Source organism: Argiope bruennichi, chromosome 7 (genome assembly GCF_947563725.1).
Source record: "Argiope bruennichi chromosome 7, qqArgBrue1.1, whole genome shotgun sequence".
Taxonomy (NCBI): domain Eukaryota; kingdom Metazoa; phylum Arthropoda; class Arachnida; order Araneae; family Araneidae; genus Argiope; species Argiope bruennichi.
In genome coordinates, this window is record NC_079157.1 from 120,912,434 (window position 1) to 121,056,612 (window position 144,179).

Here is a 144,179-nt window from a genome sequence, read left to right on the forward strand (position 1 = left end):
AAGATTCTTAATACCTTGAACCGAGTTTGAGGTTTGATGGTAAATCTCAATGGAAATGCACAATGCTAAGCATATAGATGATCTCTGCGCATGTGCAAGACCTAAATGAAATCTTAAATTTCAAATAAATTTATAGATATGTTGAAGCTAAATGCTACTTAAGAAGTGTGAAAATTCATCGAATTCATATATACTGTAGAATAAGTATAGAGAAAAAAAAACTAATAAAAATATTGAATAAAAAAAATTATTATTCGGCTTCCAGACTCGAATTCAAGACAACCACAAACGAGAGAACATCTAGACGTCATTCTATCCACTAAGCAACGCATCCCTCGGTCAACGCACCAGTCTAAGATTCTTAATACCTTGAACCGAGTTTGAGGTTTGATTTTAAATCTGAATGGAAATGCACAATGCTAAGCATATTAATGATCTCTGCGCATGTGCAAGACCTAAATACCATCTAAAATTTCAAATAAATTTATAGATATGTTGACGCTAAATGCTACTTAAAAAGTCTAAAAATTCATCGAATTCATATATACTGTAGAATAAGTATAGAGAAAAAAAACAAATAAAAGTATTGAATAAAAAAAAATTATTATTCGGCTACCAGACTCGAACTCAAGTCCACCAAAAACGAGTGAACATCTAGACGTCATTCTATCCACTAACCCACGCATCCCTCGGTCAACGGTGCAGTCTAAGATTCTTAATACCTTGAACCGAGTTTGAGGTTTGATGGTAAATCTGATTGGAAATGCACAATGCTAAGCATATGGATGATCTCTGCGTATGTACAAGACCTAAATAAAATCTTAAATTTCCAATAAATTTATAGACATGTTGACGCTAAATGCTACTTAAGAAGTGTGAAAATTCATCGAATTCATATATACTGTAGAATAAGTATAGAGAAAAAAAACAAATAAAAATATTGAATAAAAAAATTATTATTCGGCTTCCAGACTCGAACTCAAGACCACCAAAAATGAGAGAACACCTAAACATGATTCTTTCCACTAACCCACGCATCCCTCGGTCAATGCTGCAGTCTAAGATTCTTAATACCTTGAACCGAGTTTGAGGTTTGATGGTAAATCTCAATGGAAATGCACAATGCTAAGCATATAGATGATCTCTGCGCATGTGCAAGACCTAAATGAAATCTTAAATTTCAAATAAATTTATAGATATGTTGAAGCTAAATGCTACTTAAGAAGTGTGAAAATTCATCGAATTCATATATACTGTAGAATAAGTATAGAGAAAAAAAAACTAATAAAAATATTGAATAAAAAAAATTATTATTCGGCTTCCAGACTCGAATTCAAGACAACCACAAACGAGAGAACATCTAGACGTCATTCTATCCACTAAGCCACGCATCCCTCGGTCAACGCAGCAGTCTATGATTCTTGATACCTTGAACCGAGTTTGAGGTTTGATGGTAAATCTGAATGGAAATGCACAATGCTAAGCATATGGATGATCTCTGCGTATGTGCAAGACCTAAATAAAATCTTAAATTTCAAATAAATTTATAGATATGTTGACGCTAAATGCTACTTAAGAAGTGTGAAAATTCATCGAATTCATATATACTGTAGAATAAGTATAGAGAAAAAAAACAAATAAAAATATTGAATAAAAAAATTATTATTCGGCTTCCAGACTCGAACTCAAGACCACCAAAAATGAGAGAACACCTAAACATGATTCTATCCACTAACCCACGCATCCCTCGGTCAATGCTGCAGTCTAAGATTCTTAATACCTTGAACCGAGTTTGAGGTTTGATGGTAAATCTCAATGGAAATGCACAATGCTAAGCATATAGATGATCTCTGCGCATGTGCAAGACCTAAATGAAATCTTAAATTTCAAATAAATTTATAGATATGTTGAAGCTAAATGCTACTTAAGAAGTGTGAAAATTCATCGAATTCATATATACTGTAGAATAAGTATAGAGAAAAAAAAACTAATAAAAATATTGAATAAAAAAAATTATTATTCGGCTTCCAGACTCGAATTCAAGACAACCACAAACGAGAGAACATCTAGACGTCATTCTATCCACTAAGCAACGCATCCCTCGGTCAACGCACCAGTCTAAGATTCTTAATACCTTGAACCGAGTTTGAGGTTTGATTTTAAATCTGAATGGAAATGCACAATGCTAAGCATATTAATGATCTCTGCGCATGTGCAAGACCTAAATACCATCTAAAATTTCAAATAAATTTATAGATATGTTGACGCTAAATGCTACTTAAAAAGTCTAAAAATTCATCGAATTCATATATACTGTAGAATAAGTATAGAGAAAAAAAACAAATAAAAGTATTGAATAAAAAAAAATTATTATTCGGCTACCAGACTCGAACTCAAGTCCACCAAAAACGAGTGAACATCTAGACGTCATTCTATCCACTAAGCCACGCATCCCTCGGTCAACGCAGCAGTCTATGATTCTTGATACCTTGAACCGAGTTTGAGGTTTGATGGTAAATCTGAATGGAAATGCACAATGCTAAGCATATGGATGATCTCTGCGTATGTGCAAGACCTAAATAAAATCTTAAATTTCAAATAAATTTATAGATATGTTGACGCTAAATGCTACTTAAGAAGTGTGAAAATTCATCGAATTCATATATACTGTAGAATAAGTATAGAGAAAAAAAAACAAATAAAAATATTGAATATAAAAAATTATTATTCGGCTTCCAGACTCGAACTCAAGACCACAAAAAACGAGAGAACATCTAGACGTCATTCTATCCACTAAGATACGCATCCCTCGATCAACGCAGCAGTCTAACATTCTTTATACCTTGAACCTAGTTTGAGGTTTGATGGTAAATCTGAATGGAAATGCACAATGCTAAGCATATGGATGATCTCTGCGCATGTGCAAGACCTAAATAAAATCTTAAATTTCAAAGAAATTTATAGACATGTTGACGCTAAATGCTACTTAAGAAGTGTGAAAATTCATCGAATTCATATATACTGTAGAATAAGTATAGAGAAAAAAAACAAATAAAAATATTGAATAAAAAAAATTATTTTTCAGCTTCCAGACTCGAACTCAAGACCACCAAAAATGAGAGAACACCTAAACATGATTCTATCCACTAACCCACGCATCCCTCGGTCAACGGTGCAGTCTAAGATTCTTAATACCTTGAACCGAGTTTGAGGTTTGATGGTAAATCTGATTGGAAATGCACAATGCTAAGCATATGGATGATCTCTGCGTATGTACAAGACCTAAATAAAATCTTAAATTTCCAATAAATTTATAGACATGTTGACGCTAAATGCTACTTAAGAAGTGTGAAAATTCATCGAATTCATATATACCGTAGAATAAGTATAGAGAAAAAAAACAAATAAAAATATTGAATAAAAAAATTATTATTCGGCTTCCAGACTCGAACTCAAGACCACCAAAAATGAGAGAACACCTAAACATGATTCTATCCACTAACCCACGCATCCCTCGGTCAATGCTGCAGTCTAAGATTCTTAATACCTTGAACCGAGTTTGAGGTTTGATGGTAAATCTCAATGGAAATGCACAATGCTAAGCATATGGATGATCTCTGCGCATGTGCAAGACCTAAATGAAATCTTAAATTTCAAATAAATTTATAGATATGTTGAAGCTAAATGCTACTTAAGAAGTGTGAAAATTCATCGAATTCATATATACTGTAGAATAAGTATAGAGAAAAAAAAACTAATAAAAATATTGAATAAAAAAAATTATTATTCGGCTTCCAGACTCGAATTCAAGACAACCACAAACGAGAGAACATCTAGACGTCATTCTATCCACTAAGCAACGCATCCCTCGGTCAACGCACCAGTCTAAGATTCTGAATACCTTGAACCGAGTTTGAGGTTTGATTTTAAATCTGAATGGAAATGCACAATGCTAAGCATATGGATGATCTCTGCGCATGTGCAAGACCTAAATAAAATCTTAAATTTCAAATAAATTTATAGACATGTTGACGCTAAATGCTACTTAAGAAGTGTGAAAATTCATCGAATTCATATATACTGTAGAATAAGTATAGAGAAAAAAAAAAAAAATATTGAATATAAAAAATTATTATTCGGCTTCCAGACTCGAACTAAAAACCACAAAAAACGAGAGAACATCTAGACGTCATTCTATCCTTTAAGATACGCATCCCTCGGTCAACGCTGCAGTCTAAGATTCTTAATACCTTGAACCGAGTTTGAGGTTTGATGGTAAATCTGAATGGAAATGCACAATGCTAAGCATATGGATGATCTCTGCGTATGTGCAAGACCTAAATAAAATCTTAAATTTCAAATAAATTTATAGATATGTTGACGCTAAATGCTACTTAAGAAGTGTGAAAATTCATCGAATTCATATATACTGTAGAATAAGTATAGAGAAAAAAAACAAATAAAAATATTGAATATAAAAAATTATTATTCGGCTTCCAGACTCGAACTCAAGACCACAAAAAACGAGAGAACATCTAGACGTCATTCTATCCACTAAGATACGCATCCCTCGATCAACGCAGCAGTCTAACATTCTTTATACCTTGAACCTAGTTTGAGGTTTGATGGTAAATCTGAATGGAAATGCACAATGCTAAGCATATGGATGATCTCTGCGCATGTGCAAGACCTAAATAAAATCTTAAATTTCAAATAAATTTATAGACATGTTGACGCTAAATGCTACTTAAGAAGTGTGAAAATTCATCGAATTCATATATACTGTAGAATAAGTATAGAGAAAAAAAACAAATAAAAATATTGAATATAAAAAATTATTATTCGGCTTCCAGACTCGAACTCAAGACCACAAAAAACGAGAGAACATCTAGACGTCATTCTATCCACTAAGATACGCATCCCTCGATCAACGCTGCAGTCTAAGATTCTTGATACCTTGAACCGAGTTTGAGGTTTGATGGTAAATCTGAATGGAAATGCACAATGCTAAGCATATGGATGATCTCTGCGTATGTACAAGACCTAAATAAAATCTTAAATTTCAAATAAATTTATAGATATGTTGACGCTAAATGCTACTTAAGAAGTGTGAAAATTCATCGAATTCATATATACTGTAGAATAAGTATAGAGAAAAAAAAACAAATAAAAATATTGAATAAAAAAAATTATTATTCGGCTTCCAGACTCGAATTCAAGACAACCACAAACGAGAGAACATCTAGACGTCATTCTATCCACTAAGCAACGCATCCCTCGGTCAACGCACCAGTCTAAGATTCTTAATACCTTGAACCGAGTTTGAGGTTTGATTTTAAATCTGAATGGAAATGCACAATGCTAAGCATATTAATGATCTCTGCGCATGTGCAAGACCTAAATACCATCTAAAATTTCAAATAAATTTATAGATATGTTGACGCTAAATGCTACTTAAAAAGTCTAAAAATTCATCGAATTCATATATACTGTAGAATAAGTATAGAGAAAAAAAACAAATAAAAGTATTGAATAAAAAAAATTATTATTCGGCTACCAGACTCGAACTCAAGTCCACCAAAAACGAGTGAACATCTAGACGTCATTCTATCCACTAAGCCACGCATCCCTCGGTCAACGCAGCAGTCTATGATTCTTGATACCTTGAACCGAGTTTGAGGTTTGATGGTAAATCTGAATAGAAATGCACAATGCTAAGCATATGGATGATCACTGCGCATGTGACAGACCTAAATAAAATCTTAAATTTCAAATAAATTTATAGACATGTTGACGCTAAATGCTACTTAAGAAGTGTGAAAATTCATCGAATTCATATATACTGTAGAATAAGTATAGAGAAAAAAAAACAAAAATATTGAATATAAAAAATTATTATTCGGCTTCCAGACTCGAACTCAAGACCACAAAAAACGAGAGAACATCTAGACGTCATTCTATCCACTAACATACGCATCCCTCGGTCAACGCTGCAGTCTAAGATTCTTAATACCTTGAACCGAGTTTGAGGTTTGATGGTAAATCTGAATGGAAATGCACAATGCTAAGCATATGGATGATCTCTGCGTATGTGCAAGACCTAAATAAAATCTTAAATTTCAAATAAATTTATAGACATGTTGACGCTAAATGCTACTTAAGAAGTGTGAAAATTCATCGAATTCATATATACTGTAGAATAAGTATAGAGAAAAAAAACAAATAAAAATTTTGAATAAAAAAAATTATTATTCGGCTTCCAGACTCGAACTCAAGACCACAAAAAACGAGAGAACATCTAGACGTCATTCTATCCACTAAGATACGCATCCCTCGATCAACGCAGCAGTAACATTCTTTATACCTTGAACCTAGTTTGAGGTTTGATGGTAAATCTGAATGGAAATGCACAATGCTAAGCATATGGATGATCTCTGCGCATGTGCAAGACCTAAATAAAATCTTAAATTTCAAATAAATTTATAGACATGTTGACGCTAAATGCTACTTAAGAAGTGTGAAAATTCATCGAATTCATATATACTGTAGAATAAGTATAGAGAAAAAAAACAAATAAAAATTTTGAATAAAAAAAATTATTTTTCGGCTTCCAGACTCGAACTCAAGACCACCAAAAACGAGAGAACATCTAGACGTCATTCTATCCACTAAGATACGCATCCCTCGATCAACGCAGCAGTAACATTCTTTATACCTTGAACCTAGTTTGAGGTTTGATGGTAAATCTGAATGGAAATGCACAATGCTAAGCATATGGATGATCTCTGCGCATGTGCAAGACCTAAATAAAATCTTAAATTTCAAATAAATTTATAGATATGTTGACGCTAAATGCTACTTAAGAAGTGTGAAAATTCATCGAATTCATATATACTGTAGAATAAGTATAGAGAAAAAAAACAAATAAAAATATTGAATATAAAAAATTATTATTCGGCTTCCAGACTCGAACTCAAGACCACAAAAAACGAGAGAACATCTAGACGTCATTCTATCCACTAAGATACGCATCCCTCGGTCAACGCTGCAGTCTAAGATTCTTGATACCTTGAACCGAGTTTGAGGTTTGATGGTAAATCTGAATGGAAATGCACAATGCTAAGCATATGGATGATCTCTGCGTATGTACAAGACCTAAATAAAATCTTAAATTTCAAATAAATTTATAGATATGTTGACGCTAAATGCTACTTAAGAAGTGTGAAAATTCATCGAATTCATATATACTGTAAAATAAGTATAGAGAAAAAAAAAACAAATAAAAATATTGAATAAAAAAAATTATTATTCGGCTTCCAGACTCGAACTCAAGACCACAAAAAACGAGAGAACATCTAGACGTCATTCTATCCACTAAGATACGCATCCCTCGATCAACGCAGCAGTCTAACATTCTTTATACCTTGAACCTAGTTTGAGGTTTGATGGTAAATCTGAATGGAAATGCACAATGCTAAGCATATGGATGATCTCTGCGTATGTGCAAGACCTAAATAAAATCTTAAATTTCAAATAAATTTATAGATATATTGACGCTAAATGCTACTTAAGAAGTGTGAAAATTCATCGAATTCATATATACTGTAGAATAAGTATAGAGAAAAAAAAACAAAAATATTGAATATAAAAAATTATTATTCGGCTTCCAGACTCGAACTCAAGACCACAAAAAGCGAGAGAACATCTCGACGTCATTCTATCCACTAAGATACGCATCCCTCGGTCAACGCTGCAGTCTAAGATTCTTGATACCTTGAACCGAGTTTGAGGTTTGATGGTAAATCTGAATGGAAATGCACAATGCTAAGCATATGGATGATCTCTGCGTATGTGCAAGACCTAAATAAAATCTTAAATTTCAAATAAATTTATAGATATGTTGACGCTAAATGCTACTTAAGAAGTGTGAAAATTCATCGAATTCATATATACTGTAAAATAAGTATAGAGAAAAAAAAACAAATAAAAATATTGAATAAAAAAAATTATTATTCGGCTTCCAGACTCGAACTCAAGACCACAAAAAACGAGAGAACATCTAGACGTCATTCTATCCACTAAGATACGCATCCCTCGATCAACGCAGCAGTCTAACATTCTTTATACCTTGAACCTAGTTTGAGGTTTGATGGTAAATCTGAATGGAAATGCACAATGCTAAGCATATGGATGATCTCTGCGTATGTGCAAGACCTAAATAAAATCTTAAATTTCAAATAAATTTATAGATATATTGACGCTAAATGCTACTTAAGAAGTGTGAAAATTCATCGAATTCATATATACTGTAGAATAAGTATAGAGAAAAAAAAACAAAAATATTGAATATAAAAAATTATTATTCGGCTTCCAGACTCGAACTCAAGACCACAAAAAGCGAGAGAACATCTCGACGTCATTCTATCCACTAAGATACGCATCCCTCGGTCAACGCTGCAGTCTAAGATTCTTAATACCTTGAACCGAGTTTGAGGTTTGATGGTAAATCTGAATGGAAATGCACAATGCTAAGCATATGGATGATCTCTGCGTATGTGCAAGACCTAAATAAAATCTTAAATTTCAAATAAATTTATAGATATGTTGACGCTAAATGCTACTTAAGAAGTGTGAAAATTCATCGAATTCATATATACTGTAGAATAAGTATAGAGAAAAAAAACAAATAAAAATATTGAATATAAAAAATTATTATTCGGCTTCCAGACTCGAACTCAAGACCACAAAAAACGAGAGAACATCTAGACGTCATTCTATCCACTAAGATACGCATCCCTCGATCAACGCAGCAGTCTAACATTCTTTATACCTTAAACCTAGTTTGAGGTTTGATGGTAAATCTGAATGGAAATGCACAATGCTAAGCATATGGATGATCTCTGCGCATGTGCAAGACCTAAATAAAATCTTAAATTTCAAAGAAATTTATAGATATGTTGACGCTAAGTGCTACTTAAGAAGTGTGAAAATTCATCGAATTCATATATACTGTAGAATAAGTATAGATAAAAAAAAACAAAAATATTGAATATAAAAAATTATTATTCGGCTTCCAGACTCGAACTCAAGACCACAAAAAACGAGAGAACATCTAGACGTCATTCTATCCACTAAGATACGCATCCCTCGATCAACGCAGCAGTCTAACATTCTTTATACCTTGAACCTAGTTTGAGGTTTGATGGTAAATCTGAATGGAAATGCACAATGCTAAGCATATGGATGATCTCTGCGTATGTGCAAGACCTAAATAAAATCTTAAATTTCAAATAAATTTATAGATATGTTGACGCTAAATGCTACTTAAAAAGTGCGAAAATTCATCGAATTCATACATACTGTAGAATAAGTATAGAGAAAAAAAAACAAATAAAAATATTGAATAAAAAAAATTATTATTCGGCTTCCAGACTCGAATTCAAGACAACCACAAACGAGAGAACATCTAGACGTCATTCTATCCACTAAGCAACGCATCCCTCGGTCAACGCACCAGTCTAAGATTCTTAATACCTTGAACCGAGTTTGAGATTTGATTTTAAATCTGAATGGAAATGCACAATGCTAAGCATATTAATGATCTCTGCGCATGTGCAAGACCTAAATACCATCTAAAATTTCAAATAAATTTATAGATATAATGACGCTAAATGCTACTTAAAAAGTCTAAAAATTCATCGAATTAGTATATACTGTAGAATAAGTATAGAGAAAAAAAACAAATAAAAGTATTGAATAAAAAAAATTATTATTCGGCTACCAGACTCGAACTCAAGTCCACCAAAAACGAGTGAACATCTAGACGTCATTCTATCCACTAAGCCACGCATCCCTCGGTTAACGCAGCAGTCTATGATTCTTGATACCTTGAACCGAGTTTGAGGTTTGATGGTAAATCTGAATAGAAATGCACAATGCTAAGCATATGGATGATCACTGCGCATGTGACAGACCTAAATAAAATCTTAAATTTCAAATAAATTTATAGACATGTTGACGCTAAATGCTACTTAAGAAGTGTGAAAATTCATCGAATTCATATATACTGTAGAATAATTATAGAGAAAAAAAACAAAAATATTGAATATAAAAAATTATTATTCGGCTTCCAGACTCGAACTCAAGACCACAAAAAACGAGAGAACATCTAGACGTCATTCTATCCACTAAGATACGCATCCCTCGGTCAACGCTGCAGTCTAAGATTCTTAATACCTTGAACCGAGTTTGAGGTTTGATGGTAAATCTGAATGGAAATGCACAATGCTAAGCATATGGATGATCTCTGCGCATGTGCAAGACCTAAATAAAATCTTAAATTTCAAATAAATTTATAGATATGTTGACGCTAAATGCTACTTAAGAAGTGTGAAAATTCATCGAATTCATATATACTGTAGAATAAGTATAGAGAAAAAAAACAAATAAAAATATTGAATATAAAAAATTATTATTCGGCTTCCAGACTCGAACTCAAGACCACAAAAAACGAGAGAACATCTAGACGTCATTCTATCCACTAAGATACGCATCCCTCGATCAACGCAGCAGTCTAACATTCTTTATACCTTGAACCTAGTTTGAGGTTTGATGGTAAATATGAATGGAAATGCACAATGCTAAGCATATGGATGATCTCTGCGTATGTGCAAGACCTAAATAAAATCTTAAATTTCAAATAAATTTATAGATATATTGACGCTAAATGCTACTTAAGAAGTGTGAAAATTCATCGAATTCATATATACTGTAGAATAAGTATAGAGAAAAAAAACAAAAATATTGAATATAAAAAATTATTATTCGGCTTCCAGACTCGAACTCAAGACCACAAAAAACGAGAGAACATCTAGACGTCATTCTATCCACTAAGATACGCATCCCTCGGTCAACGCTGCAGTCTAAGATTCTTGATACCTTGAACCGAGTTTGAGGTTTGATGGTAAATCTGAATGGAAATGCACAATGCTAAGCATATGGATGATCTCTGCGTATGTGCAAGACCTAAATAAAATCTTAAATTTCAAATAAATTTATAGATATGTTGACGCTAAATGCTACTTAAGAAGTGTGAAAATTCATCGAATTCATACATACTGTAGAATAAGTATAGAGAAAAAAAAAACAAATAAAAATATTGAATAAAAAAATTTATTATTCGGCTTCCAGACTCGAACTCAAGACCACAAAAAACGAGAGAACATCTAGACGTCATTCTATCCACTAAGATACGCATCCCTCGATCAACGCAGCAGTCTAACATTCTTTATACCTTGAACCTAGTTTGAGGTTTGATGGTAAATATGAATGGAAATGCACAATGCTAAGCATATGGATGATCTCTGCGTATGTGCAAGACCTAAGTAAAATCTTAAATTTCAAATAAATTTATAGATATATTGACGCTAAATGCTACTTAAGAAGTGTGAAAATTCATCGAATTCATATATACTGTAGAATAAGTATAGAGAAAAAAAAAACAAAAATATTGAATATAAAAAATTATTATTCGGCTTCCAGACTCGAACTCAAGACCACAAAAAACGAGAGAACATCTAGACGTCATTCTATCCACTAAGATACGCATCCCTCGGTCAACGCTGCAGTCTAAGATTCTTGATACCTTGAACCGAGTTTGAGGTTTGATGGTAAATCTGAATGGAAATGCACAATGCTAAGCATATGGATGATCTCTGCGTATGTACAAGACCTAAATAAAATCTTAAATTTCAAATAAATTTATAGATATGTTGACGCTAAATGCTACTTAAGAAGTGTGAAAATTCATCGAATTCATATATACTGTAGAATAAGTATAGAGAAAAAAAAACAAATAAAAATATTGAATAAAAAAAATTATTATTCGGCTTCCAGACTCGAACTCAAGACCACAAAAAACGAGAGAACATCTAGACGTCATTCTATCCACTAAGATACGCATCCCTCGATCAACGCAGCAGTCTAACATTCTTTATACCTTGAACCTAGTTTGAGGTTTGATGGTAAATCTGAATGGAAATGCACAATGCTAAGCATATGGATGATCTCTGCGTATGTACAAGACCTAAATAAAATCTTAAATTTCAAATAAATTTATAGATATGTTGACGCTAAATGCTACTTAAGAAGTGTGAAAATTCATCGAATTCATATATACTGTAAAATAAGTATAGAGAAAAAAAAAACAAATAAAAATATTGAATAAAAAAAATTATTATTCGGCTTCCAGACTCGAACTCAAGACCACAAAAAACGAGAGAACATCTAGACGTCATTCTATCCACTAAGATACGCATCCCTCGATCAACGCAGCAGTCTAACATTCTTTATACCTTGAACCTAGTTTGAGGTTTGATGGTAAATCTGAATGGAAATGCACAATGCTAAGCATATGGATGATCTCTGCGTATGTGCAAGACCTAAATAAAATCTTAAATTTCAAATAAATTTATAGATATATTGACGCTAAATGCTACTTAAGAAGTGTGAAAATTCATCGAATTCATATATACTGTAGAATAAGTATAGAGAAAAAAAAACAAAAATATTGAATATAAAAAATTATTATTCGGCTTCCAGACTCGAACTCAAGACCACAAAAAGCGAGAGAACATCTCGACGTCATTCTATCCACTAAGATACGCATCCCTCGGTCAACGCTGCAGTCTAAGATTCTTAATACCTTGAACCGAGTTTGAGGTTTGATGGTAAATCTGAATGGAAATGCACAATGCTAAGCATATGGATGATCTCTGCGTATGTGCAAGACCTAAATAAAATCTTAAATTTCAAATAAATTTATAGATATGTTGACGCTAAATGCTACTTAAGAAGTGTGAAAATTCATCGAATTCATATATACTGTAGAATAAGTATAGAGAAAAAAAACAAATAAAAATATTGAATATAAAAAATTATTATTCGGCTTCCAGACTCGAACTCAAGACCACAAAAAACGAGAGAACATCTAGACGTCATTCTATCCACTAAGATACGCATCCCTCGATCAACGCAGCAGTCTAACATTCTTTATACCTTGAACCTAGTTTGAGGTTTGATGGTAAATCTGAATGGAAATGCACAATGCTAAGCATATGGATGATCTCTGCGCATGTGCAAGACCTAAATAAAATCTTAAATTTCAAAGAAATTTATAGATATGTTGACGCTAAGTGCTACTTAAGAAGTGTGAAAATTCATCGAATTCATATATACTGTAGAATAAGTATAGAGAAAAAAAACAAAAATATTGAATATAAAAAATTATTATTCGGCTTCCAGACTCGAACTCAAGACCACAAAAAACGAGAGAACATCTAGACGTCATTCTATCCACTAAGATACGCATCCCTCGATCAACGCCGCAGTCTAACATTCTTTATACCTTGAACCTAGTTTGAGGTTTGATGGTAAATCTGAATGGAAATGCACAATGCTAAGCATATGGATGATCTCTGCGTATGTGCAAGACCTAAATAAAATCTTAAATTTCAAATAAATTTATAGATATGTTGACGCTAAATGCTACTTAAGAAGTGTGAAAATTCATCGAATTCATATATACTGTAGAATAAGTATAGAGAAAAAAAACAAATAAAAATATTGAATATAAAAAATTATTATTCGGCTTCCTGACTCGAACTCAAGACCACAAAAAACGAGAGAACATCTAGACGTCATTCTATCCACTAAGATACGCATCCCTCGATCAACGCAGCAGTCTAACATTCTTAATACCTTGAACCGAGTTTGAGGTTTGATGGTAAATCTGAATGGAAATGCACAATGCTAAGCATATGGATGATCTCTGCGCATGTGCAAGACCTAAATAACATCTAAAATTTCAAATAAATTTATAGATATGTTGACGCTAAATGCTACTTAAAAAGTGTGAAAATTCATCGAATTCATACATACTGTAGAATAAGTATAGAGAAAAAAAACAAATAAAAATATTGAATATAAAAAATTATTATTCGGCTTCCTGACTCGAACTCAAGACCACAAAAAACGAGAGAACATCTAGACGTCATTCTATCCACTAAGATACGCATCCCTCGATCAACGCAGCAGTCTAACATTCTTAATACCTTGAACCGAGTTTGAGGTTTGATGGTAAATCTGAATGGAAATGCACAATGCTAAGCATATGGATGATCTCTGCGCATGTGCAAGACCTAAATAACATCTAAAATTTCAAATAAATTTATAGATATGTTGACGCTAAATGCTACTTAAAAAGTGTGAAAATTCATCGAATTCATACATACTGTAGAATAAGTATAGAGAAAAAAAACAAATAAAAATATTGAATATAAAAAATTATTATTCGGCTTCCTGACTCGAACTCAAGACCACAAAAAACGAGAGAACATCTAGACGTCATTCTATCCACTAAGATACGCATCCCTCGATCAACGCAGCAGTCTAACATTCTTAATACCTTGAACCGAGTTTGAGGTTTGATGGTAAATCTGAATGGAAATGCACAATGCTAAGCATATGGATGATCTCTGCGCATGTGCAAGACCTAAATAACATCTAAAATTTCAAATAAATTTATAGATATGTTGACGCTAAATGCTACTTAAAAAGTGCGAAAATTCATCGAATTCATACATACTGTAGAATAAGTATAGAGAAAAAAAAACAAATAAAAATATTGAATAAAAAAAATTATTATTCGGCTTCCAGACTCGAATTCAAGACAACCACAAACGAGAGAACATCTAGACGTCATTCTATCCACTACGCAACGCATCCCTCGGTCAACGCACCAGTCTAAGATTCTTAATACCTTGAACCGAGTTTGAGATTTGATTTTAAATCTGAATGGAAATGCACAATGCTAAGCATATTAATGATCTCTGCGCATGTGCAAGACCTAAATACTATCTAAAATTTCAAATAAATTTATAGATATGTTGACGCTAAATGCTACTTAAAAAGTCTAAAAATTCATCGAATTAGTATATACTGTAGAATAAGTATAGAGAAAAAAAACAAATAAAAGTATTGAATAAAAAAAATTATTATTCGGCTACCAGACTCGAACTCAAGTCCACCAAAAACGAGTGAACATCTAGACGTCATTCTATCCACTAAGCCACGCATCCCTCGGTCAACGCAGCAGTCTATGATTCTTGATACCTTGAACCGAGTTTGAGGTTTGATGGTAAATCTGAATAGAAATGCACAATGCTAAGCATATGGATGATCACTGCGCATGTGACAGACCTAAATAAAATCTTAAATTTCAAATAAATTTATAGACATGTTGACGCTAAATGCTACTTAAGAAGTGTGAAAATTCATCGAATTCATATATACTGTAGAATAATTATAGAGAAAAAAAACAAAAATATTGAATATAAAAAATTATTATTCGGCTTCCAGACTCGAACTCAAGACCACAAAAAACGAGAGAACATCTAGACGTCATTCTATCCACTAAGATACGCATCCCTCGGTCAACGCTGCAGTCTAAGATTCTTAATACCTTGAACCGAGTTTGAGGTTTGATGGTAAATCTGAATGGAAATGCACAATGCTAAGCATATGGATGATCTCTGCGCATGTGCAAGACCTAAATAAAATCTTAAATTTCAAATAAATTTATAGATATGTTGACGCTAAATGCTACTTAAGAAGTGTGAAAATTCATCGAATTCATATATACTGTAGAATAAGTATAGAGAAAAAAAACAAATAAAAATATTGAATATAAAAAATTATTATTCGGCTTCCAGACTCGAACTCAAGACCACAAAAAACGAGAGAACATCTAGACGTCATTCTATCCACTAAGATACGCATCCCTCGATCAACGCAGCAGTCTAACATTCTTTATACCTTGAACCTAGTTTGAGGTTTGATGGTAAATCTGAATGGAAATGCACAATGCTAAGCATATGGATGATCTCTGCGCATGTGCAAGACCTAAATAAAATCTTAAATTTCAAATAAATTTATAGACATGTTGACGCTAAATGCTACTTAAGAAGTGTGAAAATTCATCGAATTCATATATACTGTAGAATAAGTAAAGAGAAAAAAAACAAATAAAAATTTTGAATAAAAAAAATTATTTTTCGGCTTCCAGACTCGAACTCAAGACCACCAAAAATGAGAGAACACCTAAACATGATTCTATCCACTAACCCACGCATCCCTCGGTCAACGCTGCAGTCTAAGATTCTTAATACCTTGAACCGAGTTTGAGGTTTGATGGTAAATCTGAATGGAAATGCACAATGCTAAGCATATGGATGATCTCTGCGTATGTGCAAGACCTAAATAAAATCTTAAATTTCAAATAAATTTATAGATATGTTGACGCTAAATGCTACTTAAGAAGTGTGAAAATTCATCGAATTCATACATACTGTAGAATAAGTATAGAGAAAAAAAAACAAATAAAAATATTGAATAAAAAAAATTATTATTCGGCTTCCAGACTCGAACTCAAGACCACAAAAAACGAGAGAACATCTAGACGTCATTCTATCCACTAAGATACGCATCCCTCAATCAACGCAGCAGTCTAACATTCTTTATACCTTGAACCTAGTTTGAGGTTTGATGGTAAATCTGAATGGAAATGCACAATGCTAAGCATATGGATGATCTCTGCGTATGTGCAAGACCTAAATAAAATCTTAAATTTCAAATAAATTTATAGATATATTGACGCTAAATGCTACTTAAGAAGTGTGAAAATTCATCGAATTCATATATACTGTAGAATAAGTATAGAGAAAAAAGAAAAAAAAAATATTGAATATAAAAAATTATTATTCGGCTTCCAGACTCGAACTCAAGACCACAAAAAACGAGAGAACATCTAGACGTCATTCTATCCACTAAGATACGCATCCCTCGGTCAACGCTGCAGTCTAAGATTCTTGATACCTTGAACCGAGTTTGAGGTTTGATGGTAAATCTGAATGGAAATGCACAATGCTAAGCATATGGATGATCTCTGCGTATGTACAAGACCTAAATAAAATCTTAAATTTCAAATAAATTTATAGATATGTTGACGCTAAATGCTACTTAAGAAGTGTGAAAATTCATCGAATTCATATATACTGTAGAATAAGTATAGAGAAAAAAAAACAAATAAAAATATTGAATAAAAAAAATTATTATTCGGCTTCCAGACTCGAACTCAAGACCACAAAAAACGAGAGAACATCTAGACGTCATTCTATCCACTAAGATACGCATCCCTCGATCAACGCAGCAGTCTAACATTCTTTATACCTTGAACCTAGTTTGAGGTTTGATGGTAAATCTGAATGGAAATGCACAATGCTAAGCATATGGATGATCTCTGCGTATGTACAAGACCTAAATAAAATCTTAAATTTCAAATAAATTTATAGATATGTTGACGCTAAATGCTACTTAAGAAGTGTGAAAATTCATCGAATTCATATATACTGTAAAATAAGTATAGAGAAAAAAAAAACAAATAAAAATATTGAATAAAAAAAATTATTATTCGGCTTCCAGACTCGAACTCAAGACCACAAAAAACGAGAGAACATCTAGACGTCATTCTATCCACTAAGATACGCATCCCTCGATCAACGCAGCAGTCTAACATTCTTTATACCTTGAACCTAGTTTGAGGTTTGATGGTAAATCTGAATGGAAATGCACAATGCTAAGCATATGGATGATCTCTGCGTATGTGCAAGACCTAAATAAAATCTTAAATTTCAAATAAATTTATAGATATATTGACGCTAAATGCTACTTAAGAAGTGTGAAAATTCATCGAATTCATATATACTGTAGAATAAGTATAGAGAAAAAAAAACAAAAATATTGAATATAAAAAATTATTATTCGGCTTCCAGACTCGAACTCAAGACCACAAAAAGCGAGAGAACATCTCGACGTCATTCTATCCACTAAGATACGCATCCCTCGGTCAACGCTGCAGTCTAAGATTCTTAATACCTTGAACCGAGTTTGAGGTTTGATGGTAAATCTGAATGGAAATGCACAATGCTAAGCATATGGATGATCTCTGCGTATGTACAAGACCTAAATAAAATCTTAAATTTCAAATAAATTTATAGATATGTTGACGCTAAATGCTACTTAAGAAGTGTGAAAATTCATCGAATTCATATATACTGTAGAATAAGTATAGAGAAAAAAAAACTAATAAAAATATTGAATAAAAAAAATTATTATTCGGCTTCCAGACTCGAACTCAAGACCACAAAAAACGAGAGAACATCTAGACGTCATTCTATCCACTAAGATACGCATCCCTCGATCAACGCAGCAGTCTAACATTCTTTATACCTTGAACCTAGTTTGAGGTTTGATGGTAAATCTGAATGGAAATGCACAATGCTAAGCATATGGATGATCTCTGCGTATGTACAAGACCTAAATAAAATCTTAAATTTCAAATAAATTTATAGATATGTTGACGCTAAATGCTACTTAAGAAGTGTGAAAATTCATCGAATTCATATATACTGTAAAATAAGTATAGAGAAAAAAAAAAACAAATAAAAATATTGAATAAAAAAAATTATTATTCGGCTTCCAGACTCGAACTCAAGACCACAAAAAACGAGAGAACATCTAGACGTCATTCTATCCACTAAGATACGCATCCCTCGATCAACGCAGCAGTCTAACATTCTTTATACCTTGAACCTAGTTTGAGGTTTGATGGTAAATCTGAATGGAAATGCACAATGCTAAGCATATGGATGATCTCTGCGTATGTGCAAGACCTAAATAAAATCTTAAATTTCAAATAAATTTATAGATATATTGACGCTAAATGCTACTTAAGAAGTGTGAAAATTCATCGAATTCATATATACTGTAGAATAAGTATAGAGAAAAAAAAACAAAAATATTGAATATAAAAAATTATTATTCGGCTTCCAGACTCGAACTCAAGACCACAAAAAGCGAGAGAACATCTCGACGTCATTCTATCCACTAAGATACGCATCCCTTGGTCAACGCTGCAGTCTAAGATTCTTAATACCTTGAACCGAGTTTGAGGTTTGATGGTAAATCTGAATGGAAATGCACAATGCTAAGCATATGGATGATCTCTGCGTATGTGCAAGACCTAAATAAAATCTTAAATTTCAAATAAATTTATAGATATGTTGACGCTAAATGCTACTTAAGAAGTGTGAAAATTCATCGAATTCATATATACTGTAGAATAAGTATAGAGAAAAAAAACAAATAAAAATATTGAATATAAAAAATTATTATTCGGCTTCCAGACTCGAACTCAAGACCACAAAAAGCGAGAGAACATCTCGACGTCATTCTATCCACTAAGATACGCATCCCTCGGTCAACGCTGCAGTCTAAGATTCTTAATACCTTGAACCGAGTTTGAGGTTTGATGGTAAATCTGAATGGAAATGCACAATGCTAAGCATATGGATGATCTCTGCGTATGTACAAGACCTAAATAAAATCTTAAATTTCAAATAAATTTATAGATATGTTGACGCTAAATGCTACTTAAGAAGTGTGAAAATTCATCGAATTCATATATACTGTAGAATAAGTATAGAGAAAAAAAAACTAATAAAAATATTGAATAAAAAAAATTATTATTCGGCTTCCAGACTCGAACTCAAGACCACAAAAAACGAGAGAACATCTAGACGTCATTCTATCCACTAAGATACGCATCCCTCGATCAACGCAGCAGTCTAACATTCTTTATACCTTGAACCTAGTTTGAGGTTTGATGGTAAATCTGAATGGAAATGCACAATGCTAAGCATATGGATGATCTCTGCGTATGTACAAGACCTAAATAAAATCTTAAATTTCAAATAAATTTATAGATATGTTGACGCTAAATGCTACTTAAGAAGTGTGAAAATTCATCGAATTCATATATACTGTAAAATAAGTATAGAGAAAAAAAAAAACAAATAAAAATATTGAATAAAAAAAATTATTATTCGGCTTCCAGACTCGAACTCAAGACCACAAAAAACGAGAGAACATCTAGACGTCATTCTATCCACTAAGATACGCATCCCTCGATCAACGCAGCAGTCTAACATTCTTTATACCTTGAACCTAGTTTGAGGTTTGATGGTAAATCTGAATGGAAATGCACAATGCTAAGCATATGGATGATCTCTGCGTATGTGCAAGACCTAAATAAAATCTTAAATTTCAAATAAATTTATAGATATATTGACGCTAAATGCTACTTAAGAAGTGTGAAAATTCATCGAATTCATATATACTGTAGAATAAGTATAGAGAAAAAAAAACAAAAATATTGAATATAAAAAATTATTATTCGGCTTCCAGACTCGAACTCAAGACCACAAAAAGCGAGAGAACATCTCGACGTCATTCTATCCACTAAGATACGCATCCCTTGGTCAACGCTGCAGTCTAAGATTCTTAATACCTTGAACCGAGTTTGAGGTTTGATGGTAAATCTGAATGGAAATGCACAATGCTAAGCATATGGATGATCTCTGCGTATGTGCAAGACCTAAATAAAATCTTAAATTTCAAATAAATTTATAGATATGTTGACGCTAAATGCTACTTAAGAAGTGTGAAAATTCATCGAATTCATATATACTGTAGAATAAGTATAGAGAAAAAAAACAAATAAAAATATTGAATATAAAAAATTATTATTCGGCTTCCAGACTCGAACTCAAGACCACAAAAAACGAGAGAACATCTAGACGTCATTCTATCCACTAAGATACGCATCCCTCGATCAACGCAGCAGTCTAACATTCTTTATACCTTGAACCTAGTTTGAGGTTTGATGGTAAATCTGAATGGAAATGCACAATGCTAAGCATATGGATGATCTCTGCGCATGTGCAAGACCTAAATAAAATCTTAAATTTCAAAGAAATTTATAGATATGTTGACGCTAAGTGCTACTTAAGAAGTGTGAAAATTCATCGAATTCATATATACTGTAGAATAAGTATAGAGAAAAAAAACAAAAATATTGAATATAAAAAATTATTATTCGGCTTCCAGACTCGAACTCAAGACCACAAAAAACGAGAGAACATCTAGACGTCATTCTATCCACTAAGATACGCATCCCTCGATCAACGCAGCAGTCTAACATTCTTTATACCTTGAACCTAGTTTGAGGTTTGATGGTAAATCTGAATGGAAATGCACAATGCTAAGCATATGGATGATCTCTGCGTATGTGCAAGACCTAAATAAAATCTTAAATTTCAAATAAATTTATAGATATGTTGACGCTAAATGCTACTTAAGAAGTGTGAAAATTCATCGAATTCATATATACTGTAGAATAAGTATAGAGAAAAAAAACAAATAAAAATATTGAATATAAAAAATTATTATTCGGCTTCCTGACTCGAACACAAGACCACAAAAAACGAGAGAACATCTAGACGTCATTCTATCCACTAAGATACGCATCCCTCGATCAACGCAGCAGTCTAACATTCTTAATACCTTGAACCGAGTTTGAGGTTTGATGGTAAATCTGAATGGAAATGCACAATGCTAAGCATATGGATGATCTCTGCGCATGTGCAAGACCTAAATAACATCTAAAATTTCAAATAAATTTATAGATATGTTGACGCTAAATGCTACTTAAAAAGTGTGAAAATTCATCGAATTCATACATACTGTAGAATAAGTATAGAGAAAAAAAAAACAAATAAAAATATTGAATAAACAAAATTATAATTCGACTCCCAGACTCGAACTCAAGACCACAAAAAACATATAGACGTCATTCTATCCACTAAGCCACGCATCCCTCGGTCAACGCTGCAGTCTAAGATTCTTAATACCTTGAACCGAGTTTGAGGTTTGGCGGTAAATCTGAATGGAAATGCACAATACTAAGCATATGGATGATCTCTGCGCATGTGCAAGACCTAAATAACATCTCTAATTTCAAATAAATTTATAGATATGTTGACGCTAAAGGCTACTTTAGAAGTGTGAAAATTCATCGAATACATACATACTGTAGAATATGTATAGAGAAAAAAAACCAATAAAAATATTGAATTAAAAAAAATTATTATTCGGCTACCAGACTCGAACTCAAGACCACCAAAACGAGAGAACATCTAGACGTCATTCTATCCACTAAGCAACGCATCCTTCGGTCAACGCAGCAGTCTAACATTCTTTATACCTTGAACCTAGTTTGAGGTTTGATGGTAAATCTGAATGGAAATGCACAATGCTAAGCAGATGGATGATCTCTGCGCATGTGCAAGACCTAAATAAAATCTTAAATTTCAAATAAATTTATAGATATGTTGACGCTAAATGCTACTTTAGAAGTGTGAAAATTCATCGAATACATATATACTGTAGAATATGTATAGAGAAAAAAAACAAATAAAAATATTGAATTAAAAAAAATTATTATTCGACTACCAGACTCGAACTCCAGACCACCAAAAACGAGACAACATCTAGGCGTCATTCTATCCACTAAGCCACGCATCCCTCGGTGAACGCAAAAGTCTAACATTCTTAATACCTTGAACCGAGTTTGAGGTTTGATGGTAAATCTGAATACAACTGCACAATGCGAAGCATATGGATGATCTCTGCGCATGTGCAAGACATAAATAAAATCTTAAATTTCAAATAAATTTATAGACATGTTGACGCTAAATGCTACTTAAGAAGTGTGAAAATTCATCGAATTCATATATACTGTAGAATAAGTATAGAGAAAAAAAACAAATAAAAATATTGAATAAAAAAATTATTATTCGGCTTCCAGACTCGAACTCAAGACAACCAAAAACGAGAGAATATCTAGACGTCATTCTATCCACTAAGCAACGCATCCCTCGGTCAACGCAGCAGTCTATGATTCTTAATACCTTGAACCGAGTTTGAGGTTTGATGGTAAATCTGAAAAGAAATGCACAATGCTAAGCATATGGATGATCTCTGCGCATGTGCAAGACCTAAATAACATCTAAAATTTCAAATAAATTTATAGATATGTTGACGCTAAATGCTACTTCAGAAGTGTGAAAATTCATCGAATGCATATATACTGTAGAATATGTATAGAGAAAAAAAAAACAAATAAAAATATTGAATAAAAAAATTATTATTCGGCTACCAGACTCGAACTCAAGACCACCAAAACGAGACAACATCTAGGCGTCATTCTATCCACTAAGCCACGCATCCCTCGGTGAACGCAAAAGTCTAACATTCTTAATACCTTGAACCGAGTTTGAGGTTTGATGGTAAATCTGAATACAACTGCACAATGCGAAGAATATGGATGATCTCTGCGCATGTGCAAGACCTAAATAACATCTAAAATTTCAAATAAATTTATAGATATGTTGAAGCTAAATGCTACTTAAGAAGTGTGAAAATTCATCGAATACAGACATACTGTAGAATAAGTATAGAGAAAAAAAAACAAATAAAAATATTGAATAAACAAAATTATAATTCGGCTTCCAGACTCGAACTCAAGACCACCAAAAATGAGAGAAGACCTAAACATGATTCTATCCACTAAGCAACGCATCCCTCGGTCAACGCAGCAGTCTAAGATTCTTAATACCTTGAACCGAGTTTGACGTTTGATTTTACATCTGAATGGAAATGCACAATGCTAAGCATATGGATGATCTCTGCGCATGTGCAAGACCTAAATAAAATCTTAAATTTCAAATAAATTTATAGACATGTTGACGCTAAATGCTACTTAAGAAGTGTGAAAATTCATCGAATTCATATATACTGTAGAATATGTATAGAGAAAAAAAAACAAATAAAAATATTGAATTAAAAAAAATTATTATTCGGCTTCCAGACTTGAACTCAAGACAACCAAAAACGAGAGAACATCTAGACGTCATTCTATCCACTAAGCCACGCATCCCTCGGTCAACGCTGCAGTCTAAGATTCTTAATACCTTGAACCGAGTTTGACGTTTGATTTTACATCTGAATGGAAATGCACAATGCTAAGCATATGGATGATCTGCGCATGTGCAAGACCTAAATAAAATCTTAAATTTCAAATAAATTTATAGATATGTTGACGCTAAATGCTACTTTAGAAGTGTGAAAATTCATCGAATACATACATACTGTAGAATATGTATAGAGAAAAAAAACAAATAAAAATATTGAATTAAAAAAAAATTATTATTCGGCTACCAGACTCGAACTCAAGACAACCAAAAACGAGAGAACATCTAGACGTCATTCTATCCACTAAGCCACGCATCCCTCGGTCAACGCAACAGTCTAAGATTCTTAATACCTTGAACCGAGTTTGACGTTTGATTTTACATCTGAATGGAAATGCACAATGCTAAGCATATGGATGATCTGCGCATGTGCAAGACCTAAATAAAATCTTAAATTTCAAATAAATTTATAGATATGTTGACGCTAAATGCTACTTTAGAAGTGTGAAAATTCATCGAATACATACATACTGTAGAATATGTATAGAGAAAAAAAACAAATAAAAATATTGAATTAAAAAAAATTATTATTCGGCTTCCAGACTCGAACTCAAGACAACCAAAAACGAGAGAACATCTAGACGTCATTCTATCCACTAAGCCACGCATCCCTCGGTCAACGCAGCAGTCTAAGATTCTTAATACCTTGAACCGAGTTTGACGTTTGATTTTACATCTGAATGGAAATGCACAATGCTAAGCATATGGATGATCTGCGCATGTGCAAGACCTAAATAAAATCTTAAATTTCAAATAAATTTATAGATATGTTGACGCTAAATGCTACTTTAGAAGTGTGAAAATTCATCGAATACATACATACTGTAGAATATGTATAGAGAAAAAAAACAAATAAAAATATTGAATTAAAAAAAATTATTATTCGGCTACCAGACTCGAACTCAAGACAACCAAAAACGAACGAACATCTAGACGTCATTCTATCCACTAAGCCACGCATCCCTCGGTCAACGCAGCAGTCTAAGATTCTTAATACCTTGAACCGAGTTTGACGTTTGATTTTACATCTGAATGGAAATGCACAATGCTAAGCATATGGATGATCTGCGCATGTGCAAGACCTAAATAAAATCTTAAATTTCAAATAAATTTATAGATATGTTGACGCTAAATGCTACTTTAGAAGTGTGAAAATTCATCGAATACATACATACTGTAGAATATGTATAGAGAAAAAAAACAAATAAAAATATTGAATTAAAAAAAATTATTATTCGGCTTCCAGACTCGAACTCAAGACAACCAAAAACGACAGAACATCTAGACGTCATTCTATCCACTAAGCCACGCATCCCTCGGTCAACGCAGCAGTCTAAGATTCTTAATACCTTGAACCGAGTTTGACGTTTGATTTTACATCTGAATGGAAATGCACAATGCTAAGCATATGGATGATCTGCGCATGTGCAAGACCTAAATAAAATCTTAAATTTCAAATAAATTTATAGATATGTTGACGCTAAATGCTACTTTAGAAGTGTGAAAATTCATCGAATACATACATACTGTAGAATATGTATAGAGAAAAAAAACAAATAAAAATATTGAATTAAAAAAAAAATTATTATTCGGCTACCAGACTCGAACTCAAGACCACCAAAAACGAGAGAACATCTAGACGTCATTCTATCCACTAAGCCACGCATCCCTCGGTCAACGCTGCAGTCTAAGATTCTTAATACCTTGAACCGAGTTTGAGGTTTGATGGTAAATCTGAATGGAAATGCACAATGCTAAGCATATGGATGATCTCTGCGCATGTGCAAAACATAAATACCATCTAAAATTTCAAATAAATTTATAGATATGTTGACGCTAAATGCTACTTAGAAAGTGTGAAAATTCATCGAATTCATACATACTGTAGAATAAGTATAGAGAAAAAAAAAACAAATAAAAATATTGAATAAACAAAATTATAATTCGGGTTCCAGAATCGAACACAAGACCACCAAAACTGAGAGAAGACCTAGACATGATTCTATCCACTAAGCAACGCATCCCTCGGTCAACGCAGCAGTCTAAGATTCTTAATACCTTGAACCGAGTTTGACGTTTGATTTTACATCTGAATGGAAATGCACAATGCTAAGCATATGGATGATCTGCGCATGTGCAAGACCTAAATAAAATCTTAAATTTCAAATAAATTTATAGATATGTTGACGCTAAATGCTACTTTAGAAGTGTGAAAATTCATCGAATACATACATACTGTAGAATATGTATAGAGAAAAAAAACAAATAAAAATATTGAATTAAAAAAAAATTATTATTCGGCTACCAGACTCGAACTCAAGACCACCAAAAACGAGAGAACATCTAGACGTCATTCTATCCACTAAGCCACGCATCCCTCGGTCAACGCAGCAGTCTAAGATTCTTAATACCTTGAACCGAGTTTGAGGTTTGATGGTAAATCTGAATGGAAATGCACAATGCTAAGCATATGGATGATCTCTGCGCATGTGCAAAACCTAAATACCATCTAAAATTTCAAATAAATTTATAGATATGCTGACGCTAAATGCTACTTAGAAAGTGTAAAAATTCATCGAATTCATACATACTGTAGAATATGTATAGAGAAAAAAAAACAAATAAAAATATTGAATTAAAAAAAAATTATTATTCGGCTACCAGACTCGAACTCAAGACCACCAAAAACGAGAGAACATCTAGACGTCATTCTATCCACTAAGCCACGCATCCCTCGGTCAACGCAGCAGTCTAAGATTCTTAATACCTTGAACCGAGTTTGAGGTTGGATGGTAAATCTGAATGGAAATGCACAATGCTAAGCATATGGATGATCTCTGCGCATGTGCAAAACCTAAATACCATCTAAAATTTCAAATAAATTTATAGATATGTTGACGCTAAATGCTACTTAGAAAGTGTGAAAATTCATCGAATTCATACATACTGTAGAATATGTATAGAGAAAAAAAACAAATAAAAATATTGAATTAAAAAAAAATTATTATTCGGCTTCCAGACTCGAACTCAAGACAACCAAAAACGAGAGAACATCTAGACGTCATTCTATCCACTAAGCCACGCATCCCTCGGTCAACGCTGCAGTCTAAGATTCTTAATACCTTGAACCGAGTTTGACGTTTGATTTTACATCTGAATGGAAATGCACAATGCTAAGCATATGGATGATCTGCGCATGTGCAAGACCTAAATAAAATCTTAAATTTCAAATAAATTTATAGATATGTTGACGCTAAATGCTACTTTAGAAGTGTGAAAATTCATCGAATACATACATACTGTAGAATATGTATAGAGAAAAAAAACCAATAAAAATATTGAATTAAAAAAAAATTATTATTCGGCTACCAGACTCGAACTCAAGACCACCAAAAACGAGAGAACATCTAGACGTCATTCTATCCACTAAGCCACGCATCCCTCGGTCAACGCTGCAGTCTAAGATTCTTAATACCTTGAACCGAGTTTGAGGTTTGATGGTAAATCTGAATGGAAATGCACAATGCTAAGCATATGGATGATCTCTGCGCATGTGCAAAACCTAAATACCATCTAAAATTTCAAATAAATTTATAGATATGTTGACGCTAAATGCTACTTAGAAAGTGTGAAAATTCATCGAATTCATACATACTGTAGAATAAGTATAGAGAAAAAAAAAACAAATAAAAATATTGAATAAACAAAATTATAATTCGGGTTCCAAAATCGAACACAAGACCACCAAAACTGAGAGAAGACCTAGACATGATTCTATCCACTAAGCAACGCATCCCTCGGTCAACGCAGCAGTCTAAGATTCTTAATACCTTGAACCGAGTTTGACGTTTGATTTTACATCTGAATGGAAATGCACAATGCTAAGCATATGGATGATCTGCGCATGTGCAAGACCTAAATAAAATCTTAAATTTCAAATAAATTTATAGATATGTTGACGCTAAATGCTACTTTAGAAGTGTGAAAATTCATCGAATACATACATACTGTAGAATATGTATAGAGAAAAAAAACAAATAAAAATATTGAATTAAAAAAAAATTATTATTCGGCTACCAGACTCGAACTCAAGACCACCAAAAACGAGAGAACATCTAGACGTCATTCTATCCACTAAGCCACGCATCCCTTGGTCAACGCTGCAGTCTAAGATTCTTAATACCTTGTACCGAGTTTGAGGTTTGATGGTAAATCTGAATGGAAATGCACAATGCTAAGCATATGGATGATCTCTGCGCATGTGCAAAACCTAAATACCATCTAAAATTTCAAATAAATTTATAGATATGTTGACGCTAAATGCTACTTAGAAAGTGTGAAAATTCATCGAATTCATACATACTGTAGAATATGTATAGAGAAAAAAAACAAATAAAAATATTGAATTAAAAAAAAATTATTATTCGGCTTCCAGACTCGAACTCAAGACAACCAAAAACGAGAGAACATCTAGACGTCATTCTATCCAATAAGCCACGCATCCCTCGGTCAACGCAGCAGTCTAAGATTCTTAATACCTTGAACCGAGTTTGACGTTTGATTTTACATCTGAATGGAAATGCACAATGCTAAGCATATGGATGATCTGCGCATGTGCAAGACCTAAATAAAATCTTAAATTTCAAATAAATTTATAGATATGTTGACGCTAAATGCTACTTTAGAAGTGTGAAAATTCATCGAATACATACATACTGTAGAATATGTATAGAGAAAAAAAACAAATAAAAATATTGAATTAAAAAAAAATTATTATTCGGCTTCCAGACTCGAACTCAAGACAACCAAAAACGAGAGAACATCTAGACGTCATTCTATCCACTAAGCCACGCATCCCTCGGTCAACGCTGCAGTCTAAGATTCTTAATACCTTGAACCGAGTTTGACGTTTGATTTTACATCTGAATGGAAATGCACAATGCTAAGCATATGGATGATCTGCGCATGTGCAAGACCTAAATAAAATCTTAAATTTCAAATAAATTTATAGATATGTTGACGCTAAATGCTACTTTAGAAGTGTGAAAATTCATCGAATACATACATACTGTAGAATATGTATAGAGAAAAAAAACAAATAAAAATATTGAATTAAAAAAAAATTATTATTCGGCTACCAGACTCGAACTCAAGACCACCAAAAACGAGAGAACATCTAGACGTCATTCTATCCACTAAGCCACGCATCCCTCGGTCAACGCTGCAGTCTAAGATTCTTAATACCTTGAACCGAGTTTGAGGTTTGATGGTAAATCTGAATGGAAATGCACAATGCTAAGCATATGGATGATCTCTGCGCATGTGCAAAACCTAAATACCATCTAAAATTTCAAATAAATTTATAGATATGTTGACGCTAAATGCTACTTAGAAAGTGTGAAAATTCATCGAATTCATACATACTGTAGAATAAGTATAGAGAAAAAAAAAACAAATAAAAATATTGAATAAACAAAATTATAATTCGGGTTCCAGAATCGAACACAAGACCACCAAAACTGAGAGAAGACCTAGACATGATTCTATCCACTAAGCAACGCATCCCTCGGTCAACGCAGCAGTCTAAGATTCTTAATACCTTGAACCGAGTTTGACGTTTGATTTTACATCTGAATGGAAATGCACAATGCTAAGCATATGGATGATCTGCGCATGTGCAAGACCTAAATAAAATCTTAAATTTCAAATAAATTTATAGATATGTTGACGCTAAATGCTACTTTAGAAGTGTGAAAATTCATCGAATACATACATACTGTAGAATATGTATAGAGAAAAAAAACAAATAAAAATATTGAATTAAAAAAAAATTATTATTCGGCTACCAGACTCGAACTCAAGACCACCAAAAACGAGAGAACATCTAGACGTCATTCTATCCACTAAGCCACGCATCCCTCGGTCAACGCTGCAGTCTAAGATTCTTAATACCTTGAACCGAGTTTGAGGTTTGATGGTAAATCTGAATGGAAATGCACAATGCTAAGCATATGGATGATCTCTGCGCATGTGCAAAACCTAAATACCATCTAAAATTTCAAATAAATTTATAGATATGTTGACGCTAAATGCTACTTAGAAAGTGTGAAAATTCATCGAATTCATACATACTGTAGAATAAGTATAGAGAAAAAAAAAACAAATAAAAATATTGAATAAACAAAATTATAATTCGGGTTCCAGAATCGAACACAAGACCACCAAAACTGAGAGAAGACCTAGACATGATTCTATCCACTAAGCAACGCATCCCTCGGTCAACGCAGCAGTCTAAGATTCTTAATACCTTGAACCGAGTTTGACGTTTGATTTTACATCTGAATGGAAATGCACAATGCTAAGCATATGGATGATCTGCGCATGTGCAAGACCTAAATAAAATCTTAAATTTCAAATAAATTTATAGATATGTTGACGCTAAATGCTACTTTAGAAGTGTGAAAATTCATCGAATACATACATACTGTAGAATATGTATAGAGAAAAAAAACAAATAAAAATATTGAATTAAAAAAAAATTATTATTCGGCTACCAGACTCGAACTCAAGACCACCAAAAACGAGAGAACATCTAGACGTCATTCTATCCACTAAGCCACGCATCCCTCGGTCAACGCTGCAGTCTAAGATTCTTAATACCTTGAACCGAGTTTGAGGTTTGATGGTAAATCTGAATGGAAATGCACAATGCTAAGCATATGGATGATCTCTGCGCATGTGCAAAACCTAAATACCATCTAAAATTTCAAATAAATTTATAGATATGTTGACGCTAAATGCTACTTAGAAAGTGTGAAAATTCATCGAATTCATACATACTGTAGAATAAGTATAGAGAAAAAAAAAACAAATAAAAATATTGAATAAACAAAATTATAATTCGGGTTCCAGAATCGAACACAAGACCACCAAAACTGAGAGAAGACCTAGACATGATTCTATCCACTAAGCAACGCATCCCTCGGTCAACGCAGCAGTCTAAGATTCTTAATACCTTGAACCGAGTTTGACGTTTGATTTTACATCTGAATGGAAATGCACAATGCTAAGCATATGGATGATCTGCGCATGTGCAAGACCTAAATAAAATCTTAAATTTCAAATAAATTTATAGATATGTTGACGCTAAATGCTACTTTAGAAGTGTGAAAATTCATCGAATACATACATACTGTAGAATATGTATAGAGAAAAAAAACAAATAAAAATATTGAATTAAAAAAAAAATTATTATTCGGCTACCAGACTCGAACTCAAGACCACCAAAAACGAGAGAACATCTAGACGTCATTCTATCCACTAAGCCACGCATCCCTCGGTCAACGCTGCAGTCTAAGATTCTTAATACCTTGAACCGAGTTTGAGGTTTGATGGTAAATCTGAATGGAAATGCACAATGCTAAGCATATGGATGATCTCTGCGCATGTGCAAAACATAAATACCATCTAAAATTTCAAATAAATTTATAGATATGTTGACGCTAAATGCTACTTAGAAAGTGTGAAAATTCATCGAATTCATACATACTGTAGAATAAGTATAGAGAAAAAAAAAACAAATAAAAATATTGAATAAACAAAATTATAATTCGGGTTCCAGAATCGAACACAAGACCACCAAAACTGAGAGAAGACCTAGACATGATTCTATCCACTAAGCAACGCATCCCTCGGTCAACGCAGCAGTCTAAGATTCTTAATACCTTGAACCGAGTTTGACGTTTGATTTTACATCTGAATGGAAATGCACAATGCTAAGCATATGGATGATCTGCGCATGTGCAAGACCTAAATAAAATCTTAAATTTCAAATAAATTTATAGATATGTTGACGCTAAATGCTACTTTAGAAGTGTGAAAATTCATCGAATACATACATACTGTAGAATATGTATAGAGAAAAAAAACAAATAAAAATATTGAATTAAAAAAAAATTATTATTCGGCTACCAGACTCGAACTCAAGACCACCAAAAACGAGAGAACATCTAGACGTCATTCTATCCACTAAGCCACGCATCACTCGGTCAACGCTGCAGTCTAAGATTCTTAATACCTTGAACCAAGTTTGAGGTTTGATGGTAAATCTGAATGGAAATGCACAATGCTAAGCATATGGATGATCTCTGCGCATGTGCAAAACCTAAATACCATCTAAAATTTCAAATAAATTTATAGATATGTTGACGCTAAATGCTACTTAGAAAGTGTGAAAATTCATCGAATTCATACATACTGTAGAATAAGTATAGAGAAAAAAAAACAAATAAAAATATTGAATAAACAAAATTATAATTCGGGTTCCAGAATCGAACACAAGACCACCAAAACTGAGAGAAGACCTAAACATGATTCTATCCACTAAACAACGCATCCCTCGGTCAACGCAGCAGTCTAAGATTCTTAATACCTTGAACCGAGTTTGACGTTTGATTTTACATCTGAATGGAAATGCACAATGCTAAGCATATGGATGATCTGCGCATGTGCAAGACCTAAATAAAATCTTAAATTTCAAATAAATTTATAGATATGTTGACGCTAAATGCTACTTTAGAAGTGTGAAAATTCATCGAATACATACATACTGTAGAATATGTATAGAGAAAAAAAACAAATAAAAATATTGAATTAAAAAAAAATTATTATTCGGCTACCAGACTCGAACTCAAGACCACCAAAAACGAGAGAACATCTAGACGTCATTCTATCCACTAAGATACGCATCCCTCGGTCAACGCTGCAGTCTAAGATTCTTAATACCTTGAACCGAGTTTGAGGTTTGATGGTAAATCTGAATGGAAATGCACAATGCTAAGCATATGGATGATCTCTGCGCATGTGCAAAACCTAAATACCATCTAAAATTTCAAATAAATTTATAGATATGTTGACGCTAAATGCTACTTAGAAAGTGTGAAAATTCATCGAATTCATACATACTGTAGAATAAGTATAGAGAAAAAAAAAACAAATAAAAATATTGAATAAACAAAATTATAATTCGGGTTCCAGAATCGAACACAAGACCACCAAAACTGAGAGAAGACCTAGACATGATTCTATCCACTAAGCAACGCATCCCTCGGTCAACGCAGCAGTCTAAGATTCTTAATACCTTGAACCGAGTTTGACGTTTGATTTTACATCTGAATGGAAATGCACAATGCTAAGCATATGGATGATCTGCGCATGTGCAAGACCTAAATAAAATCTTAAATTTCAAATAAATTTATAGATATGTTGACGCTAAATGCTACTTTAGAAGTGTGAAAATTCATCGAATACATACATACTGTAGAATATGTATAGAGAAAAAAAACAAATAAAAATATTGAATTAAAAAAAATTATTATTCGGCTACCAGACTCGAACTCAAGACCACCAAAAACAAGAGAACATCTAGACGTCATTCTATCCACTAAGATACGCATCCCTCGGTCAACGCTGCAGTCTAAGATTCTTAATACCTTGAACCGAGTTTGAGGTTTGATGGTAAATCTGAATGGAAATGCACAATGCTAAGCATATGGATGATCTCTGCGCATGTGCAAAACCTAAATACCATCTAAAATTTCAAATAAATTTATAGATATGTTGACGCTAAATGCTACTTAGAAAGTGTGAAAATTCATCGAATTCATACATACTGTAGAATAAGTATAGAGAAAAAAAAACAAATAAAAATATTGAATAAACAAAATTATAATTCGGGTTCCAGAATCGAACACAAGACCACCAAAACTGAGAGAAGACCTAAACATGATTCTATCCACTAAGCAACGCATCCCTCGGTCAACGCAGCAGTCTAAGATTCTTAATACCTTGAACCGAGTTTGACGTTTGATTTTACATCTGAATGGAAATGCACAATGCTAAGCATATGGATGATCTGCGCATGTGCAAGACCTAAATAAAATCTTAAATTTCAAATAAATTTATAGATATGTTGACGCTAAATGCTACTTTAGAAGTGTGAAAATTCATCGAATACATACATACTGTAGAATATGTATAGAGAAAAAAAACAAATAAAAATATTGAATTAAAAAAAAATTATTATTCGGCTACCAGACTCGAACCCAAGACCACCAAAAACGAGAGAACATCTAGACGTCATTCTATCCACTAAGCCACGCATCCCTCGGTCAACGCTGCAGTCTAAGATTCTTAATACCTTGAACCGAGTTTGAGGTTTGATGGTAAATCTGAATGGAAATGCACAATGCTAAGCATATGGATGATCTCTGCGCATGTGCAAAACCTAAATACCATCTAAAATTTCAAATAAATTTATAGATATGTTGACGCTAAATGCTACTTAGAAAGTGTGAAAATTCATCGAATTCATACATACTGTAGAATAAGTATAGAGAAAAAAAAACAAATAAAAATATTGAATAAACAAAATTATAATTCGGGTTCCAGAATCGAACACAAGACCACCAAAACTGAGAGAAGACCTAGACATGATTCTATCCACTAAGCCACGCATCCCTCGATCAACGCAGCAGTCTAACATTCTTAATACCTTGAACCGAGTTTGAGGTTTGATGGTAAATCTGAATAGAAATGCACAATGCTAAGCATATGGATGATCTCTGCGCACAATGCTAAGACATAAATAATATCTAAAATTTCAAATAAATTTATAGACATGTTGACGCAAAATGTTATATATATATATATTTACGCTAAATTTTATTTTAGGAATTGTGAAAATTGATCGAAATCGCAGTACCTATGAAATAAATATGGAGAAAAAAACAAATAAAAATTAAAATATTGAATAAAAAAAATTACTCTTCGGCTTTCAGACTAGAACTTAAGAACACCAAAAACGGAGAACATCTAGACGTCATTCAATCCCCCAGGTCACACATTCCTCGGTCAGCTCAGCAGTCTAAGATTCCTAATAAATTGAACCGAGTTTGAGGTTTGATGATAAATCTGAATGGAAATGCACAATGCTAAGCATATGGATGATCTCTGCGCACAATGCTAAGACATAAATAATATCTAAAATTTCAAATAAATTTATAGACATGTTGACGCAAAATGTTATTTAAGAAGTGTGAAAATTGATCGAATTCGTATTAACTGTAGAATAAGTATGGAGAACAAAAATAAATAAAAATATTGAATAAAAAACTTATTTTTCGGCTTCCAGACTCGAACTCAAGACCACCAAAAACGAGAGAACATCTACACGTCATTCATTCCTCCTGGCCACGCATTCCTCGGTCGACGCAACTGTCTAAGATTCTGAATACCATGAACGAAGTTTGAAATTTGGAAATCTGAATCTAAATGCACAATGCTAAGCATACGTATGATCTCTGCGTATGGGCAAGGCATAAATAATATCTAAAATTTCAAATAAATTTATATATCACGTCAAATTTTATTTTAGCAAGTAAATGAATTGATTGAATTCGTAGTAACTATAGAATAAATATGAAGAAAAATAATAAATAAAAAAAATTATTAGTTCGGATTCCAGACTGGAATTTCTATCCACTTCCAGCATGTGAAGAGAGTGGAAATCAACATTACATTCTATCCACTAGGCCACACGTCCTATAGTAGCTCCAACATTTTTCCAGGCCAAATTTGTTTGTTATATGAATATTACAAAGATAGTATTTTGGCAATTATTTTTATTTGTTGGAGTCATTAGGCGCATCATTTGCTTTGTCCAGTTATTTCAACATTACTAAATAAATGGCCAATTTGCATTGTCAACTAAATATCGTAAGAGATATTTAATTACAAAATTTTAATCATGCAGATAAATTCCGAATATCAGTATCTCTGAAAGTGAAATATCTTATAGAATTCCCTAATTACACAATTATTTTTTTAATACTGAAGAAACACAATCATCAAGTAGTGTTAATTATCGCAATTAATGTTTTAAGAACGCTCTTTAATATATTGAAATAAATTGGCATCGAGGTGAAAGGATTTTTTTAAGAATTAAATCGCTTGTACGTATTGTCGAGAAATAATTTAACAGTACTTCGGAATAAAAAATTTTGAGAAACATATTACAATTAAACTAGATTCTTATCAAATTAAATATGAATAATAATTTATTCATAACGTAAATTTTATGTAATGATTTATGAAATAATCGAAAAGCCTCTAAAAAATACAATCACATTTTCTGCATTTTCAATCGATGTTATCAATCTCTTCCTAAATACTGAAAGAAAAATGCTGTTTGAAATCGAAAGACTGCAATAAGCAACACCTATCATTCACATCCTGAAGTCTGCTAATCACTTTCTCTTTGCAGCGCTGAACTGACCGCAAAAGGGGAAAGTAATCCTTTTGACCAAACTCTGACATTTTTAATGAAAAACCTGTTATTGAAGAGTGCCGCTTTCAGTAAGGATAGCAATCTGAAAGCCGCCGACAGGAGCGTTAAAAATTACAACGAAAATCTCGTTGAAACACCGGTCAAATAAAATGGTTAAAAAAAAGAGAAAAAAATGCTGACGCTTCAAAGCATGCTTGCACAAAGGCAATCAAACATCGGAGGCAGCTGAGGCTGTCTTCTCACAAACATTGGCTTTTTATGCTTCTCAACTTTCCTCGTCGAATTTTTATTGCGTATCTTACTGAAAATGGGCATATTAATAATAAAAGTACATAAATTTAAAAAAAATCCAATTTTTCCCCATCTAAGAATTGTCAAATAAGGCTAATTGCCTGAAGATTTAAGAAAAAAAAAAGAAATAAAGCGTACGCAACGCACCAACGCTCTTAGACATGTCAGGAGAGCCTTATTACCAACTTTAACTAGACAATTAAAGACATAGAAGATCACATCACAAAATTGGCTCGAACCATTTTTATGGATCTTTTAGAACATCAGAATTCATCCACGCAATACCTGGTGGACTACTTTCCAGGAGTATTAAAATCTTATAAATAAAATCCAAATAACTCACTAACAGTTCATTATTTATTATTAACAGTTTATTTAGTTATAATTATTTAATTAATTTCAATATGTTCATTAGATTTCAATAGTCTATCTTTGAATTTTATGTTTCTGGTGTGTTTATCTATTTTTAAAGCAGTAATTCAAATAAAGCAAAAGTGCCCAGCACTGGTTATGCTGTCATAAGTCAATCGTCATCGTTTTGTAGTGTTTTGTTTTTGCAATCAGCGAGAGTGATCTTTCCGAAACTTCCTCGCATGCTCTCTAATAACTCTCTCTATCCTCCTCAAGCCACATAAAATTCTGGACCTCAGGTAAGGCCGCAACTGAATTGGAAGGCATTAGCGAACACTAATTAAGAAATATTGTTCTTTGGCTTGCATTTAATATTTTTACTGAATCCATCAGATGATTCTTGGTGATTTGTCCTGGGAAATCGGAAAATAGAATTAGACTCGTTTTTTCCAACTGTTTGAAACCAAAATTTGATACAGTTCTGCCATTTTGATCTCAATTTCAGTTTGGTATCAAATTTGATATATTTAAGTTATTGTGCTTTTGAATGATCACATTTATTATATGTGAAAGTACAGAATGACAGACAGCTTGAATATTTGAAAAGTATCTACACTTTAGATGTTAAATCCGTGTAATAAATTGCATCTATCTAACTTGTTTCGTTTTGTAGTTATCGTGTTCATTTATACTTCGGACAGCTGGACAAACAGACTTCCCCTGAATAGATTTCACTAAAAATTTTAAAGAAATCTGAAAATTTGATGTAAAATCCATGTACCAAATTTCCTCCGTCTTTCTCAGAAGCCTTTTTTAGTTTTTACTGTGTCCAAACATACAGAAACAATGCCAAAAATGCTCTCTTCAATCTCAGGGAGAACTAGAACGCTCTAGAAAATTCGTCAAAATCTCGAGTTCGAATATTTTGACGATTACATTTTATCTATATTTCGTATAAGAGAAAATAAAAACAAAACAAATATAACATTGTGTTATTATCTTCTGGATTTTACTCATAAATCTAACTCGTGTCTATCTAACTCGTTTCGTTCTGTAGTCATCGTGTTAACTTATACTTCGAACAGCTGGACAAACAGACTTCCCCTGAATAGATTTCACTACAAATTTTCAAGGAATCTGAAAATTTGGTGTAAAATCCATTCTTCCATCTTTCTCAGAAGCATTTTTTAGTTTTTACTGTGTCAAAACATACAGAAACAATGCCAAAAATGTTCTTTTCAAGCTCAGGGAGAACTAGAACGCTCCAGGAGATTCGTCAAAATCTCGAGTTCGAATATTTTGACGATTACACTTTATCTATATTTCGTATAAGAGAAAGTAAAAACAAAACAAATCTACCATTGTGTTATTATCTTCTGGATTTTACTCAGAAATAAATTAACCGTTTCGCTGATACATTAAGCATGTAAATATACGATTTCTTTTATCTTCGAAGAACCTACTTTGGGTTTAGAAAATGATGGAAGATATTGTATCAAGGGTTCAAAAACTATGGTATATGCACTACTAATGGTACATTTCATAATTTTCGATAGTGTAGTTTCTACACTGAAGATTTAATGAATGTAAATGGTGTCATTCTAATTTTTAACCTTTTATTCACTAGTCATCTTGGGCGACCAACTGGTTTTCCGGGAAAATTTGTGTTAAATCTCTTTAAATATCTTATGCCTAAATTGGTGTTAATGATTTCCATAAAAAGGCATCTTTAAAATGAAATTGTGATAGATATTTGATCTGTGCTGTTTTAACAGCTTTATACTCATTCTACTTATTGAGCATACTTTACTACAAAAGTAAAGTTCCATGACATCATAGTGATATTAAAATCACAGCTAACTGAGTAATCTATTTTCTAATTGAACTTCGGCAGTGGCAGTAAGATAACATCACTTTTTTACTCATATAAATTACAAATGTATTAAACATAATTTTTCTTTATTAGGCTTCAATATTGAAAGAAAATTACAAGATTAAATATTTGATGAAAAATGAATATGATTAAAATTTTGTTGCAACAATAAAAATGTATGCTCTAAAATTGTGCAAAAAAAAATCTTCTGCACAAATTTAGGAAAAAATTTGCATACAAATTAAGACAATTAATTATTAATTAATAACTAACAAGATAATTTTTTTAATTTTTAAAATAGAGTAAAAATTAACTTTTTTTCAAAAGTATTCTCTGTAATTATTGGGGGGGGATGTCAAAACTATGTCTTAAATTAATTAACAGTTTAATCAAAGTAAAAAAATGGCATTTAGGTGCTTATTCTCATCCTAAAAAAGTATACCTTTTTTTTTTCATATCTCCCTTGTAGTGTGCTAACATACACGCTTTATTTTTTGATTAGTGCAAATATCACAACTTTTATATTAGTGCAGATATTATCAGACTTATTAGTGCAAATAAATAAAATAAATTTGTATGGCTATACATTTTACAAATCAAATGTTTCTTTTATCTCAAATTGAATGTGTACGACATATTTGGCACATTAAAATTATTCTATTTAATAAGAATGCAATTGGAAAAATCATTAGCAGTTACAGAACTCTTATTTCATCATACATAAGTACAATTAATATAATTAACAAAATAAATTCATTACTGTTGCAATTCATATTTGGAATTGCACACTTTACAGGACTACAAAAGAAAAAAAAGAAAAGAAACATGTTTTAGCACACCAGCAAACGTTTACTTCCTGATTGAAATCATATAACATCACATTCATCAGAAAATCACGAAAATATTCAGTGTTACATTGAACAAATCTGACAGATGAAAATTGCTAGTGGCCGAATTATGAACAAAATCTTTTCAGTATTCGCTGCAGACTCGAGAACCAGTGAATAGCAGTTTCTTTTTCTCCTTCTTCTCCCCCTCCCTCCCTCCCTTTCTTCTTTTTCAGTTTTCACAATTTTCTGACATTTGCCAAAATATTTAATACCCTTTGAAAGAAAGTCATCATCTTCGTCCTTTTTTAATCCAAAATAACAGGAAAAGTAAATTACGCCTCTAATTAGATTATTGCCTGTTATAAAGCAAGAAAATAATAACAATTGAGGACTTGCCGATAGCAAACTCTAACTTCCGCTGGAATATAATTTTGTTGCTCAAAATCTGGCAATCTTCATTCACCGGCGCAAATCCAAAATTGCGATGAAGAGCGCATAGATTTCATTCTCCGGTTAGATCTCGCGGTAGCACTACGTATGGCTAGAGTGTGGAATGGCTCTCACGTTGTCGACTAGTTTGAACCATATAACTAAGCAAATACTCGAAAATCGAATATTGTTGCGATCTGTTTCTCCGGCGACAAGGTGGTTGCATCAATTACCTACGTTTTCAATGAAGGTAAATTGACTTTAAATATAAATTAAGGTGTATATATGATCACGACCTTTACAGGGTCAGTTATACAATCCAACTTCTGGGTTTGTTTACGTTGTCGGTAATGGTAAATTTTGCTTAAAATAGCAATAATTGGCAAATGTTCATCATAATACTTGTACGTCAGATTATGTAGAACTTATATTGATATCAATCTAGCGATATTTTATAAACTTAACATGTTTTATTCATTTTTATTTTCCTGCGAATTATAACATTTTTTTAATTCAAAAATTAGTTCTGAAATTTTAGATTCATTGAAAAGAAGCTTAGTTGAAATTTTTTCAACTAGTTTTCATCTCAGATCTCAACACTTTATCACTATAATTTAAATCCCCTTTATAATATACTTAATTTAATTATAATTCCAAATTATATAGTGTCAAGATTGTCATTTAATGAAAACAGCTGTAACCATATTGTATTTGTGGAATTGTTTTACTGATATTTGTTTGCCATTTTGAAAACATAGAAAAATTACTTGACTGTTTTGTTGCAATTAAACCAGTTTTCCTTTTTATCTTTCAGTCGATTTAAGGTATTGTGTAAATGTCATTGTGATTTTTACATTGTGTTTCTACAAAGCAAAATAGATTGTTATTTCCTATCAAAACTTTTGTAAATAGTTTGAAAATACAGTTATTAATATACTTTAATATATTTGTAACTAGTATGATATTTATATTTTTATATTCATGTCAGTAAAATGATTGTCTGAAAAAATTTTCAATTTATTATTTCTCTTATACTGTAGTTTTAATTTGTATACTGAGTTTTATGTTTTTACTATGAGGCTTATATATAGGTTAGTTATATATTTAATGTTATTATTGAATATTTTCAATATAAATCTGTATCTTGAAAAAATTATTTGTTATGTCATTAAACCACCTATGATGAATCAAATTATCATATTTAGGAGTAATGAAAATGTTGCACTTATGATAGGATGCCATATTGAAAAAATTTGTTGCATTTTTTATATTTTCCAGCCTTTTCTTTTTGGTTCACTGAGAAGAATTGATTGTCACAATAACAGTGGTGCATATAAATAGTTCAAGATGTATTATTATTTTTAAACTTGCATATAAATATCTCGTATTTTTGGCTTCTTAAGCCTTTACAAACATATTGTATCTAAATCTTTTAATTACTTTTCTTTACCTATTTTTTTAATTGCTGCATTGATAACTCATGTTGATATGCATAAAATGCTCTGAAGGGCTTTATCACCATTGAAGTGCATAATCTGGGTTCTCAATACTACTTAAGATCAAAGACGTTAAACACTCATCATTTAAATATAATTTTGTAAAAAAAAATATATTGATTGTTTCTATACTGATTGTTCTGATTGATTGAAAATTTGTGAAATTGTTTCTGATAAGATACTAAAAATGGAAAGCATGATAAATATAATGATAATAAACATTATAAATGGCTACAGATAAAACATTATAAATATAATATTAAGTGAATGAATGATGCCAATGTTTGAGCATGCCAAATATTGGCATTGATAGTAACATAGAATAGCATAGAGAAGCCCTGCAAATAGAATAGTAACAGCATGTCATTTGATTTCAAATATATTAAGTAATATTATTCGAATACATTATTAAGTAATATTATCGAATACATTATTAAGTAATATTATCGAATACATTATTAAGTAATATTATCGAATACATTATTAAGTAATATTATCGAATACATTATTAAGTAATATTATTTAAGTATTTCGAATATATTAATTATTCGAAAATATTATTTGATTAAGTGGAATGACTTACCTCGTAGTTTTTCCAGTATTATCTATTCAAATTGTAGCTAAAATTTTGTCTAGAGATATTCAAAACTTTGAAATGTGTATGCATTCCCTTCCTATGTTGAATTATGTGTTTCATATTTATAAAAAAGGAAGAGCACTTGTTTACCAACTTTGCATGAATGTCTCTTTCAGTATCAGTTTTTCTGTTATTTGCCAAAAAGGACTCTGTTATTTGAGTTAATCTTTAATCCTTCCACGATGGATTCTATTTGGCGCCTTGTGTTTTTTTATGTGTTGTCATAATTTTTAAGACAAAAAAATAATTCATTTAAATAATTTTGGATTTAGTTTCAAACTTTTCTAAGTTTAGAAGTATAGACCTCAAGAAGTTAATTGCATTATTGCAAATATCTCACAGTTATTTTTATATAAAATCAATTAGCCAAACTATCCACTTTTGTCTTGGTTCAATTTGAGTGTTTAGTGAAAATATTAAATTTTAAGGGGGATGAATTGTTTTTAATTAAACTGCAAATATTTTATTAACTTTTCATATCTTTTATTATAGATATGTTTAACATATTAAAAGTCTTATAAAAAAATTTTTAATCCATTGACTATCTAGCATCGAAAATTTTTAAAACAATGACATTTGAAGGTTTAAAATTGTTTGTTGCATGATCAAAATTCATTTTTTACTTTTATGTGAATTTGACAATGACTTTTAATGCCAAAAGTGAAAATCAATTCCTAAGTTTAACGAAGCAATTTTCAACAGTGTTTTTTTAAGAGAAAGGTAAGATATCTTGCAAGAGCTTCATCATCCAACTCCTTTCTATTCAATTCCTTTAACTCTTGTATTTTAGATTTTCTGTGATACTAAAGAATCCATACTTATTTTATGCATTATTAAGTACTTCAAATTGATAATTAATGATAGCACTAAATAACTTCTAAGCTATTTTAATTATCTCTACAATAATTGCAATTAAAACAAACTTTTTTTTTTCATACAAAGAAATTCAGATTTCTTTTTGAAACTATAATTGTTTAAAATCTGGTAATGAAAAAAAAAATTAAGCAAATGATCATAGAATGTTATTCGGCAATTAATAATACATTTTGGGGAAATCAGATAACATTTCTTAAAATGCCTTTGAATGTTTCCCCCACTCCATTTTTTTTTTTTTTTCTTTTTTTAAGTGTTTTCATTTTATTTATTTTAAGGGGAAGGAGCGAACTTTGTTTAAAACAATGATTGATTAAGAGATTTTAATCTTAAGCTTCTTAAATTGTAATTAGAGTGACTTTTTACTGGCACTTCTCTGGATTAAATTTGGTATAGGATTTTGTGACTACAAGTGCAGTTTTGTGTCAAATTTTTGTTTTAATTGTTTGATAAAAAAAAGCGTCTAAAACACAAATTCGGTTTTCGGATACTATTAATGTAATACCAGGGATTAACCGCCAAGGATAACATAATAGATTCAGTAAAAATGGTTAATTCACGCTAAAAGTTAATATTTCGTAACTATTGTACACCAGTGCCATGCAAGGCGTTCTCTGGCATAGCAACTTTATTAGAGAGTGTGCGAGAAATTTTTGAAGAGACTATTCCTGCTGATTAGTTATAATATTCATTTATGTGTATAACCATCTATCAATTGAACATATTTAATCCATTTATTTTTGCATATGTTGCTGTGGTTATAATTAAAATTTAAATTGGTGTGTGGAGGGAAGAATCAACAAATGTATTTACATCATTGAATTAAAACAAATCAGATCACTATTAAGATGACTCAGCCTTTCATCCCTTCAGTGGATCGATAAACTAAGGACCAAGCACGCTTGGGAACTAAACACTTGGGGTTCCGCGTTAGGCTGACCATCTAACCAGGACATATGTCTTGCAACCCAAGGCTCTCAGTCAAGAAAGCAGATATGGGTACTGTAGGCTTTGGCCCACATGGGCTGTCGTACCACTGAGTTTAATTATTAAGACGATATAACAATAATTTTTTTCCTGAAATTATCGCCGAAAAGTATCAAAATTACAAAGTTAAAATACATGTGCAGTTACAAATCGTTAGTTGAAAGATAATCTGGATTCTTTATGAAGCTCTTGTATTCTGATCAATAATATTTTAGTAAAGTTTTTATCTACTACTACCTGGATACTGAACTCGAAAGGGCGCGTTCAGCCCAAAATAGCATTACAGTGTGTATCAAAGTTTTTAATAAAAATTTAGTTATTTAATTTTTAAATCCTTAAATACGCGTAGCTATCACGACATTCTCCAACGATCGATAACCGATCATGTTACATCAACGCACCATTTTCCATACTCCAGTTGGTTTTTGCGGTTTATTTCGCCCATATTAGAATTGAAATTTGATATCTCTGGACCACAACTTATGACTTGTATACATATGAAAAATATGTATACAAGTCAACGGGAAAACAGTCTTGATTTTGATGATTATACTTTCTCATGTACAAAGTATACAATAAAAAAGTGTTATAATTTCCAAAAAATTCAAAATTTTGAGGAATCTTGTCGCTTCAAACCAGAGTCTGAAAAACATTTTTTTTTTTTTCCATTTGTGTGTGAATATTGTAATTCGCTTTGAACTGTTGTTGGCGGTATGAAATTTGGTTTTTAATTTAAATTTGAATATTTTCTAAAATTTTAAATGAAATCCATTCAGAGGAAATCAGTCTGTCTGACTGTCCTAATATAAGATAACTACAAAACGAAGAGAGATAGATGAATCAAATTTGGAACTAAACCCCCTTAATTTACACTTTACTATTACAAGCAAGTAAATGCGATCTCAAATATGCAGTGATATCTATATATAAGAATTGATATGTAATTTTAGGCTACATTTACAGTTCTCTGTCAAATTTTGGTTTTTAATCGATCGGGGAAAAAGGCGTCCAATGTACACATTCGATTTTCTGGTACTTATGTGCTGACCACTTCTCTGGTAAATTAATCGGTAAAAATCCCACTCTAATATGCTCTTTCATAATTATTATGTGCCAATGACACGGTTAATAATACATAAGTACATTTGTTAGATAAATGTATTAAAAAAATTCTGGTTGATACTCCCCCTGATTTAAAAGAGTGTATTGACTTTCCTTTGAAATTTTTAATAAAGCAGATACTGTAAATATACTGTCATTTTTGCAATAAAAAAAACCCTAGATTTTACAGTGGGCCTCAATTTGATAAAGATATTATTTGGAGAAGAAAAAAAATATTCAGATGAATGTTAAAGAAGCTATTTTTATTGTTTTCTAGCATCAGAAAAGAATGCTTTTGAAAGAAAGAGATTTCCCTCACCACCATCATCACACACACACACACACTCCTTCAATAAACAATCTGCATTCAAAAAATAAGCTGCTTTTCGGCTGTTAATAATCTAAATCTTGATTCTAGGTTAAGTTTGTCCAAAACTTTTATTTTAATATTTTGATTTTGAAACGTATTCACGAAATGTTATTTTAGTAATTTTTACTCTGTATATCTAATTTAGTGCAACATTCGTGATCTTCGGATGTGCGATTTTGCATTGTTGGCATTCATATCGACACTTTGAAGGAAAAGACCGTTATGTTAAGATTGTGCCTTGCGGTGCACTTAAGCATAAAACATCTGGTATCCTGAATGATTTCTTGCCGAGTTATTTGCTTTATACTTAAATCCAATGTTCAACATCTCAAGGAGTCAAACTTCTCGGTTGGCAGGACACGAGATGTTTGAATGATGGTTCTGTTCCAGAATTTGATGTGAAATGCTCGGCTGGCGTTTTGGAAAGTATTGTAATGTGGTTCTTATTTTTCCTTCCAACCCGTTCTCAGACAACGTAACGAAAAATAGCATTCGATTGCTGAACAATAGACAAGGAAGTAACTAGCCCCATGCGGTTCACCAGAAAAACATTCTCTCCGTTTACAAAGCATTTTTCTTGGAACTTGCGACACCTTTTATTCTATATTTTTGCCATTTTCTTTTTTACTAGTGGTTACGATCTAATTGTCAAGCTGGAGCAGGTTGGGTCAAGCGACAAATCGCGTGATTTGGGAACTATAGTCATCTAATGGCGGGCCCTTTTAAGTAATATACCACTTGTTGTGGAACAGTCTTATGGAACCACCCAGTTTCTTTTTGAAAATGATAAACTCATTTTATTGAAGAAAACCGCGACATCTCTTATTGTCTTTCGATGTGATATATGATTTTCGATTTTTTTTTAATTGGATTTTTCTTAAAATCAAACATTTTTTAAACAGAATTAATCAACATTTCATTAAATTGACCTCTCAATATGTAAACATCGTTTGCATTTGATATTGTAGAAGTATTCAGTGAATAAAAGAATATTTTTTGAAGTATTATCAAAGAGAAAACAAAGGACTATCAATCTTTATTTGAATTTTCGATATTCTTAAAACAACAACAAAAGTCGAAAGAAAATATTTACTTTTATAAATTTTTGTTCTTTAAAATTCTCACATGCTTCTACAATTTTTCGCAACCGTCTCATTATAATGATTGTGGCAATTTAAACTTAGTTTGAAGTCCTATTGTGAATTGAAAGTTCTTTCATTCTGTATGTCCTGTTTATACGCTAATATGTAATACTCTCCCCCCCCACACACACACAACTATTGTGTTTCAAACTTAAAGATTAATGAGATGCGATTATTTATCAGATGATGTACTAATGATGCAATTTTAGCGTCTTCTTGTGCAAACTTGTTACCGAAATACTTTTGGACCACGGAACTTCAAAAACATATAGGAGATTTCATATCCAACTGTTTCGTCAGTAACTTGAAAGATGCCGGAGGAATAAAAAAAGACCGAGGAAAAAAATTGTTTCCAAAGCAGATACACACACTTGTCTGTTCTACTTCCTCGACTGAATGGGGAAGGCCCGGTTTTTTCGTTTGGGTCACTCGACTGAGTTCAAATTCTCTTGACATACATCGTGATCACTCTCGACTCATTTTTTTCTTAACGAAGACGAGTTCAGTGGGCACTGGCTTATCTGTGTTTGTTTTTACCATTCCGCTCCGAGGCATCGCTGCTAGATCCGTTACCTGCCCTGTTCCAGGGAAGTAGATATTTCCTCATTCCTCTTTCAAGGTCACGGCTGGTTAATGACCTTAAAACAAAACGCCGATTTGGCAAAATGCGGCTCCCTTTGGCGTAAGTTATCGCCTTTCTTCGAGAAGATGAACCAACCCGTTTCCGTCTGAGGATCATAAGTGTCCCCATTTTATTATATATGTATATTTTTTTTTAATTTGATCTTCTGCAGATGGACTTAATTGGCTATTCTTTTCCTTTCGGTGTGTAATGAGATTTAGACAATGAAGTGAATGGCTACAAATAGGATTGGGGTTCGGTTATCAGTAGCTTTCTGCCTCAACCGGAATGGCATTCGTAACCTAAATTTTCATTAAAATTATCTTTTTGATTGATAGTATGTCTTTGTTTTGAAGTGTCGCCTTTCATGTGTTTCATTGAATGACTTTTCGCTCTTAGCTCTTTTAGATGAAGTTTTACCTTCCGATTTAAACTCGTTTTATGACTGGTGTCTTATTTACATTCGTTTAATAATTCATATAATGAAGGCCTGGCTTAGCTATAGCTTGTTGGTATTCTCTCATCTTGGAACATTTTGTGCCAAGTAAACATTGCATAATATAATTAAGGTAGTAGCTGATATATTTACCAATCACTTGGAGAAGTCATATCACTGACTCTCCAACTCGCCCGAAGGTACACGGATAATAAATACTGAATGACCGGACCTCTGCAACAGCAATACTGGCGGGAACTGTGGTTGAGTCCTAAGGGCCATCACCGACCACGATACAACCCTTCCCTAAGGAAGTACGTCCCGTCATCGATGGTAGGAGCCAGACTCCCACCTTTTCGTGTACCCTCCAGGGTGGTGAGATCCAACCACCATGCCGGAAGCATCCTATCCTCCTTTCGAGGTGCCCCCCCCGGGGGGAAGTCTTTTGGAGAAGGCATACCTTGACTGAAGAACATGAAAAATATTGGGTACTATCCTTTGGTTGTACTCTTAATCTCCATAATTCAAAAATTAATTAGTTTGACAATAAATTTCTCTCTGCATCGCAGTGGCACCTGTTGATTTTCTTCCCAATAGAGCGTAAATGTGGGACTTCCGCCTCTGAAATGCCTTAAGGAAAGCTTTCTGTTCTCCATATTTTGGATCTAATTTTTACCTGAATTTTTCCAAAGTCACTTGACTAAAAAAGTCCCTTTTTTTTAATCATGAACCCTTGATTCAAGGATTTGACTTGACATGGCTTTTGAATTTAAACCATTTGCTTCATGCAACTTATTCGTACATGGCCTTTAAACCGCATTAAATCATGAATTTGACTAGACATGCCAGAAAAGTGTTCTTCGTCGATTTCACAAAGTTTCCTTAAGATATATATAAGATCTTCGAAGAGCATTGGGTGTTTTTGAGTTAAACCCACAATTAGTGAACCCGCTACACAAAATAAAAAAATAAAAAAAAATGCAGATCCGAGTTTTGTCTTCTAAATGAGTCTTGCTAACAGATTGGAGGCATCTTTGTCTCAGATATATATCATCTTTTAGACTTATTAACTACAGGTTTCAAACTCTCTTATTTATATATGTAATTTTTGCAATTAAATTGTGACAGTATCCTTCTAGCTTGTTTCAAAACGGGACGTTAATATAACTCATATAAACTAAGAATGATGTAAGATCTTCAATGCAAATTCAACTGAGAAGAAAACAATTCATTGGTGAAATCGATTCATTCTCACATGATACACGTCAGATGGGCCATGCAAAGGTGTTGCAACAATAAGTGGCGCCTAGGATATGGTTTAATTTCTTTTTTTTTTATCGTAAATGACTTTAAAAAAGGACATAAGCGTGACAAGCCAAGGTGGTTTACCACCTTGGCGCGCCCTATGACTGGCTGTTATATGCACTTCCTTTACCCGCCCGGTTGCTAAGTCATTGGCGTCGTGTTAATTTAACTTTAGGATTCATTGCACATTGGGATTTAAAAAAACACAGCGGGAGTGGTCATATCAAAACTCTTGCATAAAGGTGAGTTTTACTTGCTCTTTTATAAAGGTGAGTTTTAGAGGCGTTTTCTCCCAACCGACTGAAACCAAAATTTAACACAGAATTACACTTGCAGCCACAAAATCACATATCAAATTTTATTTATTTTAACCAATTCGTTTTTGAGTTATCGCGTTTACATACTTCTGAAAGTTCAGACTGACAGACAATCAACACCTTGTTGATTTTGTTCAAAATTTGATTGGTGTTTACTTTTTTTTTAGTTTTAGTTATATTAACGTCCCGTTGTAAAGCAACACTAGGGCTATTTTGGGACGGACCTCGTCATTTTGAACCGCGGTCAGATGACGAGGACGACGCCTGAGCTGGCACCCCCTCTCCACACCGCAGCACGCCAACGTAAGGACGTTTGACCCTGACGGATTTAACGTGCAACAGACTCCCTTACACAACAGTTCATCGGTGGAATCGGGTCTCGAACCTGAAAACCTACGACTCGCGAGCCGAGACCTTACTATCAGGCCACTGATTGGTGTTTACACCATAAATATTAAATAAGCGTTTTGAATTTTATCCTTCCAACTCTCTTCGTTTTGTAGTAATCGTGTTCACTTATATTCGCGCAGCTGGACAGAACAAATTTCGGTACTTACGTATTAACGCCATCGCTGCTACAGATTTGGCGGTTTTTAAGTGTTGTGTGCGAACAACAGGATTGCTCTTTATTGGCGCATTAGTGCAAAAAACGCCAAATCCGTAGCTGCGATGGCGTTAATACATAAGTACCCAAATTTCCTCAGAATGGAATTTACTTAAAATTCGACAGGTATCTTGAAATCTAGTGTAAAGATCATATACCTAATTTCATTCGTCTAGATCCATTCATTCCAGATGAACAAATAGACAAACAGACATTTTCCAAAATGTGTTTATCGAACTCAGGGAGATATGAAATGAAGAGATTCGTCAAAATCTCGAATTCGAATATTTCACGGTGACAGTCCTTTCTGTAACTTCGTATACGAGAAAGTAAACAAGAAAAAAAAAAGTAACATAATGCCGCAGCGTAAGATAAAGTATAATCGGGTAATAATCGCAAATAAGTTTCCTTATTATTATTATTTTAAGGAAAGATCACATGAAATTCCTCCATTTTCAGTCTTCTTGATTACTCTGGAATCCATATTATCTCACAGTATTTTCATTATCAGCTGTTTTAGAAACAATAGAGCAAAGGACGTTGGTGACTCGTCTGTAACTAACTTCATTAAAATCATAATAGAAATTAAAGTGCAGCCTGAAACTTCTTGCATACCCACCATCTCGGTTCTAAAACTTGGCCTTTTAGTTATTTTTACCACGTGTTTATGGTTCGGAAAGAATGCTTAATGAAAAAATTTCACCAAGGCTTACGCGAAAACCGGCTGAAGATTTTAGATGTCCCAGAGACCTTTTCCTCTGCTCACAACTTGCGTGAGATTGAATAACCTGGTTTTTCTTTTAAAGAGCTACTCAATTGTTTTATCAGATTCCGTTGAAATGATTGAATAAAACCGGATGTTCGGTTGACACGAAATAATAGGATGTTACGACAAACCCTATTATTTTTAAGAGTTTTTAAAATTAATTGCAGATTTATTTCATTATTAGCGTCTTTGATTAGAAGCCAATAAATGAAATACTACTTTCTTCTTCTAAATTCTTTGTTTTTCTGATGGAATCTTACATGCTATTTTATGGAAAAGATATATCTGGTGAATATTTTAGTAATTTGTACCAACAAATTCGAATCGTTTTGTTTAAATGGAATGGATGTGTGTAAATTCTCAGGTATACCCACACTATTCATTAGTGTAAAAGTGTATTAAATTTTGGCATTCGGAAGAGAAATTCGATGCATAATTATTCATCTAATTCAAGAATTTGTTGGTTGCTCCGAAATAATATATATATAATCGTTGAATTTCTCCAAATAATTAATCTACATCTTCTTACTACTCTGTAAATATTGTTAATAATTAAAGCTAAAAGTTAGTAAAGCGTCAAAAGGATACACTGTCTCGAATGGTGGTGAGCGGAACCATCCGAGTGCAAATTTTTAAACTATACAGCAGAAAAATTTGTTTAATTATAAAGTATGCTGTAGTTAACGAAAGTCGCCTATAAACTTGATGAGGATAACTTGCTTATGAACCTATTTCTAAATTACATCAAATCTAATGTAAAATGTATTTCAACTTTGTCTTCTTATATATCACGGTCTTGGTATACCAATTTACCAAACCGTGGTCTTCAATTTTATTTACTTTCCCTTATTGGTTTACTTATCTTACCTTTTATTGGTTTACAAATAAAATAAAGTTTTAAAATATGGAAAGATGATAAAATTTTGAAAGTTTTCGCCATTTCATATTGTTTAATATCACCCCAATGAGTGTAAATATTTTCATTTTTAATATAGATTGTTTTAAATTAAAATTGTTGATCCACAGTTTTTAATCTTAGAATCTGTACATATCTATTGTCTGTTTCCAAACAGGAAATCCTCAACGGCTTTCGATTCCACCAGAATAGGGTTGAGATGTAGGTGGCTGTGTTTATTTATTTGTTTTTACTGAGCAATATATAGGAAATTAGTTTCGAATCAAAACGAAATAGTATTGTTTAAAAAATTAATACCAACTTCGGGAAAAGATTTAGAAAATTGTGCATTGAATGGAACTCTGGAAAAACGGTTTATGTATTTACTGCGTGTAACCCCTCCGTGAAATAAAATCCTTCAAAAGTGATAAACATGGGTTTCTGAAACGTATATATTAGACTAATTAATAACCTCGGTGGTCTTATGAGATCTCATTTTCGGAACCAAAAAATTCCAGGTTCCAAACCCATATTGTATCCGTCGTGTTTGGTGTCTAACGTTTAAATCTAACGTCATGGGTCAATCGTATTCTCATTGATGTGGTGCGAAAGTTTGGAGAGCGGATGTCATCTTAAGTGTCGTCTTCGTCACCCGTCATCTCCCTCATCAAGATTTCGAGGGCCGTCCTAAAATAGTCCTAGAATTACTTCCAAGCGGGACATTGTTATAACGAAACAGATTAATCCGGTTTTGTACCCATCCAGCCCTTGTATTCTGGTTTTCAGAAGGACGAATGGGGCTCATTCAAAGGAGAGAAAAAAAAATCACTTATTGGGAATTTCGGTGAAGTAGGGACGACGTAAAAAAAAGAATTTTGATTTCTATTTTGTTATATTTATTATGTATAGTTTTCTATAAAATTTGGTAGTGTTTGTTTTATGCAATAAATATAGGTTTTATTATTTAAAATCCGTTTTTTGAAATAAACGTCTATTGATCCAACAGTTCTCCATTCTGATTAAACTGCATATACTGTTTTTCGGAACAGCTCTTGGCTTTTTTAGATTTGTTTGAATCACATTATCCCCTCCCTCTTGGTGTTATTTTTACGCACGTTACAGAACGCATGGTGCTTCGATGAAATCGTATCCGCTCCACACCCTGATTTGAAATGCCCCTGCTTCAGTCAGCTTTCCTTTCGCGGGGATTCATTACTTCAGTTAATCATGTTTTTTTTTCCCCCTTCGCTCTTAATCATTCTTTGAAGTATCATTTATCACGATTTATCTCATTTGTTCAACACAAATGAGACGAGTAATGAATAGCATGCGTTTGGAATAATGCCCTTTTATTAATTGTCTTTTTTTTTCTTTTACTGCAATTCTCTTAGTTACTGAAAACATGCAGTCTACATACATTTTATCAACAGTTAATATCGGTACACAAATATGGACCAATCATTAGGCGGCACAAGTTCAGTTTTAGTTTAACCCATTATACTGAAGTGATGTGCCAGATATGTGCATTGTTTCATATTTAAATCTGTTTAAGTTAAAGTAGCAGTCAAATTAAAAGACAAAATCTATTGGGCACGCTTAAGTATCTCAAATTTTCTCTTCGCTCTTATATGGATGGAAATAATTATAAATACCCTAACTAAAATTTGTTATCTTATTAAGGGTTTAAATAAATTCTCAGTAAAAGGACTTAAAACGAGGCTTTAAAGCTATCCTGCTCCTGTCCCAGATGAGATCATTAATGCACTAACAAAACTAACTGATGACAATTTTTTTTATTATTATTAATTAGCAGAAGTAACTCAGAAAACAGTCTTGATTCGGAACTTTTATTAGAATATCCCATATGTAAATGGCTATTTCGTTGGCAAAAAAATTCCTACCAAATTAATCATTTTAAATCCAACAGGTGTTTTTTTTTTTTTTTTTTTGTATAATAAGTAGAGGGAATTTATTTTTCTAGTCGTCTGTCTGTGCGTTCGTTTGTGTGCTTGCTAACATAGTAACTCAAAAACATGACGAACTAGGTATAATTGGAATTAGGCATGTATGAAATATAATACAGTTATAATACGTTAGACATTATTATAACTGTATTAAATTTCAGACCAAATCTGACGTATTGATTTCTGTCGTTGTTTTTTTTTTTTTTTTTTTTTTTTTGTTGTTGTTGTTGTTGGTGGTGGTGGTGGTGGTGGTGGTGAATATTCGAAATGTGTTAACTCAAAAGATGGAAGACTTTTAGCATATGATACTTATATTAATCAGCGGAGTGGTCCCCCCGAAACTTTCTCGCATGTTCACTATTAAATGTAGTGTATTATTAACCGAATTGACGAACAATAATAACGGAAGAGTCCATCTTTGGTGATTCATCGCTGGAATGCTGTTAATAAGCAAGGGCCAGGAAACCGAATATGTACTTTCGCCTTTTTCCTGGCCGATTAAAGACGCAAAAGTGCGTTTTCAGTCATAAATCGTATACCAATTTTCATATATTGTGTCGTTATGTTTTTGAGTTATCGCGTTTACGTGCGTGAGAAGTTCAGACCAGCCAACCTTTTGGCGGATTTGGTTCCAAATTCGATATACATCTACATTCAAAACGTTAAATTTGTTCAGTTTTTATTCTTCTTGGCTGTTTTTTGTGTTGTAGTTCTGTGAACTTATATTCAGACAACAGGGCAGATAGACTTTTTCTGAATGAATTTCGTTCAAAATTAGTTAGAAATCTTCATGATAAGAGTGTGCCAAGTTTCCTCTGCCTAGCTCAAATCGTTTTTTGAGTTAGCGTGTTCACAGGCAGTCTGATATAACTCCAGAAATGTGTTTTTCGAATTTAGGGAGGCATGAAACATGGAGATTTGTCAAAATGAAGAGTTCTGATTTTTCGACGATTACAATATTAGTGAAAATATGGAGTTGCAGTTGCGTGGTGGTTAGGTGTCGACTACGGAGCCGAAAGTTCCTATTTCGAAACCCAATTTCACAGAATAACTTATTTATGAGCGGACCTGGTGTACAATAAATCCATCATGCGCAAATGACCTCTCACCCCTTTGTGATGGAAGTTGGGGGGTGGCTCAGATGTCGGTTAAAAACATATATATGGTTCAAAATGACGAAGCCCTTTCGAAAATAGATCTCGTGTTGCTTCTGAACTGAACGCAAATATAACTAGTTGTATCAAAATAACAGATTATCTTCTATTTTTGTACTAAATCTGTCAAAAAACTGACTTTATTTTCTCGTGTACGAAGTATAAAGTATTGTAATCATCAAAAACATCGAACTTGAGATTTTGACTGATCTCCATGTTTCGGACCTTCTTGCACATTTCCTTGTCGAAAAACACATTTTTGGCTTCATGTCTGTGTATTTGTAATAAAGATAAATAAAAAAACACTTTGAGCAAGATGGGTGAAATTTGATCTATGGAATTATGACCAATTTGAACCAAATTCATCAAAGTGTTGACTGTCTGTCAGTCGGTACTTTAACAAGTATGTAAATGAGAACTCAAAAATGCAGTACTGAATTATATAAAACTTGATATGTGTTATTTTAACTACAATCGTAGTTCTGTGTCAAATTTTGATTCAAATCTGTTTGTGGGGGGGGGGGGGGAAGACACATCTAAAACACAAATACAATTTTCGGATCTATTAACTGCATGCCAGGGATTCATTCCCAAGTATCATTCGCAGATTCAGTAAAAAATCTAAACCCGTGCCAAGATCAATATTTTGTAACTGTTGTTGGCCAATACTATACGAGACATTCGCCGCCTTAGCCAAAGTTCACAATTTCATACGGAGATAGGTGGATAGTACATTTATTAGAGAGTATGCGAGAAAGTTTCAGAGAGACCATTTCGGCTGGTACTAGTGTATTATGTGAACGTTACATCTCAAACACAACAAGCTACATAAATATCCAAACCAAAACAAATCAATAGCGCATATTCTTTCTTTAATAAATCGGATTGCGGTATCCGAAGCAAATTAGCTGTGAAACTTAAGTCGTTAATATTTCCATGCAGTTCGTTGAATACTAATTATATCTCAATAATCTCTCGTGCTAGCATCTCGAGAAAGATTTGATTTCCATGGATAACCATGCGAATTATCATTGCAACGATGTTAGATGTCGCTGCTAAAAAGACTCGGTTCATCAGAGCATGTTTATCACGAAAATTATTCAGTAGGAGCCGCTTTCTAACGGACATTTGAATTCTTGTAACGCAACAATTGGGCAGTATTTATATGACAACTGAGGAATTTGTTTTAAATGCTTTGACATAAACCGACTTGTCTTAAATTACGAGTTCTGATCTCAAGTGTCACGTATATATGAATAATGGGGTCTCCAAAATACTTTCAACGCATCAGAATCTTCAATGTTAAATAGCAAAGAAAGCTGTATCCGAAATGTTCCATTCAATTTTTTAAAAAAAACGCTTAGTTAAGTTTTTGTTTTGTTTTTTTAAATCTTTAATTTTTGTTTCAGAATTATTTTTCCCTTCTCCACGTATACGTACATAAGGAATTATGAGCACTTAACGCTTATTCATTGGACCATATATTTCTGACAATGAAATATGGTTTCGAGTAGCAGTAGTCCTGATAAGTGAAGAGTAGTCAATGATATTACATAATTTTTCACAGAATTGACTATCAGAAACTAAAAGAATTTAATTGCTAAAATGCACTTTGTATCAAATGCAAATAGTGTGGACTCCCAAAAAAAGTTGATGCTGTGATAGTCCTCAGGATTTCATTATTTATCTACCCTTAAACATATTATCCTTAATGTAAAGTGCCTTGAATTGAATTAAATTGTTGCTTTTAATACCGTTTTGGACATACTTTTACAGAAAGAGACGGCAAACTCCATAACAGCATTTTGAGATGAAGTTGTTTGCTCAAATTATAATTGAAATAAATTGTGATGCTATATTATACAGAATATGGTCACAGTTGCCTCGATTTTGGACAGCAAGATCACGTAAATTTTAATTAAGATTTAATGCCAAATTCGAAATCCAGAAAATAGTATTTGTTCTTAATCGCCTAATTATGGACATTTATTATTGAAGGGGTGGGTGGGATGTGTGCTGATTTCAAATCTAGCTTCTTGTTGATTTTTTCATTTTTATATGGTACGAAGATGCGAGGATATGATGCTTCTTTGGATGTGTTAATTTTAGATTATTATTTTTTTTAACGTAGATTTAATTATTAATCATTATGCAAAACTGGTCTGACGATTTTTCGCAATAGTCGCTATTCCTTTTGGTCTAAAATCCGTCCAACTCAAAGCGTTTTTGTGTTATCTTTATCATCAATTGATAGATTTTCAAATAGACAGACAGATAAACATTTATATTCCAAAAGTGTATTTTTTCGAACTCAGGGAGATCTAAAACGCGGAGATTCGTCAAAATCTTGAGTTCGAATTTTTTTCGTTCGATTACAATACCTTCTTTATACTTCATATACGAGAAAGTAAAAAAGATGGAATTTGCTATTTCCCGCACATGCTAAAAACAGCAGCTTACAAAAAGAATACATTTTGTATTATTCAATCTGGTAACTTCTCACCGCTTGTCTCAGTTTAATTCAGCCAGAACTGGGAAGAAAATATGGAACAAATAAGACGGGTCATCAAAGCAAATTAAACTGTATGATAATGACATACTTCAGTGTCTTTAGGAAGAATTGGACTTCCTTAGAAAGTTGCATTTTATGAAATAAATTTAAAAGAAATTTATAGATATTAAAGAAACTGTTATGTGATATTGTTTTTATTTTTTAATAACTTTGTATAATGAAACAAAAGACTTGATTTTAGCTTCCGTTGTAAGCTTTGAACCAGGAAGCTGTTGTGAAAAACAGTCATCGTGATTTTTCACTTTTTCTTTTTGCTTGCTAAATTGCTCAGTTTTATAAAAAATATTTCCGTGTCTTAGACAGGTTTATTAGACAAGTTTAAAATATTCTGCTAAACTGTAAAAACTGATAATTATGTAAGGGTGCTAAAATATTTCGCTGCAAAATGCAGGGTTTATTCGAATTGTCGGTAATATTTATAAAATTTCGTTTTCTTACTCAATTTTTATATTTATTCTAATATTATTAATTTCTTCGTTTAGGCATGGAATTTCCATACTGGCATAGAACACATCCAATGTGAGATACAAATTTAATTTTGAAAACCTTTGCATGTATTTCAAAAGCTGAGCTCCTCGGGGCAACTTAATGCTCACTGGAGTCAAATATTAGTTTGTATGTGCGAGTTTTTGTTTAAATCCAGCGTTCAGGATTACTCGACGCCAAGCAATGAAGTTCCAAAATCGGTCATCAGTGCGACAAACCGCTTTGAATCAGATGACGAATTAAAAAGTTGGATATCCAACCCATTTTCATTTCATCTCAGTTCATTTTCATGGAATGGGGTGGAGGGCGTAGGAAGAGATCTGGGGCGATTGGTGAGATTGCGGTCTCTTGCAGTGTGTTCTCGCAAGAGTGTGGTTTGGTATGGAGCATTTAGAGAACATCGTTAGAACGTACTTAGATACAGGCTTATGACCTACGAATTTTAGAACATACTTATTAAATCGATTTTCCAATTGTTCAGTTATTTCGTTCCATTTCGAATTCGTTGAAAAAATAGTATTCCTGTCTTCATTTCTGGACTGTAATTTATTTCTGTTAAAATATTTTTGATGTTTAAAGTGCTCCTGATTCTTTCAGGACTTTTAATTTCTACCCTTCTCCTTGTTTATTTGAAATGGACAAATGAACTAGAAAGTAAGTGTGAACTACAGGGGAACCATACTTTCTTTCTCTGAATTGTTTCATAAAACACTTATTCTTCTGTCACATTCACTGCCTGCTGACATAGTACATTTAAGTGAACTAAAATTCATTCACACTTTTCATTACTTATACTTTCCACCACACTTTAACATTTCATGTATTGTCAATTCGATGTACTCTGTCTCGAGAATTTTTACTTTATAATTATCAACATATATATTGAATTTGGAAAAATATTAATTTTTACTGTTTACTGTAGTATTGTTTTCAGTTTACTAATTGTGTTAGCTCATCTCACCGACGTTTATCAATGGGGGAGGGGAATTGAAAAATGGCGAACAACTGTTGTTGGAATAGAAGTTCGTTTCCATTTCGCGCTCCACCATTTGCCCGTTCCGGTCATTTTCCAGGAATGCCGAGCATCGCGTTACGGACGTCAGAACAATGCTAGAAGTTGTATAGAAATCGAGTTCAAGGATTGTGATGTGTCAATCAGCTTGCAGAAACAGACAGAAAGTCATTGTGGAAGTCTTGTTTAGCTTGCAGATTCTCCACATCTGGATCCACCTGCTTTTCTGCGTATTCAGCTTGAATGAATGGTAATAAATACCATTCATTCACAACTGCCACAAGTTGCCGAAAGCCTTTTGATTGAAATCAAGGCTCTAATTACTAGAAACAAAAAAATTATTATACTATTGAAATATATATATATATATTGATTTAATGCTTTCATTACTTTCTAATATAAATTGAGCACCTTGTTCGTACAATTTTGCTCCTCTATTACCTCCCTCATTTTAATTAGGTGCTGCATGGCTACCATTGCTAAAATTTTGAAGATACAAATGAAAGGAAAGGGTATTAAGCAAATGAAGAGAATGTTTAAGTACTAAGCAAAACATGAAAAAAAAAAAGTTAGTAAGTAAGTAATGGTTTGTTTCACTCATAAAAAAATCAGCAATGCTTAAGTAATCTCATTAAATGAACACTAGGGTAATAAAAATTCTACTTTAATTCTTTTTAGACCAGTCACATTTTAAAATGTATTTTACTTTCTTAATTTTGTTATTTTATTCTTTCACACGTTTAAAAATTATAATGTAAAAAAAAAAAAAAATGTCGCTTCTGACAACCTGTTTATTTCACTCGATTTTGAGTTGGTATTAGGAAAAATACTCTCTCGACATTTGTGTTATGGGCTGAAATAGCAGCTTACTAATAAATGCAGAGCTTTATTAGGCATGACTTCTGATTAATATACTTTATATGTGCATAAAAACTTCAGCCATTTCTCTTCCATGCTATTTGGAATGAAAGACGAGACAAATAGTAATACGGGAATTAAATAATAAAATACGATAACAATGCCATACATTCGGAATGTATTGCAACTTTATATATATGACCCAAATTAAAAAATAGCTTATTTCATGTGATGGTTATATAAATGCCTAAACAAACTAATATTAATCAGCTTTCTCAAAGTAACAATTTTTTTTTAATTGATTCATTTGAGGTCTTCAATTATATTTATTATTAATAATTTGAAACCTCACCTCATGGAGAGAACGGACTATCACACCATGAATGAATGAATGACGTAAAATGTCTTTCTATACGTTTAAAAATTGTGTTTCTTTCTATGTCTGTCTGTCTCTCAAGTGATCAAGTACATTTTTTCCACTACTACACAAATTTGCTGCCTTTTATTTTTGAGGCTTCGAATTTAATAAATCATCCTATTAGAGTTCGCGTTTTAGACGTTGAATTCGTTCTAAAACTCAGATGTCTTTTGAACAGTAGTTAGCGCTGTATATTTTCGAGCTATTGTTTTAATTCTTCCTGAAGAAATTCAGATTTGAAGGGAAAAAAATTTAATTGCTTTTCTTAACTGCTCTTTACTATTTATTTACTGGAATCTTCAGCTCCGCTTGGGGGGGGACGAATTTCTTTGTTTTCATTTCGAAATGCTTTATAACAAATATCAACAATTTAGAACTTTTTCTGTCGTTGGGCATTCGACATTAATTTGCGATTATCATTCTATTTGCCAAATTGAAATAAGTCGTTGGTTGTGGAGGTAGCAAGTCGGTGAGTTCAATAATTCCATTTAAAATTCTTTCTTCCGTTGCCGTCGTTTTTAAATACTCCGTGTAAATTTTAGATTAACAGATGTCGGAATAAGGTTCCAAATTTTGTTTTGGGGAACTTTTATACCATTAAAAGACGTCTTTTATTTCAGATTTGTCTTATCTCCCGCCTTTTTAGCGTCTGAATATGGTTACTCGCTTTGTCATTCAAGTATCAGTTTTTGAGTATGCTAAATAAATAAGAATATAATATTCTTAGATTTTCTGTTTTTGTATAAATTTCGGAACTGTAAAATGCGATGCTGCCAGATGAAATTTTTTAAAAAATCATTTACTTATTAAAGTACTTGACTGACAACTGATACTTCTAATCAAAAATTGTGCCATCAAATATCAGTTTCTTTTAGCCACGAACATTTTGCTTTGCCCTTAAACTGTTCTAATTTTTACTTTAGGTGAATGCAATCTGATTCTAATAAGATTTCGCGTGCCATTCGAAATCCTTCCATGACCCAAATGTGGTTGGGGAAAAAAGATGTTTCATTTTTCGTGCTTTGTAGAACTTAAGTTCCGTTTACTAATTGAAGAAATCCTATTACGTTTCGTAGGCGGAAGTAAAGTTTATTCGCAGTCTCAAAAAAAAAATGTGAATTTTTCTTCTGCTGTTGTTAAGATTTGTTTTGTAACGATCGTGTTTAGAAAAATTGTTTTTGTGTTTGAATTTTAATAATATAAATCAAATATAATATTGAGAGAAAATTTGTTATGATAAATTTCATATTTTTCTGTCTTAAAGATGTCGATAAAACGGAGGATTATGAAAATTTGGCGATAATAAAATAATGTCTGAGTCACATTATTTTTATATGCCTTTAAGAATATTTGAGATATCATTTAAAAATTTTAAAGTAATAATATTTACTTGTTGGAGGCTATATCTCAAATGTGATCATATTCTCTATCTTAATTACTGAAACCACAGAGGATTAGAAACAATACCGATATTAGTCAATTTGGAATATCAGTTGATGTTACATGACAAAAGAAAAGAACATACTTCTCTAAGCGGTTGAGCGTATGCTGTATCTGTTTACATCGGGAAAGTGCTTGATGAAGAAATGATGCCGAACATATGAAGAATTTGTAATTCATCATCACACAGTGTTCATGATTGCACGAAACATATTGTATCGTCATATTCGAAGAAAGTTATCGGTGTCTGCTAAATGTTCAAACGTTAACAAAATAATAATGCGAAATCTGCGGGATATGAGATGTTGTGAGACGAAGTTTAAAACGATTACTAGAATGTGAAGTATATGTATGGGAAGGGAAGTGTAGCAAAGCTGGAATGTATTCGGTATATACAAAAGAGAGTAGTTCTGGTCTTAGAAAATTATAAAGTTAATATAAAAGCTTGAGGGGGAGTGGAAGTAAGAATAACAAACTATTTTATTGATTTTCAGAATTACTATAGGATAGCCTGAAGAAGTAAATAAATATTTTAAATTTAATGCAAAACTGTGTATGAGTTGCTTCCCCCCCCCTTCATTTTTGCTTTAGTAAATCTCAAACACTGCTTGAACAGTGTCCGATGGACATTGGCAGATAGAGTAAATATCATCGCGGAATTGCCAATGGTATAAAGTACCAAGATAAATCGAAAGGATTGACAAAAAGTATTATGAATCTAGTAAAGCATGTATGTATGAAGTTATGTGAACGTAAACTTCTGAAGCGGTGTTTAGTTAAGAAGACCCAGAATTCAGGTAAACAATTTGTAAATACTTTCCAAAAGTGGAAGTTTGTGAAAGTGCAAATTCTGACATTGAGGAGTGATATATATAGCAGTCATACTATTTAACTAAGACTTTAGTGGATTTAAAGCTTTACTTGCCGAATTAAATATGTCGGTAGGTAAAAATTACTGCTATTGGGTGCGCTGCTCTTGTTCAGAAACGAGTGAATGAATCGAAGTGTCTACCTACTATAACAAAGTTGTCCAGGGGGAAAAAATCTCTTTCGAGAAGAAAAAAGAGGATGTAATGTATAAATGTGGTGAATTTTAAGAAAAACACTGTATAATTTTATACAAATAGTGTGTTTCTGCACTTTAAAATATGTTTTACTCACAATTAAAAACGTCATAAAATTTCTACACTTGTGATAGGATTTCGCAAAATCTTTTTGTGATACATCTTTCAAACTTGGTATGCAGATTTCATATATCATTTTCTAGAGAATGTGTGAGAAAAAATTATGATTCAAATCAAATTAAAAATTATGATTCATAGTTGAATCATAATTTTTAATTTTATAGCCCTTTATTGAGTTGACAATTGTGTAAATATTAGAAAAATTCTGATTTATTCACTTTTAAGATTTATTTTTGAAATTTTCCATTAGATTCGTGTACATTCTGTAGACAAATGTGCTAAAAGCGTTCCAATATACTTTATTTGCAATTTTATCCCTATAATTTTTTAACACTTCATAGGCTTTTATAATTCTTTGTTAAATTTCAATTTTAAAAATTATCTTATAGTTAACTAAGTTTTTATTACTTAAATAAGTTTTTATACAATAATGATCATGTGTATGCAGTATTTATTTTAATTATATTTCGCAAAATGATCTTCGAACGTATGCGGATACCTTAAGTAATTTTTTTTTTGCAAGTTATTATTGCTATAATCAAATAGAAAAAAAAATTAAATTATATAGTCAATTTAAATTTGAAATATTATTATATGATATTTTGGTCCAGTGGTTTGAATTTCTTCACTTTTTGTGCTTTCTTTTTAAACCTAATGATATTTCTAATATTTTAACACAGTCAGTCATCTCTAAAATTATTCTAAAATACTTCTTGTTCAGTTGAAGAAGAATTCAAACTTCCTAATGTAATTTTTTCCCCAGAAACCTCTGTTTTTAATCAGCAGTTCTTCCGGTCAAACCATTTGATCTAGAACTACGGAATTCGGCATGTTTTATTTTGGAGAATGGGAATGTGTACTTCATAACGATTTTTCCCAATTGAAATTTTAATTCATTAAAAATTAAATGAGATTTTGATGTTATACAGTAATAATTACCAAAATTTCTGTTGCATAAAAATGAATTTAGCATCATTTAAAAAATTGTCTTTTTAATGATATCCTAACTTTGGCGACCAGTTTGTTAGCTCAAATTAATCTTTTTTTGCGTGTGTGTGTGCTGTAAAGAATTAATGTAGAATGTATATTTTTAAAATTCCATCCGTTTATTTGATGAGACAGAAAAACATGAATTAAATTGAATAAGTCAAAGCAAATGCAAACATATGAAAAGATGTATATACTAAGAAAATTCTACTTCGGAATTATATTCCTGGAAAGCTTTGTTTTAATTTTTAATTTTAACATGAGCAAAAGCACGCCGCTGAACGTTTTAACGGACGAATGTGAATTTCATAACATTAAAATTACAAATTATATATTAAAGAAATTTGGTAAAAAAAAATAAAGGAATTATAATACAGAAATAAAATTGATATCATTAAAAAAGTAATATTCGAGTTTTAAATGATATAAAACCATTTTTGTGAGGTAATAATTTTTGAAGATGTGGCCATCGTTTTCTATTGTAAGTCATGGTGATTGCCCATGTGAAAATCGTTAAATCATTTTCGCGCTCGCTTAAACTTTGTTTGATGCCTATTTTCTGATTTCTTTTACATCTTCTTTCCTCTGTGTGAATAGAGTTTTAAATGAGTCTTATCCAAAACATTTCTAATAATATTTTTCAGCTTTATTAATTAGCGAAGCGTTTTGACCGTTGTTTGCGTTTGACCGTTGCCATTCGGTCTTCTTATGTAATAAGAACGATTTATGTGCCACATACTTTAGCATTTTACATATATAGAGGTTTTGGAATTATTTTGAACAATGAAATTCAAACTGTTTTCATTGTTTCATCAAATATTTAATTGCCGAATTTTCTTTCCTTTTGAAGGTTAAGGAAAAAATATTCTTCTTATATGTATTATTTGCATGCAAAATAAGGAAAAGAAATTTCATGCGATAGAATAAGTGTATTGTGTGGTGATAGATTATCGATATATTTTCATTTTTAATAGCATTATAGTGCTGCGAGTACTTCGTTGAGATAAATCACAATCATCAACTAACGCATAAAAGATTTAATTGAAATGAAACACAAAAACAATATCTTGACAAACCAGCTAGTTGTATTATAATTTAATTTCGGAATCCACCGATTACCATAATATAAGCAGAGCGACAAGACATACGTCTGTTGGAAACATGCTGCGGGGAAAAAAAAAAAAAAAGGTACAGTCGTATTTAAATGGATTGGCGCATGTCATATAGGCTATTTCAGGTGAATTGTCTTGAAAAATTGTCATCTTTGAAAATTTGAACTCTTAACTGATTGGCAGAAATTTAAAAAATCATCTGCCTCGAATCTTAATATAGCTTTTCAAAATGTCATCCAATACTCAATATAGTCTTAAATATAAATGATTGTAGCTATATATGTATGTTTCTCATGTGCTCCATGACAACCAAGACCAATTTAACCAAATTTTGCACATTTTTTTTTATTTAAGAATTATTCAAAGATGAAAAATGAATTAAACATTCAATTAATTAGAAATTAACCAACTTATTACCGTTTCCCAGTTTTCCATCTTTTTTAAATGTTTAAATATTGTGATGAATATATTGACTAGAAAAGAAAAATATAGTAGAAAAAATTGAACTGTAATAGACAAATTACATAAATACATTCAAGCAAATTTGATGAATTCTGTATTGTTAATCTTAAAATTTGCCGACTCTGTCAGTTTCAAAAATCTTGATCATTTGTATTATGGTGACATTAAGCAATTTAAAAAGCTGTGCGAAAAGGCATTGGATTGTAAATAATTTATGCTTTAGACGCTGAATATTACACCTTTAAAGGAATAATAATTTTCCTTCGACTAGATGTTTCTGAGATGCGTCAGAGGAATAGGATGGAATGTTCAGTCTCGGGCTGCATTTAAAAAGCCATTTGGGATTTAGACATCTGAAATGAAAAATGAATATCTTGCTAACCAAATCAGATGTCCATGATAATGAGTAGCAATACATATAGTGAATAAGCATTATGGAAAAGTTTAAAAATCAAATTAAGTAATAACGGAAAAATCCAAGAAAGCTAACAAAACGCCCAAACCATTATTTGTATTCATTGATGTTGACAGCGCGTTCAGTAATTTATGTTGCAAAAGTGTTAGGTACACTTTTGTGTATCAAAAGTGTACCTAATGTATTTTGGATAGGACAGTATATCCAACAACAATTGCCTAAATCGCGTTCATTTGAACTAATATAGACCAAGACCAAGATCTGACCTAGCAAACGATAAGTTCATCCCCTGGTATTGATACTAACGACAAAAATATTTTTGACACGAAATGATACTTGCTGGAGCCTAAAGCGATGATGTCGCTGAACATTCTGGGAATTTCTTGCCGATCCACCTGTGGTGATATTACAATAAATAACAATTTCATCCAGTCCGAGGGTAAAGCAATTTGAAACGGTACGAACGCTTTTGTAGTTCGTTTGTAGAGTTGTGTCACGTTTGTTCTCCGTAATGGCCTTGAACTTGGGCTGGGAAAATGTGGCAACCCAACTCTCTGGGTCGGCCGTTCAAAGATGTTTTGACAAGTCTTTTTTCACCTTTTTTTTTATTCTGGGAAGAAGTAGGCGAAAAAGAAGTTTAAAATTGCACCGAGAATATAAATTTATCTTCCGCGAAAAGACGGATGTGAGTTTAGGATATGTGTCATGGAGTTTTCTTTGTGTTGCGGGCTGTTCTTACGTGACTTATCAAGGAAAATTTTTAAATATACTATTTCGCTTTATTAGAATAACCATTAACCCCTTATAGTTATCCGATATGCATTCTTACCGCCTGCAATTTTTTTTATGAGGGCTGAAAAAAAATATAGTAAAATAAATAGGGCAATAAGATGTTTAAAATTCGATTGAGCTACCTTAAAAGCTCAAAAATACATTAAATCTATAGTTAAATATCATTTATATTCAAGAGTGGTACATATGCTTACCATTGCCCGTTCACGATGTAAGGGTTTTCGTAGAGACATTAAATTCCAGCGTTTGTCATTAAATTTTAGCTCCTGTAAAAGTTTTCAGAAATGCAATACCACTGTATTGTGTTCCTTATATCTAAGATATTCTAATGTTTAATTATTATTATTTGTTATTGAATGTATTTAATGTAAATTCAATATTCATTTTTAAAAATGAACAAGAACTGTTGATGCAGTTGGAAATTTCTTAAAATACGGAATCTTCCAGTTAATGATTTTATGCATATTTTGACTTTATTTTTGATATATTCATTATTTAAATACTGTAATTTACGACATTATAGTTCGTTTTTTAACGCAAAACGTGGCTAAGATGTTATTAATAAAATTACATCAGATAGGAAAAGGATTGGATTATTTTTGGAACATTTTATTCAAAAGTGTTGGCTGGATGGACAGTGTAATAATCCGCCCATCCAGCCTAACAAATTCAATATATATATATATATATATATATATATATATATATATATATATATATATTAAATTGTTTTAAGTTGAAATTCCTACAAAAATTAATCTACATCTTCTTACCACTCTGTAGGTATTTTTTGACCATCAAAATGAAAGAATAAATAAATAAAACGTCAAAATGATATACCGTCTTCAATTGTGCCTGAGTGGAGCCATCCGAGTGCAAAGTCATATACCGAATTCCATTTATATAAGTCATTGGGTTTTTGAATTATCATGGTTTACATGCATGTATAGAATAACAAGCGGTCAACCCTTTGACGATTTCGTTCAAAATTTGATTCGGATCTGCAATTTAGATGCTAAAACTGTGCACCAAATTTCATTCATCTAGCTCTATTTGTTTTGTAGTTATCGTGCTCACTTGTATTCGAACTAACAAACCAATAGACAAGCTTCTTGTGTAGATTTCATTCAAAATTTGAAAAATCGTTATAAAGACTGCATACCAAATTTTATCTATCTGACTCGAAGCATTTTTTAATTATCGTGTTTGCAGACGAAGCGACAGACAGACATAATTCCAAAAATGTATTTTTTTGGATTCAAGAATATCTGAAACTTGGAACTTTATCAAAATCTTGAGTTCCAATTTTTTCAAGTACTCTTTGTATATTTCATTTTCACAAAAGTAAGCATGGCGAGGGTTTAACATTGTTAAAAATTTATTGTTAAAAATAACTTTTTTAATATCAGAGCTTACGATATTCATGAGTAATATGTTTCTTTTTATATTTATTGTTTCATTGGAGGATAATTCAACTTATAACACCCAAGCTGCTCTTTCCATTGAGGAAAAACTGATTTACAGGGTAGGCAAAAAGTTCGTAAAAAATTTAAAAATTCATAAAACTCGAAAAAATAAGCAAAACAAAAAAAACAGTTTGCAGGTTTAGCATTGACAGGTCTTGGGATTTTTTTTAAGATAAAAAAAAAAAATTTTAAAAACAGCAGACAGAGAGCGCTGGTACGAACGACTCATTTGGAAATATGCAAATGAGACAAGCGATTATAAATACTTATGCTCTTGATTCAGAATAGCTGTCTTGTCGTGAGCTTTTATCTGTCGGATACCGTAGAGAGAGAAGTTGCGAGGTGGGATCTCTCCAAAATTAAACAAGATCTCTCCAGGGTCTTTAAATTTTGTAGACAAATGAAACTCAGTTTCCGCTCCATGGCGACTTTCCGCTCCATGGCGACGTTAGTACACATAACTGTCACATCTGGGCAACGTCAAATCCACGAATGTACACTGAGAAACCACTGCATTCCCCCAAAGTCACAGTGTGGTGTGAGTCCATAGGTTCCTTCATGATAGAAAAGTTCTATCAGGAAGGAATAGAATCCTATCATGATCCTTCTTTGAAACATAGTTTCCAGTAAATGGGTGAAAAACGGTGAAAATAAATGCTCAATGTTATTTAGCGCTTCTTCGCGAAAAGATTGTTCCATGTTTACGTGAAAAAGAGCGCCTTCTACTGTTACGTTTATTCAAGATGAAGCAACAAGTCACCCTGCTACTCCAATCAAGGAATTCCTGATACAGACATTCGGAGTAGAGAGAATCATTAGCAGACGTTGCAAATTTCCATGGCCTCCTCGTCTGTAGATCTGACGCCAGGAGACTTTTGGCTATGAGGAAATTTAAAATCCCGGGAGTATCGATTCCGTCCATCCAATCAGTTCGGAATTGAAGAATGTAATCCGCCTAGAACTGTCATGTATACAGCAGGACATGCTGCAATCTGAAGATACCGGATTTGTGACACGCCGGCAATGTTCTATCACCTGTGGTGATGGATATGTGGGACATTATTGCTATAATAAATTATTTGATATTTTTGCTATTTGCTTGTCTTTTCTTCAGTTATGTAAGAAACGCATGTTGGCTGTTTTTCTTATTTAAAAAAAATTCACGACTTATCGATGCTAAAATTGCAAATCGTTTTTTTTTTCGCTTAATTTTCCGGGTTTTATAAATTTTTAAAGTTTGTACTGACTTCTTGCCCACCCTGTATTTTCTGTTACATCTCGCGATTCTCACGAATTTGCTCTTGCTTGTTACTGTTATAGCATTGCATTTGAATGATATTCACTTTGTTCGGAATTATTCGAACATTATATCTGAATAGGTATTGAAATAATTATGAAATTGCAAATTATTTATTATATCTAAAGATATTTCTATAAAAACCTAAGTCTTTATTCTGTTTCTATTGTGATAAAAATTTTCGCATTAAAATGTTAAGAATAATAACATAAAAAAGCATTAATATTATGTAAAGATTTTGCTCATGTCTGATTCATAACTACTCTGGTACACTTTTCCAATGTTTTTTTATTGGACGCATTTGTACTTTATTTGAAGAGCTTGTTGTTACAGTAGTATCAGGTCCTTACAATAAAAATACGATAAACTTCATTGATAAGATAAATTGTAAGATGAATGAATTTCGCAAAATGTTGCCTGAGAGATACGGATGTAAAAAAGATAATAAAAAATATTTTTCTAAAAATAGCTGCTTTAGGCTTTAGTCTTAAGCCTTTAAGTATCCAAAGAATTATGGATACCGAGTATGTTTTATATACTGGTATATAAAATTGCTATGTGTACTTTAAATATTTTCGTTCATATTCATTACCATGAAGCCCTTTTTATAAGCATGCTGGTGAAATGGTTCGCATGCATTCTGGTTTAAACCGGTGGAATTAAACGTTAATTCTACCGGTTGATTCAGTATTATAATAAACATAATTATAAATTAATTATAAACATAAACATAATTAATATTAATAAACATAATTAATATTAATTAACAGATAAAAAATTATACTACCAATCTTAAGTGTTTATCCATTTTTGTTATTCGAAAATAAAATACAGACATTGGGCCAGAAAAACTTGAAGTATCGAAAAAAATGGTGATTAATTGTGCTTGATATTAATATTGCACTACGTGCTTTTCCTCTACACTTGCTGCTACAAAATATAGTAGACTATATCTTTAAGAAGGAAAAAAAAAATTCTTTTGGCAATTAATTATTATCTACTTAATTTCATTTTATTAAATGATTTGAAAACAAAATTTTTGTAAATGCTTTGATAATTCTGTTTTTTAGAATATAATATATTGTAAAATAAAACTTAAATGTTTTTAATGTAATATTTTTAAAAAAATAACCTAAATAAACTGTTTATTATATTATGTTAATTCTTTTGAGAAGAGTTTACAAAATTGATGATTATATTTGTGTCGAAACCTTTTTAACAACGATTTCAACTAATGTTCATTACCTAAATGAAATCCTCCCGTGCAGTATTAAAACTAAATTGAACATATTGTTCAATTTAGATCTTAAGTAAGTTTAATAAACTGGGTTTTTACAAGTATTCTTTTATTTGTGCACTAAAAAGTATAATGTTTATTTTAATTATTTCCTATTTTCTTAGTTTTTAAATTTACTAGTAATTCTGTAAACAATACACTTTGCTATAAAAATACTAAAATTCTCTCTTATATGTGTTAATTAAATTATTTTTATCAGTATTAATAAAATTTTGTACTTCTAAAACTTTTTTTCTTTTTATGCAATAAAGGAACGAAATGAATGATAAGGACCAATTTTGTACTTCTTTCTGTATGTTATGGGTTAAATATTAGGTGATTCTGTATGTTATGGGTCAGCTAATACCAGGTGACTCTTCAGTTTGGTCAGGGAAGAAAAGAAAAAACAAATAATTTCATTCTTAAGTTGTTGATACTTATGGCACTTGTCATAGACAAGCCCGCTGGCAAGCTGTCAGCGATTTAAGCCGAGATAGTGCAGTAGCTTTTGAGGGTAAAGGCCCTTGAGTACCCGAGGGTAGAAGTCTGAGTTCCAGCTCGTATGAAGATGACACTCACACACTCGCTTGCACAACCCCTTTTTACAGGGGGGGGGGGGGGGGCTTTCACACACCTCATAGATAGAACACAGGGTAAAGAACAACCATGGTCGAACCAAGACTCGAACCTGGGATGCCAGATCACGGATAAGACGTGCCACTCCTAGGCCAGGACACCGGCTCATTCTTAAGTACTTTGCCAATGTGTATCTTTTGTGATTAAATCGGACAAACAGTTATGACAAATTCTCTAAAAGTCGGTCTAAATGGGCATGCATCTTCTAGTGTGATTAATATTTTTACAAAAAAGGAGGAGTGCTGTACATAATGGAAGCTTATCTAAAATTCAATAAGGAAAAATGATGTTTTTGTTTATATTTTCTTAGTAATAAATTTTATTTTGCATTGATTTAAGAGAAGAATAATTTTTCACATATAGTTAAAGACATATTATGCAATAAATGAAGAAAACAATATAAAGCAACACCATTCCTAGGATGTTAGATACATCTGAAAAAAAGTCAGGAAAATGGCCAACTTGTTGTGATACATATGAAAAGACTTCCAAGTTTTATTTGTAATGTTTTCTAAATATCATGTATTCATTCAGCATTGCACTTGCTTATACCGTATTTTCTTTTTTTCAGGCAAATATTTTATTTATACACAGATGGCGCCTTTACAGGCACATAGGAAGGTGTACAAGACAATCCATTCCAAGACTAAAGCAGTTTTCAACTTGTTCCGTAGTCCACCAAACTCCTGCAGCCCATGTGCCTGGTACAATCCAACCTGAAATAGATCCTTTTAAACTAGCAGAGCCTGATTTAATAAACCTCTATTCTGACATTAGGAAGGTAGGCAGGTAGTTTCACTTTTTATTATTTTGTTCACATTTTCTCTACAATTACTTCTGTAGAATTAAATGATATTCCTTGTGTTGTATTCAGTATGGAAGGTAAATAATCCCATGTTACAATGTTACATGATACTACTGGATTGAAAAATAACAAAAGGTATAAATTATACTAATAGATATAATTTTGATTAATCTATATACAGCTATATTTTTGATATTACAAATCTTGAAATTTTTATATATCTTTTATACAAGTTTATTTTTTTCAACTATATCAATGTTATATAATTTGTTTTACATAATCCATAATAATAACTATAATTTTATACAAAAATAAATTTTTAAATTAGAAAATAAACGACTATTTTTCCGTTGGATAATATTGAATATAAAGGTTGATATGACTAATCCTGATTCTGTTAATGTATAAGTTGCTTTAATGTGGTTAAATGCACCAAGCATATTGCTAACTTTATATTCCAAATTAATTTACTAATAACTAGTCTGATATTATTTTGCATCATTGGATAATCTTTGGTACAGTATAATCTCAAAGAAGATGGAAACAAATGTTTAAGTGGAACAAATTATTTTGATTAATAATTTAAAAAATTATTTATATCTCCAGCTACTATCTAATGCTTTTTTTTTGTCATAGTAACATTCCTCATTTCTTGTGAACATCAGGGAAAATGATCATATCACTAAAATATAAGTATGATTAAAGTATTACTTTTAAACGCTATCAAGATATAAAAAAATTTCATATCTTATGAATTAAAATTCTACACATAAAAATTTAATGTGCATGAACTAAAATATCATCTTTTGTTGTTTATAATTAAATAGAACTTTTGATTTTATGTTTATATTTTGATATTCATTTTATTCTCCAGGAGCTATCAACACAAAGTAATCATCTAGGGCAGATATCAAGTTACTACTTTGATGGTCATGGAAAAGCATTCCGTCCTGTAATGGTTGTACTTATGGCCAGAGCTCTAAATTATCATATATTTGAATGCAGTAGGTAAGGATATTCATAAGCATTTTGTAAATAATTTTATGCCCACAAAGTAAATATTTATTTAAATATTATTTTTATATAATTTTTTAACCATGCTTCTGTATACAGTTTAGCTATACTTTCGGTCAGTGACAATCTATAATTATCAATAAGTAAAACTGCTACCAGCTACCTCATCACTAGTGACATACCTGATATTTGTTTCTACATATATTAAGGCTATGTGAAGAGCGTGCTGAAATTAAATAACTTCACTTTTTAGCTGTAGTTTTATTTCCTTGAATATCTCATTCAAATGTTTAAAAGGGATCATTATGCATTTAAAAGTAATATCCATAATATAATTCAATATTAAAAGTAATATCAAATACTTTTAAATATATTGAATTATATTATGGATTATTCAGCTTGAATAATGATGTCCCATGTAGCATTTTCAGTATTGTCAACAATAACAAATATTACAAGTATTTTGAACGACTTGAAAATAATTTTTTAAAAAAAATTAACTTCTGTGTTTTAGAATGGAACTAAAAAATATTTATTTCTTAGGTAATGCAAGTTTTCTTCCAATTTTTTTCCTTTCAAAACTTTTTACTAATGAAACAATCTTATGCAAATGACAGTATATTTCTGTGTAATATAATTTTAAAAAACTTCCATGTTATATGAATACACATTTCGAAAATCTCACTGCACGGAAATTTTATCCTCGTAAAAGTCAATTTAAATAAATTTATCTTATTGTTTCACTCTCTATTCATGTAATGCATAGTTTTTAATAATATTGGAATCTGTTATTTTACAAATTTTCATGTAAATATTGTGTGTAAGTTGATGATTCAATTGAGGTTATATAAAACAAATAATAACTAACTAATATACTTTGCAATGGTTTTGCTTAGCAAAATTGATTGTGTGTGTGTGATATTCTAGACTCTTTTTGCTTACTATAGTTAAAGGAAACTCGTTGTATATTTCAAATTTTGAATTGAGAACATCTGAACAAATCCGTCGCTTCTGAATTTTTTATTTAAGTTTAAACTCCCATTCCCACTTTATTTTATTTAGAAAAAATATCTATTAGTTTGCTACTTTAAAATAGAACATACTCAATAATGCTTTGGGAAACATTACCAATTAGAAATTTTAAGTATTTCCCAGGATAAATTTGCTTTTTGTCCTTTGAATTAATTCTTGCAAATGTCTTTATTATAGATTTATGTCCCAAAAATTCTGCATATGTCAAACCCGTCTTCTAAATGAATTGGTTTATTTATTATTAACTTATCCTCCCTTCCCCCCCCCCCATTCCTTGGCCTTTGGCTTGATTGGGATTTGTTTATCTTCTCATGTTCATTATTAATTTGAAAAATTTAATATTGAGATCTTATAATAGTTTTAATTTGTTTTGCATTCAGCAAGTGTTTTTTGTTGTTGTTGTTGTTTGTTTATATATTTAATTATTAGAGTGAAATCTGATATATTTTTAGCTTCTTATATGGAATTTAAAATACTTGGAAACATTTCCATTTCTATAATGTTTTTCCTTTATTCTTGATGTTACAGTTTGTGATTTCCATGTGAAATCTGTAATATTATCTAGATTTCATGTTAAAAATTTTCTTATTGTTACTTTAGATTATTAGATACCCAACATCGCATGGCCATTATCTCTGAAATGATACACACAGCTAGTTTAGTGCACGATGATGTAATTGATACATCGGACACTCGCAGAGGAAAATCTAGTGTGAATGTTTTATGGGGCCAAAGAAAGGTAAAACTAATTTTTTCATTATGCTTTTTTTTTAAACTTTTACTTTGTATTTATTTACTTTTGTATTTAGCAATTATTAGTTTGATACTGCATTATTGTCACAATATTATGTGCATCTTGATTTATTATTTCCAGTATTTTTCTACATTAGGGTGTTATTATCTATGTATAAATATGTTAGAAAATGTATCAAGAAATAGAGTGCTTATTCTTAACCTTAAAAATAAAACATATTTAGGTACATATCCGTTTTATTGGATTGATCATTACATTACAGTATTATTTGTTTCTTTGTTCAATTTAGATGCTTTTAGAGACATGTTAAAATGAAGTGCTTATTTCATTACATAAGGAAATGTGCACATTTATTTTATTACATTTAATTTAGAATTTGAGTTGTATCAATTTAAACATGTAATTGCAGATAATTACTTTTAGTTTGTAACATATTGTTCCTTAAAAACATCATCATGTGTAAGTTGAATTTTGAACAAATTTTGTTCCTAATATTCTTTCAAAAATGGAAATTATTTCAAATAAAATAGTTATAAAACTTATTTACAAGTTTATATCATTATGCTTTTTATTACATTCAGCAATTTAACATATTGATTTACTTATTTCATAATAAATGTATTTCAATATTAAGATAAATAAATTATTTTATCTGTTATATTTAAATTCATAAGTTCTTCATGTTAAAAGTTCCTGATGTTTCTAAATATAATTATAAAAGAAATTCTAAGCTATTTCTTAAAAATGATAGCTTTGTCCGTAATCCAAGTTGGGAGTTTAATTTATATCAATCTTAAATATTTAACAGTTGCTGAATTTCTAAAGTTTTCTAAAATTATAATTTTTTAAAAAATTATTAAAAATAAGTTTACTTTTCACTTATTTTCCTTCTCCTTTATTTTGTATTTTATTTTTCAGGCTATTTTAGCTGGAGATTTTATTTTAGCTCAAGCTGCACGAATACTTGCTCAGTTAGATAATGAAGATGTTGTTCATCTTTTAGCTCAGGTAGGAATTTGATATTCATAAAATACATTTAACAGAAGATTAACCATTATTAGAATACTTTAATTATTTTTATAATTTTGAGATCAATTCAATAAATGTTTTTTTTTTTTTTTTTTTTTGTTTCTGTCTAAGTGTGATTTGTAAAACCTTAAAAATAACAGTTATTTTTAATTATCTTATTTTTATTATCTCTCTCTCTCTCTCTATCTATCTCTATCTCTATCTCTCTCTCTCTCTCTCTATCTCTCTCTCTCTCTCTCTCTCAATGAAGGGCCATTGAACTTTTCTATTAGGCTGAATGTCACATTTAAAATTGTGATTAGGAGACATTTGACATTTCAATTTAGTTATGCTTATTCTGGAACTTTGTTTTGTCCCAATTTTAAGTTATTGTTTTTGCTTATATAACAGAATACCGATGTCAGCAATATATTATAAGCTTCAAGTCTAATAGTATAATTTTTCTGTTCTCATTTTAGGTGCTTTTAGATCTGGTTCAGGGAGAATTTATGCAGATGAGTTCAACTGAAGATGAAACAGAAAGGTTTAATCATTATCTTAAAAAGACTTTTAAAAAGACAGCGAGTCTCACAGCTTACACTTGTAAAGCAGTAAGTGCATCATTTTAAAAGTATATATTTTTTTCTAAGTTAAAAATTATTAAAGCATTCTTAGATTGTTTGTTTTTTATTGTATGCATGTTAGCAATTTCTATATGATAACTCATTATAATTATTTTTAAATAAGATCTTCAAATTTATTATTTTTTGGAAAATCTTCATCAATTTTAGCATGGCATGGTAACTTTGATATCCCATATTATTTTGTGTATCTTTGAAAATATCAATTAAAATAGCACTCTGAAATTTCTTTTCATATTCAATCTGCCCACACTTCATAAGATATCTTTAATAATAATTTAATTGTCAATGATATTAATCCATTGGATCCATTTCACGTATTTTGAGCCAATAATTTTCCTTGTGCCATCAATCTTTTATTTATATTAATGCTACTAAAAGTACAGATAATTTCTTAAGTAATGTCTGCTCTTTTTAGTTTTGAAATCATTTATTCAGTAGCTGTGTTTTGTCCAGTTAGTCTCATATCTCTCATGCATGAGTTTTACTTTGCCATGTGACTACTCAGAATAAGAAACTGGATTTATTTATGAATTAATTCATTGAATTTGCAATTTAGTATTTTGCTTTAAAAAAAACATTTTGTATTCTTTTTTTTCTTTTTTTCCATGAAATTGGACCAAACTATACTTTAACCTTTATAAATTTTGAATTTTGTTTAGTTGATAATTGCATTTTTGTAGTTTCTGGGCAAAAATAAAAAAAAAATCCCATATTCTAATATATTTGCCTTATTTTAATTATTTAAAATCCTTGCATTTTTTTCTGCTGGAAACAAATCTGTTAATTCACACTCATTTTCTTAAACAGTGTTAAAGAGAAGTTGATTGAGAAATATATTAGTTTTTGTTTATGTTTGGAAAGATTTTATTATTTTCATATTATATTTTGTAGACTTTTTCTAAAATAATTTTTTTCTACATAAAATATCTGCTATAACTATCATTACATTGATTTAAAAAAATGTTAAAATATGAATGATAATTAAAAGCTTCAAAATTGTTTTATTTTCTAATTATTTCTAGTTCTTATTTCTTGGTGGTTTACAAAATATTAATTGTTTTAATTAGCAAACATTAATTTATGTAGTGTGATGATCTAGATTATAAATTACTGAATGAATTACTTTTTAAACTTTCAACTGGCATTTACAAGAATAAAAATACTTTGAAATTTAATTTTTAAGAATATAAAATTACTGAAACTCTACCGATCTTCCTATAAAAAAAAATTGAAAGAAAACACATCATTAAAATGATGGTTCAAATTTGATGTTCTGTTATCCCTTAGACACGTGAATACTTTTTATTTCTTAAGTGGGTATCATTTTCTGTCTTGTGGCTTTTTTTTAAAATTCTGATAAGAATTAGTGGACATTTTGAAATGTACTGATGTGTTTTACAAAAAATTAATAGTTTTATTTCTTTACTGGTATTTCAACTCTAATCTAGTCGTTTAATTTATCAGTTACATTGCATACTTTTGTTTTAACATATTTATTAGAAAAGAACATTGAGTTTAACATTAATACTGTTTTTCCCTGATAATCTTTAAATTAAATGATATATTTAAAGATAAATTCTGAAATTTAAATGGAATACAAGAAAGAAATTGTATTTAAGGAAAGTGGGAAAGCACTGTATGTATTGCTGAAGTTTTTGTGAAAATGAGGTGGAAAATTTATTTTAATGGAGGGGGAAAACTATTCCAGTAAAATTATGTCCTTCTTGCAGTTCTTGAGAAGTTTGGAACATAAAAGCTGTGTTTAATTTGTTCCAAGTTTGTTTTAAAGTAATTTTTTTATGTATTACTTTAACATTAGTTTCGTGATCTTTGTAATTTTCTGATTTGAAAATCTTATTTAAAGGCAGCTGTGTTGTGTGGAGCTGATGAAACTTTACAAGAAATGGCTTTCCAGTATGGGCGAAATGTTGGAATCGCTTTCCAGGTTTGTTTGTTTTTTTCCTTAATTTCTCAGTTATGAAGATGGTTTAGTAACAATGTTTTATATTTATTGACGAGATCAGTTGTAATAATATTAATAAAATGAATAATAATTTTTTATTTTAGAAATAAACATTTCTGATTCTGAGTGGTCTGTAAATATTGACATTTAAAAACTATGATGCTATGCAAAGTGTGCAATATGATGCTATGCCAGCATCATATTGCACACTTTTTCATTTTAAGCAATTTTATGAATAACTTTAATAATAATAATCTTTATATAGCATGGATATTTTGAAATGTTAAAATCATCTGCAAGAAAATAATGAATTAAAATTCCAGAATTTTTCATTTATATGTTTTTAGTCTTAAATAACTAAATGAGAACAGTATATTTAAATGGTTTTTCAGTATTAGTATCCTTGCAATAGCAGAAAGTGTTGAACAAAGAGAAAGGTTGCAACAATAGTTTATCTGCAATAGAGAATACTCATTCAGAAGGCATATTCATGTGAAAATTATTTAGAAATTAAGCCTTACTACTGTTACTTAAAACTAACATTACATTGCTACATATTAACTATCAGTTTAATGGCTAAAATTCTGTTGCTTCTATTACAAGATGTTTTCATATGCCATTAAGGGCTTTACAGTATCCATTTAAAAAAAAATTTTGTAAGGTGTTTTCTTTTACAAAAAATTATTTGGAAAGAACAAAAATCATGAATTTTTCCATTACTTGTTTTGAGTTGCACACAACAACAGTAAGCTCAATAATACTGGTTATTATTGTTTTAGTTTTTAAAACAACATTCAAAAGAAATAGAGAAATTGATGTAGAAACTGAATTATTAGTTTATATATTAATTTTAATGTTTCTAATAATACATTTATTAACTTAGAATTTAATCAAAATTATATTCATGGCTAATTTTTGTAATTTTCTTATGTTTAGTAAAATTTTTATTTAAAGAATTTTTTTCCGAATTAAAATCTTCTTATTAATATAGGCCATGTCTATATAAAGAAAAATATTACTTTTGATTTGATTTTACTGGAATAGTCTATTATTATAAATTCTAAAAGGACAGCATTGGTTGTTAAAAAGTTTTTAAACAAAACAATTCAGTTTTTAAAATTGTTAAAAAATTATTTTTTTTTAACCAGTAAACATTATTTAATTGAATAATCTGAAGGCTGAATCTTAATATGTTTTGATTGAAAATTATAGTTAAGTTTTTTCTAATTTTTCTGCGTATGCTATTTTTTTAATGGTTCAATGATTACAATATAATTTGATCATTAGTTGCATAGCAATTACAGCCGACTTTGCAGTCACTCCATATGTTTTTTCTTTTTTAACTACGGTCATCTGATTCAGCTTTGATGTTAGAAAGGCAATAAACATATAAACTAAATTCCTTATCAGTTCAATATTACAAAATTAAAATTATTTTATGACTACTATTAATGCTAAGAAATTTAAGTTATAAAATTCTGAATAAGCTCAAATGTTCTGAAAACAAACATGGCCTTTACTTATTTAAAATTTGGTTACATTTTCTTTATCATTTCTGTTTTTATTTTCTGTACATTTCTTTTGACTGTTAATTACTACTTCCTTATTGTAAAGTTAGTTGCCATTATAGAATATTTTACTTTTTCTATAAAGATTATTGAAATCTTACTTAAAATATTTGACCATTTTCGAATAAAATAAATATATGATTTTTCAGCTTATAGATGACTACCTAGATTTTATTTCAAGCCAGTCTGATCTAGGTAAACCTGCGGCTGCTGACTTAAGACTAGGGCTGGCAACTGCTCCAGTATTATATGCAAGTCAAAGGGTGAGTTTCTTTTGTTAAAATTGTTATCCGAAACATACTTACTTTTGCACATCTTATTACAAAATGGAAACTACAACTTACTACAAAAAAAAAAATCATTAATAGTATGTTTATTCCTCATCTCCTCCTAAATCACTAGTTAAATTTCAATAAAATGTAGGAAAATTATTATAATACAAAGAATTGTTATAATACAGAGAAAAAATACTATTAACTTTTCAAAATGCAATAGTTAATTTTTCATTCAATTAGAAATTAATTGAAGTTATGATGTTTTTTCCCAGTAATTTCAGACTAAATCATGATAAAAAAATTTAATTTAATCTTAAATTGTAAGAAATTATCTTCAAATTTAAGAAATCATTATCATCTAAAATTTTAAAAAATTACCTTCATTATTATACTAATTTCATTTCCATGCATTTTCTCCCCTATCTTTTATACATCTTTCAAGTTAATGTTTGAACATTATTTGTAAAGGCATCATTCATCATTATTTCAAAATGTGAACTTTTTTTTTTCCATATCTTGATGTATTTAGTTCACATTCATAAGTCTTTTAAAATGCCACTTTCAGTTTAAACAAAGTTATTTGTAATATTTTTATTTCATGTGATTATTTCTGTTAATTTTAATTATAAATATGTTTACTTTTAAAATAAAAGAAATAGCTAATGCTAAAAAGAAGAATGAAAATAGGTACTTAGTGCAAGGACATGATTATTTAAAATGCATAATAAGTTAATAAAGATTAAAGCTGTCATGGATGTTAATGATTTTGAAATAAGGAATTTTTTAATGTTGAATAAACCGAGATTGTAAATAAAAGTAAAGAAATAATTGTAAAATAAGAAATACAGGAGAAATTTGTGTTTGTTGTGAAAAGTTAATTAAAAGTCTTGTAAAATAAAATGTGCTATTTTATTAAAATATTATAACCCCAAGCAATGTTTCGTATATGAACTAGAAAGTAATAAATGTTTTCTGGATTTCATTTTATTGTACATTATGGTGGTAAATAATTGTAGAAAAGCTAATTTGCATACTTCGCTTTTTCTTCTTTTCACCCTTCCGATAGTATTTTTTAGCATTTTTAAATATATCTCTATACATTGAAATTGTTCATTTAATTTAAATAATTTCATTCAGTTTAAATCGTTCATTCATGCTAAAAATCAAATTAGTTCATTTAACATAACCCATTCTGCTATTATTCATTTCAAATCTACTATTTATGAGAATAATTTTTTTAAAAATATTACTTAGCATTTGTTAGTGCCAAAGTAATTGTCCTGGGAGAAAAAATTCTGTCGGTGTGGAAAAAGAAAAAGAAAGTTATAAGATACCATATTTCCTTTGCTTTAATATATATCATTTTAATTTTTAACCAATGAATTTAGCTGTTTTCAAATTTAAAAACAATAGAAGCATTTATTAAAACTTTGCTGTGACGGTCAGACACTTTTGAGATGAAAGTAGAAAATTTATGAAAGCTCAAAACATCAACAGATTTATTATGCTATAAAAATCAATGAAGTATATACTTTAAAAATTTTTAGGGTAAACTATCCTGAATTTTGTCAATTATAACTAATATGAATCTAAGAATAGAATTTTGTATGCTATTATTTAAAATCTGTAAAGAAAAGTCTTTAAAACAATCTACATTGCATTTAAATAATTACCAAAGAGCCAATTATTGTTCATTTGAGTTGTGATGGGGACGATAATTTTATTCATTCCTGTGTTTTTAAATGGTAATGAATTCTGAAACACTGAAATGTTCAATTTTATAATCTATGTTTTATTCACATTATTTATATATAAAGCATTTGTTATGAGTGTTAATATTTAGTCTATTATATGGAAAATATACTTTTTTGAATAAATAAAAATGTTTTTAGTTTCATTGTTCACTTTTTTTCATATGTTGTGTATATTTTTGAGTAAAATGAATAGAATGAAATTTAAAAAATGAGTAGAAGGTTTCACATATCAGTAAAAATGCAAATGCACTATGAATAATTTTGTAAAGTTTAAATGTATAAAATGTGGGATGGGGGAAGATGGTAAGTAATCATCACAAAAAAGCACTATTAACAATGCACTTCTGAATATTGAAATTGTATGTGTCTTTATATTCAGATCAAATATTCATTTGACTATTTCTAATTTCACTGGAGAAATGTTGCAGAAACACCACGAAAGACATATATATGTTAATAAATCTTTCTCTGAATGTTGTTTAAATTTTAATTTAGTCCATGCTATTTTTTAAGCATATTTACTGTGTGAGTGTGCCTGAGCTGAAATTAATTATGTATCACTCTATTAATGTGGGATTATTAACATTTATTCAATGCTGTATTCCATTAAAATAGTGGTTCCTTTTATCTGCTCTTGCGAGATTGGATTATTTCTCTTTCCACTGTGTCCTCTTTAGAGGGAAGTCTTTGTAATCATTAAAATACCTTAAGAAAATGTTTATTGAGAAAATGCAGTTCGTAATTAATATACACTATCTTTATCTTATATAAAATGTAGATCATGTGCATGTCATGTAAAGGTTCTTGAAGTTTTGAGAAATAGGATAATATTATAGTTATTAACGATGTTTGAGAAAGAGAGTATGATCAATTTGAAAATTCAAATAATATTACCAGTCCGTCTTGTAGGATAAATAGTTTTCAAATTTTATGCTTTATAATTTGTAGTATACAATGAAAGAATCTCTGTAATATTCAAAAGAGATAAGGATAACCGCCATCCCTTTTTAATGTTAACATTTTTTTTGTAATTATTTTTTATTATTATTTCCATTTGATTTTTAATCCTATGCTTTCTATATTACTGAGATTATATGAGCTAATATTCCAGTAAATGATTATTTGTATCCATATATAATAAATAATCTATAAAATTTCATTAAAACTGAACATTTTAATATGTATTTCATGATTTTTGTATAAGAAGTAAATACTTTTTATTTGAATAATTCCTTTATTTATTATCTGTTTTTTATATAGTTTCCACATTTAAAACCAATGATTGCTAGGAGGTTTAGTGAGTTAGGGGATGTTGAAAAGGCATTTGAAGCTGTACATAAAGTGAGTAGTTTCTTTTCATAATATTATAAAATGCATAACACATTTGAATTTCAATTCAGAAAATATATAGTAATCAATCATATATTATATATAAATACCCATATAAATTATGGTTAGCACTGATGTTTTTAAGGTTATTTGAAAAAGAAATGGCATCTTGTCCCTTTTTTTTACTATTGGTGAATGCAAATGTAATATCACTTTTTGCTCTAAAGAAATTAATTTGTTTACATTTAAGCAATATAAATGCATTATTTTTACTGGATGAATATTGACTTTTTTTTCTTATGATTGGTACAAATGGTGTACTAGCAGTATTTTTCCTTTTGCTTAGAGACTGATTTGATTCCTGTACTTGTAAACAATTAGCTTTATTCTGCTGTTAATAAATTTGTTTGTTCTAATCTCTTACTAGTTAACTTCCTTGCCCTATTCAGACAGCGAATCTTATGTGACTAGCAGTTTGGTAGTTTATGTTGTTATAATTACTGCACAATTTCATTCAGTATTAAAAGATGCGATCATTTTTCTTCCAAATTTCCTTTTATTATTTTTACATGATACTTCATTACTGTATTCCAGATTCAAAAAAGCATGGCTAATGTTATTCAAATACAAGAAGCATATGCTTTAAGAGAAAATATTTCCTTATTCTGTATTTACTAGCCATGGCCATTAGTAGACAAAATTTATTTTTCACTCCACCCTGGGGAAGAAGGGGGGGGGTAGTTTTGATTTGATTCTTAATGCTGTTTTTATGTGAAATACTGTTTGTTCCTCTTCCTCTTTGCAAAATGTCCAAGATCATGGGAAAGAAAGAAATGAATTTCATTGAAATTAAAGGGGTGGTCACTCCTGATGTTCCAAATGGGTTTAAATAATTATTCCTAGATTTATTTTAATATTATGTCAAAGAATCAGAAATTGCTTGTCAATCAATTGAAATGTATGATAACCTGTAATTTAAAAATTATTATTTATTTTAGTGTTATAATTTTCATGTGTTTAAATCTATTGTATCTTTTTTCTTTTTCAGAGTGATGGACTAACACACACCAAACTTCTAGCTAGAAGACACTGCGATGAAGCTTTAAGTCACATCTCAATTTTGACAGATTCTGTAGAGAAAAGAGGTTTAATAACTGTGATTGAAAAAGTCCTAGAAAGAAGCAAATGAATATGCTACAAAAAATTATTTATTATTAACAATGCAATTAACATAAGAGAATGGGGTAATATTGTCATCAGGTGGCCTAGGGTATACTGTTCTGCATAACCTGATGGCAACAGTAGCATCCTGTATAGAAAATTGCACAAGTTAGATGCTCACGTATTTTGCTGTTTGGATAATCAGATTCTGTGAGGCTGATATGTGATCTTCAGCGACTAATGTTCTGTGCATTTTCATCAGGGCCCATCTGTTATTTGTTCCAAATGCTGTCTGTGGTAATTATGTGCATTCAGCCTATGTATGATAAAGAGTATGTACCATAAACTGTATGCAATCCTTCATTAAGACTGCCAAGTGATAAATTATAGAGATATATTTTCATCCATTCAATCACTTTGTACAAACATGATTGAAATGAATCTTTTATTTATGTATAAAAAGGGTGGGTGGGGAATATATGTGTAATTAATATGATGCAAGAAATTACTTTATAATAAAGTATTAAAATGATATTGCATTTTGTGTATAGCTATTGTTTTAAGACTGTGAAATCATTTATTTTTTGATCTTCTAGTTCTATTATATTTATCTGGTTGAATTATGATCTGTAAAATATGATGATGGATATTGTCCATTTATTGAAATGTATAATCATTTTAATGCAACAAAACTGGCAATTGTTGAAATAAGGTTTTAATGAGGTGCTTCTAAGAACAGATTGTTTAAATATTGACTATATGTATTTATGTTTAAGCAAATTACTACAGGAAATCATTGTTATTGATTATCTAATTTGTTTTATTTTATTTTTAACTGCCTCTATGAATCATATTGGATAAAATTTCCAATGAGTTTCTATTTTTAAATTTAGGTAACCAAATATTCTATTTATTGGAACAAACTACATGCATAGATGACCAAATATATGCAAATTCTTGAAAAAGTAAAATTTAGAGCCACAACCAAATATATGTAATGATTGTTGAAACGAAAATATCTTAAGAGTGTTAAAACTGAAATAAAAGGACTTTACACAGGGTTTAAAAAAAAGCAAGTTATAATTATAATAAGGACAAAGAGAATCATTTCAATTTTTGAGATCTAATTATATTTAATCTTTTTGTTTGCTTGATGCAATACTGCTTTTGTAAAAATATAATAGGTGTTATTCTTACTTAAAATTTAGTTTTCTTCATTTTTTAAGTAGAAGCACTAATTTGATGGATTGTTTCTATCGATATTGTTTTAGAAAAACTGAAGTGTATAACCCAGTGATTAATATTGCCAGATTTATCAAATCATTTCCTTTTTTTCTGTAAAAAATTATTGACTTTTTTTAAGGTAGTTCTTAAATATGTGAAAATATGCTGGCCATTATTTCAGTAAACTAAACCAATTACTTTTTAGTGTTATACAACAATTTTATGAAAAGCTTCTAATAAGAAAAATTTTTATTTGAATGTAAATTATCAAAAAATAATACAATACTTTTTAAATCAATTTAATAAATGAAAATACGATTTTAATATATTCTTTTTTCAATTAAATTTAAATTATGATTACATTTAAATAAATCACAATATTTTTAGTCTGTGTTTTATTTACTTGTCATCTAACATTACAATATTATTACTAATAAAGTTTCAAAAATGTGTAATTGGCATTTAAATTTTTTCATTATTCACCATAATTTATTAAAACAGACATAAATAGTTATAACTTTATATATATTATATATAACATCATTAAAACTTTTGTTTATTCCAACTTCTTATGACATTTGAGTAGAAAGATAGCTATGCTAAAAGTATAGCTATTTGAAAATATATTTTATGGTTAAAAATTCATTTGCTCTTTTATTATAAAATTTTAATTTCAAAAAAATTCGCATTATTTATTACTAGTACTGATGAATTATTAGTATATGTTAATAGGTTTGGACCAAAACATAATCAAATGTATATAAAAAAATTAAGAAATGTTGACTTTTATTTTAAATGAAAGTGTTCAAATTTTATTCTGAAGCATATTGTGATAAAATTTTGGTCCTTTTTATGTTTTCATTGAAATGTATTCATTTGCTTGTAAATTCTTACAAAGTTCAATGAAAATTTATTTTTTAAATTAATATATATATATATATATATATATATATATATATATATATATATATATATATATATATATATATATATATATTATATACTTTTCTACTGAATATAAGCAAATTGAAAAATCTTGCAAAAGCTCCCTTCCTCAGAAAATTATTGTAATCTATGGCTAATAATTTATAAATAAAATTGAGACTTTAAAAAAAGATATTGTAAGTCTGACTATTAAAAAGAATGAGTGTATGCAGTAAGAAAAGCGTTTAAAAGAATTTATTGTGACTGTTTCATACATTAATTTATTTTGTAAATATATATCAGTTAACAAAAGTTAGTAACAATAAGTATAAAAATCAAAAACCGAAGTTTTTTCTTGGATGTATTAATTGTTTCTTATTAGATTTGTATATAAACCATTTTTGAATTTTTTTTTTTTTTCATTCAATAATTTATTGTTCTTTTTTTTTTTTTTTTTTTCTCTATAATGTTCCTAGTTTGATATCTACTCTGATTTGGAGTAAAAAAATTGCTGGACATGCCTTTACCTGCTAAGTACAAATAATAATAGTCTTAAAAATTTGCCTTGCCTATAGAAACTCATTCTCTTTACATAGCTTACAATTTTATCTGATTTTTTCAGCATAAATATCTTGAACTGAGATCTTTAATGAATTGATTTTATGTTGAGATTCAATAAATCCTGTTGTAATTTATCTTATGATACAATAAATACTAATCTTTCTATCAAACTATTTACATCTTCTTTTTTTATTTTTGATAATTCATTTAATCTTTATTGGCAAATGTAAAGCCATATTTAAGAAATTTATCTTTTCCTTAAAATGGCAAAATATTATCATTTGGACTAGTGCACTAAAAGTCAGAGATATGCTGCTGAATTATTGTTTTTTTTTGTTTGTTTGTTTTTTTAAATTCATATTGAAGAAGAAGAAAAATGCATCCGTGTTGTAAGAATTAAGTTAAGAATCACAAACCTCGGAAAAAGAATTTTCTATCAACATTTGGAACAAATTTAGTATTATTTTAAATACTTACATATATTTTTAAAAAAATAATAATTATTAATAATAGTAAATTTCATATTAATGTATACTTCAAAATGTCAATTATGCTTAGGAAAATGAAGTTCTTGTGATTTCAGATTTATCGATGATACATTTTATTTATTGTTAGATAAATGAAATATAATGAAAAAATGGTGCATTTTTCTGACTTGTTTTTATAACTACAAATAGAAAAGTTTTTAAATTGAAATCTTAACAAATATATTTTCCGTTTTGTTAAAAATTTGATATGAATATTATTTTTTTTCTTGTATTATCAAAGACTTATTTTATTATCTAAACATTATTAATTTACAACGATTTACTTTGTTCCGTGTGCATTTATTTTTCACGTGTTTTTGTGTAAATTTATGTAAATGAATATAAGGGCTAATAATAAAAATTAATAATTGCTCCAAAAAGCAGTTCAATAGTTCTACATATAATGGCAAATCTAAAAATTAACAGTCAGATTATGTGCATCAACTAAAAGTTAGAATAGCATTCATTTATTTCATAAAAAAAGAGAGAAAAACAAAAAATTTAACGTCTAATACGAAACGTTGTAACATACTAATGTTTTTAATTTGATTGCATGAGAAATTCCATTCTGTGCAGAATGATTTTTACACCACATATTGTACAGAAAGAATGTTAGATTCAAATGATCAAATAAAATAATCTTATGTTTTGAAATTTGTTAAAGTTTTAGTTTGTAATAAGTTGAAAAACTATTTATTTCTATTTAATCGCTACTAAAATATTTGCACTCTTACACGTTGCTATATGAAGGAAAAGCATTGTAACAAAACTGTGCTTAAAACTATGAAGAAGTTAGAATCAAGATTGAACAATGATGTTAAAAAATCGATTTTTTTTTTTTCCCAAAAAATTTTATTCAATGTTCTTAATTTCTGAATAGTTTTCTTCATAAAACTTTTCGAAATTTTTTTTTACTAACTTCATTCTTTGGAAAGTTGTAGGGATTTTCATATATGTGTAATAACATTTCAATGCTTGCCATTTTATATTTTTAAATGCTATTTTTTCATTGTCTAAATCTTGATAGAATTTTCTTACGAAATATCTCATAAATTAAAATCTAATGCATATTTTCAATTCCATTTCGTATAATAATTGGTTCTGCTGCTCCTGAACTATAAAATAAGAAATCTGATAAGCAAAGTTAGAAATACTCTATGATTGTTTTAATGCTTCACAATAAGAAAAAAAAAATGAAAATATCCGGTTATCAGTCAATTCCAATATTTAAAAATTGGAGATAATAAATACCCTTTATTTTTTTAGTTCAGAAATCTGGTAATGTATTTCTTAAGTTATCTATAAGATTTTTAACAAATCGTTTGATAAACATCTAAATCAAAAGGTTTTTGCCTTATACCCACCCACCCCCCAAACAAAAAGATTTGTTTTCAATTCTAAAAATTAGTATTTAAATAGCATAATTTGATTTCACATTTGTTTATTAACATATTTTATGCAAAAGTTCAAAAATATAACTATTTTATAGTTGTTTTTTTTTCTATTATAATATAACTATTTTATAGTTTTTATAACTATTTTATAGTTTTCCAAAAATACTCATTTTGAATGTAGTGACGTTTTTAAAGGGGGGGGGGGCTGCAAAAAAACCTATATATATATATATATATATATATATATATATATATATATATATATATATATATATATATATATATAACATAATTTTTTGAAGGCAGAGTCGTGTCCGATGGAGGAGAAATGATACTCGAATTTTAACTTTTATTCATCCCGGGAGGCATGACTTATGTACAAGCATAAGCGACGAGCACACCAACACACAACGACACAAGAGTGAAAATAGCAGGAAGAGACGGAAAATATGTTTCCCAGTGCTTATATACTATGAGATTCTGATAGGGATTTTTTACACGTGTCGACCCAGGCAAAAGAATCATAGGGATCTTTTAAAAAGAATTCGCTTGGCTGACAATTTTTTATCCCTTCACTCGGAGCGTGTAAACTGCCGATTTAAGCATTTTTTTAAAAAGCTTCTGTTGAATAATTAAATAAAAAAAAGTGGAATTGGATCAGGAAATAAAAGAACATTTTAGATTTAAGTTAATATGGGCTGGATTAAGATAAAAGTTTGGAAATTAATTTGGATTTAAATTAGATTAATTTCTAATTAACTAAAAATTGAATTAAAGGGAAAAATCAGGAATTCTAGGCATATTAATATCTTTTCAGATTTTATTCTCAGTATTAATTTCATACTTAAAATGGTGTTAATATTTATGTTAAATTAGAATAACAAAAAGAGGTGAAATCCAAAAAGAATTTCACCTAAATATAATTTGAAATGTCTACAAAAAATGCAAATTTCATTATCTCCACCCCCCCCCCAAAAAAAAATTACATATCTATTTGCATACAAAAAAATTTTTTGACTATGAATATGTCGTTGTCAATGTAATTTTAGTAAATTACTTTTTTACGATATATAAATATAAATGATTGCGCATAATTTACATATTAAAATAAACATTTTTATTAAAAAAAATGAGTATTTAAAAAAAATTGGAAAAAGAAGAATTTTAACAATGAAGAATAATATTTTTAACAGAAAGTTGATGAATCTTCATTGGAATGACGAGTGGGCGCTTTCATGATGATGGTGATGTGAAAGGTGCTATTTTAACGATGAATAGCCAACCAGCATTGTGTTTGGCCCCAGAGACATTTTTCACAAAGGATGTTGGGATGCGGAATTCGGGAACCTCTGTAGGCAGTGCCTCTAGGATATCGTTCTCCTTTATACCTGAAAAGAGAAAGATATAGAGACATTATTTATTACTTATGTTTCGGAAAAGATAGTTGATAAATAAAGTTTACTTATTTTTTATTATTTATGTTTCAGAGAAGCCAGTTGATAAATAAAGTTTTCTTAAGGTGGATTAGCTTATGAACCTTTTCAAGCTGTCTGCCTATATCAAATCAGTAACTGTGAGATTAAATGAAAGCTGGAAGAATGTGTGCGCGAGATATGCAAAAGTAAATTATAACAAATTGCGAGGAGTAAGCTCTTCTTGGCTTTTTTATTCCACAAGGGGGCACCCCAGATATGGGGATGAGAAGTATGGTGGTTATTTCTCATTACCCTGCAACAGTTCGAGCTGATATATCGTCTGTCGAAGTAGAGTCTTCAACAACAACAACAACAAAATGTGACACCTCTGTAACTTTTTTTATTTATTATCGCATCTTCATAAAATTGGTGTCAATGGAAATGGCTCGAGGGAACAGTTTATCTCGTAAACTGATTAACTGAGTTAATTAACAACTATCTCCAAGTTTTCCAATTATGGAAATTGAGATTTTTTTAATTCGAATCAGCAGGCTTTTTTATGTATGTATATCAAATTTCGTTCCGAAATTCGCAGTAGTTCTTGAGATATACTTACTTTTGTTTGCTCAAAACTCTCCCAAAAAGAACCAACCTACTGGTGACTATATATTAAATAAATCCCATCTTGTAAATAGCAGAAGAAAAAAAAAGACTTTTTTTTTCACATAATTTCGGAAGAATAATCAACGTCATTCAAATTTATCTTTAATATGAGCATGATTTTTCAAAATATAAATCTTTTAATTCTTTTTAAATATTATAAAATTTTTCTTACTGTTTCAATCACTTTCACTATTCAACCACTTTATCTGGTCTCGAAAAAATTCTGGTCTAAATAAATTAACATTTTTGTTTTTTTTTCATTTGTTATGATGATTGAATACTTTTTTTTTTTTTTTTTGAAAAAATTAACCTCTGATTGGTGAGTTGCGCATTCCGTAAAGATATTTTATGCCAATGAAATTATCAGTGATTATTAGTGAGGAGGGAATCCATTTATTACGCCCTTACTTATAATCGTAATTAAGAGATATAATTATTCTTCCCTCAAAAAGAAATCTGTTATATTAAAAGCTATAAATATATCATCTAAATGAAAAAAAAACATTAATATTTTAAAAATAAAGCAAAATTCATGCTAAATTAAAATCGTCCGATCTCAAATTATTAAGCCAACAATATTATAATGGCCATTAAAGCCCTTATTTCACAGTGTAGATATATAAATACAAATAAATTTAATATACGGCTCCTCAAAAAGTGGACGTTGCAAATCGATTGTTGGAGTTTTACAGTTTTTGTCAATATTTCAAAAACTTTTGAGATATGCACTTAATTTTTTCAATTCAGACGTTTTACCATGTTCTCGGGGGGGGCACCTCGAAATGAGGATGAGATGCTTCCGGCATGGTGGTTGGATCTCGCCACCCTGGAGGGTATACTAATAGGTGGGGGATCTGGCTCCCCCAATCGATGACGGGACGTACTTCCTTCGGGGAGGGTTGTACCGTGGCCGGTACAACCCTCGGGTCGGAGAGTTAGAAGGTTACCATGTTTAGCAGACGTCGGCTTGCACCCATGTAAAAATTTTACTATGTCACTATTCGCTTTTTTTTCTTTATGTTTAAAAATTCATTTAAAAAATATTAAATTTGTTTGTTTGTTTCTTATGGCACTAAAGCCTGAGGGGAACGTCTCTTATTTTTTATAGCAGCGCCAACTAGGGCCAAGAGTACGACTTTGCCACTCACGCATCACTCATTCGCTTGCACAACCCCTTTTTACAGGAGGGCACATTCACACATCTCACAGATAGAACAACAGAAGAACAACCATGCCCAAACCGGGACTCGAACCCGGGACGCCCAGATCACGGGGAAGACGCGCTACCCCTATGCCAGGACGCCGGCATTAAATTTGTGTTAGTTATATCGGGTGCGTGAAAAAATGTATACACACTTTGAACCATTATGGAAACTGTATTTCCCGTGCTACAAGATTCAATTTCTGGAAGAAAGTAATGTTACCTTTCCTCAACATGTGGCAGCAGAATTGTCTCTCTAGCTACTCAACCTAGTTAGTAGCAAGGAAGTAGCTGCAAGATGGCGGACGTACGTTTGAGCTTTGAAACGCGGAAGCAAATAATTAAACGGTACTGGAAGTTTGAGAATGTTGCTGTAGTTCAAAGACAGTGGAGGCGTGAGTATGGTACAGAACTACCTTCAAGAATAACAATTACACGTTTACGAGGCAAATTCGAAATGCATGGAATAGTGTGTGATATACATAAAGTTCGATCAGGGCGACCACGTACAACTAACTACAAGTGATTAATTCTAAACAGAGGTCTTTCAAGTCAGAAAGTGCATTTTTGTTTCAAATTGAACTTTAAGCTTTCCATTTCCAGAAATTGAACCTCGTAATTTCGTGATTTAATGAAAAATGATAATTTTCTTTTAGTGAGCTAAAAAAAGTTTTAAAAAATATGTAATAGTTTCTAAGATATCGCCAAAAATATATAAATTTCATTTGATATTAGAATCGTTATTTTTCAAAACCCTATGACTCTCGAAATTATCATCAGAATTTCACAAAATTTTATTTAGAAGTTAATTGCAAGCTGATAAAACGATTCAGCTAAAAATCTCGATTTCCGTAATGGAAAAAAATTTTGAGATAGTAAGTAGTTCATTAACTTAGTTAATCAGTTTGTTGATTGGAATAAACCTGTTCCCTCGAGCCATTTCCATCGATACTAATTTTGTGAAGATGCGACAATAAATAAAAAGTTAGAGAGGTATCTTTTTTTTTTTTTTTTGGACGATTGTACCTACTACGGGAGAGGTTGCACCTTCGCCGATGATGGTGATTAGATCTCAATCAGAGTACCATCTCATTGCTATCGAAACCATGGTCATTCATTTTTTCCCAGATATCTTTAAACAGGTGTAATTCAAATGTAGTACACCCTAATAAAAGCATCACCTCCTCACATGAAAATTGCTGGCTTTTGATAAGGTTGGGACCGCCACGAGAATCAGATTTTTACTACGTTGCAAGCAAGGACCGGCGCAAAGCAGATGGTTGACAACACAAACGGGAGAGACCCCCTCCTTGTCTAGTAAATAAAATTTGGAACGCTCTATACTTCTTAATACAATGAAGCAAAAGTCCGGGTGAGCATTTTGAACACCATTCCGAACAAATTTTCATTTAAACATGCAATTCCATTCAAAAGATCATATATCAAAAAAAAATTTTATTCATTTAGTTGCCTTTTAGAGTTATTGCATTCGCACACAAGCGATTAAACAGATTAACAGACTGCCAAACCTTTGACGAACTTGATTCAAGTTTGATACAAATTCACAGTTCTTATGATAAAACAATGTACCACATTTTATCCATCTAGCTATCTAAGTTCGTGAGATATAAGGTTCCTATGCACAACGATAGATGTGTCAGTTCTGTAGACGGATTAACTTTAAAATTAGAAAGATGTGGTGTAAAAACCACAAGTTAAATTTATGATAACATTTTATTTAACACAATTTAACATTAACAAATTTGTGATAGTAAAATATAATAACAATTAATTATGAATTCAAAAAGATTTCATTTTTTGAAAATACTTAAAGGAAGGACGAAAAATACTTATTTCAGAAATCATTAGCTAGTATAAATTCTTACGAATATAAGCCAAATTTTTATTGTTAAATTGAATTTAACAAACTCTTAAACAGAAATTTTCAAAATAAATGAAAAGGCAAATCATTTAAAATAACTTATTGTAGCTTTAAAATATTAATTTATCTTTCGTACTCAACCACAATGTGTTGTAACAAAATAATGATAATAAAAAGAGAGAAAAAATCCGTCGAAATAAATGCTTAATTCTTAAAAATTGAAAATATATACACGTATTAGAGAGAAAGAATGAGAAAAAAATAGAAATTGTTTTAAATTTGTTTGAAAATTAACTAGTACTTCTTGTGAACAGCCGACCACCCCACCACTACTGAACGAAGTAGCATTGACACGATTTGTTGTGGCCGGCTCTTGTCTTTATCACAATCCGTCCATAATACCGGCCGATTCACCGAACTGACATCCTCATCGAGGCAGTTGGTCCCTAGCCACAAAGTGGTCAAAACTGACCTTCTTCGTCGTGTTCCTGTACATCTATTCACTGTTAAACGAGGAGAGGGCCACCACATTGAGCAAAATCTCCTCGAAATTCTCAATATTCTTCCAAATTATCGTTCTACAATAATAGAAATCCAAACACTTTAAAACTTTCAGAGTTAGTAAAAAACTAATAATTTTTAACATCCTGCCCTTCAGTGTCTTAAGATTATCTAATGCCATCAGTGCAGTACTTAAATTATCATTTTCAACTTTCAGATTCTTTCTTGATTCCGAGATATCTATGTATTCTTTAAAATAGTGGTTAACAGTACCAATTCCTCCACTGATGCATTCATTTTCAATTAGCCAGTACTTGAAGAAAAGGAGAAAAATCGAGTAAAATATTGAATTTTACAGACCTAATTTTTAAAAATAACTAGCTGAAAATCAAGTTATTAAATGGATGGTGCTTGGATAAAGGTGATGTGTTTATTATAAATGCGTAACTGCAGAACCCCTTGAAATTCAAAATTCAATTCATTCATTTTTCCCCACTTTTAAACCTGTTTGGATTTTTTCCATATTAAAAATTCGATAAAGAACGGAAAAAAATTAGTAAAAACAAAGAAGCAAGGTAAATATGTCGATAGATAGAAATATGAAAATAGAGGGATGCAAGACCAGCCTCAGAAGCATCAAAATTCGCTTATTATGCAATAGCTGCGCAATAACTCGAGCCAGAAACGAAAGATTCCTCCCGTCGAGCCTAGGGTCGCTGAACCCCTCTAAATGCAGATCAGATTTGACGGACTGTTAATTGTTATGATGTTATTTATTCCCTTTTTCTTTCTCCTCTCTTTAAATAATACTCTCATTTGCTCTCTTGATTTGTTTCGCTTCTATTTCTTCTCGTTAACTATTATTTGACTCGGCTTTCTCTTCCATTTAGTTTCAAGAAAAATCTATCTGCATAAATATTTCTTTATGAATTAATTTGCATAATAAATAAATAAACGGATATATATTTATATCCGTTTATTTATTTATTTTTACTTTCTTGTATACGTAGTATAGGGAAAGCATAGTAATCGTAAAAAAATTCGAACTATTTTAACAAATCTCCACGTTTTAGATCTCCTTGAGTTGTTCGAAAAATGTCCATCTGCTTGTGACAAAAATATCTCAAAAACGCTTTGATCTAGACGAATGAAATTTGGTGTATGGGCTTAACATTAAATTAGCAGATTTTTATTAAATTTTGAGCAAAATCCGAGCATAAGAAATCTATCTGTCCGGCTGTCTGAATATGACACAATAACTACAAAACAAAGAGGGCTACATAGATAAAATTCGATACACAAAATTAACATCTATAGTCTAGACATCTGTCAAATTTTGAGGCAAATACAACAAGAGTTTGATCGTCTGTCGGTCTGTACTATTAGAAACATGTAAACGCGATAGCTTAAAGTTGCAATGACTTAAATATCTCACATTTAGTATATGATTTTGTTTTTCGTGAAATTTTTATTTCAGTCCGTTGGGGAAAACGCAAATTAGATTTTCGGATGCTATTAATCGTATACCAGGGATTAATCGTCAAGAATCATGCGATAGATAGAGTAAAATTGCTAAATTCACGTCAAAGCTTAATATTTCGCAATTATTGTACGCCAATACTGTGCAAATTATCTAGAGTTTAGTTTAGTTGTTTTATTAACGCCCCGTTGTAAAGCAACACTAGGGCTATTTTGAGACGGACGTCATAATTTTGAACCGCTGTTAGATGACGAGGACGACACCTGAACTGGATTTTTGTGACTACAAGTATAGTTTTTTCACAAATTTTTGTTTCTATCAATTGGGAAAAACGCGTCTAAAATACAGATTCGTCTTTTGGTAACTATTAACCGTATGCCAGGGATTAATCGCCAAATAACTCGCCAAGGATGACACGATAGATTCAGTAAAAATGCTAAATTCACGCCAAAGGTTAATATTTCGTAACTATAGAACGCCAATCTTATGCAAGGACCTCTCCGGTATAACACCTTTATTAGAGAGTATGCCAGAAATTTTCGGGAAGGGTACTCCAGCTGGTTGTAACTGTAACTGGAGAAGAATGATCTCAATGTTTATGCATACATGGAAACTTTATAACACAACTAAGCAGTTGGCCAAAATTTTGCAGATTGTCCTTAGACTGAAATTGTAAGATTGTATCAAATTTTTGACAAATCTATTGACAGGAAAAGGCTGTTATATGAGGATTATTTTTAACATTCTCGCCGTCTTTCACTTCCGATGGATATACAGTGGCTTCTGGAAATGTCCGCGCATCTTCAATATGTAAAGAAAAATTTGCTTGAAATTTAATTCGAAAATGAATTTGAGTATACTTTTCGCCTCATTTCATGTGATGCTAAAGAAATTATTTTACTTATTTTATAAAAGCAAGTATGAAACGCTCACAAAAAATAATCGTTTACTGAAAAAAATTTGATAATTTCGTATCTAAAATTATCGTCTGTCATTTTTTTTTTTTTAATTTTTGCCATTTGGTGACATTTTAAAAAGTTATTTGACTTTAATTCTTACTTCCTTATTTTTCTATATTCTATTTATTATTTTAAAATGGCCCATAGTCGTAGGGTGCAGCAAACAAAGTTCGAAAAGTGATTTTTTTTTATCATAGTAATGATAAATCAATTCGGCGTTTACAATTACAATCAAGTTAGTAAATTCATCCCATTTTACAAAACAATATAATTGATAAAGTGCTTTAAAGAAGAAAATCGAATTGAAAACAAGATAAGAGAAGTTTTTTTTTAAAAAAATTAATGTAATAAAATATTCATAAGTAAAAAATTCATGAAAAATTCACGTTTGAATGCCGTAAAACTTTCTACAAATTTTACCAAAATGTTTTCTACTTCTATCTTATCCGGAATTATTGGATGTGTGCTCACATCAGCTATATTACGTGGAAGTTCAAACCAGAAAAAAATTTTAGAATAAAAAAAATGGCGAAATATACCCAACACATATTGGAATCATAACTTATTTGCAAATGAAAATAAATTTAGCATTTTTGGTTCTAATAGAATAAAAAAAATAAAACAAGAAATTAATTACCAAAACTTAAATGGAACAATAAAGTATGGCGGTAGAAAGGTTCTTTGTAGGGGTGTATTTCAGCATTAAGACCAGGTAATTTGGCATTTATTAATGCATTAATAAATTTTCTTTATTTAAATATTTTAAAAGACAATTTATAATTATGATTCAAAAATTTGGATATTGGAAATAGTTTTTTATAAAGATAACGATCTTAAACACATTGCTCAACTTTCACTTTCGGTGTCTATGATTTTGCGCAAAATCTGAAAACACAACATTAATACGAAAATATTTTATCAGTTTATTTATCATAATATTTGTTATTTAATAATTGTTTGTACAGAGATTAAATTAAAATCAATAAAAGCAATCTGATTTTGGAAATTGTAGAAAGGAAAGGGCATCTTTGAACATAACCTAAGTGTCCCCTCCCCAGCAATGTTTGATCTAAACATTGATAATTTTCAGGTTGATAAAATATATTACGATTCTTCCTGTTCTGTATTTTATAATTATATTACAGACTCATTTATAAATAAAATGAATATTTTCAGGATACTAAATTCAGTGGAAATAAACATCACAGAAAGTCCATGAATAAAGTAATAAAAAATTAAGAATTTTTCTAACATAATATGAAAAGCATAAAAATTACGTAAATCAAAAGTAAATTATTAAAAATATGTTTATATTTTTTTATCATATCCAATTTTGACTTTTAGAGCATTTTTAATTGTCAATAAGAATTTATATAAATGAAAATTACATTTATAGTATTTATTCTAGTATTTCTATAGTTATAATATTATAAATAATACTAGTATAGTACACTAGTATTATTTCATTTATAACTATATTTAATCATTATCATTTATATTATAATTACAAATACTATTTTTATATCTATTAAATACTAGTATAATATTATTATATTTATAGTATTTATTAAAATGTGAATTATATTAGTAATGAATAGATGATGTTATGATATTTCTTCCTTTAAAATTTCACTACTGAATTTTATCGGCACATATAACATTAGGAAACATGATGTTAAATTTTCTAATATTCAGTTCTCTTTAATTTTGTGCACACGAATAAAATAGAAGGCCACATCTATTAAAAAGCAGTTTATCATCAAAGATGGTATTAAATGCAACATGAAATGAAATTAGTATGATGAGATACTACGTTATTCTAAAAACAAATTAATTAAGACAATTCATTACTTTTTGAAAATTGTATCTTATAATATTTGCTCCAAATATAGGAACGAATGAATTAAATGTATGAAAATATTTGGCATGAAGTCAAAATGAGTCAATTGTGCAAGATCATCCATGCATATACATACATTTAAAAAGAAAAAAAAAAGTTCCAACATAATTTTAAACATTTGCAACTTCCCTAATCTATTTCTTTCACTGAACATAATGAAAATTAGGAATAGATATCATCAGGGCAAAATGAGTCATTTAAACAAAATCATCCAAGCATTCGTTTACAAACTTAAGGGGAAAAAATCAGTTCCAACATAATTTTAAACATTTGCAACTTCCTAATCTACTTCTTTCACTGAACATATTGAAAATTAGAAATAGATATCATCAGGGCAAAATGAGTCATTTAAACAAAATGAACCATGCATACGTTTACAAACTAAAGAAAAAATCAGTTCCAACATAATTTTAAACATTTGCAACTTCCTAATCTACTTCTTTTACTGAACATATTGAAAATTGGACATAGATATCTACCCCAATCAAATGACAATGATATTGCTCCACTTGTCAAAATGTCAAACCAGCACAATATTATACAGAACAAATATTCAAAAATTACAAGTACAAAATACACGAAACAATATAAAATAGAAAAGTAAAAAAGAAATTTCTTAAGTTATAGAAGAAAACACTCACGTGTAAATTGCTTTTTCTACCAGCTTTTCTGTTTCTTCCAAATCAAAAGTGGGTTCGACACCTATATGCCTGGGATTGGCGCAGCACAATTTACATTTCATCTTCCACCTGTACGTAATCCTCTGATCCAAGAGGTCCACTTGAATCCACGAGAAAAAAGACTCCCATGAATTAGCGCAGAAATTGCAGCAGAACTCTCCCCTGCCATGTACCACGAATGCCCTGTTGGCTTTTTTGATATTCTGGGGTTTTAGTTGATGGCGGGCCATGACTCTGTTGATGAGGCCGCCAACATTCTCGGGATCGACGATCCTAGGTGGTGGAGAAGCCATATTCGATCTCGCTCGATTCCCTAGGAAAAACAGCTGCCTACACAAAACAAACAAAAAAAAGGATAAAATGTATATTTACTTTTATTTTAGTCAGTTTTTACTTCCTTATCAAAAAAAACCAAGCTGCCTCCGCTCACGGAGAGATAACAAATGCTTATCGAAGCAAAATGCAATCAATTCAGAATCAGACGCTTTTTCCATGCTGTTATTGGCTGCGTGTACTTTGCATTCCGCGTTGAAAAATAGAAAAAAAAAATTGCGCGTGTTATCTGTTGTAGGAACATGTGACAGAAATGTTAAAAAAAGGAGGGAAAAGAAAAGTCTGTTTAATGAAAAAGTATTCATGGAGTGAAAGGGATAAACTTATTATGCTACGTATTTCCGGAGTCGGAGTGAAATGGATTAAGCCACGTCATGCTATTGTGTGATTATTTCCCCAGTGTCGACAAATGGAAGTCAACAAATGTTATGTGTAATGATCTCACTTTAATTTGCATGTCTGGCGTTATGCAACGAATAAAAATATGCGTTGATTATTTGCCAGCATTCCGATAAAAAAAAAAATACAGATAACTCAAAAATGAGACAAAATGGCTTAAAATAAGCAGCATTAATGTCTTTTGGGAAACAATATTGATTTCAAGCCGAATCTTAAAATAAATAAATTTAAAAAGATATTTTTACTAATGTAATAAAAAGCAAGGTGTTTTTTTTAAAAATATCAATCATATATATATATATATATATATATATATATATATATATATATATATATATATATATATATATATATATATATAATGAAAACATAATAATTTTTAAAAGCAGAAGACAGTTTCGACGATAGCAAAGACACTTTGCATTTTTAAGTTTCGTTTTTTTCTCTTTAATCCATCTCGGGAAGGCAAAATTATTTTAGTCTTAATATGGAATCAAAACCTTATTAAATTAATTGATTAACTGATAATGAAATCAAGTAAATATTAAAACTGTATATTACTATCCTGAATGCACAAATTCAAAAAAAATTTAAAAACTTTAGTATATCAGAAGTCATGAAAAAAAAAATTTAAAAAATTCCATCTTTAAAAACATTAAAAAAAAAAAGTTTAAAAAAAGAATTCGTAATATATTTAAAATAGCAGTTATTAACGACCAGTTGATACACCGTTATTGGTTATTAATGATTTTAGTTAAATATATTTTTTCTAACGTAATCGTAATAGGTTACTCAGTAAAATATTTTTAAATTTCAAGTTTTGACACATATAATCCGTAATGTTTTAGGGCTTTACACAATCTAGTTCATTGCACTAAGATATTCCCAAATTTTCCGTCTATACATCCAGTTATATCACAAGAAAGAGTAACAGTATTAAAAAGTAGGTGCATTTATAAAGCTGTCATCATTATTTCAATCGGAATAAAAAATCTATAATTAGCACTGAAATCCCCTCAATATTTATAAGAATAAGCCGAATAATTATCAATAATGGAAAAAAAAGCGAACATGCAACAACGAAAACGATTTGAGTTCTACATCAACAATGAAATATACTGTGGTAAAATACGCTTAAACTACTTTTTAATTTATTAAAAATAGGAAAACATTATGCTGTAAAAGTTTATATCATTGATAAGACAATTTTTTGAATTTTAAAATGATGCAAAAAATCATTTTTGTGCCGTAATATTTTTAGAAATTATCATGGGGAAAACGTCAAAATTCCACTTAATTTTTAATTAATTAAAAATCTAATTAAACATTTAAAAAATCGCACCAAGATTCATATCTCCACCTTCCAAGTATACATGTGGCTTATTTGGTAGTTCTAAGTGAAACGGTCTGATTTGTATAACGTCAACTGAACTACTCTAAAGATTTTCGTTACTCGAGCTCTTTGGGATCTATAAAATAGTTTATTCTGCCTATCTGTTCATACACAATAAATGGGGGGAAAGGGGACCCCCACTCCACTTTTGCCTAAAAATAACATTAATTGTGTTCATTTCATAAATTTTTCAATATATATTGGTACAATCGTCGTGTATAGAAGTTAATTTAATTCCTGTCTATGAATAGCGTCTTGTTCTGTATTTGAATAGTAGGAACAAAACACGTACAGCTTTTGTCAGTTTGTTCGCGATTTCCACTATTAGGTGTGAAACTTTGCTTCCGCTCTATTCCCTCCCCCCCCCCTTTTTTTTTCTCCCAAAACTTTGAGGCTTTATTCTTAAAAAGTGTTTACATATTCATAATTCAAAATATTGTCCGTCGCTAGTTGCTGCTTTTTTTCGTCTTTTTCGCAATTGTTGGATAACATCTAGAAAAAAATTGTGTATTTTGAGACAATCCACGAATTGTTCCATTTTTTGATTTTTTTTCATAAGAGCAGAAATTTTCATCTGCCTGGCTGTGTCATCGATCGAAAATGTGGTAATCGAAAGGAGCAACGTCTGAGGAGTACGGTGGATGAAGAAGACCTCTCTGTCGTATCTCTCTTATTACTGTCGTCGTTTTTGCTCCAATACTCCACTCAAATGCATTCGAAACGGATTCCATTTGATCCAGAGAAGAATATCATGTTTAGTAAGAAGTATGCGAAGAAATTAAGCTTATTAATTATATGTATTACATTAATTTTTCTGGGGTTTTTTTTCTTCTTCAATCCATTAATTTCTTGTGAATGCACACGAGATAATTTTATCATACATCAAGAAGTTTTTATCACGTATCTGCCTCTTTATCTTTTCTGGCTTTTGCGGCAATGAATTCGCCAAAACCATATCCTTATATTTCGAAAGTTCTCAGAGATAGCTTAAAGGTTTTTGGTTGTTTTTTTTTCCCCTCTAGTAAGCATTGTAATTGATTTCATCTAGCAGGAATAATCAGCATCACTTGTATCTGATACGGCAAAGTTAGGCATCAACCTAAAACTAATCAGTTTTGCATACAAGGAAAAACAAAATTAATATACTATGAGAAAAGTTAATAAAAAAGGCAACTAAAACAGCAATGAAATTACAATCAAGTTTTGTATAACGAAGACCTCTCAATAATGGGCAATTCGCATAATGGCCAAAATAAAATGTTTAAAAACACATACACATTTTCCTTAAAGAACGATAACGATATTTGACGAGAAGACTTCTTAACACCGTATGTAGAATCCTACCGGTATCTCGATATCTGTCTATGTTTAACATTTGGTTGCTGATAGTTTTTTTTTTTTTAAATTAACAATGAAACTATTAAATTGCAGTTAAAAGAAGTGTTAAAAAAATCCGCGAGACGCTTCGGTAAGCGACAAAACTAATCTATTCATTTATTGGAAAAATCGATGAAAATTTATTTTCTTTCATTTCATTCCAAAATTTTGATATCTAATAATTTCAGGTGTGCAAATTCTTTGCTAGCTGTTGAAAGAAACGGAAATGAATACGATAAGAAAAATTAATTTATCACTTATGCATATAGGTGTTATTGAAATTGTAAACATTCTATAAAAAATAATTCTACAATTTTTTCTTGTCTAGTATATTTTATTAAAAATTTCTCAGTGATAAAAAAAGATAAAAAAATTATAAAGATTAATGCTTCTGAAGATATATGCCAAAAAAATAAAACTTTTCAAATTTCATAGATTTAACTTTCAATATTTTTATTAATTTAAAAGGGCATTCTGGAATGTATTCTGCTTCTTTAAAAAATTTTATTGACATTCATAACAAGTGACATTTATTGACATACATAACTGACATTTTTTTTTTTTTTTTACATTCATTCCGTGAATGCGCAATTCTTTGAAAGATAAACAGCAAAAAATTTCGAATATCGGTTATCACTTCTTTTTTATTGTTTTAAAATATATGGTGATTAGTTTTACGGCGATAACTTGAAACAGTAATTTCCAAAACAAATAAGCAGTGAATTCGTTGCTCCCCTTGTGGAATTAAAAAATAGCAAACTAATCACCAGTAAGTCTTTTTATCTTCTAAAAACAAAACAATAACCCAAATGAAATATTGATGATAACAAATAACGATTTTTATCAGATCGGTTTATCTTGTGGTGATGTTCATGTAGTGTAGTATAAAACATTTCATCGCTATTAGAAAAATAAACTCTTTATTACACTAACAACTATCGAACATCGCTGCTTAGCGCACGTATACACAGAACGGGGATTCCCCGGGAGAAGTATATACATAGATTGTATTAGGGAAAGTAGATAGGTAGCGCTTTAGAATGACATGATTAAAGATGGCGCTACGATCACTACATGAGTATCCCCCTAGTGAACAAGGAGAACGACAAATGTAATAATACAAGATAATTATACGCGCATAAAAATAAAACATCACATAATACAATAAGTATAATATAGGATAATGGTTTCAATGGTAAATAGAAATTGAAGTAAATAGATGCAATAATATATGAAATACATAAAATTACAGTTACAATATATATATATATGCATAACAATTTATATCTCAGTAATTAATCTCGTTGGAAAATGGACATGACGTCCACTACGAGTGGTAGTTGGTTTTGTCGGTAATTGTTCATTTTCAGAAGAAAGTTCACCTTGAGTTTTATGAATAGTTGCAGGTATAGAAGGTAACGACTCATTAAATCCTGTCATCACATATGCAGGCTTGACACGGTCTATGGAAACTGTTACATTTTTATTATTAACTTTTAATACAAAAGTTTTATCTTTCCTGCTGATTACAAGGTGTGGACCAGTGTAAGGAGGTGAAAGAGGAGGTTTAACACTGTCCACTCTCAAAAATACATGAGAGCAAGTACTTAAGGATGGATGAATATAAATAGGTTTAACCGAGTGTCTAGACGTTGAGATAGGATTTATAGATTGCATTAGTGCTTTGAATTTTGATACATAAGTATCTGTTGGTACTGATAGATCTACTTTTGAGGTTAAAATGTCAGAAGGCAATCTGAGGGTTGTACCAAAGACTAATTCAGCACATGTGGCATTTATGTCCGGTTTAATTGCAGATCGAATTCCGAGTAAAACTATGGGAATAGTTTCAGTCCAGTTTGGTTGACAATGGGCTATAATTGAACTCTTAAGATCCCTGTGGAAACGTTCTACAAGTCCATTGGATTGGGGATGGTAGGACGTTGTGCGAATTCGATTTGTGCCCAAAATATTATTCAAATGTCTAAATAGATGTGAATCAAAATTTTTACCTTGATCTGTAGTTATAGTTACTGGACAACCGAAACGAGATATCCAATTATGAATTAGGGCTTTACATGTTGTTTCAGCAGTTATATCTGAAGTAGGAATAGCTTCCGGCCATCTGGTAAATCGGTCAACTATTGTCATACAATATTTATAACCATCAGATAGTGGGAGTGGTCCTATGAAATCAATGTTTATATGGGCAAATCGAGCATCTGGCAAAGCGAAAGTGCCTATAGGAGATTTTGTATGTTTTTGAATTTTAGAACGTTGGCAATTATGACAAGATTGAACAGAATTTTTAATAAATGAATTCATGTTTGGCCAAAAATAACGTTTAGTAATCAGCTTTCTTGTTGCTCGAATGCCAGGATGAGAAAGATTGTGAATATTTTCAAAAACTATTGAACGAAAAGAATTTGGAATGTACGGACGAGGTGAATTAGTAGATAAGTCACAATACAAGGTTACATCCTCTAAGGGAAAATATTGCTTTTCTATTTTACAATTTGAAGACTTCAGATATTCTTTAAGTTCAGAATCATTTAACTGTGCAAGTGAAATGTCATTAAAATTTAAATTTTTCTTTGAAATTGAATTGATTTCAATGCGAGACAATGCATCTGCAACAATGTTTTCTGTACCCTTGACATAACGAATGTCGGTAGAAAACTGGGATATGAAGTCTAAATGTCTCAGTTGACGAGGTGAGCATTTATCCGGCTTTTGCTTAAAGGCTTCAGTAAGGGGTCTTTGATCAGTATAGATTGAAAATTCCCTACCTTCAAGCATGTGTCGAAATTTTTTTATGGAAGCATAAATAGCAAGAAGTTCTCTGTCGTATGTTGACCAATTAGTTTGACTTTTAGAAAGTTTCATTGAGAAGAATGCAATAGGTTCCCAAATTCCATTTGAAAGTTGATTTAAAGAGCTTCCGATAGCAAATAAGGATGCATCAGTCCACAGACTTAAAGGAGCTCCAGGAATCGGATGTTTGAGTAGGGTAGCTTCGGCAAGAGCTTTCTTAGCATTAGAAAATGCCTTATCAGCTTCCTCAGACCATTGCAGAGTAGTTTCAGATTTTTTTGCTGGCCGTGGTGATTTCTTTTTGTTAGTATGGCCTTCAAGAAACTTAATCAAAGGTGATAATATGTGAGCTGCCTTGGGAAGAAATCTGCGGTAAAAATTAAACATACCCAAAAATCTACGAAGTTGAGTAAGGGTAGTGGGTCGTGGGAATTCTTGAATTGCACTAACTCGATCAGGAATTGGAGAAATACCTTCTTTGGAAACTTTAAATCCTAAAAAATCTAGGGTAGGAACACCAAATGTACACTTAGAAGATTTAATTGTAAGTCCATAATGGTCTAATTTTGAAAAGAGAACTCTGAGATGTTGTCTATGCTCTTCGATTGATTTTGAAGCAATTAATAAATCGTCAATAAAAGCATACACACCATCTAAATCTCTAGTAACTTCATCAATAATTCTCTGAAAGGTACTTGATGCATTGCACAAACCAAATTGCATCCGAGTGCTCTCGAAGAGTCCGAACGGAGTACAAATAGCTGTTTTATGAACGTCCTCGGGAGCAATCGGAATTTGATGAAAAGCTTTTACTAAATCAATATGAGAAAAAATTGTGGTTCCATGTAGTTCGCTAGTAAAATCCAAAACACTGGGAATCGGATATTTGTCCTTTTTGGTCTGAGCATTAAGAGCTCTAAAATCACCAACAGGACGCCAATCGTCACTTTCCTTTTTCGGAACCATATGTAGAGGAGAGGCATAATTGCTGTTGGATGGCCGCATATGGCCTAAATCCAACATATGCTGAAATTCCATTTTAGCGATTTTTAAGCGATCGGGTGCTAGCCTACGAGGTTTTGCATAAACAGGAGAACCAAAAGTTTCAATATGATGCATAACAGAATGTTTTACAGTTTGGTTTGCACATGGAGCTTTAACAATATTAGGAAAATCATTCAATAACTTTGAAAAATCATCATTACAAAATACAGATTTTACAGAATGAACATCAGTATTATTAAGAATAGCATGAGCATTTATATGTGTATAAATATCATTTAAACAACGATTTCTTAAATTAGGTTGCAAATTAAAATGATGTAAAAAATCTGCACCAATAATTGCAGTTTTAATATCACAAACATAAAAAGGATAAACAAATTGTTTTCTTAAACCTAAATCTAAAGATAATAACTTCTGTTTATAAACATTTATAATGGAACCATTTGCTGCAAAGAATTTTTGAATCGGAGTACACAGTTTATCATTTCTAGTCGCAGGAATCAAACTACAATCACTGCCAGTGTCAACAAGAAAATTTACATTTGATTTTCTATCGCGAACAAAAAGGCGACGAGAACTACTGGGCGAGGCGTATGTCGCCGCTACTCCTTGCCGTTGTGGTTTGGCTGATAATTGCAAGGCGGAATGCATTTTTGCGCTTTGGAGTCGTACTTCCGATGATACCAACAAATATCATCATTACTGGCAGGGCTTTTACGTCGAAAACGAGGTTGGCGATTCCGTGAATGACTTCTGGAATGGCGACGCATCTGTGCAATTTCTTTACGCAACATTTTAATTTCTGATAACAGTTCAGAATCAGCTGTAGCAGTTGCATTTGAAACAGCACTTACCTGGTTTGGTGTTATATCCAGTATTTTGTCGGCTATTTCAGAGGCTTTTTGAGGTGTCAAAGGTTGTATTGAGGCAAGAATCGATTGCACATTAGATGGTAGTTGCTGAAGAAATAATTCCAGTAAAAGAGAATCGGCAATATTGTGACTTTCGGCACGTCTTTGCATAATTCTTAACAGCTCGGACGGCTTTCTATCATGCAACTGCTCTCCAGCCAATAACTTACGAATTTCCTGAGATTTTGATTCTCCGCATCGGGAAATTATCTCAGATTTAAGTTGGCTGTAAGGGTCAGTTGCATCTGGCGAAAGAATGATATCGCGCACAGTTATCGCGATTTCAGGTGGCAAAGTGCTCACGCAGTAGTTGAATTTAGTGCGAGAAGCTGTAATTGGCTTTGGAATAGCCAATTCAAATGTTGACTCCACCATCGTAAACCATAGTGAAGGGTCGGACGGAATGAAGTTAGGCATCCTCACAGCTGAGATTTCCTCCATCATGAAGTGCGCTTTCGTTTCAAAACGAAACTTAGTAAGATAATATTAATCAAATTGAATAAAAAGAGATGCGTGATTTATTATCCGGGTCACCATTTGTGGTGATGTTCATGTAGTGTAGTATAAAACATTTCATCGCTATTAGAAAAATAAACTCTTTATTACACTAACAACTATCGAACATCGCTGCTTAGCGCACGTATACACAGAACGGGGATTCCCCGGGAGAAGTATATACATAGATTGTATTAGGGAAAGTAGATAGGTAGCGCTTTAGAATGACATGATTAAAGATGGCGCTACGATCACTACAATCTATTAACGTTTTCAAACTCTAGGAAGCGAAATGTTATATAAATAGTTATTAGCAATTTAAGAATAATTATGCATTGAGGAACTAACTCCTAATTGACGTATTTTGAAATATAAATATTTTTGTTAAACATTACAGAAAAAATTTTCAAGCACCATTTTTCCAAAATTTATTTATAATTAATCTACAACTTTATTGTACTAACTTCTTCACCAAAAGTCACTAGATGGCGCTACGGATGCCTTAAATACAAACAGTACGGAAAAAAATTATTCAATGTTTCTACTATTTTTCAGAATATCTATCGTTTTCAATCTAAACTCGACGTTGTTGTTGATGGTGTTTACGCAGAAAAATGCAATTTTATTTCTTATAGAAGTGGTCTCGTCTCGTTCAATCAACGTTAGTGGTCTCACAGAAACAAACTCGCTGATTTAAGTAAAGGAATTAACTCTCCTATGCATAAAATTGTGCACCTTGATTAAGTGATGCTTTGAGATATAAATTTTTAGTTTTATTTACACACTTGAGAATTTTGTGCTTCGCAATATAAAGATTCAAAATTTGGTTTCCTAGACCGACTGAAACCAAAATTTGACACTGACTACCGTTTTAATAACAACTTCACCAGTGGTGGATTTTGACAACTTGAGGCCACATGCGGTAAATTGTTCTGAGGCCTCTCTTTTAGGTAAATTGTGTTGATGATAAGGCAATAATGTGAACTAAATTTATTTGAGTTTTTAAATTCATCTTTAAGCTTATTTTATTTTTGATATATATACACAGTGGCTCCCAAAAGTGTTCGTACACCAACAAGAATCAATTAAAAACCTCATTATTTACCATTATATATTCTTATTTTTACATGAAAATTTTTTCATAGCATATTTTTACAGTTCTTAATAAAACAGTGAAGAATAAATTTTAATTACGAGGCAAATTATTTTTTAAAAAATGACAATAAATAAAATTGCACAAAAATAGGACACAAAAGTGATCATACACTTTAAAAAAACATCACTAAATATGAAATTTTCTAAATTTTTATAAATGTTTAGTATTTAGTAGGATATCCTTTATTCTTTATAACAGCGTTTAAACGTTTGGACATAGATTTATCTAAACGGTCGGTCACTTCTGCACCGATCTTGTTCCATTCTTCGATCATTACTGCTTTCAGTTGAATTTTCGATTTAATGTCGTGACTTCTTATTCGCACCTCTAATTCTTTCCAAATATGTTCTATAGGGTTTAAATCCGGTGATTGAGCTGGTGTTTTAAGGGTTTGAGGGCAATGATAGAGGCAAAAAAGACGAACATGGCCGTGTGTTTAGGATTGTTGTCTTGGTAATACACAAAGTTGTTTGAAATGCCCAATTTTTGTGCTGACACTTTTAAATTATTATTGAGAATATTTATATAAACTCTATGATCCATTATACCATCAATGAATACTAAATTGCCTACTCCAGCCGCTGACAAACACCCCCAAACCATGACACCTCCACCGCCATGTTTTACTGTTCCAACTAAATTCTTGGGATTAAGTTCTTCGTTTTTTTTTTTTTTTTTTTTTTCCCCTCCATACAATGATTCTCTCATCCGACCCAAAGATGTTAAACTTACTTTCATCTGCAAATAAGACACGATTCCAATAGCTCTCTGGCTGCTTTATCATAGATTTGGCAAATTTAAGCCTAGCAATTCTGTTTTTCTGACTTACAAAGAATTTTCTTCGCGCAGAGCGGCCATGTATACCAGCATTCCGAAGAATTCTACGAATAGTTTCACAAGATATAGAAGTTCCATTAGATTCATTATATTGTGAAGTAAACTTTATTGCACTCAGACGTGGATTTTTTAGAAATTTACTCACAATATTTCTTTGACTTCTAGCTGACAGAATTTGAGGGCGACCATTAGAGGCTTGTTTGCAATCTTTTTTCCCTCTCTGTAACGTTTTATTATGCTTTGCACTGTTGAATGAGGTAGATTAGTTACAGTTGCAATGCCTCTAATTGATTTTCCAGCTTTAAAATGAAATATAATTAATTTTCGTACGTTTCGTAGAATAAATAATTGTGATATTAAATACTGAAATCAAACGATTTTAGTGTATTTTTCAATTAGAAGAAAAATAAGCTGCAAAAAATATTTTTATGATGAATTTAAATAAATAATGTTTGGATGTACAAAGGCTTTTGTGTTCTAATTTTGTGACATTTTTTTTAAATTTATTTTTTAGAACAATACTACTTGATTTTTTATAAAAATATTTGTTCAGTTTTATTAAGAACTATTTAAAGATGCTAATTAAAAAAAAAACCAACTAATAAAATGCTTTATTAAGAAGTATAGAACACAATTTCTGCAAATTTCTTTAGTGTACGAACACTTTTGGGAGCCACTGTATATATATATATATATATATATATATCACATAAATAAGATTGCTATCCTTTATCTTTATTTTTTCTTCTAATTTTTTTTATAGTATAAAAGGTTAAAGTGACAGTGATTTATTAGCATATTTTTTAATGAGACTTTAATTACAGTGCCAAGTATTCAATTTTTGAAATTGAAAAATTTTTCTTGACAAATGCATCATTTTTGTTTTTCTTAAAATGTTCTTTAAGAAATGTTCTTTTCTTTAAGATCATAAAAAAAAAATAACTATTCTACTAAAATAAGTTTTGAGTTTATAAATCCTCAACTTTTAAACTTTTTTATAAACTATAAAGAATTATATTTTAAATCAAGAAAGAAATATTGAAGGAATATATTTTCGTTTATATTACTTTTGAACTGGAATAAAAAGTGTCAACATTCTTTATCCAATGGCGTGAATGGTATTTTTTAATTCGTTTGCAATCTTGTATGTTAACTTTTTGAGAGAAAATGTATATTAAAAAAATTAAATTAGTTTTATCTTATTTAATTAATACTTAATTTTGAATTTAAGTTATTATATTTATTATTGAAAATGGCACTTTGAAATTATTTAATGGACTAAATTAATTATTGTTGACTTAAATATTTCAACAAAAGAGAAAAAAGATCCTAAAACTTTTTAACAGTTTAAATATTCTTTAATTGTAGGAATAAAGATTCTTTAAAACAAATCATATTTTATATTTAAATCTTTTTTTATAATATTATATACAATTTTCTATTGTAATTTTCCTCAGTTTGTTTTATACATATTCAGTTAAATTATTTTAGAAATCAATTTTTAAAATAAATCATGTTCACTGGCCATTGTAGAAGATAGTTCAGGTTTTCAGAAGATAGTCAAGCGTTTTTCAGCAATTTCAGTGACGTAAAACTTCATTCACCGTTTGCATCTTTGTCCATTAGGTATTTGTGTATCTTCGATGCAATCATTACATTCAGAAAAGTTGATTCAACCATATTATCGTGCATCAATTCATAAGAATTCATTGCAAGAACTATTTTTTCTTCATTTGTTCCAAGAAGTTATGACAGAAAGAATTTAAAATATACCATTTCATTACCATATTCAGATTCACTATTCTATAAATAATGTTTATTATTATTATTATTATTTATTTATTTATTATTTTGAGCAACTTTCTTAATTTTAATATTTTTTTTTATTTTTGCAAAATTAACCGAATATCCAAATATAGAATTTACTATATGCTTCAAAATGCCATAAAAATTCTGGGCATAACGTGCCTAATAATTTTGTTTTGACACTTTGTTTTTCCTTTCTTATAAGTAAAATGTCTTCCATATTACGAATCCCGATTATTCCAAATTACCATTTTTCCAATGTTTTTTCAATTATTATTATTTGGCTTCATCTCATAAATATCAAGCATTTCCAGTGATATAAATACGTCTGTCTCAGCGCTCTTCAATACATCACGAATTCTCCCACTAGAGACAGGAAAGAAATCGATTCATTATCTTTATGTCGAACACTTTTAAAGACGGATAAAAACTAAATCACAAAATAAAATAAATGAAAAAAGTGTACGTTTTTTTTTTTTTTTTTTTTTTTTTTTTTTATAAAGATACATGAATGTAGCAATATAAAAATACTGAAATTATTACTTTAAAATTTGATTCCTCTGCTTGTAATGTTATGCAAAGATCTACATTATCAATTCAAAATGTTATATGAATTGATAGCATCAATATATTATTTTGATTTTAATTTTAAAACCGAAAAATGTGGAAGATATATTTATAATAATAGCAAATAGTTTGAGACTTGAAAATTTTAGATAAGCTAACAAAGCTTTCGCTTGCAAAATTTAACATAATGTAATTGTAAAGCGTAAATTTCAAGCCATTTTAAGGTTATTATTGTCTGATTAGCAATCCCTTCTGCTTTGTTTGCTTAGCTAATCACTATTTTTTTCTAAAATAATCGTTTTGAAAGACTCATTGGAATTTAATTTATTAGAAAGAGAAAGAGTTATTGTGCATCAAATATATGATTAATGAATAAATATTTCGCTGATATTTTCCAAAATCTTAAGATTTTTTTACTGATGGTATGGAAGAGAGTAAAATCCTATTACTTTTGGCAACCAAAATTGTCATTGTTGACATAAATAGAAAACTGCTCGAAATCCAACTCAAACTGAAATTCTATTTATTATCATTAAGTTCACGATAGTCAAAAAGAATTAATCCTTTTTTTATTTTATCATGAACATTTATTTATAGTTTATATTTACTGAACTTGTTTACAAATAGTTTTATAAGTAAATATTTAATACTGCAAAGAGTAAAATAATAAAATAAGGAGTTTACTTACCACTTCCAAACAGTATTTTTCGTCTAGTAACTGCTACGATTGAACAAAAATTGTCTTTGTTCTTATTCCACTCTTTAACGTTGGCAACCATAGAGATATTTGACCAATGGGAGTTGAAGGGATAGAGTGATATAAAGACAACCGCATTTCCTTCGGCCATAAATTTAAGAGGGTCGGCCCTTCCCTTCTCTGGGGGACCCAATCTACCCCCTTTTTCACAGATGTTCGAGCATCATCAAATAACAAGATCCTTCCAGTGTTGAAAGAAGAAATTGCTCTCGTTGCCTCAGTGGCTTTTTGCTAATCCTGATGAAAATTATTGTCAAGATTGAATTCGAGAAATGCGCACTTTTTACTTAGAATAAACCTACTCCTGGATTAAATGAGTAAAAACAAATCAAAGCTATATATATATATATATTGTACCAAAAAAAGGATTAAATTTTGACACAGAATGATTAAAAAACTGTGTAGATCTTTCAAAGTAATCTTTAAATCTACTGTGTAGATCTTTCAAAGTAATTTTTTAAAGATGAGATTTTCATGAAGCCTTTAGTGTGCTTTCAAAATATTTAACGCTGACAAAGTTTCAAAAATGCTCGTGATAAGATCCAAGTGATTAAAAAAAAAAAAGGATAAAAAGTTTCATATGTTTGTCCCTCCGTATTTCCGTGCGTTTTTTTATTATTATTATTATTATTTTCCCTTATCTCCATACGCATTTTTTTTCAAGGAATGCCCTATTCGTGTTAAATTATAGAACACTTCTTAAAATTACAGAAACAATTTATGATCTAAACATTGTAACTACTAACATATTATGCATAGCATTCATTGATTTATAACACATATTTAAAGAAACTGATGTTTCAGCATTTCTAGAATTAAAATATTTCATTGTTAAATGTAATTCACTAAACTTAAATACTTCTACTTTTTTTTTTTTTTTTTTTTTTTTTTCTGAATCGAAATCTGTTTGCAGAAAATAAAAAAGAGAAAAAAAATCCCAAATTAGTAGGTGAGAACAAAAGAAACTAACGTATTATAAAAAAAAGATTCAGATAGAAAAGGTCAAATGAGCGACCTTCAAGTGTGAATAATTTGGCTTTAACAAATGTTAGTGTTCTCATAAATGGGCTCAATTGACTAAAAACATAACCATTTAGCTTATAGTAATAGTAATTCTTCTTTGCTGTTATTGTTAAATAATAAATACCGTCCATGTGATTCTTAGAGCAAAATAATAAAATTTTCATTATTTTCTCGTAATACATATTTTTATGAAAGTTTTTATACTAAATGTATTTTTAATTTTTTTTTTTTTTATGTTGGAAATAATTCTAAGAATCCATGAAATAGGTTCTAAGAATAGTATATCTCAAAGTTTCATGTTTTTACTAAGACCTCATACTGGGAGAATTTAAATATTAAACATTTTTTGTTTAGTATTTAATTTTTTTAAAAAAAGGTTTCATTAAATTAATATGAAAATAAGCAGGTAGTAAAAATCAACATTTCATCTTTTAACCATTATTATTTATTTTATTTTATAATAATTTATACTCAATTTCTTTTTTTTTTAATTTAACATATGCAGAAAACTATCGAATGCATTATCTTTAAATCATTTACGAATTGAGCTTAATAAATATTTATGATAACTGAGAAAAGTTGTATTTTTGATTTTTAAAAGCTGCATTTGTTAGCCTTTATTATAGTAATAATAATAAAGTCTTTATAAAAAGATGCTCAAACACTGTTTTTTTTTTTTTTTTTTTTTTCAAAAATTCAGCAAAAGAAGAAAAAGTGCCAATATGTTGTGAGTGGATAATGGGAAAAGTGCACAGAACAGAACATACTCAGAAATGTCCAAACAGTGTCATCCCCTCGGCATAAGGTCAAAAGAAGGTCAATGTCGCACCCTTTTCTCCGTGAAGGGGGAATAAGAATGCGTCATTGACAATTATTTTTTTCTTCTTTATTTTATGATAGCTGAGATTTGTTAACTTGCAAGTTAATCAGCGAACGAAACAAATTGGACTTCATTGACCTGATAACAAATTTAAAATACCCTAAGAATAATATCCTGAAATTTCGAACGAAAGGTGATTTGAATTAAAATGAGTGTAAGTTTCTGGTAAATCAATATAAGTTGCCTATGTGGATCTGATAAAAAGAGTTTGGATCATCATTTCGGTACACCATATCTCATTCGGTTAATAATAATTTTCGAATTATATGATACTGTTAAACATATTGCAACTTATTTAGAACAAATAGTTTTTATATTTTGTTTTCTTCTAATATTTTATAATTTTTTAATATCTTTTTATGTTCTATTCATGCTTTTTTTCTCCTTATGTTTTGATTGACTCTTTATTTTTACTTGGTTTCTTTCTATCTTTGATCCTTGCATTTATTTATTTATTTTATAATAAATTTATAAAAAAATTTGCACATTTTAGTTTTGCACACGAGTTATTTATATGATAAGTAGAAACTTTATTAAAGTAACAATACTAGGTGAAATTCATATGTATATTTATTTTCTATTCAATACCGAGTAAAACCTGACGGTCAAGGAGTGGCCCTGTGTACAATCAGACCATGTACTTAGGGCCATTTTCTTAAATAAAAAAAAACTATTACGACAGAATTCATTATTTTATCATTACCAATTCCAATAAGAAGTAAATTTGTATAACTATGGATGCATATTAGTTTTACAATTTCAAACCAGTTAATAACTCAATATTTTTCCAAAAAAAAAAAAAAAAAAAAAGGCGACTTTACATACATATGTCTTTCCTATATCGCCTTTGCACGAAGTTTGTAGACGTCTGCAAGATCCTAAACGAAATCATTCATAAGATGTCTGTCCAATTTGTAGGTATCGTGTTTAACTTTTATTGTGAAAGCTATTTAGATAAAAATTGGGTACATATTTATCATGTAAATCGCAGTCATGTAATTTGGAAATTAGTAGTCATTTGGAAGTAAATATATCAAAGTTGACAGTCCGGCGGTTACTTTCACATTAATATAAACGAGAGATCCCAAAAATATAATGATTTAAATATACGAGAGTTTGTATGCCACTGTAATTTTGCTTCGAATTTTCATTTCAATCTGTCGATAATGTGAATCGAGTATTCTAGTGTTTGTTTAATTATAGCAACCCAGCGACTAGGGTTTTTCATATTTATCTTTCGTTAACGTCATGCGTCCATAACACAAATGCACTTTTAAGTTTCAAATTATTTTGATTTAGTTAAATTTTAGAGCGTTCAAAATGTACTTCTGAACTAATAGTAACTGCAGTTCTATAAATATCGGAGCATCATTTAGCGTCCAAGCAACATAGCATTATAAAAGTCGCACAAAGGTGTACTTATTGAAGTATTTGCGAAATTTGATCCATTCGACAATCATCAAGACCCCAGCGGGAAATTAGAGGGGGAGGGGTATTTTATCATAAATTGCTACTTAAATTTAATTTTATTTTGGGTCAAATTATCCTGATCCAACTAAATTTATTATTTAACTCAAAGCATTTTCCTGTTTTGTTAAATGATTTTCCAGACTGAAGCCATCCCAAACACTTATTTTAATGCAAGACTTAAGATAAGGTAGTTTTTAGGAATGATTTGCGTCTTGAAACATTACGATAAGAGACAATATCCAAGACGTGTATAGAAGTGCCCCAGTACAGCGCAAATTTGAATTTAAAAATCTCTTTTAAGATGATTTTTTTTTTTTTTTTTTTTTTTTTTTTAAGTTTCGTCAATCGAGACTCGTCATCCATTGTAATAATGTCAAACAAAATAGCTAAAAATGACCCGATTTTAAAACTAAATGAAACGGACACAAAGTTATGAGAGAACTAATCAGTCAATTTCATCCGCCGAAAAATGTTTCCTATTCATTGTTTTATCGAAGGGGGGGGGGAATCTGGCATTTATCTCCGCACCATCGCAAGTTCCCTAATATAGTTTTTATATGATCCGAAATCGGGCTAAAATGACATTGAATAATTCAGAAACTTAAACTGAAATTTTACGCAGTTGAAGGATTTATTTAATGAAACTAAAATTCCTTCTTCCTTTACATCTGTCGAATCGCATTTTGATACGGGGGGAAAAAAGCATAACAGCTATTTCGATGGTTTAAAGTTAAAGGATTTTAGCAGTTTGTGAGTCGGGTTTCGGTAATATACGATATGATAATCCTCTTTTACTGAACTGAACAACTCAATTAAAATTGAAACTAAACATCACATTAATGATTTATTTTGGGTTAAATTCTTAGCAATCTATAGAAATGCAATTTTTTTTCGCATCCAATAAGATTTGCAAACTTTATTGTTTAACCAGATACTAGGTATTTACATTTACTTAACAAATAGAATTCTTATAAAGAGACTAGGAAGAGGCATAATTACTCAGGCTCCGGTGTTAGGCAACTTATTTCGCAGCAAGACTAATGTTTTTATATCGACCTGCTTTGTGTTTATAGGAAATTACCTAGTTGGAACTAAATTTGCAGACGGACTGGGGTAGGCTTGGGCTACGTTTAAATTATAAGAAAAAAAAAATGATAGTTTAAACATAAGAAATGGAAGATATTAAAAAAAAAATCCTTATAATAAATTAACGTTAAGATAGCTCAATTATGCCGAGAATAAATTTCCTTGAAAAAAAATTCCTTAAAGTTTTGAGGACTAAATTTTAAAAAAAACTATAGTGAAATTTCATTCTACGTATATTATTAGAAATGCATTAAAGTAATAATGCAGATAAGGAATTTTCACCAGCTTTTTTTTATTGATTGATTGATTGATTGATTGATTGAGAGAGAGAGAGAGAGAGAGAGAGAGAGAGAGAGAGAGAGAGAGAGAGAGAGAGACGTACAGGGCTGTCGAAAAATACCAAACTTATCTGTTTGGCTGCTGTTTTTTTTTTTTTTTTTTTTTTTTTTCCCGGCACGAACTACAAAAGAATTAACTCTTAAAACGCTATTCGATTTCAAATGATATTGCGCTGGGCGATTTTCAAAAGAAAATCGAGACTGAATATTAACTTCAAACTTATTAAACGCAAACCTATTTTCCCAACTATTTATTATTTTCCGAAAACCAATTGCCACTAAACAAGATCATTTTCTAAAAAATCGACCTTTATGATAATAATCGAAATTGTAGAATAATCTTTTCATATTAAATTAACTGCTCCGGCTGCGAATTTTGACCGACATAAAAATTTCAGGTATTTTTCAATCAAATAAAGTTTTTTAAGGGGAGGGGAATACAGATTTCAATCTGAAATTTCATACTTTACTACTTATATAACACTACTTAAACCTTTGCCGGCGTCCTGGCATAGGGGTAGCGCGTCTGCCTCGTGATCTGGGCGTCCCGGGTTCGAGTCCCGGTTTGGGCATGGTTGTTCTTCCTGTTCTATCTGTGAGATGAGTGAATGTGCCCTCCTGTAAAAAGGGGTTGTGCAAGCGAATGAGTGATGCGTGAGTGGCAAAGTCGTACTCTTGGCCCTACTATAAAAAATAAGAGACGCTCCCCTCAGGCTTAAATCGCTGTCTTCGTAACAGCGGGCTTGTCAGTGGCAAGTGCCATAAGAAACAAACAACTTAAACCTTTAAAAGGTCGGATTTCTTTAAAAAAAATTTCTAATTGCACTATAAAATATTTTTAGCATCAAGATTATTTTTCTAAGGCGGAAAAAGATTTGTTACACTTATTAAATAGCTTGATTTGGTTAATTAACACATCTGGTTAATAATGCGAAATATGAATAAAAATTTAGAATTTTTTTTTTTAATTCCCCTTTGAAATAATTGGTGAAAGCACACAAACGTATTTGCTTACAGGCATGAATGAAATTGAGTAAATTTAACACGACCTACAGAAATGAACCAAACTTTCGCACACACTTTACGAAAAAGATACTCTCGACTTATTCAGACTATTGTAATATTCTACAATCAACTTTAAATGTCTACTTTCAATGTTTCATTTACAGTTATGAACCCAATATCTCAACAACAATCCGCCTACCCTTCATTAACAAAACTAGGTGCAAACTAAGATGACCATTTGGAAAATCAAAAATTAAAGGAATGATTCTTTTTCCCCTCAATATGTTGATACTCCACTGAAACTGATGCATTTCATTGGGACTATTTATTCAATTCATTTAAATTGCAATCAAATCCTGCTGCTCTTCCGAAATTTATATTGATCTTATCCATTACGCATTTTCTAACATAAATAGTGCTTATAATCCTGCAATAATTTGAGTAATTTTATCCATATATTTCTATTCTAACATTTAGGGAGGGGAGGGGTGTTTGGAAAGGGCTGCGATTGATATATTTAATCTCATATTATAGGTTTTATATCATTTATTGCTAGTCGAATATCAAATTGTGTTTTACAAGCTAATGAAGCCAATATTTATACGATAACCCGGGATTGAAATGCAAATAAAATCATCTTTATCTTTAAATGAAGTTTTTATAACATAATGTATCTAGTTACTAACCTCGTTGTGCTTAACGGACGCATTGTTAATAAACAGTAAAACATTCTAAATTATTCACCATATGATATTTATATTAAGTAAAGCGATGAATTATTAGTTATCACTTTTATTGCTCCGTTAAACCGGCAGCTAATAAATAAAATTCCGAGCAAAATAGTTATTGGATGATAAGCTGGCGGGAACTGAAAGATTTTATAAAAATTCAGACTCAGAATCCGAATAGAAATGTTATTTGTATAATCTTCTTGATTTTTCGTTGCCATCTAACATACTTTATATTTTGACGGCTGCACTCTGTAGTTGAATTCTAACCGAGAACATACAGTTATGTCTAAATTAAAAATTATTCTAATAATCGATATTAATTTTAATTAATATAGAGGTGCAATTAGCCCAATATTTATAACCTTTAAACTATGACAGTAATATGATGCACCGTATATGTATAAGGATCGATTTCCCTTGGAACTTAGAAACCTCAAAATATAGATTTGGTACAATTCCTAAATTTTTTTTTTAATTTAAGAAATTTTGCTATCGTACGGCCTTTGTAATAATCGCTTTCGAATCTGGATTAACAAATGACGCATTTTACAGATTAGGAAATCAGATTCTTCTTAAAAAGTACACATCGCTGGATTCCTAACTATAATAAAAAGCAATTAAACTCCTTTCCCCCCCCCCTCTCTTCTTAAATCGAATTAACTATAAATATATAAATTAAAATTAATTGTAGAATTTATTAATTTGCTACACAAATTTAATTTACATTTCAATTATTAGCTATACATTTTAGGGACATTAAAAAGGTTTTTTTTGTTTGATTTTTCTAACTAATGCCATAATTAACTAGAATTATGATAGTTAGAAATTCAAACGAACGCAGTCAAACTGAACTCAACGACTAGCTCCATATTTTTTTAAGACATGTTCAAATTCTATTAAGTTTTAGATACAGACAGTGTGCTTTCGTAACAAACCGATTGTTAATAATCAAAATTTCATCGGGATCGAAAAGGGAGTCACTGTAATTTAAAATTAGAGATTTGAGCAAAATAACCGATTTGTCCTCAAATATTTTTTTTTCTCCGTTATCTTTATTTTTTTTAAAGAGATGAGGTTATTTTTCTTCCACAAGGTCTTTAATGAGAAATCGATTTCTCAGTAATAATGGAATTTAATTTTACGTGGCAATTTATTCCGATTTTTTTAACGCCTCTCGTTAATTTTTCAAAAGTTTAGCTTACATTATTTGAATAAGTGTACGATTAAGTCGCTATAGCCATCTATGTTCCTGATATTTTATTTAAATTATTTAGCAAATCATTAATTACTAGACAAAATTTATCTATGGAGAGAAAATGCAATTTATCGGTTATTTTATTTTACGAATATTCTGAAACATTAGTTTCCTTGGGCCGAAAATATTTTTATTCAAAAAGAGTTGAATAATAAAAATTCAATTAATGGATGAGTTATTATTTTTACAAAATTTTTAAAGAAATGAAGCTGATGAGAAAAGTGGTTAAAGGTTCCAGCACTTGTATATCGTCTATTTGGTTAAATTTATTAATTTTGACTGAGACTTTTATTATCAGTTTCAGCTTCCGTATGAAATAATTTTGAATTATAATTGAGATGATAACCTTACTAGTTATTTTAAATGTGCGCTGACGTATACGTTTAAGAAATGGTAATTATTCTTATTCTGTCATATTTAATCTAAATAAAGTATAATTTAACAAAAAATGATTATTGAAATGCTATTACGTTAATTGTTACCGGAAAATCATTTGAACTCGCAGAATTTGATCAAAAATTAAACAGTAATCGTTTTTCTGTTAATTCCCTTTTAACTGTTTCTTTTAAAAGGACCATTTATTTACTTTCGAAGAGGAATCTTAGACTTCTGCATAAATAATTTACATATAAATATTTTTCTATTGGCAATCCGTCTTATATCTAAGTTTCTCTGAGGTGTCTTGTGAATGAACGAACACAAACAACAACGCGCACCTACTGACCACACAGCAGTCGCATGCCAGCTCATAAAACGGCGTCTGGATGCGAGAGCTGCGTGTTCACGTAAGCATTTTATGGTTAAATGCCTCCTTCCCTATTCCGGGAGGCGGGTTAATTTTTTTTTTTTTTTTTAACGTTCATACGTTGTTACAGAAAACTAAAAACATCATTCCAACAGAAAAAAAAGTGAAGAAACATGCAAGCTGTTTTAAAAGATTTGTAGAACATCAGATCAAGTCCAAAGTCTTTGTCAGCTGCAAGTCCAAATTTAGTTCATGTTGATTCGTACACAGATATTTCCCATCACAGAGAGAAAAGGAATCAATAGTTTCAAATGTTTGCCAATAATGGTCAAGGAAGATGAATCAGTGCAGCAGTCTCTGCCTTTCAGACTTCAGCGGCAGTGCTTGATTATTGCCGAGGTCAGCCCAGGTCTTTGCAGAATGTCATTCTTACTGTGTTACTGCTCTTCAAGGTTGCATTGCATTCCTACTGGCAAGGTCTTGGTCGCATTTCATCCAGTCAGAGTCGCAACAGCATTCACCTCAAAGATTTGCAAAAAAAAAAAAAAAAAAAAAAAGGTTAATAACAAAGAGTATGAAAAAAATAAATACAATAATATAGAAAAATAATAGAAGAAAACAGCAATAAAGTTTGCTTCAGATAACCATCAGAAGCTTAACCATTTGCGGTGAAAAGACTTGATACGCACATTGCGACGCTTTGTCAGAAAATCGCCAACGACATACGACACACCATTGAACAGGTAATTATTACAGAGGTAAAAATTACGTTCGTGACCTGTTGACTGTGAATGTTTGCTGTAATACCGTTTTGTGGCGAAAATTAATTAATTGATTTAGAAGATATAAATTCTTTTCTGATTCTTATTAAGTATCGGATACTTAGAGTGACTCGCTGCGAATTACAGCGAACTATCGTGGAACGTGTGAATTTCTTGCCACCAGACGTGGTAAAACTTTTTATTGCGTCATAAATCGTTGCGTCAAGTGATGACACCTTACTTTTCAAAAAATAAATACAATTCATCCTCCCATTATTTTCTTTCCTTTTTGAACTTGAACATTTATTATTTTTTATGAGCTTTTTCCCAAACTTTAGTTAAATTCGGCAAACTGGTCCGGCATTACTCACATGGATATGTTTTCACTCAACATTAAAAGGGGTCATCGTTCTACTATGATTAAGTCTCAACTTTTTACAAATATTACGAAAATATTCAAAAGTGATTCTTTTAAACCACCAGTCAATTCTTCAGATGATATAAGGTATAGGCCAAGTAGGTGCAAATGGCCGAGGTTTTCCTTTCATTGTCTATCAATTGAATAAAAACACTTTAAAAGATAGTGATGACATAATTTTATCATGCAATTAAATCTCGCAAACGAGAATTCCAGAAGAGATATTTAATGGCGTACCCAGAAATTTATTTTAAAAACTGCATATTCACCATGGGCATGAAAAAAAACAAACAATTTCCTTAGTAAAGCATTCACCAAATCGTAATTCCAGTGAATATATACTATACTAATCTTACTTTTCCTATTTCAAATTATAAAAATTATATAAATTTTTGAACAAAGTAATAAAAATAAAGAAATCAGGAGAACAAAAATTCATATTTAGCAGAATCGGTGACACTAAACAACATTAAACAAATTCATAAGAAACTATAACTGAAAAAACGGCCATAATTTAAGTAATATTTTAAAAGAAGGTGCGATGATAATGAAGTGAAGAATTCTATACACATTAATTTTTAACAACGTTATAATTATATTACATTTTCGTTTTTGTAAAACATTTGAGACTTTTTCACTCGCTTCTACATATATAAACATATCTATAATAATGAGAAAATCAGTTCAAGCATATTTCGGATGTACTATTTCTTAAGAAGGACAGCATTCACTATATATCTTTGGCCTCTTGCATATCTTAAATTTAACGAATAAGTTTGTCAAAAACTGTGTTAGCGAGATCTTCTACACGTGTTGAAATTAATGGAAAATTAAGAATCATTTTCGCTTAACAGGAATCAGGAAGAGGGACGTTTAATACAGGAATAAATTTGTTTCACTTCGTCTACAAACATTGACTAAAAAGTCTCTTTTTCAGAAGCATCAAGTACTTTTCTCAAAAACTGGTTCAGATGAAGTCATTTTCTTGCCTTCGTGATAACAAAATTTCATTTATGAAGAGAAAGAATCAATCCATTATAGTAAAGTTTAGAAAATCTAACAGCACGATAAAAGAATTACCTGGAAATATTGAAATTTTTCCTTATTTTTAAAAATGTTTTTGGATTAGGGGTGCGGTTATCTCTTTGCATTCCCTCTGGGTACGTCACGGGTGGTATTTTTCGCGGAGGGACTCGGAAAAAAAACAACGTATATATATGTTGCAGCGGATATAGATTTAGAATTTAAATTTCAAGAAATATCACATTTTAAAAAGAATAAAATTTGTCAGATAAGTCCAATACTTCACAAAATAAATGGGGAAGGGGGCGGGGCATGAATGTGTATTTGGTATTTACTATCACATCTTCAAGGGGGGGAAAAGTGTAGATGGAAATGACTCGAAAGTAAAAAAGAGTTATATAAAACCCCTGAATTATCGAGTAAATTACCTAGTTAATTAATATCTCAGAATATTCCCAACAAGGAATTCGAGATTTTAACATATACGAAGCATAAAGAAGAAAATAGTAATTGTCAAAAAATTCGGAATCGAGATTTTGATGAATCTCCCCATTTTAAACCTCTCTAAGTTCGAAAAACATGTCTGGAAAACATCCGTTTGTCTGTGACAAAGATAACTCAAAACCGCTTCCAGCAGGGCGGATGAAATTTGGTATACGGTTTTACAACAAATTTGTAAATTTATCAAATTTTGAGTAAAGTCCGCTCACAAGGAATCTGTCTGTCCGGCTGTTCGAATACAAGATAACTACAAAACAAAGAGAACTAGATAGATGAGATTCGGTACGCAAATTTAGCATCTATAGTGTAGAACCTATCAAACTGAGTCAAATCCAATAAAGAATTGACAGTTTGTCGGTCTGTACTTTCAGAACCATGTAAACGCGATAGTTCAAATACGCAATGACTTTAAATGTATGAAATTAGGTATGGGATTTTGTCACTACAAGCGCCATTTTGTGCCAAATCTTTGTTCCATTCGGTTGAGAAAAATGTGTAAAGTACCAATTTGATTTTTGTGCTATCAACCGCATGTGAGGAATTTATTGCCGAAAACCTCGCTAAGGATGGCACGATAAAATTCAGTAAAAATTCTAAATTAACGCCACTACTGAACGCCAGTGCCACGCAAGGCATTCCTTAGGAAGACAAATTTAATAGATTATACGAGACCGTTTCAGGGAGAACATTCTCGATGGTTAATGATTAACTTTGTAGAAGCTCAATAATATAATACATAAAGAAATCCTTAAATAAATTAGAGAATTTTATTTTTAAATTTATGGGAAGAAAATTTTATAACTTGAATTTTTATTTTTCTGTAGGATATAACCACTGAATTCTTTAGAACAAGGAATTGGCACAATTCTTTCTAATTCGAAGTCCGGAAGGAATATAAAATGTTCTCTTATTAGTTCCTTGTACGTAACAAAATTTTTATTTTATAAACAGGTGACTGATTTTTGAGCTCGAGTCCTTTTATTTGAATTAGTTGTCATTTTTACTTTCTCGTACACGAAGTATAGATTATGGTATTGTAATCGACAAAAAATTCAAACTCGATATTTTCATGAATTCCCACGATTCGGACATCCCTGTAAGTCTTAAAAATACATTTCTGACATTATGTCTGGTTTGTAACTAAAAACCACTTTGGGTCCCCTGAATAAAAATTGGTGTACTGTTTTTATACCAAGTTGTTGATTTCTATCAAATTTTGAGTTAAAAATATGCTGACAGAAGAATTTAAAATCTGTTGAGAGGAAGTCTGTCCAGATATTCGAATATAAGCTAATAAAACTACAAAAAGAAGAAGTCTAGACAGATAGTAAATCTGTGCACTCAGTTTTATTCATGTTGTAGATGTCTGTCGGTCTGCACCTTCACAGGCATGTAAATGCATCAGTTCATCATCTAGGCTCTTCAGTTGATCCCACCCGAGGAAATTAACAACCATTTTAATATTTACATCGAATGAAATGCATTATTTAACCTATTTTTTTAAGTTGTTAATTAGTGAGATGCAAATACTGTAAAGATATCAAAGCCAATAAAATTATTAGTGTTTATTAAAAGGAGAAAATACTTTTTCCAGGCAAAAAGACTGTTCATTGGATAAATGATTTATCAAGTTTCAGAAGAGTATTTTCTGTAATTTTTTTTAATGTTAACACTGTGTTTTGTTCGCTTTGTGATTTGTAAATAGCGAGTCACCTGACCAAGATTTTAAGATTTGTTTGCCAGTATTGTTTAAAATATTTAATAAAAATTTTGATATCGCACTTGACGGCGAAATGGTGACAAAAAAGGCAAAGTAAAGCTTTAACACACCAAATAAAAAGCAGATGAGTTTAAAACAATATTATTCGTTAATTTTTATTTTTAAACATTATTTGTGGCAACACTATTGCATAACTTTCCGGTTTGTTAACTTTATTCGAGTAACAGAAATCTTTCGTCTCACAGCTAGCAATCGTCTGAATATACAAGTAATTACACGAGTTACGCCTGCATTGTCTTTTTAAATAGTAATGGGGCAATCCAGCAATAGATTAAAAAATGCGAGGAAGGACAGAATCTACCAATTTGAAAAGAATAGCCGATCGCGAAGCTGCTACTTTGAAGACAAAACGTGAAAAATTGAATCAATATTTGGGTATCGGAGATACGAGTATATTATGTTCTCATTATGGGGTTTTAAATTTTGAATCGGAAGTAGAGCAATCAAAAAATGCATGTTACCATCATGTAAAGTTTTAGTTTCCAACTCTTAACAAGTGGTAGCCGTGGAGTTTAAAAATTTGCTAACTGCAATTGACGAACACTGCATATAATATCGCTCAACATTAGGGTCGGCGAGCGAAAGCTATGAGCCTCTAGTATTATAATCAAAATATTACATATAATTAAACAATAATTTTAATCTTTCAAGTTCTCAGTAAATGTTATATATTTAAAGATTTGTTATATTTTAATAATAAACTTTTCAATTACAAAAATATTACGGAATCGAACGTTAATTATTGGTATGAAATCAGTTCTGTAATCAGATAAGTGGGAAGATATTATTGCAATAAACAATATTTGGTGTAACGTTTTTTTTTTTTACTTGGCCGTATACAAATTATTCAGAGCAAATAGTTAACGTCCTCAAACAAACTGACCGCTCGATTTCTGAGCATCCTCATATTTCAAGCCACTCCGAGTCCGAAAGAAAAAGCATATTTAAATTATAACCGTCTGTCTCAAAAATGGGGCGTGCTGGAAGGATGAAATTTGCTATATAGTTTTTACATCATTAACTTAAACGAAGTTTTAGATGAAAACGCCATAAAAACTAAATTTGTGGACAAAATGAATTTAAAAAAATGCCAGATAGAAGAAATTTTGTACAGACTCAATCATCAGACTTGTACATCTGTGTGAAATTTTAAAATTCCAGTTTCATCAGATGATTAGATCAGTTATGACACCTAAAACCGCTCTTTATCGAATTATTGGTTCGGTCAGTCGAAGAGATGGGATTTTAAAAATATACTGGACCGAATGTTATAAGAACGAAGAAGATTAACAGAAACCTATTTTATAGGATACGGAAAAATGGTGGAGTTTAAAACGGTGAGCTCGCTGAAATTTCTCAGACTACATAACATTTTTAAGTCCTAACATGTTAGTATTTATAGACCGTGAAAATTGGCGATAAATACAAAGGACATAGTAGTCAAGCACATAATCATGCTATAATTTCTCGAAGTAAAGGTTTTGCGTTCATAAAAAGACATGTCTATCGAAGCTATGTCTTTTTATAAACGCAACTCCAATGAGGAGAATATTTCATAACCGTGAGGGAATCATTAATCCTAATTAATCTACGAGTCAATGTTTAATATTAAGCCATTGAGTATATAAAAAATAGGTGCCAATTCATTTCCTTCATTTAGAGTTAATTTATTTATTGAATAAGAAATGATACGGATTTCCTTGGATCTCTCATTTATTTGTAAACGATAATTGGCGGCACAGAGTAAAAATTAATTAAGAATTCCTACAATCCATTTTTAAATCGGTCTATGAGGGCAAAGTTTTTTTTTTTTTTAAAGAAAGGTAAAATTCGTGTTAAATTAAAATTGCATTATCTGGAAAAAAATGTAATATTAAACTGAGATACTATAGTGTCATTACAGCTCGTGCTTCATAAAGAGTAGACCCATAAACAAATTTGATATACGGTCCCTCAAAAAGTGGGCGTTGAAAATGGTACAATTTTTGCGAATTGTTGTGATAGCGGGAATTGTACCATTTTTGAGAATAGTTCTAAAACTATTTGGGGTATGCGCACACTCATATTTATGAATTCATAAAAAAAAAAAGTGTTAATGTGTTATTTATGCGCTTATTTCGTGATTTTATAAAATATAATTTTCTTTAAAGTTTGGGGGTTTATTTATTTATTATTATTATTATTATTATTTTGATAAACAGTTTTCGAGATGAAGTCAAAAATTCACAAGATTTATTTAAACAGTTGACGGTTCGTTTTTCAAAACCCTGCAACTCAAAATAATCAGAATTTTTTTAAAAATTTTGCTAAGATTTGTTTTGTTAAGAAAAATTTTGTTAACGACATATTAATTCAGCAAAAAAAAAAAAAAAAAAAATCAAAGTTATAACGGTAAAATTTCGTTATATTAGTTAATTAACCATGCTAATGAAGTTGGTTTTCAGAAACTGGCTCAGATTAAATCATTTTTCTTGCCTGCGCGATGACAAAATTTCATTTATGAAGAGAAAGAATCAATCCATTATAGTAAAGTTTAGAAAATCTAACAGCACGATAAAAGAATTACCTGGAAATATTGAAATTTTTCCTTATTTTTAAAAATGTTTTTGGATTAGGGGTGCGGTTATCTCTTTGCATTCCCTCTGGGTACGCCACGGAAGGCATTTTTCGCGGAGGGACTCGGAAAAAATACGACATATATGTTGCAGCGGCTATAGATTTAGAATTTAAATTTCAATAAATACCACATTAAAAGAAAAAAAAAGAAAAGAATAAAAATTATACGTACAATACTTTACAAAATAAATGAGGAAGGGGGCGGAGCATGAATGTAGATTTGCTATTTACTATCGCATCTCCAAGGAAAAAAAAATTGTAAATGGAAATGACTCGAAAGTTATATAAAACCCCTGAATTATCGAGTCAATTACCTAGTTAATTCGTATGTCAGAATATTCCCAACAAATAATTCGAGATTTTAACATATACGAAGCATAAAGAAGAAGAAAATGGTAATTGTCAAAAAATTCGAAATCGAGATTTTGATGAATCTCCACATTTCAAACCTCTCTAAGTTCGAAAAACATGTCTGGGAAACATCCGCTTGTCTGTGACGAAGATAACTCAAAACCGCTTCGAGCAGGGCGGATGAAATTCGGTATACGGTTTTACACCAAATTTGTAGATTTCTATCAAATTTTGAGTAAAATCCGCTCACAAGGAATCTGTCTGTCCGGCTATTCGAATATGAGTTAACAAGATAACTACAAAACGAAGAGAGCTAGGTATATAAAATTCTTTACACAAAATTAACATCTATAGAGCAGACATCTGAAATTTTGAGCCAAATGCAGCTACTGTTTGACAGTCTGTCGGCATGTACTTTCAGAAACATGTACACGCCATAATTCAAAAACGCAATGACTTAACTATATCAAATTAGGTGCGGGATTTTGTGACTGCAAGTACAATTTTGTGCCAAATCTTTGTTCCATTCTGTTGAAAAAAACGTGTCTAAAGTACAAATTTGTTCTTTTGGTACTATTAACAGCATGCAAGGGATTAATTGCCGAAAAACTCGCCAAGGACGACACGATAAGATTCAGTAAAAATTCTAAATCAACGCCACAGGTGAATATTTCGTAACTATTGAACGCCAATGCCACGGAATGCATTGCTTAGGAAGGAAAGTTTATTAGATTATACGAGAACGTTTTAGGAAGAAAATTCTCGATGGTCAATGATTAACTTTGTAGGATCTCAACATTATAATACATCATCTTAAATAATCTTAGGGAATTTTATTTTTAAATTGACGTGAAGAAAATTTTATAACTTGACATTTTCATTTTTTATTTGCATTTTTAATAGAATATACCACTGAATTCTTTGGGACAAGGAATTAGAATGAATTTTGCGAATTTGAAGTCCGGAAGGAGTATAAAATGTTCTCTTATTAGTTCCTTGTACATAATAAAATCTTATTTTATAAACAGGTGAGTGATTTTTGAGCTCGAGTCCTTTTATTTGAATTAGTTGTCATTTTTACTTTCTCGTACACGAAGTATAGATTATGGTATTGTAATCGACAAAAAATTCAAACTCGATATTTTCATGAATTCCCACGATTCGGACATCCCTGTAAGTCTTAAAAATACATTTCTGACATTATGTCTGGTTTGTAACTAAAAACCACTTTGGGTCCCCTGAATGAAAATTGCTATATTGTCTTTACACCAAGTTGATTTCTATCAAATTTTGAGTTAAAAATGTTAAAATCTGTTGAGAGGAAGTCTGTCCAGATATCCGAATATTAACTAACAAGATAACTACAAAAAAAAAGTCTAGATAGATAGTAAATCTGTGCACTAAATTTTATTCATGTTGTAGATGCTGTCTTTCTGCACTTTCATAAACGCGATAATTCAAGAGCACAGTGGCTTAAATATATCTTAATAATAATTATTATATCGCACTTGATGGCGAAATGGTGACAAAAAGGAAAAGGCAGATGAGTTTAAAACAATATTATTCGTCAATTTTATTTTTAAACACTATTTGAGGCAACACTATTGCATAACTTTCCGGTTTGTTAACCTTATTCGAGTAACGGAAATTTTTCGTCTCACAGCCAGCAATAGTCTGAATATAAGTATTACACGAGTTAAGCCGGCATTGTCTTTTTAAATAGTAATGGAGGCATCCAGCGATACCAGATTAAAAATTCCGAGGAAAGAGAATCTGCCAATTTGAAAAGAATAGCTGATCGTGAAGCTGCTAAGTAAGAATAAAACGTGAAAAATTGAATCAATATTTGGGTATCGGAGATACTAGCAAAGTATGTTCTCATTATGGGGTTTTGAATTTTGAATTGGTAGTAGGCCGATCAACAAATGCATGTTGCCATCACATAAAGTTTTAGTTTCAAACTCTGAACAAGTGGTAGCCATGGAGTTTAAAAACTTGCTAACTGCAATTGACGAACACTGCATATAATATCGGGCAACATAAAGGGCGGAGAGCGGAAGCGAACAGGGGACGAAGCCTCTAGTATTATAACCAAAATATTACATATAAAATTTTTACATATAATTAAACAATACTTTTAATCTTTCAAGTTCTCAGTAAATGTTGTATATTTAAAGATTTGTTATATTTTAATAATAAACTTTTCAGTTACGAAAATATTACAGAATCTAACGTTAATTATCGGCATGAAATTCCATTTATCTAATTACAGAACTGATGATATTACAATAAACAATATTTAGGGTAACGTTTTTTTACTTGGCCGTATACAAGTTATTCAGAGCAAATAGTTAATGTTCTCAAACAAACTGATTGCTCGATTTCTGCGCATCCTCATATTTCAAACCTCTCCGAGTCAGAAAGAAAAAGCATATTTAAATTATAACCGCCTGTCTTAAAAGTGGGGCGTGCTGGAAGGATGAAATTTGCAATATAGTTTTTTCATCATTAATTTAAATGAAGTTTTAAATGAAAACGCCTTAAAAACTAAATTTGTGGACAAAATGAATTTAAAAAATGCCAGATAGAAGAAATTTTGTACAGACTCAATCATCAGACTTGTACATCTGTGTGAAATTTTAAAATTCCAGTTTTATCAGATGATTAGATCAGTTATGACACCTAAAACCGCTCTTATCAAATTATTGGTTCGGTCAGTCGAAGAGATGGGATTTTAAAAATATACTGGACCGAATGCAATAAGAGCGAAGAAGATTAACAGAAACCTATTTTATAGGATACGGAAAAATGGTGGAGTTTAAAACGGTGAGGTCGCTGAAAAAAATATTATGTAGTCTAAGAATTAAGTCCTAACATGTTAGTATTTATAGACCGCGAGATGGGGCGATTAATACAAAGGAATTGAGTCAAGCACATAATTATGCTATCATTTCTCGAAGTAGAAGTTTTGCGTTTATAAAAATACGTGTCTATCGAAGCTATGCCTTTTTATAAACGCAACTCCAATGAAGAGAATATTTCATAATTATGAGGGAATCATTAATCCTAATTAATCTATGAGTTAATGTTTAACATTAAGCCATTGAGTACATAAAAAATAGATGCTAATTATTTCCTTAATTTAGCGTTAATTAATTTACTGAATAAGAAATGATACGGATTTCTTTGAATCTCATTTATTTGTAAACGATTATTGCTGGCAAAGAGTAAAAATTAAGATTTCCTACACTCCATTAGTCCTGCAATCCATTTTTATATCGGTCTATGAGGGCAAAAACATCCATTTTTTTTTTTTTTAAAGAAAGGTAAAATTTGTGTTAAATTAAAATCGCTTTATCTGGAAAAAATTTAATATTAAACAGATATTATAGGGCCATTAAACCTCGTGATTCATAAAGAGTAGATCCATAAACAAATTTGATATGCGGTCCCTCAAAAAGTGCGCGTTGAAAATGGTACAATTTTTGAGAATAGTTCTAAAACTATTTGGCTTAAGCGCACACTCATATTTATGAATTCATTTAAAAAAATGTTAATGTGTTATTTATGCATTTATTTCGTGATTTTGTAAAATATAATTTTTTTTAAGTTTGGAGTTTTATTTATTATTATTTTGAGAAATATATAACAGTCTCCGAGATGAAGCCGAAAATTCATAAGACTCATTTAAACATTGGACGATTCGTTTTTCAAAATCCTATACCTCAAAATAATCAGAATTTTTAAAAAATTTTGTTAAGAAGTTAATTTTATGATGACAAATTGATTCTGCAAAACTCAAAACCATAAAGGTAAAATTCCGTATTTTATTATTTAACTAACTATGCTAATTAACTTGGTTACTCAGTGTGTTTCGAACAAACCTGTCGCCCTCGAATCATTTCCATCGACACCAAATTTGTGAAAACATGACAATAAATAAAAAAAGTCCTAAAAGTGTGTAAATTTTTTTGTTCTGATGACTGCACACGATTTTGTGACTGCGAATGTTGTTTTGTGTTAAAATTTTGGCTTCAATCAGTTGGAAAAAAGCGTATGAAAAACATGAATTCGATTTTCGGATATTATTTCCGGCCAGCCAGGGATAAATCGCTAAAACAAGGATTATATTATGCTTGCAGTAAAAATTCTAAATTCACATCAATATTTCGAGACTATCGCTTATCATTTCCAGGCGATGCATTCGGGACTTCACCCGAGATCCACAGTTTTAAGAGAGATGTGGAGAATAATATCTTTATTAGAGAGTATATTATCTATACTTATATAAAGATCAACGTGTGTGTGTGTTGGCGCTCTACAGGCCAGGCCATTTAACCTACAGCTACCAAATTTGGTGCATGTATACGTTGGAGGTCAGGAATGCGCATTTGGGGTCCTTTTTTTTTGAATTTTTAATTAAAATTTTAATTATTAATTAAAAACTAACTTTCCCGCCAAAAAGATCGTTCATTTCCCCACCGCCAAATGAGTAAGGCTTCAGGTTTTTTTTTCCCACTCTAATGAGGCTAGGGTTAAGATTTCTCGGCCGATTATTTCCAACGATTCTGTTTATTTTCTTAATGTTTGTTTATTAATCGATCTTTCAGATTCATTCTGAAGTACTTCTGAATAAAAATAACACAGAATAAAGGAAATTAGAAATTTTTAATCTACGGAGCGTTACCCCAACTAGCGTAGAAAAATTCACGCATTTACGTTACCGTAACTGGAGTTGAAAATTCACGCATGCGCATTATGTTCTGATTATTTACATCTATTATCCACGAATGCGGACTTGATTTAAATTATTTTGAGGTCATTTGTATGCTTTTGTAATTAAATTGTATTTATGTTAGTTATATATTTTTTGTATATGCTTATAGTTTTAAGTACATCGTTTTTAAGTAGTTTTTTTAAACCTGTTTTCTACCGATTATTTTAAACGATTCGTTTTATTTTCTTAGTGTTTGATGCATTTAAAATTAAACATTGTTAATGAATCGATCTGTTCATGATGAATCTGAGAAGATTTTGTTGACAAATTCTTAGGATATTACATAAATTAAGAAAGATATTCTTTAGTGCCCATAAAGTTTAAATGCTCAGTGACTCTTTTTTCAGTGATCATATTATAAAAAAAATGCTTTGTTTCAGTAAAAAATATTATATTAATTGCAGATTAATCCTTTCCACTTTAATTTAAAGCATAAATTCTACGGGAGCTAACAGAAAATTAGAGAGATACATCTTTATAATATTATGAGGGAATTATATGACTATCAAAATTTGAAGTTTTAAAATATTTTGATGAAGAATCTATTAAAGTAGGAAATGCGTAAAGTATTTAATTATTAAAATTTAAACGAACATTAAAGATTGGCGAACCGGCTGGTCGCCAAAGGGGGCTAGTACATAATATACATAGAATAGAATGCGGTTTTGTACGTACATGAGATTTCATTCCAGAATTCGCTAAGTTCTCGAGATATAATTTTATTTGCTTAAAAGTTCTGAATGAAAAGAACCAAGCCACTAAGGATTATATCTATACTTATAATAAAGCTCAATGTGTGTGTGTGTGTGTGTGTGTGTGTGTGTGTGTGTGTGTGTGTGTGTGTTGGCGCTCTACAGGCCACGTCATTTGACATACAGCTATCAAATTTGGTACATGTATACCTTAGAGGTCGGGAATGTGCACCTGGGGTCCCTTTTTTTGAAATTTTAATTAAAATTTTAATTATTAATTAAAAACTAACTTTTCCGCCAAAAAAAATCTTCCATTTTCCCCACCGCCAAATGAGTAAGGCTTTAGTTGTTGTTTTTTTTCTCCCAACAGTAATGAGGCTTGGGTTAACATTGTTCGGCGGATTATTTCAATCGGTTCTGTTTATTTTCTTAATGTTTTATGCATTTAAAATTAAACATTGTTAATTAATCCATGTTTCAGATTCATTCTGAAGTACTTTTGAATTAAAATAACACAGAATAAAGAAAATTAAAAATTCGAAGAAAATTCACGCATTCGCATTGTGTTCTGATTGTTGACATGGCAACCAACGGATGATTTAAATTATTTTTAGGTTAGTTGCATGCTTTTGTAAGTAAATTGTATTTATGTTAGTTATATATATTTTTTTAATATGTTTATAGTTTTAAGTACATCGTTTTTGAAGTAGTTTTTTTAAACCTGTTTTCGACCGATTATTTTAAACGATTCATTTTATTTTCTTAGTGTTTGATGCATTTAAAATGAAACATTGTTAATGAATCGATCTGTTCATGATGAATCTGAGAAAATTTTGTTGACAAATTCTTGAGATATTACATAAATTAAAAAAGATATTCTTTAGTGCCCATAAAGTTTAAACGCTCAGTGACTATTATCAGTAATCATATTATTAAAAAAAATGCTTTGTTTCAGTAAAAAATATATCCACTGCAGATTAATCCTTTGCACTTTAATTTAAAGCATAAATTCTGCGAGGGGTAACAGAAAATTAGAGAGATACATATCACATTATGACTGAAGGCCTTTATAATATTATGAGTGAATTATATACTATCAAAATTTGAAGTTTTTAAATATTTTGCTAAAGAATCTATTAAAGTTGGAAGTGCGTAAAATATTTAATGGTACGACAGGAGTTTAAACCCCTGCTTGGCAAAATTTTTAAAAATAGCCAACAAAGGCCTTGCGAAATGTTCAAAAGCAAAGGAGCAGATGTTCAATCATAGTACATAATAAAGATTGCCAGCTTTGGCCCGTTATCGCAACTTGGCGGAGAAGGGGGTTAAACTCCGGTTCAAGCTATTTAATTATTAAAATTTAAACGAACATTAAGATTGGCGAACCGGCTGGTCGCCAAAGGCGGCTAGTATTGAATAAATCTCAGCTTGTTAAAAGCAAAAGCATTTAGGGTTCTTTGTTTTCCGAAAAATGAACCAAGTGCTATTCAGATTGATCCTTAACAACAACATCAAATTCCAAATATACGGTTTTATTTTAACTGAAAGCATTTAACAAAGTAATGAAATGCTTAATATTTCATTACTTTCCAGAATATTTTAGAATCTATTTCTATGGTTGATCCCATGTTAAACAAATTTCAGAATCAATTTTTTTTTTATTGCAAATGAAATGCATTGATTAATATTATAAAATATAATGCCATGCGAAAGAATCTAAAGATTATTTTTTAAAGACGGAAAATTCTATTTTTCTGTAGAACTAATAGTTAATTGAACAGAATGTTCAGCGAGCTTTTTATTACTTTCTCGTATACGAAGCGTAGAGAAAGTATTGTACAAGTCAAAAACTTCGAATTCGAGAGGTTGACAAATCTCAAAGTTTCAGACCTCCGCCAGTTCAAAAAACACATACTTGGAAAATGTTCGTCTATCTGTGACAAAGAAAATTCAAAAACGCTTTGTGCTACACGGATGGAATTTGGTATATAGGGTCGTTATACTACATTTGTAAATTTCTATCACATTTTAAGCATCATTTGTTCAGAGGAAGTTAGTCTGTCCGACTTTTCGAATAAAATCGAATCAACATGATAACATCAATCTTTTCGAATCAACATGATAACTCAAAAACGAAATGAGCTAGATGGATTCAATTCGGCCACGGATTTAACATCTGTAATAAGATGAATGCCTATAAAATTTGAACTAAAATCAACAAGGGCTTTAACATCTGTCAATCTGTACTTTCAGAAGTATTTAAACAGGATAACTCAAAAATACAATAATTTATTATGTCAAATTTGGCGAGTATATATATATATTTTTTTAACTACAATTGTAGTTCCTTATATTTTCATATATCAGTCGATTGGGAAAAACGTGTTTAAAAAGAAATTCGATTTTCTGATACTATTAATAACAAGCCAGGGAATAATAATAAACTAGCCAAAATTCACAAGATATTTAATAAAAATGTTACAGTTTAATATTTCATAACTATTGCACTCCACACGATTTAAATCTCCCCGAGTTTTAAAAATACATTTTTGACATTATGCCTATCCGTCTGTGACAAAGATAACAAAAAACACTTTGAGCTAGATGGATGTAATTTGGAATACGATCTTCACACTAAGCTTACAGATTTCAACTAAATTTTGAGCAAAATCTGTTCACAACGAATCTGTCCGTCCGGCTTTCGAAAACAAGTTAACACGGTAACTACAAAACGAAGAGAGACGGATAAGATTCGATTCACAGATTTAACATCTATAGTATAGCCACCTGCCCAACTGTGAGTCAAATCCAACGAGGGTTTGATCGTCTGTACATTCAGAAACATGTAAACGCAATGATTCAAAAACACAGTGACATATATATCGAATTTGGTATGGAATTTTGTGACTACAAATGTAGATCCTTCCGCTTCAAGTTTTAGTTTCAGCCAGTTGTGAACTACGCGTCTAAAACACAAATTCGCTTTTCAGGTATTATTAAACGTGCCAGAAATGAATCGCCAAGGATTACACGATGGATTCAGTAAAAATGCTTTCATGTCAAAGACTAATATTTTCCAATTATTGCCACACAAAGTATTCGCACGCTTACCCATTATGTAAAATTTTATGCGAATGGAGGGAGATAACTTTATTAAAAAGTATGCGAGAAAGTTTTGGAGAGACCACGCCCGCTGGATAATAATGATATCAGACGTTTAAGTTTTTAAAAATTTCACACCACCAAAACATTTCGACAACTTTAAAAAGATCAAAAGAATAAGTAAACATTAGGATTCTAAATCACAGAAAGTAAATGTTAGTTTCTTGAAGAAAATTCGATTGATTAAAGTAATTTAGTTAAAACAATAGTATATATTAATAATAATGAAACACATCAAGAATTTTTTAAAAATTTAGAGAAAAAGAAGAAAAAATTGACTTTTGTATGCATAGACAAAGTTTTGTAATAGCCAAAGAATTTCGACCAGGAAAATTTACTTCATTTTAGATTCTAAAATTAAAAAGGACTTAAAATTATATGCACTTGCTTATGAAAATAAAAATTAAACTCTGGTGACGATTTTGCAAATGAGATTTATATGAAAATTTGAATATGAAAAGTCATTATGTAATTATATTCACACGCACGAGGCCACAACGACTATCTAAAAAAAAAGTCTAAATGGATACATTTTGGTACAAGGTTTTATCATAAGACAAAAATATTAAACTTTGGGCCAACTTTGTCGAATGATTGCCTGTGTTGACCTGAATATTTAAATGCGATTGTTCAAAAATGTAGCATATTATATATAGGAAATTTAGTACATAATTTTGAATTCAAACTTGAAATCCTGTGTCGAATTTCCGATTGGTAGTCTTTGGTAGTTTTTTTCTAATCAAATAACAAACATTATTCGCTTTTTTTCAAGTAACAATAATCAGTTGCAGCATAGACACCATCAGAGCAGTCACAATAGGAAAAAAAAAATGATCAAATGATTGTTCATTTGTATATGAATTTTGCAATACTGAAGTCCGATTCGAACTCAGGGTGGCCAGTATTTCTGCTGTTTGATTTTCTGTTATTTCCAGATTTTAAAAATAACTTCCTGGACATTTATCGGAAGAATCTAGAATTTTCAGAATGATTGTTTTATTTCCTTTCGCTTATGAATTGCACACTACAGTCTTAATAGTATATGAAAAATAGTGTACTACTCGTTCTTACTAAAATCGATGCAGAATAAAAACTTAATTTTCAATCATTAAGTTTTGGATGAGTATGATTTTTGTAAATATTTTAGAAACTTTTGCAAATATATTAATCAGGATATGCAATATGCTGGAAGATGCGTGCTTGCCCAGACGGACTTTCTCAGAACTGATTATCCAAATTTATTCATGAAAGAAGCAACAAAATCACATGCATATTAGCAGAGTACTTAAGAATGGAATAATCTAGTGCTTATTTTGGTATAATCTTCCCTATGTGTATTGTTTGCTACCATCCAGATCAACACTGAAGAATAATACCACTAACAGAAAAGAACACACACAAAAAAAAGATTTTGAAGATCATTTCTTGCTTGCGATTGACGTCTCAAAAAGGAATCTTAAATATATATACAAAATTAAAATGAAATCTACGACAGCAAATTTCAAGTTATCATGTGAGAACATTATTATTTTTTAAGTCATTATTTGTCTTATTTTAAGTCTTTAACCAGTTTAAACCGGTTTGAAACAAAGCAACCACGAGACTTCTGTATCGGTCTATATATTATATATATATAAAATGATAATTTTTTTTTTAAAGTTTCATTTTCAATTTTTCTAGCTGGCAGACAAAGTTTTGGAGCTCGACCGATTTTGAGATGAAATAACAGCTATGATGTCATCGTTCTACGTCAACCTTTTAAAAAAGCATCTGCTGTCAAAGAAGCATACGTAATGATAAAGCAATACTAGTAAAAGCAGGTCAACCTTTTAAAAACGCATCTGCTTAGAAAGAAGCATTCATACATAATAATAATGCAATGCTGGTAAAAGCAGGTAAAAAAAATGCGATCAAAAGATGAAATTTGCTATTTATGCTTTATTTATTGCCTACGCGATTTCGAGCTTCAACCCCCCCCCCCCCCAACCAACCAAAACATGTTCTCACATAAAAAAAAAAAAACAGCTACAAAAAATTATTGGCAATAATAACAAGCACTTTGAAACTAAAAGGAGGTGGTATTGGATCAAATAAAAAGAAATTATTCATTGACAGAAAAATTGCATTTTTTAGTCCGTCAAACATGGTAAAAATCACCTGCAGTTGGGTAGAATAACTAATTTACATTAATAAACGAGGAAATTTGATTCTGATCATGAAATTTTTCTTTAATATATAAAAACTATTTCCATTAATGTGTTAAAAAAGATGGAAAGAATGAAGTGTATAAAATTTTTATCAGTTTCAATACTCTATTCTCAGATAGGAAAACCTCTGCCTATGTGTCAGGAAGCGTCGATTTAGAAATATGAAAGATGGGCGAGATGGTATTTACAATATACAGGGTGTCCCAAAAAAATGTATACACACTTTAAATAATTGTAAATTTGGGATTTATTATAATTCGAATAATTTTCAACATGTAAAAGATTCTACAAATATCATTCTATTGTCTTGTTATCGCATGTTCTCAAACTGATGTCCGTTCTGCTCCAGACACTGCTGACAACGCGAAGCGATGTAATAGCACACATGATGGAACAATTCCCTTGGGATATTCGTACATTCATGTTCAATGGTTGCCCTCAATTGAACAACTGTTGCAGGTTTATGGACGTCCTGAACAGTTCCATCAGCTTCAAACTTATCTCTAATTCGAGTGATGGTAACTCGTATAGGTGGTTCTTTGTTAAACACCCTCTTAAATTGTCTTTGCACTTCTACTGCATTTTCATACTTCCAGTAGCATTTTAGAATAAATTTCCTTTCTTCAAATTCAAGTCTGTCTGTCATCACTCGGTTCAATGGGTTCAGTTTGTAAAGAAAGAAGAAATAACTTAGTTGTCAGCTGCTAAAACGTGTATACATTTTTTTGGGACACCCTGTATTTAAAAATATAGAAATTTCGATCATCAATGGAATAGAGTAACCACCGCGGAAAAACAGTTTGGATAGTTCATTTTTACTAACAATAAATGCACAGTTTTCGAACTACAGCATTGCGGAGCAAAATGAGGGGAAAAAATGCATCTGATGTAATAAAAGAATAGCTTTGCAAAGAAATATGATTACGCACTACAATGACAGGTCTCGGGTTACTGAAACGGCCAATATATCAAATCTTTTAAGAAAAGTGTTAATATTTATTTTTTATGCATATTATTTTGAGAAAGTGAGAAATATCGAAGATTGTTATTCGTTATATTATAAAAATTTATAAATTTCATGCAGTTCAGCATTATTTTCCTTTCAGAAGAGTTTTACTTAAGAGAGGAATTTAGAGATACGCAGAATTAAAGAAAAAAAACATTGGCAATAACGTTTTTATGTTCGTAACATTCCATAATTTAACAAAGGATTTGTAATGTTTCCCATTACTCAGAGAAACAAAGCTTACCATAAACAAAATTAAATTCTCAAAGAAAATATATGCAATGCGTTCCACTGTTTCCCGATTCATTAAAAAATTCTTCGAGAAATGTAAAAATAAATTAATTCTCTAATGAAACATTTACAATAAATTAGTCTTAGATTATAGTGTTAGTCAGTATTTTTGGATATTATCAACACGAAATTCAAACTTTCTCAACTCGTAATGCAATCGACTTGACATTCGAAGAAAAAACTAGCTTTACTTATTCCTTAAAAAGCAATCCACCCTCTCCACCATGAATGCTAGAAGTTTTCATAGTCTCGTACATAAGCATTCTGTGCTTTGTAGTACAGCGAAATAAATGAATGTGCGTTTGGGGTATATTTTTTTCGAATGAATGAAAAAAAAATGTAATACATAATTCAAGTTTTAGTAAAAAGACTATAAACCAATTTCATTTACCTAAATCGCTGCTTTGTGAGTTATAACAAGCATGAGCATCTATAGACCAACAGGCTTTGAATCCCTAGAAAGATTTGCTATTTAATATATCATTTCAACACTAAGATGGATAGCATCTAGTATGCTGCCTAACTTCTGACATTTTGTAGTTAAATTATTCTGACAGACTTCCTAAGAATGAGTTTTACATCAAATTTGATAGAAATCGAAAAATGTGGTGTAAAGACGATATGCAAAATTTCGTCCATCTCGGCTTCAAGTGTGTTAGAGGCAACGGGTTCACAGGCTGACCAACATAATGCCAAAGATGTTTTTCAGATTCAGGAAGGTCACGAGCATGTTTTTCAGACTTAAGGATCATCCGTAAAAATAACGAAATAAAAATTTGCCGGTTGCAATAGGTTTACTTTGTATACTCCGTAAATAAAATAAATTAGAATGGATCCATGAAAACTGAAAATTATAATATTAATGTGAGCTGGCCTTAGTTACGTTGCATTTTCCACCAAACACACAAGCAAAACTGTTTTCGTTAATTAAGCTCTTATTATACATTTCACAATTGGACGTTTTTAAAAAAATGTTTCTAGGAAGTTATTATTAAAGAAATAAATTATGATGATTAATTTCCTTTTTTTCTACACTGGAATCAAAATGTTAATACCACCATCTTTATTGTTTCCAAATTATTTTGATTAAGAGCATGGAATGCTAATCCGAGCCTCAATCGCGATTCCATCTAAAAACAAAGAATCAGCACATAATATTACGGTATTTCCTTCAAAATATCATGAATTATGTAAGAAATCGCAGGAAAAAAAGATAATTTTTTAAAACGAGATAAAGTGTACAGCATAGAATATAATAAGACAAGTAATAAAAAACTTGGTTTAAAATCAGTCCTAGAAACGAAATCTATCATAAACTAGGTCCATGTACTTTAGAATTGAAAATACTGACTATCCTACTCAAAAGAAAATTCCGGTCCCATGAAAATTTAAATGTAAATATAACGTCGCCAGGCGTGTGCGCAGAAACGAAAATGGCTTCCGTTTCTGACTTAAGTAAATGACTGATTGTCATTGGTTGCCAACAATGCTACATTGTCAACATTCTACTTTTAAAAAAATGGACCAACTACGATAATAATCATCAAAATAAAATTCAATTTTTGAATAAATTTCCCTGATTTTTCCTGTCTTAAAATTCTCTGATCATTCCCGGTTTTCCCTGTTTCAAGGACGACTGGCCACCCTGGAATACAATTAGACATCAAACTTTTTAAAATTTCATTGATTATCTTCGTGTAATAATATTCATGGTGTAATGCTGAGAACAAGGGATTTATTGCCTAGTTTGAATGAGGATGTCATTGGTATTGCTGTTTCAAAACCATACTTAATAAAATTAGCATGAATGAAAGAAATAATTTTGCAGTTGTATAAAAAGAAAGGTACAATAAAAATAGATGAATGGATGAGACTGAAGAGAGGTATAAAACTGGATAAATTTGAAAGAAACTAAGTCCACATTCTCTTCACAAGAAAGGGAAATTACACAATCGATTAATCCTTAATAGCTTTGCTAGACATTACATCCGTCATCTGAATTCCAAATTTCTAAAATGAAGTTATCTATAATAGCAAATTGGAATTGGATTGCAAAACGGCAAATAGATGGTAAAAATTTATATTTTAAATTTTGATAAAATATTCCTTTGACTTTCAGAAACAGAAAAGTTCCCATCTCTAAAGGTGAAGTTTCTTTCCCTCTCTGAAAATTCGGGGGAGGGGATCGTAAACCGATAACATAGTGCTTGTGAAAGAAGTTAACAACTATGATTTTTCTCAAATATTCTACACGTTATTACAATAGATTAAGTCTGATATTAGACAATTTTCCTGTAATATGCAGGGCGATTTATATTAAATGGGACAAAAAAAAATAGCATAG

At 30.7% G+C, this 144,179-nt stretch overlaps 2 protein-coding genes across 2 annotated transcripts; one reads left to right on the forward strand and one right to left on the reverse strand.

Annotated features, from left to right (window-relative positions):
• The first annotated feature begins 40,231 nt into the window (after positions 1 to 40,231).
• LOC129976608 (all trans-polyprenyl-diphosphate synthase PDSS1-like) lies at positions 40,232 to 85,088 on the forward strand. Its single transcript, XM_056090256.1, has 10 exons — positions 40,232 to 40,417; positions 71,821 to 72,030; positions 72,929 to 73,062; positions 74,701 to 74,839; positions 75,773 to 75,862; positions 76,342 to 76,473; positions 78,371 to 78,451; positions 80,187 to 80,300; positions 83,327 to 83,407; positions 84,444 to 85,088. Exons 1-10 carry the CDS (start codon positions 40,292 to 40,294, stop codon positions 84,582 to 84,584), a joined length of 1,248 nt encoding a protein of 415 aa, XP_055946231.1. The 5' UTR covers positions 40,232 to 40,291; the 3' UTR covers positions 84,585 to 85,088.
• A 5,184-nt stretch (positions 85,089 to 90,272) lies between these two features.
• Positions 90,273 to 100,416, reverse strand: LOC129975956 (uncharacterized). The gene is made up of 2 exons (XM_056089263.1): positions 99,829 to 100,416; positions 90,273 to 90,574 (listed from the first exon to the last, which is right to left on the reverse strand). The coding sequence occupies exons 1-2, from the start codon at positions 100,158 to 100,160 to the stop codon at positions 90,451 to 90,453; spliced, it is 456 nt and encodes a 151-aa protein (XP_055945238.1). The 5' UTR covers positions 100,161 to 100,416; the 3' UTR covers positions 90,273 to 90,450.
• Positions 100,417 to 144,179: the final 43,763 nt, after the last annotated feature.

What these genes read in the sequence shown, in the direction of transcription:
- LOC129976608 (XM_056090256.1), top strand. Translation starts at nt 40,292, where the DNA reads ATGGCTCTCACGTTGTCGACTAGTTTGAACCATATAACTAAGCAAATA. An exon ending in TACCTACGTTTTCAATGAAG is followed by an intron (nt 40,418 to 71,820) that starts GTAAATTGACTT and finishes TCTTTTTTTCAG; the next exon opens with GCAAATATTTTATTTATACA. An exon ending in CAGCTTACACTTGTAAAGCA is followed by an intron (nt 76,474 to 78,370) that starts GTAAGTGCATCA and finishes TCTTATTTAAAG; the next exon opens with GCAGCTGTGTTGTGTGGAGC.
- LOC129975956 (XM_056089263.1), bottom strand. Translation starts at nt 100,160, where the DNA reads ATGGCTTCTCCACCACCTAGGATCGTCGATCCCGAGAATGTTGGCGGC. An exon ending in GTAGAAAAAGCAATTTACAC is followed by an intron (nt 90,575 to 99,828) that starts GTGAGTGTTTTC and finishes TTCTCTTTTCAG; the next exon opens with GTATAAAGGAGAACGATATC.